The sequence below is a fragment of the Oryzias latipes genome, chromosome 15 (assembly GCF_002234675.1).
Source record: "Oryzias latipes chromosome 15, ASM223467v1".
NCBI classification, from domain to species: domain Eukaryota; kingdom Metazoa; phylum Chordata; class Actinopteri; order Beloniformes; family Adrianichthyidae; genus Oryzias; species Oryzias latipes.
In genome coordinates, this window is record NC_019873.2 from 7,449,761 (window position 1) to 7,589,613 (window position 139,853).

The following is a 139,853-nucleotide window of genomic DNA, read 5'->3' on the forward strand; positions in this document are numbered from 1 at the left end:
ACACAACACAATAACTCACAACACAACACAATAACTCACAACACAACACATTAACTCACAACACAACACATTAACTCACAACACAACACATTAACTCACAACACAACACATTAACTCACAACGGAAGTAAAGCTGCAATGGAAGTGCTTTTATTCTGAAATTAACGTCACAGTGAGCTGTGGAGGGAGCATGTTTCTTCTACAAGAGAAGCTACACAATGTTAACGCACACTCCTCGCGCTGCACTCACACCCCTCTCTGTCGCTGCACGTGCTCCGCTACTCTCTGTTCTTCAGCCCCCACCCACCCAGACACCCTCCCAGTCCCCGCACAACCTCCTCTCCTTTCTTCCCCTCCCTCTTCCTCTCACACACGCACGCAAGCGGTCCCCAACACTTGACACGACAAATGTGGAGAGATCGCACTGTCAGGCTTTAATGAACACAATTTCTAAGAGGCGGGGCGTTGCACTCCCCCAACAACAGGTCCAGAGCCCGGTCCATTAAGCTCTGCCGTTCACGGAGCTTCAGTAGAACTCCAAAAGCCACACGGCCTAACGTAGGCCGCTATTATATATTCATGAGTGGGAAAAAACCCGCTGAACCGACCTTAAAACAGCTGAAAATATGCATTTTTTTTTTGCTCAAATAAAAAAAAATAAAAGCACTTCCATTGCAGCTTTACTTCTGTTGTGAGTTAAAGTGTTGTGAGGTAAGTTAATGTGTTGTGAGTTATTGTGTTGTGTTGTGAGTTAATGTGTTGTGTTGTGAGTTAATGTGCTGTGTGTAAAGTTAATGTGTTGTGTGTAAAGTTAATGTGTTGTGTATAAAGTTAATGTGTTGTGTTGTGACCCTTCTGGGCCACCGTACAGAGCAGCGGGACGGTTCGCAGTCTGAATTCTCCCACACATAACAAAACGCACACGTAAAAAAGCATCCTCCCCCCCTTCAGACACAAAGTTATTAATCCAGCTGTTCTGCTCACTCGGGTGCCAGTGGACCGAGTGAGCGTCGGGGGGGCACGAAGCGCCCCTTCCCCGCATCTACCTCGTGAGTGGTGAAAGAGGGGCGAGAGCGGAGTGGCGCTTCTCACGGGGCGTCCGCAGAGCAGCTGGTCGGTCCCGTATGCGCTCCAAAGCTTTCTCACAGCGAAACACCATCTATGCGTGACGTAAACCAGAGCAGTAGTGACACACGATCGGAATGACCGTTTACATGGTCCACGATCGGATAAACGATTGGTATAACCCACCTATCTCGATCGGAAAGAAATTCTGATCCGAACGAGTCTGATCGGGGCAGAGTATTCCGAACGGCGTGTTTACATGACACTTTTTTTCCGATCAGGCGTTCATTCCGATTACTTTTGGCCATGTAAACACGGCTACTTGTTACCCCTATAATAGGGAGGGGGGGGTCCTCTCCTGAAGTGGTAGAACACTGGACCTCTGTGGCAATGTGCCATTTGGCTATCAAAAGGCTTTAAGATTTCCTGGTCAGGTGTTGTGGCTAGTGCAGCTATTCCATCACCTAATATGTAGAACCAAGGAATATTGGACTTTCGAAACGAAAGTACCTGTGCTTTAATTTTCAGGCAGTGCATTCTGCCTAAAAAATATTTAGAATTGAGGGTCTAAGGTGCTGCCATGACATGAATGTTCTCCACTTGACATTTAGGGCAAGTTCAACTGAAAGTTTGAGACTGTGCTACAGAGACATCTTTAGCGCGCTGCCAAATGTCTCCGTGACAGCGTGCTCCAGCAAGTTCTTTACTTATGCTGGACCGCGTTCTGTACAAGACTGGGAGGAGCAGCGCACAGTTGGTCTTCCGTTGCTGATCATATGCAAATATTTACAAAAAAAAAAATGCTGTGAAATTTTCCCACCTTTGGTTTGGCGTCCCCTGTAGCCGAGCCAACGCATACTGCAGTCCTACTTTTTGCACACCTGGGTATTTTTGGCTTCAACCCCAAGGGGTTGAGATAAAATGAATATCTTCATGTTCAATTTATCCGTGCCCACAGGTGTTCATACAGCAGAACCCCGTTTAACAGTAAAAAGTCTACAGAAATACATAGTGCTAGGCATAAATGGGGACCTCCTTTAACTTTTGATTGTCTGCCAAATTTATAAGTTTGGCATTAACATTTTACCAACAAAGGAGCACTTAATTTCGTAGTAATGGGGAAAAAAAAAACATTTCAGTGGATTAACCAGTTTATTATTACACATAGGCAGGTAAAACACTTGAAGATCTCAGGGTTGAGATAAAGCACTTGAACCTTGACCTGCAAGAAAGCTGAATATGCTGCAACATAGTAGCAAGTTGAACCTCAAGATCTCTGGGGATGACCATGGAAGACCTTCTGCTGAAGCTGCTGCTGCTGCTGTTGTTGAGGACCTTGGTCCTCAGAAACATGCTCCTTCAAGTAGTGGACGGATTGGTAGTAGTCTTTGCCCTTCTCATGGTTCTGGCTGAAGGTAGTGTAGGTGCCAGGAGGGTACAGACCATACAGGAGCCTGTAGTCAAAGCCAGGATAAGGAGAACCCCAGAAGCCACCAAGTCCTTGGCCTGGAACAAGCACGCTGGTGAAAGCAGCTCCAGGCTGCGCCGCCTCAGCCGGGTAACCAAACTCTTCCGTCTGCTGCTGGTAGTTGCCAAGTTCAGCTTCCTTCACAATATTGGAAGTCTCTCCAGACTGGAGGACAGGGCCAGCTGGAGGGGCAGGGACTGGTGGCAGGAAGTCACTGGAGCCCACAGCCTGGGCATCAGCTGCTGCTTGCTCAGAGAAAGATGGAGGAGCAACAGCCCACTGAGTTTCTGGACAAACAAGACACTTGTTAAAGAGGGGAGGATTCATGGAGAACTTCATTCGAAGCAGCTTTTTAGAGGAGTCACCTGGCAGAGCAGCTTGAGCAGGTCCTGGCTGTGTGGAACCAGCTCCTTCATGCAGCACAAACACAGGGGAAGCAGAGCCAACCATTGCTGGGCCCGTCTGAACAAACTGGGAGAAACCAGGAGCCTGCACAGGGACCTGAACTGCCTCAGAGACTCCTGCTGCAGGAACACTGGAAAACACAGGAACAGTAGATCCTGTCTGAACAGCCACAGGGTATCCTGCAACAGCAGAGCTCAAGCTGCTGCCTGATGGAACCATGGGAACAAACTGAGGGACACCAGGATTCTGCACAAACACTGGAACTGGCTGAGAGACGCCGCTTGAATGAGAGCTGTAATGCACAGGAGCAGAGCGGCTCATCTGAGCTCCTCTGTGGGAAGCAAAGTTAGTTGCTGCTTTTTGGTCACCGCTGCCATGATCTGTGGATTTGGAGCCTGAAAGCAGAAAAAGCACAAGTTCTGAAGAAGATCAAACACAACATCTATGTTGATGTGTCAGCAAAAGGAAATGATCACCTTTGGCTGGAAAACCACATGATGGAACAACCAGCAGAACAAAAAGGGAAAATCTGAAAGAATCAAGAGTCATGTGTAAACTACAATTGTTTTGAGTATACATTTCTGAAGCAAGGCCTGTCCTACCCCAGAAAAGACCTTGCTGTCTCCATCATGAAGGCCACAGTGCAGAAAGGCTCATAGGTGAAGGTTTATCAATGTTAGCAGAGACCAGTCCTGACCAATCAGAGCTTAACGGGTTAACGACAGACAGCTGCTTGAGACAAACTCTCAGGAAGAGACTATCAGACCTCTGCACTGTTACAAAGATTACACATATAAATATAATTTTAAAGAAGTTAAAAGCAGTATATTTTTATCGTTTGTTTTTTATTTTTGCTCATTTTCTTTCTGAAAACAGTTGTCAACAAATTAGCTTAACTTTGCTGCAGGTAGATTTTTTTTTCTTGTTTCTTTTTTGTTTTACACTAGTCTCGATTGTATTCATATATTGTGGATTTTTTTTTTATCTTTGAGTGCCAGTTTGTTGAACTTTTAAACACCTTTTCGAGAAGTCAAGTTTGGTCAGTTTTACTAATCACAGAGGTTTATCTGGCAAATATATTACTTTCTTAATTATTTGTAACCATTTCAAAAATAAACACACATTATAAGACTGATCATTAAAGGAACCGGTTTAGCTCATGCTGGTTTGCGGTACCTTCCGTCCGTGAAACCAGGGTTCATCATTTGGGTTTTCTGTTTACAAATATATATATATATATACTTATGGAAATAAGATGAGTGATATTATTTGAAAATGCCAACTATTGAATTTTGAGATATCAGATTAAACCACCTTGATTATTTCCTCATATTCTGTTTCTTTACTAAATGTATATTTATTTGACTTTTTTCTTCATAAAAATATATTTTTTTTACATCTCAATTCCTGGTTGATTAAGTGTAAGTGAATAAATATCGACCAAAACCAGATTATGGCTATATGATAGTCACTTTAATTTTTCTGTTGAAAGTAATACCGAGAAAAAATATATTAAGCCTATAATTCAGAAGCAGAGGAACTTCTTTGAGACTGAAAGCATAAAAAAATGATTATATCAGTAAAACCACATGAAGCTTTAATTTTAGGTCTGCATGTTCACAAAAAGTTGAAACAAATCCCTAAATGAACCGAAAGCTGGATTTATTTTATTTAGAAGACTTTCATGTTCATCCATCCATTTATTCATCTTCCTAATCTGCTTTATCCCTTTCAGGGTCAAAGGGTTGCTGGAGCCTGTCCTGTTGGGCAAAGTCAAGGTACACTTTGGACATGTCGCCAGTCTTTCACAGGGCTACACAATTACTCACACATTCACACCTCACCAATATCTATGAAGTATTTTCTTTGACTATAGGAGAACCCATGCGTACATGAAGAGAACATTTAAACCGTCCCGTCTGCTGGGATTTAAACCAGGCCCTTTTTGCTGTGGGGCAAGAGCGCTAACAACTGTGCCTTATCTAATTATCACAAGTGTTTTTGCAGTAATGGTTCATAAGAAAAGAAGTATGCTAATCAGAGATGTAAAAAGTAATTAATTAAAATCAAATGTAGTACGAATTTGTGTTTTATGTTGTGGAAAAAGGTGTATATTGAATAAAAGCAGGAAAATAAAGATGTACTGTTTCCCATGTTTGTCCATCTGTTAGCTCAACAGATAGACTTGTGATTAAGTCTGCCATCATAACCACCAACTGAAGTCATACACTAGTTCTGACCCCAGAACTGTTTTTTTTCTTTTAAAGAATGTGGCTTCCCATTTCCCCAGACTGTGTCAAACTGTAACAAATTAAATCAGGTCGTTAAATACAATTTTAGATACATTAAATAGACCAGTGTTTTTCAACCAGTGTGCCGCGGCACACTAGTGTGCCGTGGGAGATGGTAAAGTGTGCCGTGGGAAATTGCCCTCATTAACTGCTCTAACAACATTTTCCATCTCCAGGAGATCAGCTCTTTGTTCATCCAAACAGGCCCTGATAAAACACTGAGTAATTAGGAATATAAAAGATCTTAAAATTACTTTTTCTTTGTGTTTATTTAATTCTATTAAAGACATTTTGATAATTATGACGGAACAGCGATTTACCTGCAGCTATAACAGTTTGCGGAAAAGTCCCGCCCCTTTAACTGTCTCCGCCAATCTTTCTTGAAGGCTTAATCACATATCATCAGTCTGACCAATCAGAAGTGCTTCTGTGTTAATCTGTTCACTTCCTTGTTCTTAATTTTGCTGATAAAGTCGCTCAGTTCTAACAAAAATACCAGCTAAAGCTCGTCTTTAGCGGTGTAGCTTTCCACAGAGTCCGGTGTCAGACCGTGGAACAAGTGAACAAAACTATGAAGCTCAGAGACGCTAGTCTTTCTGCCCCTTTTCGGACGTTTTCACACTACATCTCCCATGATGCATTGGCTTAAAGGGACAGCGCATAATGAGTCGACCTTGTGAAACGTCTTTAAACCACAACAACAAACAGTTTCTACATTTTCTAATTTAACTTTTATTTCAGCTCTTAGAAAAAACAGCCGCAACGTCCTGCTTTTTCCACTACAATTATCACAAAAATCCACGTGAGATTTCGGAGGGGGGGGGGGGGGGGGGCGCTGTCGATCAATACAGACCATGAATTTCTTCTTTTTTTTTTTTTTTGGATGCTTTCTTTTGGTGTGCCGCGGGATTTTTGTCAAGGTTAAAGTGTGCCGTGGCTCAATAAAGGTTGAAAAACACTGAAATAGACCATAAAGTTGACGGATTAAAACCTTTTCCTGGCAGGGATATACAAACAAATGCTGCATCATCTATTTTGAAAGCCTTTGCCTTTTTTCTTTAAGCCTTGACAAGAGCATTTTGATGATTAAATAGCTCTTTTTTGGCAAACATAAAAACACCATTATAAAAAACTACAGAGAACACCCCAAAAACATGTAAGTTTAAAAACCTACTCTGGTGAAAATTGTTTTTCATATGTTCTTGTGGTATTTTTCTCACGATGGCGGACATGTATGAAGAGTATTTCTTTATTAAATTGTTGTGAATAAAAGCAAATGAAAAAACTGCCATTTGGATAAAAGGATATTGTGATGTAAAAACATGTGCAGGGCGGGCCAAAAGCTTCCAGCTCCGCTCCATTCTGATGCATCCACTTTCAGACAAATAGATATGTGGACGTCTTTGGTTTCCTCGTCTGACCTCTGGCTCAAAACTGTACGTCTGGATAGCTCTGATGTTCTTCACCATTTTTGTTGAACTGCTAATGGGTTGTAAGTGGCTGTAGGCTAGCAGGAGAGAGCATAAACAAAGGGCTGTTTGGAAATGAGGGAAGACTTACTTCGAGCCGATAGTCCCTCCCTCAACTATAAAACTCCTGCCGCTCTGCAGAAACTATGTCCTAGAAAACGACAGGTTTTTAATATTTTTTAAAAGAGGCATAATCATAATAAAAACACCACCGGGGAATGCTTATAGAATAGATTAAAAGACTATTTTAATAGAACTTTTGAGAGCTTGATGACCTCTTTTTCATAGTTTATAGTCACAACTTTTATGGTACCAAAACAGCAGACAACAGGCTTGTGAATTCAAAATTTAATGAGAAAGCTGCAGTGTTGAGGCTGAGAGCAGGTTTATTTGCTAGTGTAGTGACATTCAGCGTTGAGGCTTTCCAGGCATGTGTCGAGTAGTGAAGGGGGGGTTTGTCGACTTATTTATTTTATTGTTAATATGAATACTGTATGTGCTTGTTTGTTTAAAACAGCAATAAATTTACCGGCAGTCTTTTTCAGACGCTTTGAAAGAAATATGGGTTCATGATCAATTTTTGCTATGAAGATTTTTTAAATAGTGTTATGTCTATTTTACCGATATAGTGTTATTTTTTTTTAATCATATACATTGTTTTTATAAGTAACATAATCTGCATATATTTTGGATAAATGATCTGCATTTGCCATGTTGATTTCTAAAATAGTTATTTTTTACATAATAATTTAAGTAATTCATCTTTGTCATATGCTTTATTGATACCTAAGGATTGTTAATTCTGTCTGATAAAAGCTAGGAACTGGATAACGATAAATCATGAAATAAACTTGTCACGATAGAACAGGGTGGTATTATATAAATTTGCTTCCTTCCACTCCCTTTCAAGCAATATTTAATTTTATGTCTAATTATCCTAAGTTTGATACGTCATTGTATGAATGTATAACTGATTGTTGTATTGTTTTTGTGTATTATTCTTATTTGATTGCTTGAAATAAACTATTTCAAATCAAATCAAATCAAATCAAGTGTCTTGCCCACAGACACAATCTTGTCAAAATTGGAATTTGAACCTGCACTCTTACTCAATGTGTTACGGCAAAGTTAGAATGTATGTTTCAGTGTCTGTTCATAAACGGTACTGTGTTTTACACTAATCTGATGACAGCGATGAGACTGGCGCTGCGGCTGAGCTGCGCAGTTTCCGAGAAACATTCTCTGGAATGTTTCTGTTATGAATAAATGTGCTGATTATGCATAACTGTTAAGTGGCTCTGAAATTCTGCATCACGCTAAGAGGACACAGACGCTATACTGTTCCTGTCAGAAGTCATGACTTTGTCTTCCTCTTTGGTCACCGGCGGGAGCCGTCCCCAGAATTTAGCCATAATACAAGTCCCAGCAACCCCAGCACACACTTCCTGGAAGCCGCACACCTGACCCTTATTTCATTCATCAACCACAGCTTACTTATGCTCTGCACTGAGTGAAGCTCAGTGCAAGGTATTGTTTTCTGCCACTCTGCCTTCATTACCGAGCGTTATATTCAGATCTGATCTTCTGTCCTCTGACCCTGTTTCTCTGACTCTGTTTGCCTGCCCCCTGCCCAAACTCTCACCAGGATCTTGACTATCTCCTTCTCTTTGGAAGATCTCATGCCTATAATTGACCCCTTTCCTGTCCCTGATTTAGCTTTGTTGACTTTTAGCTGAGCTAATAAACCTGCTGCACTTGGATCTAGCCATCTGCTTGCTCTCGAGACAGTTCCGTCCAACTCTCTTCAGAACTGTCAGTCATTCACTTACTAGGAAATAGCTCAGCCTCTGTTGAGCCACTTTATTTTTTTTAATTTATTTGTCACAGTAATAAAATAAATATATTGCAGCAACATATCCTTTGACATGAGAGGCATGCGTTACCTAGTACGAACCAGGGGCGTATTCCAGAAAGCATGTTTAAACTACCCTGACTTTAACCCTGAACTCTGGCTGAAATCCGCCTGAATTTGCTTACTCTGGGTATGTCGGTTCCAAAACAACAGACATGAGTTAGCGTAATTACGCTCGACTTGGTAACCCTGGGTTAATGCGCCGACACGGCAGGTACATAACACATTCTCTATGGATCGCAGATTTCACGAGTCACCATGGAAACGAGTGGAGAAAAAAAGAGAGCGTTACACTTCAGCGAGATGGAGTTGGAGATTTTGATGTTGGCTTATGAGGCATTTAAGCCTATCATCACCAGGAAAAGTAATACCGCAGCATCAGCGAGAGACCGAATGGCTGCTTGGCAAAAAATAACTGAGAGTGAACGCCTGAGTATCTTATTTCCATAGTCATAGCGATGCAAACTGCTTATGGGGAGATGAGAAGCAGTTTACATATATATCTAAGACTAATGAATGATTTGTGGTTCCTCTGTTATCAGCTGTAATACATCCAAAACGAAGAGGACCTTGACCCAAGTCAAGATGAAGCACAAGAACATTCTCCAACAAGGTAAAATATTAATATCAAGATACCAACACAGAGGAATTGTCATGAAACACAATGTTCCATGTAATGTGGTTATGTAGCCAATAGAAAGAAGGCTGAGGCCCGTCCAACAGGCGGGGGTCCACCTCTACCTTCCCTCACCCCAGCTGAGGAGCTGGCACTGTCCCTCAATAAAAGGCGACCAGTCGTGGATGGGATTCCAGGGGGCACCTCATAGGACGTGGCCACAAACATAAGTGACTTAGTCAAATGTAGGTATTTCACATTATAAGTCATGACGAATTGATGATTTTACTGTGCATCAGTGTTGAATACATCAAATATACACTCATCATTTAACAAACACATTTAGAACGCATATTTCAGTCATTACTTTTATGTGTTATGCATTTCCATTGTATATTTTATTCAATATTACCGCATATGATGTATAATGTATACTGGTTCTCCTTTATTAGGTGTTTGCTTGAGAATATACGGTACATAGAGTATCTGACTGGTTTTATTGTACTGCAGATGCTGATGGTCAATACATATTGATGGAACCTCCTGCATCACCACAGTCTGTCGTAATTGTAATTGATTAATGTCCTTAGGTCCTTAGTTGTCTGTTTGGTAGATCAGGCATCTTTACACAATTACACTGCAGGATGAGGATGAAAATGAAGAGACGGCATCTGCAGTGACAGATATTGACAGACCTAGACCCATCGAGGTATGTGATGTCCCGCCACTCTTTTAATTCATGTTTTCAACGAGATACATATTGTCATTGCAATCTCACAGAGTATTGCTGGGGATGTTAATGCAGTTAAGGGTCAATGCAGCTCCACCATGAAACTTGGCAGTGTAAGAACATTTCTGCAGATACAATATCTCATGTTAATATTTGGTTTGTCTTGCAAACTTCAAATACCAATCATGTGGAATTACTTTGTCTTTGTAGTCTCCTGCCAAAGAGCTGTACAAGGTCTATCTACAGCGTAAAAAAAGGAAATGTGACCTTGAAATAGAATTGCTGGAGCATCAGCTGAAGGTGAGACACATATGTGAACATTTAATATGTTATTTGTTGAATGGACGATTAAGCAATAAAGTCACTTTATTTCATTACAGCAAATAAAGAAATAAAACTATCAGCCTTTGAGTCATGTTTTTTTCTTTTTCGTTTATTGGATGTAATGTAGGCTGATTATGTCCCGTACCACCCTGCCATCTCTTTGGTCTGCAGTGTGAAATGGGGCATCCTCTGGGCCGTCTTCTTCAAGAGGTGGGGGGGCCCTCTCACCTCTCATGGTGGCAATGTTGTGCAGTACTGCACATGCAGCTATAATGTCACATGGCCTCTCTGGTGTGACCCTGAGACCACGTAAGCACTGAAATCGAGCTTTCAGTATTCCTGTGGTCATCTCCACCCTGGCCCTTGTTCTGCTGTGTGCCAGGTTAAATTGTGCCTCTGGTCCAGGCTGAGTTTCAGGGTAGGGGGTCATCAGGAATGGTAGGCAAGGATACCCCCTGTCCCCTAGTAAGTAGCCATTGAAATGTCCTATAATGGCAGTTATATCGTATAATTTACATCACATTAAATGCATGACATTGTAGAAGGAACGTTAAGCAATTTATACCCTGGTGGAATTTGGGACCCAATGATGACTCTCTACATATCCTGGCATCATGAACAGAACCGGGCCATTTGGTTCTATGTTTGTGACGAGGTGGGTGGCATCACATATTAACCAGATGGTGGGGAACAGTAATCAGTATGAATAAAGGATGATAGGAATTATGATACAACCGCCATATATTGTTACCTGCACATTGATGCTATGCATGGACTTCCTTTTAACATACTCTCCTTCATTGACTGAAGGAGATTTAATAGGAATGTGAGTTCCATCCATGCGCCCTATCACATTTGGGAACCCTGAAATAGGAGGATATTTAATTAGAAACAATGGAATGATTGTGACTGAAAACAGTATGGATCTATTGATAAAGCAGAGTGTAACTGTGTCAAATAAAATTAACTGACAAACCTGCTATTCTGTGGAATTCCTCTTTAATGACCCTCAGTGGTTTATTCCCAGGGAACTGCACAAAATATCCCAGGAGGCGTTTGAGTGCCAGACATGCTGTCCGAACTGCCCCACACACAGTTGCCTTTCCCACATGTTCTGCATCACCCACGCTGTATAGAAAACTCCCAGTCGCAAAAAAACGAAAGGCAATGCATAAAATGTTCTCGGTGCTCAGCGCTGTTCCCCGATGTGTCGATATGTCGATAAGTTCGATATGAACGGCTTCAAAAGATTTGTTAAACAAATTAAGGAGTCTCTAGAAAAACGGTAACACTCCACTAAAGATCATTTGGAAACCCAAACACATCGATACGTGGTCTTAACACCCTCTCACGGCGGAAAAAACTCTGTATTATCCTCGCTTCTTCGTCCACTATGTGCTCTTCAAATGGACATGCCATGCTCCTTCACCCCTCTGAAAACAAACTAATCTTCAACTAAACCTGCTCCAGACCAGGTTAGGTTCAGAGCATGAGTTGCCATGGGAACTAAGCATACTCTGAAACTTACCTCTGTTTTTGGAACCGAAAGCGGTGGTTGTACACTTCTTCAGCCTCAAACTTACCGTGGGAGCTAGCATAACCTGCTTTCTGGAATAACCCCCAGTTTCGGCTTGCAGAGCACTGGTGAAGTAGGGTGGGATGTGGGGAGTGATGGAAGCACCTTCCTTTTGCCAAAGCTGTCCAGTGAGTGTTTAACAAAAGTTACCAGGCGTTTAATAAATGATTAATGGATTAAATGTTGCTTTTCAAATCTAAATCCTGCAGCCCCCCAAGAAAGGAGCTAAAAAACACATGTAACGTTAGCAATAAACATTCAGCTTACCTGAGAAGTCGTCTGCTGTTGCACACGGCATTCACTTGCTGGACTGTATCTTCACTTTAATGCAGTGATGTGCGGTGAGGTTGATGGCTGGTGAGGCACTGACTCCTCTGGAGTCCGATTTACATTGCAAGAACTGAATATTTCACCCTTCATCCAACAGCAGGTAACAGCATATAAGATACAAGAAGATATTTGTCTTACAGAGAATTTTTCTTTTATAGACATGGATAGACTTCTTGTGTATAAATTATTCCTATTTACTGTAAACAAAAAAAGTATATAGATGTGTTCAGCACACATTTAATTTTGACCTTTTGTAACTATTTCTGGTATTTTTCCAACTTCAAATTCTGGGGCTTCAATGTTATCAAATGCTGTCTGTGAAAATGATTCTTTTAGGTCTAAAATTTAGTTTTCAAATACTTACATTTTTTCCCCTTACCCATGTTATTTTTAAAAAACAAAGATTAAAAACCATGTTTGGCCTTCTTTTTAAGTCCATGCACCGATCCTTCTCCACAAAAAGCTCTATGATTTGTTGGAAAAGTCTTCCTTATTTTCCTTTAGTCTAATGAGTCTATGCTGTGCTGGAGAAAGATGTCCTTAGTTTGTTCTGTTTCTACTACAAAGCAGCTGTCATCTCAAGTCTGCCCCCGCTTACAGCAGCATTCTGACCGCACATCTCTGTTAACATTGATTCTTGCAGTCAGACATGAGGCAAAGCACTCCAGAACCTCACCCAGATTTTCCGCTTCGTATGTGATCGTTCAACACACAAATTCTGCGATTTTAACGTCAGAAACTGTGGAAAACGTGTCGAGTCAACTGAAAATTTATATTTTACACGGATCAGTGGAAAATAACATTTACTTGATGTATTTTTTCCTATTCATTGAAATGACAGGTGAGGCCGAGTCTCACTTGCCTAGTCTGTCCGCATGTCACTATTTTGATAGCGTTAACTTGCTGGACTTTATGTGTACTTCGACTTTAAACTCATACATTTACGATATTTAACCCTTGTGCTATCCTAGGCACTTTAACATTGGGGGTTGGGTCATCTAAACCCACTAGACAGTGCTCTGAACCTTTTTTCTCCAATGATTTGTGATCTTCACTGGTGTCAATGGACTACATGAAATCTTTCCACCTTTATCCACCTTTGTCATGGTAGGGAGAACACGTCAAAGTAAGGGTGGGGTCATCTAAGATAGCACAGGGTTAAAGTCATAAAATGTACATGTTTTTGTCTTGTAAAATTCTCGATGGAGTTTTGGGGCCAGTTTAACAAATAAAATGTAACAATTTTTGTTGGTGTTTTTTAAAGTTACAACTAAAAAAGTTTTTGGTGGCCCTAAAACTCCATCGTACTACAGGCTGAGCAATTTACGATCTAAGACTTTTGTGAGGGACACTTGCACGCACATTTGCCCATATTTCAAACGGCTGTTAGGGCAGTTTTGACTGAGGCATAAACCACAGCTCATGTTGTTTGTCATAAGTGTTGCAAGCACAACGGCTGAAGAATTGATTGTTTCTGTCTGTGTGGCCATGTGACTTTTGACATCGCTCAAACAACAGCCCGATAAAGTGCTACCAGGACTTGGTTCATAAGCTTGAGACGGAGGTAAGCAGGGGGGTCAAATGGATAAACACCTTCCTCATAAAATGCTTTTCAAAAATTCACACCATTTGTTAAATTGAGAGGTTTTTGGTCATTTATATTAATCTTCAAAAAAGAAGGAAGTTGGAATAAAAGTATTAAGGCCAAACCATGATTTTCTCATTAAATCATCAATGAAAATCATAAAGGAACAGCTTTAAGGCAAGAATCAACTAAATACACAACAATTATTTAAAGAATAAATCAGTAAAAAGTAAAAAATAGTTTACTGGTAAGTTCTTATCTAAAACCTGTTCTTTACCTCAAAATATTGGTTAAAAAAAACAGAACACTTAAAAAAGTAAAATCCTACATGTCAAATGTGCAACAGTGCAGAGGTCTGATAGTCTCTTCCTGAGAGTTTGTCCAGCAGCTGTTTATTGTTAACCCGTTAAGCTCTGATTGGTCAGGACTGGTCTCTGCTAACACTGATAAACCTTCACCTATGAGCCTTTCTGCACTGTGGCCTTCATGATGGAGACAGCAAGGTTCCCTCTGGGGTAGGACAGGCCTTGCTTCAGAAATGTATACTCAAAACAATTGTATTTTACACATGACTCTTGATTCTTTCAGGTTTTCCCTTTTTGTTCTGCTGGTTGTTCCATCATGTGGTTTTCCTGCCAAAGGTGATCATTTCATTCCCTTTTGCTGACACATCAACATAGATGTTGTGTTGATCTTCTTCAGAACTTGTGCTCTTTCTGCTTTCAGGCTCCAAATCCACAGATCATGGCAGTGGTGACCAAAAAGCAGCAACTAACTTTGCTTCCCACAGAGGAGCTCAGATGAGCCGCTCTGCTCCTGTGCATTACAGCTCTCATTCAAGCGGCGTCTCTCAGCCAGTTCCAGTGTTTGTGCAGAATCCTGGTGTCCCTCAGTTTGTTCCCATGGTTCCATCAGGCAGCAGCTTGAGCTCTGCTGTGGCAGGATACCCTGTGGCTGTTCAGACAGGATCTACTGTTCCTGTGTTTTCCGGTGTTCCTGCAGCAGGAGTCTCTGAGGCAGTTCAGGTCCCTGTGCAGGCTCCTGGTTTCTCCCAGTTTGTTCAGACGGGCCCAGCAATGGTTGGCTCTGCTTCCCCTGTGTTTGTGCTGCATGAAGGAGCTGGTTCCACACAGCCAGGACCTGCTCAAGCTGCTCTGCCAGGTGACTCCTCTAAAAATGTGCTGTGAATGTTGTTCTCCATGAATCCTCCCCTTTCTGACAAGTGTCTTGTTTGTCCAGAAACCCAGTGGGCTGTTGCTCCTCCATCTTTCTCTGAGCAAGCAGCAGCTGATGCCCAGGCTGTGGGCTCCAGTGACTTCCTGCCACCAGTCCCTGCCCCTCCAGCTGGCCCTGTCCTCCAGTCTGGAGAGACTTCCAATATTGTGAAGGAAGCTGAACTTGGCAACTACCAGCAGCAGACGGAAGAGTTTGGTTACCCGGCTGAGGCGGCGCAGCCTGGAGCTGCTTTCACCAGCGTGCTTGTTCCAGGCCAAGGACTTGGTGGCTTCTGGGGTTCTCCTTATCCTGGCTTTGACTACAGGCTCCTGTATGGTCTGTACCCTCCTGGCACCTACACTACCTTCAGCCAGAACCATGAGAAGGGCAAAGACTACTACCAATCCATCCACTACTTGAAGGAGCATGTTTCTGAAGACCAAGGTCCTCAACAGCAGCAGCTTCAGCAGAAGGTCTTCCATGGTCAACCCCAGAGATCTTGAGGCTCATCAACGTGGAGGATATCATGAGCACATTCAGCCTCATTTAGAACTTGGATGCTTAAGTTTGACCTAATAAAAACAGATCTGGAAACTTGGATTTACCTGTTTCTGTAGAGGATTTCTAAAACCAGCCTCAAACATTGAATCACTTCCTGATATAATGTAGTGACGTGTTTTGCTTCTGACAGTAAGTGGCACTACAAGGTGGGAGATGAGGGGAAGTTGCCTTAAGTAGTCATGCTGTTGGCAAAGAGAAATAAACTCTGGTTTTGTAATGACCCAGAAATGCCCCGTCTGGGGCCTCTGCTGGTCACTTGTCGGTCTCACCGCTCGGGCGGTCACTTTCTGCCACGCCCTCAACCTCAGTGGGGCTGTGCCGGCTTGCCTCTGGGGTTGGGGGCGGGAGGGGGCTTCGGACTCTCAGGCGGTGGCATGCCTTCTGTGGGCACCGGCGTAGGTCTCATTTGGTCGGAGCACTGGCTATAGGGCCGGGGCTCCGGCTCTGCACATGCTCGGTTCCTCCTACTCCTCGGCCGGGGGGCTGCTGGGTCCTGACCTCTCAGTCTGTGGTGGGGGTCAGGTGCACAGGAGGGTGGTTGCTCATGGATCTTTATCTGACGGTGAAGTTCTTGGATGCCTGGATCGGCCGGGTTGCTGCGCTGTCTGCCCCTAGCTGTGGGGTGTGGGGTGCTGGGCCTCCTGCCTTTGCTGGAGCATTCAGTGTGATCAAAGTATTTAAGAGGCACACATTCATTCCACCCACCTGCTTACTCACCTTTGCACCTTTGGTATCGTCTTTTTTTCCACACCCCTCTTCATGAATATCGGTAATGTGAAAATTGTGTGCACCTGTCTGTGCAGAAATTTTGGGAGAAATCTTTAATCATGTATGATTATACCTCCAACTTGTAAATAGTTGTGTGCAGACTTATGTACTGCAATCAGGACACTTTTTTAACTTTGTAATATCGACTACCCCCCCCCCCCCCCTCCCAACCCTTTATCCCCCATCTCTGACATCCCACTGTTTCTTTCTCTTTTATCTGTCCGGTCCTACAAGGAATGCATACAGATAATTTTTATAAATAAAGCTTGGCATCAAATACGAAAAGGGGTTTATACAAATGTACACCGAAGATCGATAAACCCAAATTGTAACAATGAAATCCGTCCAATACAAGAGGCACTCAATTCTGATCTGCTTGCTCAGCTGTTGGACAAGTTAAAAAAAGAAATGCCCATTAAAAAATGGAGGATTCCTGTGCAAAAGTCTAAATGTGCTTGTAATGTTGGCCTTAAATCTGCTATTATAGTTTGGAACTATCCTGCACAAAGGATTGCTGGCAGACATGGCTTACCAGTTTATAAAAGAAAAATGGTTAAACTACAACCTGTGTTGGTCAATTGTTTAGAATTGAGGGTCTAACATGGCGTCTGCTGCCTTGATGTGAATGTTCTCCACTTGACATCTAAAATACCAGTAAGTGAAAGTTCAACTGCTGTAGGATTGCTTAGGTTTTGAGAAACCCAAACCCTTCAAAAATCCACTGATCTGCTAGACCACATGTGTCAAACTCAAGACCCGCGGGCCAAATGTGGCCCGCCATGTCATTTTGTGGCCCGCAAGTAGGTCTGTGATGATGACCTCATCACTGCACTTTTTTTTTTTTTTGAAAGTTCAGCATATGGTGCGTGATTGGAACTATAAGAAACACATTAAACAAGTTCATCTTTGCTGATAATTTACTTTTTCTGCTAGTCCTGTGTTCAGACTTTCCTTCTTTCCTTCAGACTGTTCTCTCCTTCTCTCCCACCACGCCTGTCACTGTCTGTCTCGGCACGCGCTCTCACTGCCTCTGCGCTGCACGTGGCACGCGGCTCCCTTTACACACACGGGTGCGCACTTTCAGAAGCACACATCCTCATTCTACAACAGAAGTTTCCGTCTCCTGAGGAAATACAACAAATTTACTGCGTTCTAATTATTAATTTCCATTTGTATTCATTTCCGTTACAAGCTGCAGCGCAACGTTACATGTCTGTATGAACAAAGGGGGAGCCTCCTGCCCCACGTTCTTCATGGGTGTCAGGCTTCATGGCTACCGGAAAGGTGACAAAGTGTCTGCAGTCTGTTTATTACTGGGTAATATATAATATTCTGAGAAGATGTCTGTACCAGAGAGCACAGGTGAAACTCGCGTGCAGCTAGAGAGCGGTCCACTGCAGAGGAATCAACACGCACCCCCAACACACATGTGCGCGCTCCCTCCTCACAGTCCTACACACGATGCAGCGCCCTCGCACAGTCACAGTCAATCTACAACACCTATATAATTAGTTCATTAGTTAGGTCAGTGGCGGTTCTACACTAACTTACTCCCTGGGCGAGTAACCCCACCAGCGCCCCCCTCCCCCCCCACATACAAAATTTGACAACATCCTGCTGTGTTCCCTATCTTCTATTTAGCCATTTTACACAAAAAATGCATGAATTTTCTAGACTCGTATTACAGGGGGGTCAAACTCAGTCACACAGGGGCCTAAGTTAAAAACACGCTTAAGGTTTTGGGCCGAAGAAGATAAATGTTTACTGAACACACTAAAGCTAAACTTTTAAACCTTTTAAACTGAACTTTTTGAACATAAATATGAATAAAAACAGGAACACAAGTTAAACCTTAAATAAGTTGTAATATTTTGTTCTCCATATAAATATATTCTGTCAAAATTATACAAATATGAACATGCTGCAGGACAAAAAGCAAAGAAAGCCTGGAAATATTAATAAGAAATTATATCAAATAATTCCATTTTTTTTACTCTTTCATCATTTTTTAGAGAAATTTTTTTTTAGAGCTGGACTCCTGCTTCATTTTTAGCAATAATGTCTTAATGTGTGACGTCCTGTGTGTGTCTTTGTGAAACATATCAGAGGGATTAGATCTTAAAAAAAACTTATTGTGATTAATATGTTTAGGTCTTATAAAACATTAAAGACTAAATCTTAGAACTCATCAGTGGGATTACTCCAAAAATATTTGGCATTTCCCTAAATTTGTGCAACATCAACAGCAGAAATCCTCCAAAAAAACTCAATCCTAAAAAAATGGTCTGATCTCATCCCCCCTCCCCCCCCTCCCCTTCCCTCTGACACACGCGGCTCCGTCTCTATGACGGGAGGCGCAGCTGCGGCCCAGAGTTGATTGTTAGATAGAAAAAGACTCCCAATCACCTGTTAGTGTGATTCAGCCAGCCACCGGCGAGTTGCGCTCCCCTCTCGAGTTTTTTTACTAATGTTCCAAAGACTACCGCAAAGAGGTGTGGCCGCAAGCGTCTTGCAGCAGAGGGCGGTGGTCACGTGCGCATCGGGTCTGCTGTGTCGGAGCAAAGAATTGTGGGAAATAATCTCCATTGCCTGCTTTTTTCGAAATTGGGTTGAGCACGGGTGTTTGTTCTGCCTAATTCCTTTTCATGTGCCTGTTTTACGTTGTTTCACTCTGAGGTATTCTTTTTTTTTTTTTTTTTCACCATAAGTGTGAAGAGCAAATAGGAGGAAGACATTCTTAAGAGTCTCATGTGCCAAACTAAAAGCAGTAAGTGTCGGCTGCTGAAGTAATTTCAAATTAAAAGCTTCAAGCTTCCTCTTTGAATATAGTATGTTGCACATTAGGTGTAACGCCTCTGGCACGGCAAATGCCGCCCCCTATGAAGTGCCGCCCTGGGCGACCGCCCACATCGCCCATATCAAAAACCGCCACTGAGTTAGGTAGTAGTTAGTTGTTACTGTTAATTGTTAATAAAGAATACTAAGTTGTAATTGTATTTATTTCTGATACGGCCGCCGGGGGATTTTTATGGAGTCCTATACTGTTCATAATTAAATAAATAAATATTTAATTAAATAAATAAATATAACCTCATGCAAATACACAATCAACCAATAAATCTCTCATAAATATATAAAAAGATCATGAAATGGTGAAAAACATGCACACAGATTTTAAATTAGCCATTATATCATTCAATATATATCATTTTGCTTTAAAAACCTGTTCATTATTTTAAAACAGCATTTTAAAATATTCATTTTAATCATGTGGAATATTAATATAATTCTACGCCTTTTTTCAGAACCTCGGATTTCAAAATCAATATTTTCCAAAGTATTTTTTTTTTATTTCATGTTGTTGTTTTTCACAATGGCGTATTTATTTCATGAAGAGCTTTTTCAGGAGACTGTGTCTGTCTGTCAATCAAACTACACAAGGCGGAGACACTTTTGTGATTGGCTACTCCTTAACTCAGACATGAGCAGCAGCACCGTGACTACATCGATCCAAGATGCTTCACCAAACGTGACGGCGCAATACACTCTCCTCAACACTAGGGAGAGTATGCACCTCAACACATCCACAGTGTTACACGAAATTGGGCAGTTTTTGTTCTAAATTTGCGGACAAAAGTGGCTTTGGCCGAGTGTGCATAATTCGGGTGATTTTGTGGTCGGTTCGGCTATTTTCCTCTTCTCATGAACATCTAGTAGTGGTCTAAGTTAGGCTGGGTGGTTGTTGGAGTTCCACAAAACTTCTATGAACTGGAGTTCCATAATATCCGAACAATATTATTTTGGTGTCATAGTCACACTGTTAAGCCAGTCTGGTTACTAATGGAGGAATCATCTTGTACTTTTGCCTCTGCTACTTTATTGTCTCTTTTGAGTCTGCCTCTTAAATTATCTTTCACATCTTACACCGATAACATCATAGTGAAGCATTGTTTAAAGATATGGACTCAACTGAAACAGCACCTGGTAATTCAAAAAATCTCTCTCATGTCCCCACTTTATCTTAACCCTCTGTTTCCTCCATCGTCTACTGATAAGACTTTTGCCCTGTAGAGAAGTCGTGGCTTAGTTTCAGTAAAAGACTTTTACATAGATGGAACTTTAGCTCCGTTTGAGTTATTAGCTAAAAAGTTTAATATGCCCAACACTCACTTCTTTAGGTATCTGCAAGCTCGTAATTTTATCTGTCGTCATTTCCCTGATCCTTCCAGTGCCCCAACAGCCACTATGATTGACAATCTCATGGGGATAAACCCCTCTCTGAAGGGTACAATATCAAAAATTTATAGCTTTTTACTATCCACCCTTGATTCGTCATCTGACCAGCTACGTGTGGCTTGGTCAGAAGAGCTTCATCTAGACATAAATGATCAGTGGAGATCTGTGCTTGGGCGAATTCACTCCTCATCAATATGCACCCGGCACTGTATTATTCAATGTAAAGTGGTTCATAGAGCTCATTGGTCTAGAAGCAGACTTGCCAGAGTTTTTCCTGGTACTGATCCTAACTGTGTACAATGTAATTTCGGCCCTGCAAATCTTACCCATATGTTTTTGACATGCCCGTCGCTTTCTGACTTTTGGGACTCTGTATTTGACTCTTTATCTTCTGTCTGTAACGTCAAAGTACACCGATCCCCAATGACAGCCCTTTTTGGTATACCTCCGGACAATCATTCTCTCCCTCCTTGGTTAGAGGACCTCATTGCCTTTCTGACACTACTTGCACGTCGGACTATCTTGATGCACTGGAAAGATCTTCGCCCACCCACTCACTCAAAGTGGATAAAAGACTCTCTTTCTTTTATTAAGCTGGAAAAAATCAGACATTCTCTTAATGGTACTGCATGTAAATTCTCTGAAATTCGGTCACCTTTCTTAGAGCATGTCATGTCCTTGACCTTAGAAATGACCCAGTGAACTTTCAGGTACATTAACGGTTATAAGGTGTGCAGTGTCTCTGCTGTTTATAGGTTGGTAGCACAGTATATTGTTTGTAAGATTGTATTCATTTCTTCCTTTTCTTTTCTTTCTTTGCAATTGTGGTTTTGAATTGTTTTTTGTTTTTGTTTTTCTTATTTTGAAAAGTGTATAAATAAATCATACATAAAAGAACTGGAGTTCTATGAACGCACCATGCCGCGTATGGGAGGGGCTACCACCTAATGTTTTTAGCCTGTTAGCCACATGGAGCGGTTGCCTGCGCTTATCTCAGTAACAATGCATGGATGCACAATGCACATGGAGTGTTAAAAGATCAGGTTTATTTATTTTGAATAGTTTCACATTATAACAATTTTTCCATGTTTGAGTTCATGAGATCATCCCAGAGAGAGTCTCTACTACGTCTTAAATCACGTGTAATCAGAGCGCCCAGGCAGCGCGAGAGTGAGTGTGTGAGCGCAAGTTAAGGGTCTGTTGCCCTGTCCCCTGGAAAAGTAATAGTAAAAAAAGGTTTCCTCCAAAGTACAGAGCCTGATTCTTGGAGTAAGCCCTGGCTGCAGAATTTTGCTCAATCAATCCCAGATCTCCGCTGCGTTTTCCGACCACGGTCAGAAACGTCATCGCAGGAAAGGTTCAACATATTCCCGGGAGCGAAAAATAAAATCAGAGGACCTGATTATAATCATTGTCTCAATGAAAATAGAAAAATATAAGGTTCAGGAGGCCTGAGCAGGCTTGTTCCGCTTTGCGCAGCTCACCTCCTGCGAGCCGACACGGGTGTGAGGCACGATGTGAGCTCTGAGTGAATGGCGTAAGAATGAAGAGTGTTTCAACGGGGGACTTATAGACGTGGACGACCGAAACTCCTCTGTGGTTTGGTCTACACAAACCCTCAAACTACAAAAACAGAGTCGTTCATATTTGCATCTTCTGCAGCAGACAGATAGTTTGTCTATATTTGATCCTCTAATGTCAGCAAAGCCGCACTGATATCGCTGAAATATTTCATCTCTCTGACTGGCACACCGCTGAGCGGGTATCGAGGAATAAGAGTAGATATCCATGGATGAGCCAATGAGCGTTTAGATCCCGCCCACTTTTACTGATTGACAGACTCATTCTCCTGAAAAAGCTCTTCATGAAATAAGCCATTCTGAAAAACACCAACATGAAATAAAAACAAAGCTACTTTGGAAAATATTGATTTTGAAATACGAGCTTCTGAAAAAAGACAGAATTATAATAATATTCCACATGATTAAAAATGAATATTTTAAAATGCTGTTTTAAAATAAGGGACAGGTTTTTAAAGCAAAATGAAATATATTGAATGATATAATGGCTAATTTAAAATCAGTGTGCAGGTTTTTCAGCATTTCACGATCTTTTTATATATTTATGAGAGATTTATTGGTTGATTGTGTATTTGCATGAGGCCATATTTATTTTATTAAATATTTATTTAATTATGAACAGTATAGGACTCCATAGATCTTGTGTGGTTTTTTTGAGAGGGGGGGGGGGGGGGGGGCTGCGGTTAAGCGCGACACTGCGCCCCCTGGTGGTTCATCACCGCGGTGATCAAAAAGTTTTTAATTTCTTAAAATAAAAATTGGTGTGTATTTATTCATATCTAGGGGGAATTGAACTTGAAATATTGGATTGGACAACTAAACATTAGGACTTAAACACTGTCCATATAACCTAACGTGACAGCACCAAATTTGAAAGATCAATGCTAAAGTCAAACAAGCAATCATGTTTCTATGCAACTGTAATTTTCACTTTAAAAAGTTATGAGTTATTTAACATTAGGGAGTAGTTACATTTTTCATTACATTTAGTTACATGTATAAGTTATATCTGGCCCTTTGAGGACAGCCGCTATGCTGACGTGGCCCTCGGTTAAAATGAGTTTGACACCTCTGTGCTAGACAGATCTGACATGAAGAGGCCTTATTTTTGTGGTCATGTGACTTGACATGCTTCAAACAGCGCTAGGAAATCTTCCGGTTAATTTCCTCAAGGCAGAGTCAAGGAACGTCAAAGCGGCCAAGTCTAAATTGTTTTAAAGGCCTTCAACTGAGAGCACTGATTCAAGAAATATTTTTGGTCCATGTACAGAACTTGATTTTCAAGTGAAAGTGAGGACAGATCTTGTTTGCTAGTGTTGACATTAAATGTATGTTTTTAGCTTAGTTGCTATGGACTCTTCTAAAAGTTTTTTGCAGTTTATCACTTGAACAAATGGAATGAAAATGTAAGATCTTAGTTGAGCATTGCAGATGAGTTTACCTCTGCTTGATTATTTTTCTGTTAGTTGCTCAATGAGCCTTTTACTGGTTTTATAGAGATTACAGTAAAGTTCTGTTTAGAATAAAATAAGTTTTCAGCAACCGTTTTGGAAATTTGAGCTGCCGCTCTCAAGCCGAAGTATTCACTTGTGGTTTTGAACAGAATTTCACCCCGTCTGGCCAAAGCAATGGAAAAAAGAAATTCTCAGCTTGCAGAAAAGAAAATGAACAGTTTAGGGCCAAAAATTTGAGATTAAGTTGTACATTTGCCACTTTCTTGTAAATTTCCATGATTATAGTTGAAGTGAGCATACAGTGCAGCAAGTGAACACTGCGCAGCAGATGGAAAGACTAAACACAATTGAAGTAATCTGGAGGTTTTACATATTTTTGGAAGCCCATTAGATTTACAGCTTAATGTTTTATTCATTTAGCCACAAAGACTTTTAGTCTCTGCAGAAGTTCTGAAATTTGCCTCCAGGTTGTGGTCAATTGCTGGTGCTTAGTAAGCCGGTCCCCATTTTACAATCCCAACATTTCAGGTGGATCAAATCTGAGCTACCCAGCTTTGTAGTTCTTTACCAGGTCAGACAACGTACCTGGATCTGTGTGTATACACCGGATTGGTGGACTGGTCATTGTAATACCTCCATGCAAGTCAAGTTAAACTTTTCCATAGTTTATTTTTTTTATAAGAGTTGTCTCCTCAGTCCTCATGACTTTACAGTAAAGGCACATTATAGTTTACGTCAAAAAAAAAAAAAATCAGTTTGAGACGCTTAATGACCTCCTGGAAATGCCAAAAGTAGCTTAGCAGGATTAACTACAATAGTTTACGGATCTACAACTTTAGTAAGAAGTCACTCCCAAAGTGCCACAGTATTTAAGCATTGCTTCTCTTGGACAATGAAATTTCTACGAAGTTTAGGTTTTCATACGTTTCTATAAAACATGGCTAATGAGTTTAACTTTCAATAGTTAAACAATATCAGTTTTAGTGATGCTTGGCCATTCTCTGAACCACAGTTTAATCCTTGTATTGCAAATTCTTAATTTATAGAGAACACTTCAGTTAGATTCTTTTGATCCTTTATTTCGTACAAATTCAGCCAGCAATCCTGGAAAAAATAATGAAAAACTTTAAACAACGAACAATGTGCCTTATTAATATTTGAACATACCCAGTATGCCACCAGGCCAATGAGCCTCAGGATCTCTGGGGATGACCATGGAAGATCTTCTGCTGAAGCTGCTGCTGTTGAGGACCTTGGTCTTCAGAAACATGCTCCTTCAAGTAGTGGATGGATTGGTAGTAGTCTTTGCCCTTCTCATGGTTCTGGCTGAAGGTGGTGTAGGTGCCTGGAGGGTACAGACCATACAGGAGCCTGTAGTCAAAGCCAGGATAAGGAGAAGCCCAGAAGCCACCAAGTCCTTGGCCTGGAACAAGCACGCTGGTGAAAGCAGCTCCAGGCTGCGCCGCCTCAGCCGGGTAACCAAACTCTTCCGTCTGCTGCTGGTAGTTGCCAAGTTCAGCTTCCTTCACAATATTGGAAGTCTCTCCAGACTGGAGGACAGGGCCAGCTGGAGGGGCAGGGACTTGTGGCAGGAAGTCACTGGAGCCCACAGCCTGGGCATCAGCTGCTGCTTGCTCAGAGAAAGATGGAGGAGCAACAGCCCACTGGGTTTCTGGACAAACAAGACACTTGTCAGAAAGGGGAGGATTCATGGAAAACAACATTCACAGCACATTTTTAGAGGAGTCACCTGGCAGAGCAGCTTGAGCAGGTCCTGGCTGTGTGGAACCAGCTCCTTCATGCAGCACAAACACAGGGGAAGCAGAGCCAACCATTGCTGGGCCCGTCTGAACAAACTGGGAGAAACCAGGAGCCTGCACAGGGACCTGAACTGCCTCAGAGACTCCTGCTGCAGGAACACCGGAAAACACAGGAACAGTAGATCCTGTCTGAACAGCCACAGGGTATCCTGCAACAGCAGAGCTCAAGCTGCTGCCTGATGGAACCATGGGAACAAACTGAGGGACACCAGGATTCTGCACAAACACTGGAACTGGCTGAGAGACGCCGCTTGAATGAGAGCTGTAATGCACAGGAGCAGAGCGGCTCATCTGAGCTCCTCTGTGGGAAGCAAAGTTAGTTGCTGCTTTTTGGTCACCACTGCCATGATCTGTGGATTTGGAGCCTGAAAGCAGAAAGAGCACAAGTTCTGAAGAAGATCAACACAACATCTATGTTGATGTGTCATCAAAAGGGAATGAAAGATCACCTTTGGCAGGGAAACCACATGATGGAACAACCAGCAGAACAAAAAGGGAAAACCTGAAAGTATCAAGAGTCATGTGTAAAATACAATTGTTTTGAGTATACATTTCTGAAGCAAGGTCTGTCCTACCCCAGAGGGAACCTTGCTGTCTCCATCATGAAGGCCACAGTGCAGAAAGGCTCATAGGTGAAGGTTTATCAATGTTAGCAGAGACCAGTCCTGACCAATCAGAGCTTAACGGGTTAACAACAGACAGCTGCTGGACACAAACTCTCAGGAAGAGACTATCAGACCTCTGCACTGTTGCACATTTGACATGTAGGATTTTACTTTTTTAAGTGTTCTGTTTTTTTTAACCAATGTTTTGAGGTAAAGAACAGGTTTTAGATAAGAACTTACCAGTAAACTATTTTTTACTTTTTACTGATTTATTCTTTAAATAATTGTTGTGTATTTAGTTGATTCTTGCCTTAAAGCTGTTCCTTTATGATTTTCATTGATGATTTAATGAGAAAATCATGGTTTGGCCTTAATACTTTTATTCCAACTTCCTTCTTTTTTGAAGATTAATATAAATGACCAAAAACCTCTCAATTTAACAAATGGTGTGAATTTTTGAAAAGCATTTTATGAGGAAGGTGTTTATCCATTTGACCCCCCTGCTTACCTCCGTCTCAAGCTTATGAACCAAGTCCTGGTAGCACTTTATCGGGCTGTTTGAGCGATGTCAAAAGTCACATGGCCACACAGACAGAAACAATCAATTCTTCAGCCGTTGTGCTTGCAACACTTATGACAAACAACATGAGCTGTGGTTTATGCCTCAGTCAAAACTGCCCTAACAGCCGTTTGAAATATGGGCAAATGTGCGTGCAAGTGTCCCTCACAAAAGTCTTAGATCGTAAATTGCTCAGCCTGTAGTACGATGGAGTTTTAGGGCCACCAAAAACTTTTTTAGTTGTAACTTTAAAAAACACTGTTGAACTACGATGAATATCATTACGTGTTCTTGTTTGGGGAACTATTTTGTTTTGCGCACAGTTACCTGTCAGTATAAATAAAGGCGGAGCCACCTGCTGTGAGTTCTTCGTGGTGACCTGGTTGATGGCTGCCGGAAAGCTGAAAGTGCCTCCAGTCTCGTTTGTATCAGTGAATACTCCAGAGAAATGTCTGAACCTGAGAGCACAGGTGGGAGCACGCGCGCGACTCGGGAGCAGTCCGCTGCAGGAGATTCAACAGGTTATGGGCCCAGTCGAATGTTAAGCACGGCCATACACGGACGCGGACTCCCGCCGCGGTTCGACGGAGACGAAGCACGCTACCACATATGGGAGGCCAGATTTTTAGCGTACTTGAAAACGCTCGGCCTGAAGGAGGCTATTATCGGGAGCCAGCAAGCGGGGGCTGCAGATCCAGAAGCCGGTAGGAAAAACGAGCTGGCTTATGCAGAACTATGTGGTTGCCTGGATGATAAGACGCTAATGCTAATCCTGTATGAAGCGCCAGACGATGGAAAGAAGAGTCTAGAAATACTGAGACGCCATTTTGAATCAGAAGAAAAACCGCGGATTGTTGGACTTTACACAGAATTAACCAACGTGCTGATGGCTGATCAAGAGGAGCTAGCAGATTATCTAGCACGTGTTGAGAAGATTGTGGCAGCGCTGAACAGAGCTAAAGAGACCCTCAGCGACGCACTGTTAGTGGCCATGGTGTTAAAAGGACTCACAGATGAATATGCACCATTTTCTGTGCATGTCACGCAGACAAGAGAGGTTCTGACCTTCAGTGAGTTCAAGGCTAGGTTGAGGAGCTTTGAATGCTCACTTCGCTACCGCTCAAGGCCACGAGCAGACGAAGTAATGACAGTCAACTACAAAGCAAAGCAGACCAAACCAAGAAATAATGAGAAGAAATACTTCAACGGTGAATGCTTCATTTGCGAAAAAGTTGGACACAAAGCAAAAGACTGCAGAAGCAAAGCTAAGAAACCACAGCGGAACTTCAGGCCTGCTTACACTCAAAATAGCAACAAAATGGCCATCCTTACGGACACTAGGCTGAGCACCGCACAGGCCAGAGACGAGCACCCTGCTGAGCGGGAGACCTTCATACTCCGGGCGAGTGAATGGCAACCTCACTGTGCACAACCAGAGGGATTGCTTGTGGACAGTGGTGCATCTGCTCACATCATGACCAACGAAGAAGCATTCATCAGGTTTGACGAGACGTTTCGGCCCAAGGACCACGTCATGCAATTGGCAGATGGAACCCGGATTGCTGGCAGTGTACTGAAAAAGGGGGACGCCCAGATCAAACTTACTGACAGCAATGGCAGAGTGGTGAGTGTCCAGCTCACAAATGCACTTTTGATTCCTGGATATCCACAAAACATTTTGTCTGTGGAAGCTGCATCTTCAAAGGGAGCAAAGTTCAACTTTGAAAAGAACAACAACAAAATGATACTTCCCAACGGTACGACATGTGAAATGAAGGTAAAAGACAGATTGTATTACCTGGATGTGGCAAAAGAGAACTGTGATGATACCTGTAATGCATGTTATGATCTCAAAACTTGGCACGAAGTAATGGGTCATTGTAATTATGATGACATAATCAAACTCGAAACAGTGGTGGATGGAATGAAAATCAAAGGTAAAAAGTGTAAGCCTAATGTGTGTGAAACATGCCTGCAGGGAAAATTCACTGAAAGCAGAAACAGGGAAGCAGATGTAAGAGCTAAAGCACCATTAGAGCTCATCCATACAGACCTGGGTGGGCCTATAGCCCCAGAGTCACTAGAAGGGTACAAATATGCCATCACTTTTACCGATGATTTTTCTGGTGCCATTTATGTGTATTTTCTGAGGAGTAAGAACAAAGCAGTTGAAGCCACAAAGCAGTTCCTAGCAGATACAGCAGTTTATGGCAAAGTAAAACGCCTAAGGTCAGACAATGGCACAGAGTTCATCTCTGAAGAGTTCCAGTCACTACTCAGAGACAATGCTATTAAGCATGAAAGATCTGCACCTTACTCCCCCCATCAGAATGGGACTGCGGAGAGGAACTGGCGCACATTGTTTGAAATGGTGCGCTGCATGTTGATAGAATCAGGCCTGCCAAAAGAGTTGTGGCCTTACGCAGCTAGGACAGCTGCAGTTGTAAGAAACAGGTGTTATTGTAAGAGGACAAGGGAAACACCATATTTTCTTTTTACTGGAAAGAGACCGAATCTGTCAAAAATGAAAAAGTTTGGTTCAGATTGTGTGGTGTATGAACAAAACAAGAAAAAGCTTGACCCAAAAGGCGAAAAGGGAATTTTTGTGGGTTTCGATCGCCATTCACCGGCTTACATGATTTATTTTCCAGAGTCAAACAAAGTTCAGAAACACAGGCTGGTCCAGTTTATAACGAATGAAAAGACTGAGAGTCAGACACAGACTGACGCAGACCAAGCGGAGGACCAGTACATGGAGTGGGTACCTAAACTACCTGAACTGACAGAAACGCAGACACAAAGAGAAGAAACAGACAGGGAAGAGAGCACAAAACCAGACACTAACGAAGACACTGACACACAGACTCAATTTTCAACTGGTAGAGCTAGAAAAAAAGCCTAAGTACTTGGAGGACTATGAGTGTGTGGTACATGACCGTGAGTTGACTATTGACTACTGTTACAGGGCTACAGTTGGACTGCCACAAACCTTTAAAGAGGCTCTGGCATCACCATCAGCAGAGAAATGGAAAAAGGCCATGAGAGATGAGATGGCAACATTTAAAGAGACTGACACCTTCTCACTTGTGCCATTACCAGAGGGTAGACAGACAGTGGGGGGAAGGTGGGTGTATGCTCTTAAAGAAGATGACACAGGGAAAGAAACTTACAAAGCCAGGTATGTGGCAAAAGGATACAGTCAGGTGGAAGGACTTGACTATTCTGAGACTTTTTCCCCGACAGCTGACTTGACCTCATTGCGTGTTTTGATGCAGCTGGCTGCACAGCATGACCTGACGCTACACCAAATGGACGTTAAAGCAGCATACTTGCATGCACCTATTGATTGCGAAATATACATGGACCAACCAGAAGGTTTTCAGGTTAAATCAAAAAATGGTGCTAAATTGGTTTGCAAGTTAAACAAATCTATCTACGGACTCAAACAGTCTGGTAGGAATTGGAATCTCATGCTTCATGATTTTCTACTTGAGAACAATTTTGTGCAGAGTCAGACTGATCACTGTATTTACACTAAACTCTCTGAGGAGGAAAAGGTCATCCTGTTAGTGTGGGTTGATGACATAGTTGTGGCTGCAAACAATGAGGTGTGTTTAAAGGAGGTCAAGGAAAAACTAAAAAGTAAATTTAAAATGAAAGACCTCGGGCAACTTGCTCATTTTCTAGGAGTTGATTTCTCACAGGGAAAGGATTCTGTTGGAATGAATCAAACCAGGTACATTCTCAAAATCTTGGAAAGGTTTGAAATGTCTGATTGCAAATCAAGGGCAACTCCCAGTGAAATCAAATGTGATCTAACTCCAGAAGGGGCCAAAACAGATCAGAGGAAATACAGGGGCATGTTAGGAAGCCTTATCTATATCATGACCTGTACTAGGCCGGACATAAGTTGGATTGTCAGCAGGCTGTCTCAATACATGTCTGATCCCAGGGAAAAACACATGACAGCACTGAAACATGTGTACAGATACTTACAAGGAACCAAGGATTATGGACTGTGTTATAATAAATGTGACACTGAACTTGAACTGATGGGCTACTCTGACGCTGATTGGGCTAACGACCTAGAGGACAGAAGGAGTACTACAGGCTATTGCTTCAGCCTTAGCCAAAACGGAGCCATTGTGTCTTGGAAAACAAAGAAACAGCAAACTGTTGCTCTGTCAACGTGTGAAGCTGAATACATGGCATTAGCCGCCGCCATTCAAGAAGCGCTTCACCTCTCACAACTTTTGAAGGATATGGACCCCAACTTTGAACCAACAACCAAACTGTTCGAGGACAACCAAGGGACTATACGCCTAGCAAGGAACCCTGTAAATCGCCAGCGGAGCAAACATGTGGATATAAAATATCATTTCATCAGGTCCAATGTGTTGCAGGGTAAAGTTGTTTTGGAGTATTGCCCGACAGAAAACATGGTTGCAGATGTGTTCACGAAGTCTGCTCCAAGAGCCAAGATTGAAAAGTTTAGTTCTTATATGTTTGGAAATTAATACTGATGTTATGTGAAAGCCTGTGATTTCATCGAGTGGGGGTGTTGAACTACGATGAATATCATTACGTGTTCTTGTTTGGGGAACTATTTTGTTTTGCGCACAGTTACCTGTCAGTATAAATAAAGGCGGAGCCACCTGCTGTGAGTTCTTCGTGGTGACCTGGTTGATGGCTGCCGGAAAGCTGAAAGTGCCTCCAGTCTCGTTTGTATCAGTGAATACTCCAGAGAAATGTCTGAACCTGAGAGCACAGGTGGGAGCACGCGCGCAACTCGGGAGCAGTCCGCTGCAGGAGATTCAACAAACACCAACAAAAATTGTTACATTTTATTTGTTAAACTGGCCCCAAAACTCCATCGAGAATTTTACAAGACAAAAACATGTACATTTTATGACTTTAACCCTGTGCTATCTTAGATGACCCCACCCTTACTTTGACGTGTTCTCCCTACCATGACAAAGGTGGATAAAGGTGGAAAGATTTCATGTAGTCCATTGACACCAGTGAAGATCACAAATCATTGGAGAAAAAAGGTTCAGAGCACTGTCTAGTGGGTTTAGATGACCCAACCCCCAATGTTAAAGTGCCTAGGATAGCACAAGGGTTAAATCTCGTAAATGTATGAGTTTAAAGTCGAAGTACACATAAAGTCCAGCAAGTTAACGCTATCAAAATAGTGACATGCGGACAGACTAGGCAAGTGAGACTCGGCCTCACCTGTCATTTCAATGAATAGGAAAAAATACATCAAGTAAATGTTATTTTCCACTGATCCGTGTAAAATATAAATTTTCAGTTGACTCGACACGTTTTCCACAGTTTCTGACGTTAAAATCGCAGAATTTGTGTGTTGCACGATCACATACGAAGCGGAAAATCTGGGTGAGGTTCTGGAGTGCTTTGCCTCATGTCTGACTGCAAGAATCAATGTTAACAGAGATGTGCGGTCAGAATGCTGCTGTAAGCGGGGGCAGACTTGAGATGACAGCTGCTTTGTAGTAGAAACAGAACAAACTAAGGACATCTTTCTCCAGCACAGCATAGACTCATTAGACTAAAGGAAAATAAGGAAGACTTTTCCAACAAATCATAGAGCTTTTTGTGGAGAAGGATCGGTGCATGGACTTAAAAAGTAGGCCAAACATGGTTTTTAATCTTTGTTTTTTAAAAATAACATGGGTAAGGGGAAAAAATGTAAGTATTTGAAAACTAAATTTTAGACCTAAAAGAATCATTTTCACAGACAGCATTTGATAACATTGAAGCCCCAGAATTTGAAGTTGGAAAAATACCAGAAATAGTTACAAAAGGTCAAAATTAAATGTGTGCTGAACACATCTATATACTTTTTTTGTTTACAGTAAATAGGAATAATTTATACACAAGAAGTCTATCCATGTCTATAAAAGAAAAATTCTCTGTAAGACAAATATCTTCTTGTATCTTATATGCTGTTACCTGCTGTTGGATGAAGGGTGAAATATTCAGTTCTTGCAATGTAAATCGGACTCCAGAGGAGTCAGTGCCTCACCAGCCATCAACCTCACCGCACATCACTGCATTAAAGTGAAGATACAGTCCAGCAAGTGAATGCCGTGTGCAACAGCAGACGACTTCTCAGGTAAGCTGAATGTTTATTGCTAACGTTACATGTGTTTTTTAGCTCCTTTCTTGGGGGGCTGCAGGATTTAGATTTGAAAAGCAACATTTAATCCATTAATCATTTATTAAACGCCTGGTAACTTTTGTTAAACACTCACTGGACAGCTTTGGCAAAAGGAAGGTGCTTCCATCACTCCCCACATCCCACCCTACTTCACCAGTGCTCTGCAAGCCGAAACTGGGGGTTATTCCAGAAAGCAGGTTATGCTAGCTCCCACGGTAAGTTTGAGGCTGAAGAAGTGTACAACCACCGCTTTCGGTTCCAAAAACAGAGGTAAGTTTCAGAGTATGCTTAGTTCCCATGGCAACTCATGCTCTGAACCTAACCTGGTCTGGAGCAGGTTTAGTTGAAGATTAGTTTGTTTTCAGAGGGGTGAAGGAGCATGGCATGTCCATTTGAAGAGCACATAGTGGACGAAGAAGCGAGGATAATACAGAGTTTTTTCCGCCGTGAGAGGGTGTTAAGACCACGTATCGATGTGTTTGGGTTTCCAAATGATCTTTAGTGGAGTGTTACCGTTTTTCTAGAGACTCCTTAATTTGTTTAACAAATCTTTTGAAGCCGTTCATATCGAACTTATCGACATATCGACACATCGGGGAACAGCGCTGAGCACCGAGAACATTTTATGCATTGCCCTTCGTTTTTTTGCGACTGGGAGTTTTCTATACAGCGTGGGTGATGCAGAACATGTGGGAAAGGCAACTGTGTGTGGGGCAGTTCGGACAGCATGTCTGGCACTCAAACGCCTCCTGGGATATTTTGTGCAGTTCCCTGGGAATAAACCACTGAGGGTCATTAAAGAGGAATTCCACAGAATAGCAGGTTTGTCAGTTAATTTTATTTGACACAGTTACACTCTGCTTTATCAATAGATCCATACTGTTTTCAGTCACAATCATTCCATTGTTTCTAATTAAATATCCTCCTATTTCAGGGTTCCCAAATGTGATAGGGCGCATGGATAGAACTCACATTCCTATTAAATCTCCTTCAGTCAATGAAGGAGAGTATGTTAAAAGGAAGTCCATGCATAGCATCAATGTGCAGGTAACAATATATGGCGGTTGTATCATAATTCCTATCATCCTTTATTCATACTGATTACTGTTCCCCACCATCTGGTTAATATGTGATGCCACCCACCTCGTCACAAACATAGAACCAAATGGCCCGGTTCTGTTCATGATGCCAGGATATGTAGAGAGTCATCATTGGGTCCCAAATTCCACCAGGGTATAAATTGCTTAACGTTCCTTCTACAATGTCATGCATTTAATGTGATGTAAATTATACGATATAACTGCCATTATAGGACATTTCAATGGCTACTTACTAGGGGACAGGGGGTATCCTTGCCTACCATTCCTGATGACCCCCTACCCTGAAACTCAGCCTGGACCACAGGCACAATTTAACCTGGCACACAGCAGAACAAGGGCCAGGGTGGAGATGACCACAGGAATACTGAAAGCTCGATTTCAGTGCTTACGTGGTCTCAGGGTCACACCAGAGAGGCCATGTGACATTATAGCTGCATGTGCAGTACTGCACAACATTGCCACCATGAGTGGTGAGAGGGCCCCCCCACCTCTTGAAGAAGACGGCCCAGAGGATGCCCCATTTCACACTGCAGACCAAAGAGATGGCAGGGTGGTACGGGACATAATCAGCCTACATTACATCCAATAAACGAAAAAGAAAAAAACATGACTCAAAGGCTGATAGTTTTATTTCTTTATTTGCTGTAATGAAATAAAGTGACTTTATTGCTTAATCGTCCATTCAACAAATAACATATTAAATGTTCACATATGTGTCTCACCTTCAGCTGATGCTCCAGCAATTCTATTTCAAGGTCACATTTCCTTATTTTACGCTGTAGATAGACCTTGTACAGCTCTTTGGCAGGAGACTACAAAGACAAAGTAATTCCACATGATTGGTATTTGAAGTTTGCAAGACAAACCAAATATTAACATGAGATATTGTATCTGCAGAAATGTTCTTACACTGCCAAGTTTCATGGTGGAGCTGCATTGACCCTCAACTGCATTAACATCCCCAGCAATACTCTGTGAGATTGCAATGACAATATGTATCTCGTTGAAAACATGAATTAAAAGAGTGGCGGGACATCACATACCTCGATGGGTCTAGGTCTGTCAATATCTGTCACTGCAGATGCCGCCTCTTCATTTTCATCCTCATCCTGCAGTGTAATTGTGTAAAGATGCCTGATCTACCAAACAGACAACTAAGGACCTAAGGACATTAATCAATTACAATTACGACAGACTGTGGTGATGCAGGAGGTTCCATCAATATGCATTGACCATCAGCATCTGCAGTACAATAAAACCAGTCAGATAATAATAATAATAATAAACTTTATTTATATAGCACTTTTCGAAATCCAGATTACAAAGTGCTGTACAGTTAATATGAGACAAAATCAGTGTTAAAAACAGTTTCCAGTATGGAGAAATAAAACCAGCACACATATGAGATGGTGATAGTGGTTAGAATCAATAAAATAGATAAATCAGTAAAATCAATAAAATCAAGAAAACAATGAGATCGATAAAATCAATAAAATCAGTAAAATGCAATGTTTAGATTTAAGAACCAATAAAATCATTAAAAGCACACCTGAAGAGGTAAGTTTTTAAAAGAGATTTAAATACTGGTAGGGACCCAGCGAGCCTGATCTCTTCAGGGAGACTGTTCCAGAGTGTTGGGGCTCTTACAGCAAAGGCCCTATCTCCCCTGGTCTTCAATCTAGATTGTGGGATTGTTAAAAGGCCTTTTGCCAAAGATCTAAGATTGCGACCAGGTACATAAGGAGTGAGGAGATCGGCTATATATTTAGGGGCCAGACCACAGAGTGCTTTAAAAGCAATCAATAAAATCTTAAAATCTATTCTAAAACGGACTGGGAGCCAGTGCAAAGACGCTAAAACTGGAGTGATGTGGTCTCTCATTCTGGTTCCAGTTATGAGTCTGGCGACAGCATTTTGGACTAACTGGAGTTGATACACACTCTGCTGTGAAAGGCATGTGTAGAGTGCGTTACAATAGTCCAAACGGGAAAAAATGAAAGCATGAATCACCATCTCAAGACATTTTTTTGATAGGAGGGGGGTTATCCTGTATAACCTATGTAGTTGCCAGAAACAAGATTTGACCACTGATTTAACATGTGTCTCCAGATTAAGATCAGTATCAAAAATCACCCCCAGATTTCTGCAGCTTGAAGAGACATTGTTCGATAGAGACTCCAATTTCGAAGCCACACCATGTCGGGCCTCAACTGAACCAAAAAAAATCACATCAGTTTTGCCCATGTTCAACTGCAGAAAATTTTGGGCCATCCAGGTTTTAATATCAGCAATGCAGCTATTGAGATTATTTAAAAGACCAAGGTCACCAGGTTTAAAAGATAAGTACAGTTGCGTATCATCGGCATAAAAATGAAAATTAAGGTTATGTTGGCGTATTATCTCCCCCAGTGGTAACATGTAAATTGAAAATAGCAGAGGACCCAGTACCGAACCCTGGGGAACGCCACATGTCATTTTTACCTTGGATGAGCAAGAATTGCCGATGAAAACATTAAAAAACCTGTCCGATAAATAAGAATAAAACCAGTTAAAAACTGTGCCAGAAAACCCAACCCAAGATTTTAAACGTTGTAATAAAATGGAGTGGTCCACTGTATCAAATGCTGCACTGAGATCTAAAAGAACTAAAATCGATATTTTTCCTGAGTCTGCAGCCATTAAAAGGTCATTCATTACTCTCAGCAAGGCAGTCTCTGTGCTGTGGTTGGCCTTAAACCCAGATTGAAGGGTCTCAAATAATTTATTTTTATTTAAAAAGGAAATTACCTGCTCAGCTACTAGCTTTTCCAGGATCTTAGCCAAAAAAGGTAAGTTTGAAATTGGTCTGTAATGCTCAAAGCAACTTGGGTCCAGGGAGGGTTTTTTCAATAGTGGCTGAATCATAGCAGCCTTAAAATCATCTGGGACTGTGCCAGTTGAAAGAGATGTGTTCATTAAGAACAGTATGTGGGAGCTAACAGATCCATATATTTCTTTAAAAAATCTAACTGGCATAATGTCCAGAGAGCAATGGCATGGTTTCATTTTATAAACAATCTCAGAAAGAGTGTTGGGGGAGATTGCCTGAAAGTCTTCAAAGATCACTGTGGGTCTTGCAGGTGGAGTTGGCAGAAAAGGAGGTGACAGAGATTTGGTAATGGATATCTGAGACCTAATGTTAGAAATTTTGTTAATAAAATGATTTGCAAATTGCTCACAGATTACTGGGGAAGTCGGTAAATTGCTAGTATGTGGGGCTTCGCTTAGCTGATTAATGACCTTAAAAAGTACCCTGGGATTATTTCTATTGGTATTAATTAATTGTGAGAAGTAGTCTGATCTTGCCTTTTTCATTTGACGGTTAAAATTATTCATGTGGTTTTTCAGGGTTTCTAAGTCCACAGATGATTTAGAAGCTTTCCACTTGCGCTCAGCTCTGCGACAAATTCTTTTCGAGTTGCGAATACTGTCAGTCATCCAAGGCAGATTTTTATTTTGGACTTTTCTCAACCTGAAAGGGGCAATTTGGTCCAGGATGCGTGCAGTTGCTGAGTTAAAATTTGATAAAATACTGTTTGCATCAGAATTTAAAACCAAAGGGGCCGAGAAAATATTTCCAAAATTTGCTGCAGTAGATGAGTTGAAGACACGTGAGTACATGAAATTAGCCTTAGACTCAGGAGGATTACCATTTAGTTCTGGAGAAAATAAAATGCACTTGTGGTCAGACATGATAAAATCCATACATGACACATTGGGGACTGAGATCCCACATGTTAAAATAATGTCTAGTGTATGACCTTTGGGTCATATGGGTTGATCCAGTGATAGCTCGATCCAGGTTAAAAGAATCAATGATGTTTAAAAATTCCCTTGCTAGTAGATTATCTGGGCAGCACACATGGATGTTGAAATCTCCAGCAATAATAACTTTATCATGTGTTGGCATAACCAGGGAGAGAAGTTCAGCAAACTCCTCAATAAAACCAGAGGTTGATTTGGGGGGCCTATAAATAAGAATACATAAAACTTTACTCAAACCAGTTATATAAAAATATAAAGACTCAAAAGATTTAAAATCACCAAAAGTGGCTGAAGTGCAGTTAAAATTATTGTTGTATAGAATGGCAAGTCCCCCACCCCTCCCTGAGGGTCTGGGTTTGGTAAAGAAGGAGAAATTGGGCGGGGAGGATTCTATTAGGGGAACACAGTCTCCATCCCTAAGCCAGGATTCTGTTAGCATTAGAAAATCTAATTTATTGCTAGTAATGAAGTCCTGGCAAGTAAACGATTTGTTAGCCAGGGATCTAATGTTCAGAAGTCCAAAGTTTGTCAGATATGACGCAGGGTTTGACAAAGGATTAATAGTGATCATGTTATGAGGATTTCTAGACCTCCTATATTTAAGAGGATAATGGTTCTTTAGCTGGTTGTAATATGAATTGAGTGGATGAATCCTCTTATTATATAAGACAGTTATATTACAAATGGGTTTAGATTGTGCTGAACAATTGTATACTAACAAAGGGGATTTTCTTTGGGAAATAAATGCGCAACAGTTGGGATTCTGTGAGGTAATTGGGCAACAGGGGGAGCTGGTGAGACAGCCGTGCGGCTCCTTAGTAGCAGAAGAAGAAGCTGGGGGAGCGCTTTGTTGTGAAAACAGTCAGTCACGTGGTATTGTCTGAACGGCATATCTGATATTTGCTGATAAAATCGAACTACCCATCCTGTTTGGGTGAGTTCCATCCAGACAATAAAAAGAAGTGCGGTTCCAGAAAAGATTAAAATTGTCAATAAAACAGCACTTTTGTGTCAGGCAAGCAGCTTGTAGCCAGGTGTTCATACCTAGTAGACGGCTGAAGCGTTCCGTGCTCCGGGATAATCCTGGCAGAGGACCGCTGATGAGAACTGTCTTTCCACAGTTTTTCAAAAAATTAATCAGGTCCATGAAATCCGCTTTGGTTTTTTCAGATTCCCGGCGGGAGGTGTCATTACAGCCCACATGCACTATCAAACGAAAAACAGTTGTTGGAAGTGATACTCTATGTACCGTATATTCTCAAGCAAACACCTAATAAAGGAGAACCAGTATATGGGCAGATTATGTTACTTATAAAAACAATGTATATGATTAAAAAAAAATAACACTATATCGGTAAAATAGACATAACACTATTTAAAAAATCTTCATAGCAAAAATTGATCATGAACCCATATTTCTTTCAAAGCGTCTGAAAAAGTCTGCCGGTACATTTATTGCTGTTTTAAACAAACAAGCACATACAGTATTCATATTAACAATAAAATAAATAAGTCGACAAACCCCCCCTTCACTACTCGACACATGCCTGGAAAGCCTCAACGCTGAATGTCACTACACTAGCAAATAAACCTGCTCTCAGCCTCAACACTGCAGCTTTCTCATTAAATTTTGAATTCACAAGCCTGTTGTCTGCTGTTTTGGTACCATAAAAGTTGTGACTATAAACTATGAAAAAGAGGTCATCAAGCTCTCAAAAGTTCTATTAAAATAGTCTTTTAATCTATTCTATAAGCATTCCCCGGTGGTGTTTTTATTATGATTATGCCTCTTTTAAAAAATATTAAAAACCTGTCGTTTTCTAGGACATAGTTTCTGCAGAGCGGCAGGAGTTTTATAGTTGAGGGAGGGACTATCGGCTCGAAGTAAGTCTTCCCTCATTTCCAAACAGCCCTTTGTTTATGCTCTCTCCTGCTAGCCTACAGCCACTTACAACCCATTAGCAGTTCAACAAAAATGGTGAGGAACATCAGAGCTATCCAGACGTACAGTTTTGAGCCAGAGGTCAGACGAGGAAACCAAAGACGTCCACATATCTATTTGTCTGAAAGTGGATGCATCAGAATGGAGCGGAGCTGGAAGCTTTTGGCCCGCCCTGCACATGTTTTTACATCACAATATCCTTTTATCCAAATGGCAGTTTTTTCATTTGCTTTTATTCACAACAATTTAATAAAGAAATACTCTTCATACATGTCCTCCATCGTGAGAAAAATACCACAAGAACATATGAAAAACAATTTTCACCAGAGTAGGTTTTTAAACTTACATGTTTTTGGGGTGTTCTCTGTAGTTTTTTATAATGGTGTTTTTATGTTTGCCAAAAAAGAGCTATTTAATCATCAAAATGCTCTTGTCAAGGCTTAAAGAAAAAAGGCAAAGGCTTTCAAAATAGATGATGCAGCATTTGTTTGTTTATCCCTGCCAGGAAAAGGTTTTAATCCGTCAACTTTATGGTCTATTTCAGTGTTTTTCAACCTTTATTGAGCCACGGCACACTTTAACCTTGACAAAAATCCCGCGGCACACCAAAAAAAAGCATCCCAAAAAAAAAAAGAAAGAAGAAATTCATGGTCTGTATTGATCGACAGCGCCCCCCCCCCCCCCCCCCCCCCCCCCGAAATCTCACGTGGATTTTTGTGATAATTGTAGTGGAAAAAGCAGGACGTTGCGGCTGTTTTTTCTAAGAGCTGAAATAAAAGTTAAATTAGAAAATGTAGAAACTGTTTGTTGTTGTGGTTTAAAGACGTTTCACAAGGTCGACTCATTATGCGCTGTCCCTTTAAGCCAATGCATCATGGGAGATGTAGTGTGAAAACGTCCGAAAAGGGGCAGAAAGACTAGCGTCTCTGAGCTTCATTGTTTTGTTCACTTGTTCCACGGTCTGACACCGGACTCTGTGGAAAGCTACACCGCTAAAGACGAGCTTTAGCTGGTATTTTTGTTAGAACTGAGCGACTTTATCAGCAAAATTAAGAACAAGGAAGTGAACAGATTAACACAGAAGCACTTCTGATTGGTCAGACTGATGATATGTGATTAAGCCTTCAAGAAAGATTGGCGGAGACAGTTAAAGGGGCGGGACTTTTCCGCAAACTGTTATAGCTGCAGGTAAATCGCTGTTCCGTCATAATTATCAAAATGTCTTTAATAGAATTAAATAAACACAAAGAAAAAGTAATTTTAAGATCTTTTATATTCCTAATTACTCAGTTTTTTATCAGGGCCTGTTTGGATGAACAAAGAGCTGATCTCCTGGAGATGGAAAATGTTGTTAGAGCAGTTAATGAGGGCAATTTCCCACGGCACACTTTACCATCTCCCACGGCACACTAGTGTGCCGCGGCACACTGGTTGAAAAACACTGGTCTATTTAATGTATCTAAAATTGTATTTAACGACCTGATTTAATTTGTTACAGTTTGACACAGTCTGGGGAAATGGGAAGCCACATTCTTTAAAAGAAAAAAAACAGTTCTGGGGTCAGAACTAGTGTATGACTTCAGTTGGTGGTTATGATGGCAGACTTAATCACAAGTCTATCTGTTGAGCTAACAGATGGACAAACATGGGAAACAGTACATCTTTATTTTCCTGCTTTTATTCAATATACACCTTTTTCCACAACATAAAACACACATTCGTACTACATTTGATTTTAATTAATTACTTTTTACATCTCTGATTAGCATACTTCTTTTCTTATGAACCATTACTGCAAAAACACTTGTGATAATTAGATAAGGCACAGTTGTTAGCGCTCTTGCCCCACAGCAAAAAGGGCCTGGTTTAAATCCCAGCAGACGGGACGGTTTAAATGTTCTCTTCATGTACGCATGGGTTCTCCTATAGTCAAAGAAAATACTTCATAGATATTGGTGAGGTGTGAATGTGTGAGTAATTGTGTAGCCCTGTGAAAGACTGGCGACATGTCCAAAGTGTACCTTGACTTTGCCCAACAGGACAGGCTCCAGCAACCCTTTGACCCTGAAAGGGATAAAGCAGATTAGGAAGATGATTAGGGGAGGGGGGGCCCATTATCGGTACGGGTCGGGGGGGCTAGCGGGTCGGGGTCTCCGCTGAGGCAATCAGTGGTTGCCTCGGCCGGTTGGCCTCCTCGGTCCCGTCGAGGCCTGACCAGAGCTCATCTAGGGCCGGCGTCTGGGGGTGGGGGCCTGGGCTTGCTCCGGGGGGGGCGGCGCTTTCTGGCTCCTCTCTCTCTGTGTGGGGTGGGTGGTGCCGGGCCTGGGGTGTCGGCGCCTCCGGGGGTGGGGCCCCTGGGCCGGGTGGCCCTGGCCCCTTTGCTGGGGGTGGGCTGGGGGACGGCTGTTTGACCACCGGGGGACAGTCTACCAGCTGTCCCCAACTTACCCCCTTCCTCATATAACCTCATATTAGGGTGAGGGGGTGGGGGGTCTAGCCTGCGATGCGCCTTGGGGGGGGGGGGGGGGCTACCTGGGAGTGGCCCCCCTCCTATGGTTGCCGTATGGAGTGGGCCCCCCCTCTTTCGGTTTTATTTGCACCTTAGACATGTAGGGTCCTTGGTAGGGGGGGTGCTTGGACATCACTGCAAGCAAGCAGCAGATGTCCTCCTGGCACCCTACCCGCCAATTTTAACCGCACCTTAGACATTTAGGGCCCCTTGGTGTGGAGGGTGAGGGGACATCACTGTGAGTAATCAGGAGATGTCCCCTTAGTGCCCTACTCGCCAATTTTAACTGCACCCCCCTTAGTACACACACCCCTCCCCCTTCAATATATACATTCAAACATAAACACACACACATGCACACAAACACCCTCTCAAACACCCATACACGCACACACATTTTACAAGGAAGGTGGGACCTGGGTCCATCTGTCCCCTACCCCTTCCCTGGTGGGGGGTGTGGGCCTCTTGGCGATGGCGGCCGTGTCCCTTGGGTGCCGGCTCCCTGGGCCCGGCGGTGCTCTCTCCGCACGGTGGGGGGGTTCATATTACACCTGAGCCGGGGGTGTTCGTGTCCCTTGGGGGTGGGTCCTGGTCCTTGCCCCTGGGCGCTGGGCCCCGCCAAACTTCCAACGTGGCCGAGCCTGGTCGGGCCATATTTATAACACCCTTTGTGGGCCACCCTTTTTTCCCCGGGGTTCCCCCCTCCTGGGCGGGGGCGGCGGGCCCCTGCCTTGCTCCTACCTGGACCAACCGTGGGCCGGGTGGGTGGCTGCCTGGAGTGCGGAGCGGGTCTCCCTTGGGGGGTCCTGGCTCGTACCTGGGGTCGGGGCGGGGGGATGCCCGGAACTCCTGGGTGGTGGTGGGGTGCTCGTCTGGGGCTGTGGGCGTCCCTCTCCGGTGGGGCCCTGCGTTGGGCTCTTCCGGTGCGGCGGGGGGCTGCTTTCCTGGCTGGGCTGGGGCGGCGCTCTCTTTCCCTCTGCGCCTCCCTGCTCTCTGGCTCTGGGGGCCTCGCGGCGGTCCTGCTGGCCCTGGCCTGGATGGCGGTCTTGGTCGCCCGGGGGGCGGTTGTTCCCTGCCTGTTCCCGTGTGGAATTGGGGGAATTACGGCTGCCGCTGCTGCTGCGGCTGGGGTCTGGATGTGGGGGTGGCTGGGCGCTCCTCCTCCTTCTTTTCACATTCCACCATCCATTTTAGAAGAACATAAACACTCACTTGAGCACAGGTGTTAGCTCACCTTTGCACTAATAGTTTGCATGATTGAATGAATGAAAGATTCACACTAGTTGGTTTAAAGGCATAGGTATGCGTTTGTGAACACTATCTGTTTTGTGTACATGTTGACATGTGGACATTTTTCAGCTAGCAGGTGTGTTGATAATATTTGAGTGTGTGTGAACAGGCCCCGCCCTTTTTTACTACATTTGAACCGTACCGTGGTGATAAACAACCAGTAAACCTGTCTGCTCTATGCTGCTTCATGGTCTTACCCCCCTTCCCCTCCTATTATCACCCTCCTACCCCCCCTCTCTCTAACGTCCCTCTCTCTTCTTCCCCTCTTTCCTTTTCCGTCCGGTCCAACACCAAAGATTTTCAAACATGATTGAAATTAATAAAGTTTGGCCTCAATTACAAAAGGGGTTTATTCAGACATACCTTTGGTTTGTCTGAAGATTAATAACCCCTCTTGTTAAAATAAAATATGTCCAACACAAGAGGCCCTCAGCTCTCATCTGTTTGCCTAGCTGTTGGACAGGACAAGTTTAAAAAAAAAAAAAAAAAAAAAAAAAAAAAAAAAAAGATTAGGAAGATGAATAAATGGATGGATGAACATGAAAGTCTTCTAAATAAAATAAATCCAGCTTTCGGTTCATTTAGGGATTTGTTTCAACTTTTTGTGAACATGCAGACCTAAAATTAAAGCTTCATGTGGTTTTTCTGATATAATCATTTTTTTGTGCTTTCAGTCTCAAAGAAGTTCCTCTGCTTCTGAATTATAGGCTTAATAAGATAAGATAAGATAAAGATACTTTATTGATCCCAGCTTGGGATATTCAGTTGTTGCAGCATCGGCGTTAGGCTCAAGATACAAACATACACACAATAGACGACAGAGAACCAGAACAATCAATCGGAAAGAAACATCAGTGAATTAGCACAGTCGTATTGCATGCCACATCAGGAGAGAGAAAATAGACGGACCATAAATGACTTTATCTATTGGATGGACAAGTTATAGAGTCCAATGGAGTGAGGTATGAAAGATCTCCTGAAGCGGTTTGTGTGACAACGAAGCTGCCTTAGTCTGTTGGAGAAGGTGCTCCGCTGACGGTCAAGTACAGGATGGAGAGGGTGCTCAGGATTATCCATGATGGATACCAGTTTATTTAAAGTCCTTCTCTCCATCACAGATTCAAATGTGTCCATTTTGCAACCACTTACAGAGCCAGCTCTTCGGATCAGTTTGTTCAGTCTATTACTGTCCCTAGCAGATATGCTGCCCCCCCAGCAGACCACCGAGAAGAACAGAGTGCTGGCCACAACAGACTGGTAGAATATTTCAAGCATCTTGCTGCACACGTTGAAGGACCTCAGCCTCCTCAGGAAATGGAGTCTGCTGCTGGCCTTCTTATACACAGCAGTGCTGTTGCTCTTCCAGCTCAGTCTGTTGTCGATGGTTACTCCCAAGTACTTGTACTCCTCTACCTCTGCCACCTCTCTGCCCAAGATGCTGAGAGGCTGGGAAGCTGGTGGTTTCTTCCTGAAGTCTATCACCATCTCTCTGGTCTTCTCCACATTCAGCAGCAGGTTTTTTTCTCCAGACCATATAACAAACTTATCCACAAGATCCCTGTACTCCTCCTCCCGCCCACCATTAATGTAGCCAACAACAGCAGAGTCATCAGAGAACTTCTGAAGATGGCAAGACTCTGAGTTGTACTGGAAGTCACTGGTGTATAAAGTGAACAGGAAGGGAGAGAGCACAGTTCCCTGTGGGGCCCCCACACTGCTTGTCACCACGTCAGACAGGACACCGCCCAGCCGGACAAACTGCGGCCTGTCTGACAAGTAATCAATGATCCAGGAGACCAAGGCGCTGTCCACACCCATCCACTGCAGCTTCTCGCCCAGTAACAAGGGGTTGGTTGGTGTTGAACGCACTGGAGAAATCAAAGAATGTGACCCTCACAGTGTCCCCCCCTCCATCCAGGTGAGAGTGAGCACGTTGCAGCAGGTGAATAACAGCATCCTCCACCCCCAATCGTGGCTGGTAGGCAAACTGAAGTGGGTCCAGAGATGGTTTCACCAGAGGTCTCAGGTGGGACAACAAAATCCTTTCCAGAACTTTAGCTGCATGGGACGTGAGGGCAACAGGGCGGTAATCACTAGGTCCAGAGGGTGCAGTCTTCTTGGGAACAGGAACCAGACATGCGGTTTTCCAGGTGTCCGGCACCTTCATCAGACTGAGGCTCAGGTTAAAGAGGTGCTGGAAAACAGTGGATAGCTGGGCGGCACAGGACTTCAGTATCCTGGGGCTGATGCCGTCTGGGCCAGGAGCCTTCCGTTGGTTAATTTTTTCCAGCTGTCTCCTCACCTGGTCGGTCGTCACAGTCAACTGGGGGGGCTGGGTTGGTGCAAGGTCGGGGGTGGTTTCAGTCTGGTCAGGTAGGCAAAAGGAAGATGAGGGAGAGGGGGGTTGAAGGGGGGTTGCATAATGAGGGATGGGTGGTTGTGAGGATGCCGGAGGGGGGGTGGGGTGGACCTGTGCAGTAGGAGAGCTAAATCTATTGAAAAAGATGTTCAGGTCGTTGGCTCTTTCTTTGTCGCCCTCACATAATCTGCTTCTCCTACCGCATCCAGTAATCCTTTTCATCCCAGACCACACCTCTCTCATGTTGTTTTGCTGGAGTTTTTGCCTCCAGCTTTCCCTTGTAGGTATTCTTACATTCCCTCAACTTGTCTCTCAGCTGGTGCTGCACTCTTTTCAGCCACTCCTTGTCACCCGACCTGAAGGCCCTCTTCTTCTCATTCAAAAGGGCCTTCAGGTCACTTGTAATCCACGGTTTGTTGTGGGGGTAACAGCGGACAGTCCTCGTGGGCATGATGGTGTTCTCACAGAATTTAATGTATTCTGTGACACAGTCAGTCGTGCTGTTGATGTCCTCACCGTGGGGCAGACAGAGAGCATCCCAGTCTGTGCACTCGAAGCAGTCCTGCAGGGTCTCCTCAGCCTCTGGAGTCCACTTCTTCACCCTCCTTTTGGACAGGGGTATTCTCCTGACCAAAGGAATGTACTTAGGAGAAAGCAGTACAAGATTGTGGTCAGACCTCCCAAGGGGGGGAGGGCTGAAGAGCTGTATGCTCCCAGGGTATTAGCATACAGCAGATCTAGGGTTTTGTTGTCACGGGTGGGGCAGTCAACATACTGCGTAAATTCAGTAAGAGTCCCGTCCAAGTTAACATGATTAAAGTCCCCCGTGATAATTATAAATGCGTTTTGGTTGTTGTTCCTGTGTGTTGGATTGCACCATCGCTCGTTCACGTAGAGTATTATTCCCCCTCCTTTCTTCTTATCGGATGCAACGGCGTCTCTGTCCGCTCGCACAGTCACAAAGCCAGGTAAAGCGACACTGTGGTCCGAGAGATGTGGATGAAGCCACAATAAACTGCTCTCCCTGTATTCCCTCTGCATGTTGATCGTTGCTGTCAGCTCATCCGTCTTATTGGCCAAAGAGCGTACATTCCCCGTAATGATCGCCGGAACAGCGGGCTTTTGTTTTCACTTCTTTGCCTTGACCCGGGCTCCAGCCCGGCATCCCCGCCGTCTTTTCAAAATTTCTCCTGGGATGTTGTTTCTAAAGCCCAGAGGCAGAAAGGGCCTGCTCAGAGCAAACAGCTGATCGCGGGTGTAAACAATAGACTTGCCGCAGTGCGGGTTGCACTCAGTTACGAGGAGTAACGAGAGTAGCAAAAAAAGTAGTAGCCACATAAGTTTGGAGCGACAAAAATCCATGCTGTTGACCATGGTGATGTCTGAAGCATGTAAGAGAAGATGACAAAAGACAAAAAAGAACAAGACTAAAATAAATACTAAAGACAAAAAGACACGAAACGTCCTGACAAAGTCCTAACAAAGTCCTAACAAACCGGAGCCGCTGGCGCTGCAGAGAGGCGGCTACCTGTTCTCTGTATTACTTTCTACAGAAAAATTAAAGTGACTATCATATAGCCATAATCTGGTTTTGGTCGATATTTATTCACTTACACTTAATCAACCAGGAATTGCGATGTAAAAAAAATATATTTTTATGAAGAAAAAAGTCAAATAAATATACATTTAGTAAAGAAACAGAATATGAGGAAATAATCAAGGTGGTTTAATCTGATATCTCAAAATCCAATAGTTGGCATTTTCAAATAATATCACTCATCTTATTTCCATAAGTATATATATATATTTGTAAACAGAAAACCCAAATGATCAGTCTTATTCTTCTTTCTCTTTTGGCTTTTCCCATCAGGGGTTGCCACAGTGAACGAGTCACATGGTAAACTTGGCAATGTTTTACACCGGATGCCCTTCCTGATGCAACCTTCTCAAAGCAACCGGGCTTGAGACCGGCACAGAAGTAGAGAAGGGAACAAAGAGCAGCCCGGATTCGAACCCTGGTTTCACGGACAGAAGGTACCGCAAACCAGCATGAGCTAAATCGGCTCCTTTAATGATCAGTCTTATAATGTGTGTTTATTTTGAAATGGTTACAAATAATTAAGAAAGTAATATATTTGCCAGATAAACCTCTGTGATTAGTAAAACTGACCAAACTTGACTCCTCGAAAAGGTGTTTAAAAGTTCAACAAACTGGCACTCAAAGATTAAAAAAAATCCACAATATATGAATACAATCGAGACTAGTGTAAAACAAAAAAGAAACAAGAAAAAAAAATCTACCTGCAGTAAAGTTAAGCTAATTTGTTGACAACTGTTTTCAGAAAGAAAATGAGCAAAAATAAAAAACAAACGATAAAAATATACTGCTTTTAACTTCTTTAAAATTGTGTAATCTTTGTAACAGTGCAGAGGTCTGATAGTCTCTTCCTGAGAGTTTGTCCAGCAGCTGTCTGTCGTTAACCCGTTAAGCTCTGATTGGTCAGGACTGGTCTCTGCTAACATTGATAAACCTTCACCTATGAACCTTTCTGCACTGTGGCCTTCATGATGGAGACAGCAAGGGTTTTCCTGGGGTAGGACAGGCCTTGCTTCAGAAATGTATACTCAAAACAATTTTATTTTACACATGACTCTTGATTCTTTCAGGTTTTCCCTTTTTGTTCTGCTGGTTGTTCCATCATGTGGTTTTCCAGCCAAAGGTGATCATTTCATTTCCTTTTGCTGACCCATCAACAAGGATGTTTTGTTGATCTTCTTCAGAACTTGTGCTCTTTCTGCTTTCAGGCTCCAGATCCACAGATCATGGCAGCGGTGACCAAAAAGCAGCAACTAACTTTGCTTCCCACAGAGGAGCTCAGATGAGCCGCTCTGCTCCTGTGCATTACAGCTCTCATTCAAGCGGCGTCTCTCAGCCAGTTCCAGTGTTTGTGCTGAATCCTGGTGTCCCTCAGTTTGTTCCCATGGTTCCATCAGGCAGCAGCTTGAGCTCTGCTGTGGCAGGATACCCTGTGGCTGTTCAGACAGGATCTACTGTTCCTGTGTTTTCCGGTGTTCCTGCAGCAGGAGTCTCTGAGGCAGTTCAGGTCCCTGTGCAGGCTCCTGGTTTCTCCCAGTTTGTTCAGACGGGCCCAGCAATGGTTGGCTCTGCTTCCCCTGTGTTTGTGCTGCATGAAGGAGCTGGTTCCACACAGCCAGGACCTGCTCAAGCTGCTCTGCCAGGTGACTCCTCTGAAAAGCTGCTGTGAATGTTGTTCTCCATGAATCCTCCCCTTTCTGACGAGTGTCTTGTTTGTCCAGAAACCCAGTGGGCTGTTGCTCCTCCATCTTTCTCTGAGCAAGCAGCAGCTGATGCCCAGGCTGTGGGCTCCAGTGACTTCCTGCCACCAGTCCCTGCCCCTCCAGCTGGCCCTGTCCTCCAGTCTGGAGAGACTTCCAATATTGTGAAGGAAGCTGAACTTGGCAACTACCAGCAGCAGACGGAAGAGTTTGGTTACCCGGCTGAGGCGGCGCAGCCTGGAGCTGCTTTCACCAGCGTGCTTGTTCCAGGCCAAGGACTTGGTGGCTTCTGGGGTTCTCCTTATCCTGGCTTTGACTACAGGCTCCTGTATGGTCTGTACCCTCCTGGCACCTACACCACCTTCAGCCAGAACCATGAGAAGGGCAAAGACTACTACCAATCCATCCACTACTTGAAGGAGCATGTTTCTGAAGACCAAGGTCCTCAACAGCAGCAGCTTCAGCAGAAGATCTTCCATGGTCATCCCCAGAGATCCTGAGGCTCATTGGCCTGGTGGCATACTGGGTATGTTCAAATATTAATAAGGCACATTGTTCGTTGTTTAAAGTTTTTCATTATTTTTTCCAGGATTGCTGGCTGAATTTGTATGAAATAAAGGATCAAAAGAATCTAACTGAAGTGTTCTCTATAAATTAAGAATTTGCAATACAAGGATTAAACTGTGGTTCAGAGAATGGCCCAGCATCACTAAAACTGATATTGTTTAACTATTGAAAGTTAAACTCATTAGCCATGTTTTATAGAAACGTATGAAAACCTAAACTTCGTAGAAATTTCATTGTCCAAGAGAAGCAATGCTTAAATACTGTGGCACTTTGGGAGTGACTTCTTACTAAAGTTGTAGATCCGTAAACTATTGTAGTTAATCCTGCTAAGCTACTTTTGGCATTTCCAGGAGGTCATTAAGCGTCTCAAACTGATTTTTTTTTTTTTTGACGTAAACTATAATGTGCCTTTACTGTAAAGTCATGAGGACTGAGGAGACAACTCTTATAAAAAAAAAAATAAACTATGGAAAAGTTTAACTTGACTTGCATGGAGGTATTACAATGACCAGTCCACCAATCCGGTGTATACACACAGATCCAGGTACGTTGTCTGACCTGGTAAAGAACTACAAAGCTGGGTAGCTCAGATTTGATCCACCTGAAATGTTGGGATTGTAAAATGGGGACCGGCTTACTAAGCACCAGCAATTGACCACAACCTGGAGGCAAATTTCAGAACTTCTGCAGAGACTAAAAGTCTTTGTGGCTAAATGAATAAAACATTAAGCTGTAAATCTAATGGGCTTCCAAAAATATGTAAAACCTCCAGATTACTTCAATTGTGTTTAGTCTTTCCATCTGCTGCGCAGTGTTCACTTGCTGCACTGTATGCTCACTTCAACTATAATCATGGAAATTTACAAGAAAGTGGCAAATGTACAACTTAATCTCAAATTTTTGGCCCTAAACTGTTCATTTTCTTTTCTGCAAGCTGAGAATTTCTTTTTTCCATTGCTTTGGCCAGACGGGGTGAAATTCTGTTCAAAACCACAAGTGAATACTTCGGCTTGAGAGCGGCAGCTCAAATTTTCAAAACGGTTGCTGAAAACTTATTTTATTCTAAACAGAACTTTAGTGTAATCTCCATGAAACCAGTAAAAGGCTCATTGAGCAACTAACAGAAAAATAATCAAGCAGAGGTAAACTCATCTGCAATGCTCAACTAAGATCTTACATTTTCATTCCATTTGTTCAAGTGATAAACTGCAAAAAACTTTTAGAAGAGTCCATAGCAACTAAGCTAAAAACATACATTTAATGTCAACACTAGCAAACAAGATCTGTCCTCACTTTCACTTGAAAATCAAGTTCTGTACATGGACCAAAAATATTTCTTGAATCAGTGCTCTCAGTTGAAGGCCTTTAAAACAATTTAGACTTGGCCGCTTTGACGTTCCTTGACTCTGCCTTGAGGAAATTAACCGGAAGATTTCCTAGCGCTGTTTGAAGCATGTCAAGTCACATGACCACAAAAATAAGGCCTCTTCATGTCAGATCTGTCTAGCACAGAGGTGTCAAACTCATTTTAACCGAGGGCCACGTCAGCATAGCGGCTGTCCTCAAAGGGCCAGATATAACTTATACATGTAACTAAATGTAATGAAAAATAAATGTAACTACTCCCTAATGTTAAATAACTCATTATTTATAACTTTTTAAAGTGAAAATTACAGTTGCATAGAAACATGATTGCTTGTTTGACTTTAGCATTGATCTTTCAAATTTGGTTCTGTCAGGTTAGGTTATATGGACAGTGTTTAAGTCCTATTGTTTAGTTGCCCAATCCAATATTTCAAGTTCAATTCCCCCTAGATATGAATAAATACACACCAATTTTTATTTTAAGAAATTAAAAACTTTTTGATCACCGCGGTGATGAACCACCAGGGGGCGCAGTGTCGCGCTTAACCGCTCTCAAAAAAACCACACAAGATCTATGGAGTCCTATACTGTTCATAATTAAATAAATATTTAATAAAATAAATATGGCCTCATGCAAATACACAATCAACCAATAAATCTCGCATAAATATATAAAAAGATCATGAAATGCTGAAAAACCTGCACACTGATTTTAAATTAGCCATTATATCATTCAATATATTTCATTTTGCTTTAAAAACCTGTCCCTTATTTTAAAACAGCATTTTAAAATATTCATTTTTAATCATGTGGAATATTATTATAATTCTGTCTTTTTTCAGAAGCTCGTATTTCAAAATCAATATTTTCCAAAGTAGCTTTGTTTTTATTTCATGTTGGTGTTTTTCAGAATGGCTTATTTCATGAAGAGCTTTTTCAGGAGAATGAGTCTGTCAATCAGTAAAAGTGGGCGGGATCTAAACGCTCATTGGCTCATCCATGGAAATCTACTCTTATTCCTCGATACCCGCTCAGCGGTGTGCCAGCCAGAGAGATGAAATATTTCTGCGATATCCGTGCGGCTTTGCTGACATTAGAGGATCAAATATAGACAAACTATCTGTGTGCTGCAGAAGATGCAAATATGAACGACTCTGTTTTTGTAGTTTGAGGGTTTGTGTAGACCAAACCACAGAGGAGTTCCGGTCGTCCACGTCTATAAGTCCCCCGTTGAAACACTCTTCATTCTTACGCCATTCACTCAGAGCTCACATCGTGCCCCACACCCGTGTCGGCTCGCAGGAGGTGAGCTGCGCAAAGCGGAACAAGCCTGCTCAGGCCTCCTGAACCTTATATTTTTCTATTTTCATTGAGACAATGATTATAATCAGGTCCTCTGATTTTATTTTTCGCTCCCGGGAATATGTTGAACCTTTCCTGCGATGACGTTTCTGACCGTGGTCGGAAAACGCAGCGGAGATCTGGGATTGATTGAGCAAAATTCTGCAGCCAGGGCTTACTCCAAGAATCAGGCTCTGTACTTTGGAGGAAACCTTTTTTTACTATTACTTTTCCAGGGGACAGGGCAACAGACCCTTAACTTGCGCTCACACACTCACTCTCGCGCTGCCTGGGTGCTCTGAGTTACACGTAATTCAAGTCTAGTTTGACTGCAGGACCTGAAGCAGAGACTCTCTGGGATGATCTCATGAACTCAAACATGGAAACATTGTTATAATGTGAAACTATTCAAAATAAATAAACCTGATCTTTTAACACTCCATGTGCATTGTGCATCCATGCATTGTTACTGAGATAAGCGCAGGCAACCGCTCCATGTGGCTAACAGGCTAAAAACATTAGGTGGTAGCCCCTCCCATACGCGGCATTTTGCGTTCATGGAACTCCAGTTATTTTATGTATGATTTATTTGTACATTTTTCAAAATAAGAAAAACAAAAACAAAAAACAATTCAAAACCACAATTGCAAAGAAAGAAAAGAAAAGGAAGAAATGAATAAAATCTTACAAACAAACAGCAGAGACACTGCACACCTTATAACCGTTTGATCCTCTAGTGTGTAGGACTGTGAGGAGGGAGCGCGCACATGTGTGTTGGGGGGTGCGTGTTGATTCTTCTGCAGTGGACCGCTCTCTAGCTGCACGCGAGTTTCACCCGTGCTCTCTGGTACAGACATCTTCTCAGAATATTATATATTACCCAGTAATAAACAGACTGCAGACACTTTGTCACCTTTCCGGTAGCCATGAAGCCTGACACCCATGAAGAACGTGGGGCAGGAGGCTCCCCCTTTGTTCATACAGACACGTAACGTTGCGCTGCAGCTTGTAACGGAAATGAATACAAATGGAAATTAATAATTAGAACGCAGTAAATTTGTTGTATTTCCTCAGGAGACGGAAACTTCTGTTGTAGAATGAGGATGTGTGCTTCTGAAAGTGCGCACCCGTGTGTGTAAAGGGAGCCGCGTGCCACGTGCAGCGCAGAGGCAGTGAGAGCGCGTGCCGAGACAGACAGTGACAGGCGTGGTGGGAGAGAAGGAGAGAACAGTCTGAAGGAAAGAAGGAAAGTCTGAACACAGGACTAGCAGAAAAAGTAAATTATCAGCAAAGATGAACTTGTTTAATGTGTTTCTTATAGTTCCAATCACGCACCATATGCTGAACTTTCAAAAAAAAAAAAAAGTGCAGTGATGAGGTCATCATCACAGACCTACTTGCGGGCCACAAAATGACATGGCGGGCCACATTTGGCCCGCGGGTCTTGAGTTTGACACATGTGGTCTAGCAGATCAGTGGATTTTTGAAGGGTTTGGGTTTCTCAAAACCTAAGCAATCCTACAGCAGTTGAACTTTCACTTACTGGTATTTTAGATGTCAAGTGGAGAACATTCACATCAAGGCAGCAGACGCCATGTTAGACCCTCAATTCTAAACAATCGACCAACACAGGTTGTAGTTTAACCATTTTTCTTTTATAAACTGGTAAGCCATGTCTGCCAGCAATCCTTTGTGCAGGATAGTTCCAAACTATAATAGCAGATTTAAGGCCAACATTACAAGCACATTTAGACTTTTGCACAGGAATCCTCCATTTTTTAATGGGCATTTCTTTTTTTAACTTGTCCAACAGCTGAGCAAGCAGATCAGAATTGAGTGCCTCTTGTATTGGACGGATTTCATTGTTACAATTGGGGTTTATGGATCTTCGGTGTACATTTGTATAAACCCCTTTTCGTATTTGATGCCAAGCTTTATTTATAAAAATTATATCTGTATGCATTCCTTGTAGGACCGGACAGATAAAAGAGAAAGAAACAGTGGGATGTCAGAGATGGGGGATAAAGGGTTGGGGGGGGGGGGGTAGTCGATATTAAAAAGTTAAAAAAGTGTCCTGATTGCAGTACATAAAAGTCTGCACACAACTATTTACAAGTTGGAGGTATAATCATACATGATTAAAGATTTCTCCCAAAATTTCTGCACAGACAGGTACACACAATTTTCACATTACCGATATTCATGAAGAGGGGTGTGGAAAAAAAGACGATACCCATGCCCATATTTGTGCAAAGGTGAGTAAGCAGGTGGGTGGAATGAATGTGTGACTCTTAAATACTTTGATCACACTGAATGCTCCAGCAAAGGCAGGAGGCCCAGCACCCCACAGCTAGGGGCAGACAGCGCAGCAACCCGGCCGATCCAGGCATCCAAGAACTTCACCGTCAGATAAAGATCCATGAGCAACCACCCTCCTGTGCACCTGAACCCCACCACAGACTGAGAGGTCAGGACCCAGCAGCCCCCCGGCCGAGGAGTAGGAGGAACTGAGCATGTGCAGAGCCGGAGCCCCGGCCCTATAGCCAGTGCTCCGACCAAATGAGACCTACGCCGGTGCCCACAGAAGGCATGCCACCGCCTGAGAGTCCGAAGCCCCCTCCCGCCCCCAACCCCAGAGGCAAGCCGGCACAGCCCCACTGAGGTTGAGGGCGTGGCAGAAAGTGACCGCCCGAGCGGTGAGACCGACAAGTGACCAGCAGAGGCCCCAGACAGGGCATTTCTGGGTCATTACAAAACCAGAGTTTATTTCTCTTTGCCAACAGCATGACTACTTAAGGCAACTTCCCCTCATCTCCCACCTTGTAGTGCCACTTACTGTCAGAAGCAAAACACGTCACTACATTATATCAGGAAGTGATTCAATGTTTGAGGCTGGTTTTAGAAATCCTCTACAGAAACAGGTAAATCCAAGTTTCCAGATCTGTTTTTATTAGGTCAAACTTAAGCATCCAAGTTCTAAATGAGGCTGAATGTGCTCATGATATCCTCCACGCTGATGAGCCTCAAGATCTCTGGGGATGACCATGGAAGACCTTCTGCTGAAGCTGCTGCTGTTGAGGACCTTGGTCTTCAGAAACATGCTCCTTCAAGTAGTGGATGGATTGGTAGTAGTCTTTGCCCTTCTCATGGTTCTGGCTGAAGGTGGTGTAGGTGCCAGGAGGGTACAGACCATACAGGAGCCTGTAGTCAAAGCCAGGATAAGGAGAACCCCAGAAGCCACCAAGTCCTTGGCCTGGAACAAGCACGCTGGTGAAAGCAGCTCCAGGCTGCGCCGCCTCAGCCGGGTAACCAAACTCTTCTGTCTGCTGCTGGTAGTTGCCAAGTTCAGCTTCCTTCACAATATTGGAAGTCTCTCCGGACTGGAGGACAGGGCCAGCTGGAGGGGCAGGGACTGGTGGCAGGAACTCACTGGAGCCCACAGCCTGGGCATCAGCTGCTGCTTGCTCAGAGAAAGATGGAGGAGCAACAGCCCACTGGGTTTCTGGACAAACAAGACACTTGTCAAAAAGGGGAGGATTCATGGAGAACAACATTCACAGCAGCTTTTTAGAGGAGTCACCTGGCAGAGCAGCTTGAGCAGGTCCTGGCTGTGTGGAACCAGCTCCTTCATGCAGCACAAACACAGGGGAAGCAGAGCCAACCATTGCTGGGCCCGTCTGAACAAACTGGGAGAAACCAGGAGCCTGCACAGGGACCTGAACTGCCTCAGAGACTCCTGCTGCAGGAACACCAGAAAACACAGGAACAGTAGATCCTGTCTGAACAGCCACAGGGTATCCTGCAACAGCAGAGCTCAAGCTGCTGCCTGATGGAACCATGGGAACAAACTGAGGGACACCAGGATTCTGCACAAACACTGGAACTGGCTGAGAGACGCCGCTTGAATGAGAGCTGTAATGCACAGGAGCAGAGCGGCTCATCTGAGCTCCTCTGTGGGAAGCAAAGTTAGTTGCTGCTTTTTGGTCACCGCTGCCATGATCTGTGGATTTGGAGCCTGAAAGCAGAAACAGCACAAGTCCTGAAGAAAAGTAACATCCCATTTATGTTGATGTGTCAGCAAAAGGAAATGAAAGATCACCTTTGGCTGGAAAACCACATGATGGAACAACCAGCAGAACAAAAAGGGAAAACCTGAAAATATTGACACACGAAACATTAGAATATCCTTCTATCACATTAAAGCTGACCTGCTTTCAGAACATCCTTCCTACCCCAGGAAAACCCTTGCTGTCTCCATCATGAAGGCCACAGTGCAGAAAGGCTCATAGGTGAAGGTTTATCAATGTTAGCAGAGACCAGTCCTGACCAATCAGAGCTTAACGGGTTAACAACAAACAGCTGCTGGACACAAACTCTTTTTATTTGTCGTATTTTAAACACATATTTCCTCTTCTTCTTCATTCCCCATTTTTTAACTAGTAAATGCTTAAAAAATACGCTTGTTGACATCTAAAAAAATTCCAAGGTTAGATGTCTACAAGTAAATGTGTAGTAGACTTTACTTTGCAGATTTCTTTCAGAACATTATTGGTATATATATAATAAAGTAACAAAACAGAGTTTTCAGAGATGTCCTGCAGACAACTACAATATGTACATTAGGTATCTAATAGACATGTGACTACAGTGGGTCTTACTGCTTGTTTTCTGTTCATATGATGAAGCAAAAGTTTGTTTCAAAGAAGCAAAGTTCGCAAGCAGTTTCATGTCTGCTTTTAGTGCAAGAATTATCCACCATTAAACTCTGATCATCATACGTGGATCAATAAACAACCAATTTCTTTCATGAATCAATAAAAGTTATTTTATGAACAAATATTTGCATTAAGCAATAAGGTAAAAAAGACAGACAGACATAAACCTATGATCCAAGTATCTGTTATTCGGGTTACCAACTGCAGTTTATGCCGGTGCAATAACATTCAGGATATTTGACCAAAACTTCTTTTTTTAGGTGTTACTTTTAAATGTAAGCCCTGTAACCAATAAGAACTGAGTATTCACCCATACCATGGGATGAGCAGATCTATATGGTTTGTTAGCGTCAAAGGCAGACTGGTAGACCTTTTGCCTCCTGCTACATGTGTACAAATAGACACTGATTATTCTCTTGATTATTATAAAATCAAATCAGCAGGTCTGGCTACCGCTACCACATCGGCGGGGGTTTTGGTATGGGGACGGCACTCTCCCTCCTTTTACATTCCATCGTCCACCTCAGCAGAACATAAGGTTTCAGCTCACCTTTGCACAGTATGTGTGACAGAATAAAATGCTTTACATGTGTTGGTTTGTATGCATATGTGTGTGTGAACTGTATTTGTGTTGAGTTCATGATGACATGTTTGTATTTGAAGATTTTTGGAGGCAAGAGGTATGTTTGTAACATTTGAGTGTGTGTGTGGACAGGCCCCGCCCCTTTTGACTAACATTTACAGCAGACAGAAATGATGGTAATCCTCCAGCATGTTGTCACTTAATGATTGTACCCCCCACCACCACCTCTGTAGTCATCCTCCAGATTTCCTTAATTCCCCCTTTCCCCTGTCCTTCAGTGCCCTTAGTCCCTGTCTCCAATATCCCTTCCTTCTTCCCGCTTCCTTTTTTTGGCGTCCGGTCCAACAAAAAAAAAAGGTACGATTGTAATGGCTACAAATAAAGTTTCTCCTAAGTTACAAAAGGGGTTTATACAAATACACACCTTGTGTGTCCGAAGATCCACAACCCCTTGAACTATGTCCAACACAAGAGGCCTTCGACTCTTATCTGTAAGCTCAGCTGTTAGACAGGACAAGTAAAAAAATAAATAAAATCAGTTTGAGAAACTTTGATTTAAACTACAATAATTACCACACTTTGTTCTCTAGAAGGGAACTCTCCTTAGATTAAAAAGAGCTTCATGTCAGGGGAACTGAGGCTTAGGATGGGCGATATATCGGTGCTAGTATCGATATCGGTCGATATTGCATAATCTGATTTGATCAGTATCGGTCAAACATTAAAAAATCTACCGATTTTGTTCTGATTGCTTTCAGATGCATTTTATTTTTTATATGTAATCTTATTCCTAATAGATCCCTTGCACTGGGAAGCTTATGTTTACGGTCAAAGCCAGTAAGTGTCTGTTTTCATTTTCTAAACCCGTTTTGTCCCTTTCGGGGTCACAGGGCTGCTGGAGTCTATCCCGGACAGTTGAGGGCAGAGGCAGGGGACACCCTGGACAGGTTGCCAATCTGTCGCAGGGCCACAATCACACACCCATGCACACTCACACCCAGGGACAATTTTGTGAAACCAATTACCCTATGAAGCATGCTTTTGGACGGTGGGAGGAGGCCAGAGTCCCTGGAGAAAACCTATGCATGCATGGGGAGAACATGCAAACTTTTAGTTTTAAGAATAAGAGAGAACATGCAAACACAGAAAGGTCCCCATTGGTGTTCTGTTTCAGGTTCCCCAGCTGGTACTTGAACCAGGGGCCTTCTTGCTGTGAGGCAAGAGCTATAACTATTGCGCCACCGTGTAGCATTTTTTAATTCAATTCAATTTTATTTGTAAAGCCCAAAATCACAACAACAGTTGTCTCAATGGGCTTTGTACCGGTAATAGTAAAGTAAACATAAAATAAAAACGATCATGAATACAAAGAATTCAATTGGAAAATTCTAAACTGAACTAGCTAATGAAGGAATTTATATTTCTGTGATCCTTATTTCTCCTAGGCTTTTATCTTATCTTTATTTCATTGAAGGTTTTCTTTTAGGTTTACTGTGTGTGGTTCCTTTGAATTTCAAAGGGACTTCCTGAAAATTGCATATGTAAAGAGGTTTTGATGCTGCAGCTCCGAACACATTCCCCCTTCAGGAGAAAACGGTCTTTGATCTTCTAAGACCATCTGGAAGCCTTTGCTGCAGATCTGACACGGACCAGAATTAAATTGCCTCCAGGATTCCTTTCAATTTATGAGAACCCCTGAAGGTGACAACTCACATGAGAAGGACAAAGAGTTGGGACTGACTGCATGTGGAGAAGGATCCGGGCGACTGTGCTGGACCCCCATGGGGACACAGTTTGGGGTCAGACAGATGTCCGTCGGTGAAATAACCCCCCGGACGTCTGTAGCAGGAAGCGGACCAAATGCTGTGATGGACTGAAGGAAGTAGGCGGGCTCCTCTGTCAGCCAATCTCTAGCGACCAGAGGCGGAGATTCAGCAGCCATCTTGGTTGCGGGTGAGGAGGTTCTGACTACATGTTTAAAAGTCTGCACTCAAAAAACCTTCTTTTGTTCCCAGACGGCCTCAAGTGATTCGGATTTGTAACTTCATACGTTTTGATGGTTTTGGATTTGGGAACCCAGATCGACATATTTTATTCTGTTTTATTATCTTTTACTTTTTAGAAATATTGTTAGGGAAAAAATGTGTTAAACTTAATCCGGTCGAATCCCGTGGTTTTCTTCTTCTCGACTTTTTTGAACATGCAAGGAAAGTAATCTCAAAGCGACAGATTATTTCCTACACTAAACAGACTAAACCAAACTGGGTATCCCTGAACTTGAACATGTTGATGCGCAGTGTAGCATATAAAGTGCTCATTCCGCTATAAACAAACAGCTCACTTGAATATGTCCATATGGATTTTTTAAGAGCATAGCATGATATCTCTTTTGATTGTTAGGCTGATGATCTGCAGATAAATCTGCCCCTCAGTTTGCGAAAAAAGAGCTCACAAAACATTTTTACGGAGTGCATTGATAACATAAAGCATTGTTTGATCCAGAATGTTATGTATTTGAATGAGTCAAAGTCTGAGAGAATTGTTTTTGGTGACACCTCTACAGCTGACTCTACTGTTGTTAGAAATCTGTGGGTTATCTTTGACAGCTGTTTTGAAATTGACAAACAGATTTTTGACTTTGGACAGAGGAGAGACACTAAATACAATAAGAATTGGGTCCGGGGAAATTTTGATTTTCAATACAGGAGACAGGTATGTGAAAATGTTGGTCCAGAAGGTCTGAAGTTTGGGTCACAAAACGTGTAGTAGAGTGACTTGTTGTAACCCACATTTTTCACAGTTCGGTGAGCTCTTCGGATAGATTTGATTAATTTTCTCTCTAGAATAATGCAGTCTGTGCACCATTTTGTATTGTATTAGGCAGTGACGTGTGTTTATTGAGGTATTTCCTATCTTGAGTAAGGCCTGTTTCCAGATGGTCTCTGTAAGGGGACGCCAAATTCTTTTTCCCCACTCCTCTTTAATATGCGCGGTGGAGGGATTATTCATTTCCTGTAGTTAATTGTAAATGGTCCTAATTTTTTTGTTTTGGGCCGGGAGTTTCAATTAAGCAATAATTGAGAAAGTTAGGTTCGGCATTCTGAAACTGAGGCAGAATTGTTCTCACATAATTTCAGATTTGCAAATATCTAAAGAAACGACTGCTTGGTAATCCATTTCTATCCTGTACTTGTTGGAATGTCATTAATGTATTGTTTAAATACAAAAAAATAGGTAAACATAAAGAACAAGTGTTAAGTTTGAAATTCTTGAGCATCTGTTTCCAATTTTTTATCATACTACAAATTAAGGGGTTATTTTTGTAATGTGCACTAGTCAATGGAGAAAGTGATAGCAGTATTGCACTGATGGAATAAGGGTGGCATTCCTCCCGTTTCATCTGCAGCCCTTTAGGGAGTAAGTCTGTCTCATCGAGTAATAAGGAAATAGTTCTAATAGTTGAGGCTCAATAATAATGCCTGAAATTACGCAGTGATAGTCCTCCAATAGATTTATGTTTGATAAGGTGTTCCTTTTTAATTCTGTGAGACTTGTTATTCCAAATAAAAGGCATAGTGATTGAATCTAACATTTAAAAAAAGGTTTTATGCATTTTGTTGCGGACTGTTTTTTTGTCATTGCTGTTTTTACTTTTATTCTTAATTTGCCTAATTTTAAACTTTCCTCTGTCTTCCGTTTAATGTAAAGCACTTTGGTACCCTGAAGGTGTTGTAAAGTGCTATATAAATAAAGCTTTATTCATTCAATCCTTCCTCCCACCGTTTTTAACATCATTGATTTACAGTTTTTTAGATAAGATCCTCAGCCTTATATTTACATCAATATTTTCCTGCATTGAAGCTTTTTTCTTTAGCATATTTGTATGCAGATTCGTTTCCTGTAGGTCCCATATGAGCTGGTACTGACACAAATGCTACATGCACCACAGAGTGGTCAAGTTGAAATATTTGCTTGATTTCTAATGAAACATCTGGTCTACAGTCCAAGTGTCTGTTCTTAATGCTGTGTAGAGAGCAACATGAATATGAGCTTATTAAAGATTTAAGTGGTGTAACGTTGTCAATCCATTTCAGTGCCAGAAATATTGCTATCATTTCTAAAGTGTATATTGTTATCCCATTGTAAATTATTGTTTGTACAATGACATGAAATCTACAACAACAAAAGCAGCTCTGTCTCTTTGGAAGACTTTCCCCAGCAGCTGTCTGTTGTTAATCCGTTAAGCTCTGATTGGTCAGGACTGGTCTCTGCTAACACTGATAAACCTTCACCTATAACCCTTTCAGTACTGTGGCCTTCATGATGGAGACAGCGATGGTTTTCCTGGGGTAGGACACAGCAGGATTATTTTTTTTTGCACAATCAACAAAACTTTTCATTAATGTTTTTAATCTTTCAGGTTTTCCCTTTTTGTTCTGCTGGTTGTTCCATCATGTAGTTTTCCTGCCAAAGGTGATTTTTTTTTTTTTTTTTTTTTTTTTTTTTTTTCTCCTCCTTCCACTTTATTTGACCCATCAACATAGATGTTGTGTTGATCTTCTTCAGAACTTGTGCTCTTTCTGCTTTCAGGCTCCAAATCCACAGATCATGGCAGTGGTGACCAAAAAGCAGCAACTAACTTTGCTTCCCACAGAGGAGCTCAGATGAGCCGCTCTGCTCCTGTGCATTACAGCTCTCATTCAAGCGGCGTCTCTCAGCCAGTTCCAGTGTTTGTGCAGAATCCTGGTGTCCCTCAGTTTGTTCCCATGGTTCCATCAGGCAGCAGCTTGAGCTCCGATGTTGCAGGATACCCTGTGGCTGTTCAGACAGGATCTACTGTTCCTGTGTTTTCCGGTGTTCCTGCAGCAGGAGTCTCTGAGGCAGTTCAGGTCCCTGTGCAGGCTCCTGGTTTCTCCCAGTTTTTTCAGACGGGCCCAGCAATGGTTGGCTCTGCTTCCCCTGTGTTTGTGCTGCATGAAGGAGCTGGTTCCACACAGCCAGGACCTGCTCAAGCTGCTCTGCCAGGTGACTCCTCTAAAAAGCTGCTGTGAATGTTGTTCTCCATGAATCCTCCCCTTTCTGACGAGTGTCTTGTTTGTCCAGAAACCCAGTGGGCTGTTGCTCCTCCATCTTTCTCTGAGCAAGCAGCAGCTGATGCCCAGGCTGTGGGCTCCAGTGACTTCCTGCCACCAGTCCCTGCCCCTCCAGCTGGCCCTGTCCTCCAGTCTGGAGAGACTTCCAATATTGTGAAGGAAGCTGAACTTGGCAACTACCAGCAGCAGACAGAAGAGTTTGGTTACCCGGCTGAGGCGGCGCAGCCTGGAGCTGCTTTCACCAGCGTGCTTGTTCCAGGCCAAGGACTTGGTGGCTTCTGGGGTTCTCCTTATCCTGGCTTTGACTACAGGCTCCTGTATGGTCTGTACCCTCCTGGCACCTACACCACCTTCAGCCAGAACCATGAGAAGGGCAAAGACTACTACCAATCCATCCACTACTTGAAGGAGCATGTTTCTGAAGACCAAGGTCCTCAACAGCAGCAGCTTCAGCAGAAAGTCTTCCATGCTCATCCCCAGAGATCTTGAGGCTCATCAACATGGTGGACATCATGAGCACATTCAGCCTCATTTGGAACTTGGATGCATAAGTGTGGTTATAATAAAATGATCTGGAAACTTGGATTTACCTGTGTCTGTGGAGGGGTTTTTTTTTTTTTTTTTTTTTTTTTTTTTTTTTTTTTAAAAACCGGCCTCAAACATGTAATGACTTCCATACTAAAATGTAGTGACGTGACTTCTTGCTTCTAAAAGTAAGTGGTGCTACAAAGATGAGACGAGGGAAGTTGCCCTCAGTCATGCTGGTGGCAAAGTGAAGCAAATTCTAGTTTTGTTAAAGTAAATTTCCAATTTAAAAATGGAAGATCCCGTGAAACATTCCAAATGTGCTTGTAATGTTGACCTTAAGTTGGCTAATCTAGCAACTATCCTGCACCAAGGATTGCTGGCAGACATGGCTTACCAGTTTGTAAATGGCTAACTTGCAGCCTGTATTTACTTTAGGAGAGAACAACTCCTGAAATGGTAGAGCTCAGAAAACTGTGGCCCCCTACTGTGGCACATATCTACCATTTAGCCATCCAAGACCTCTCAGAAGTTGTCCTGGTTGGGTATTTTGGCTAGTGCAGCTACTCGGAGCTGCCTGAAACGTGAAGAACCACTGAATATTAAACTATTCTAGAAAAAGTACCTATGGTGCTTTTATTTCCATTTTAAAGCTCTGCTTTGTTTCCCTGTGGTGTCTGCTGCCTTGATGTGAATGTTCAGAATCAGAAAGCCTTTGTCATTGTTACACAAACTTGTGACAAAATTTCCGGTGCTCTCCAGCTGCTTAAAGAATAGGTAATCTTCTAAAGAACGATAAAATTGTTTTACTGAAAATATACATATGTACAAGCTACATAACTTTTCTTTATTGCACTATTGCACATCGGAATTGATAATATTGCACATTGGCTTCAAATATTGCAAGAGGGATTTTTGTGGGATTCACATTTGTTCAGGAGGTTGACTGCTCTGGGGAAAAAAACTGTTCTTGAGTCAATTTGTGGGATCTGTACAGTCGGCCTGACAGTAGCAGTTGGAACAGGTGGTGGTTGGGATGGTGGGAGTCCTTGATGATTTGCTTGGCTCTGCTTGTGTAGCAAGAGCTAGCAATGTCCTCTAGGCTGGGCAGGGGGGAGCCAGTGACTTTCTAGGCTGTGTTGATCACCCTCTGCAGCGCCTTCCTGTCTGCAGCAGAGCATCCTGCATACCAGGCTGTGATGTAGTACGTGAGATGCTCTCGACGGTGGCTCTGTAGAAGGTCACCAGCAGCTTCTTCTCCAGGTTGTTTCTTCCTGAGTATTCTCAGAAAGTGGAGACGCTGCTGGGCCTTCCCTACTGCCGCAGTGGTGTTTGCAGTCCAGGAGAGGTCCTCTGTGATCAGTAGCGGATAGAGTGAACCCTGTCCACGCTGACCCCATTTATATAAATTGGGGGCGGGTCCATTCTCCCCTTTCTGAAGTCCAGGATTATTTATTTGGTTTTGGTGGTGTTCAAGTGGAGGTTGTTTCCTGAACACCACTTTTCCAGTCTGCTGACTTCATCCCTGTAGAGAGTCTCATCTTCCCCAGAGATGAGCCCGACCACAGCGGTGTCATCAGCAAATTTGACGATGGTGTTGCAGGGGTGGGTCGGCGTGCAGTCCGATGTGTAGAGCGTGAAGAGGAGTGGGCTCAGTACACATCCTTGCGGTGATCCTCTGCTGATGGTGGATGAAAGGTGGGGTCCAAGTATGACAGATTGTGGTCGTTCTGACAGAAAGTCTTTAATCCATGAGCAGATGGGGGAAGAAAGGCCCAGGTGAAGCAGTTTCTCTTTCAGGATGTCTGGGATGATGTTGTTAAAGGCTGAGCTGAAGTCCAAAAAGAGCAGCCTTGCGTAGTTCCCTGGGTGGTCCAGGTGGCTCAGGGCAGATTGAAGAGTGGTGGAAATAGCATCATCTGTTGAGCGATTTGGTTTGTAGGCAAACTGGAGCGGGTCGGGGGTGGCTGGGGGATTATCTTTGATGTGTTTTGCTATCAGTCTTTCAAAACAATTCATGACTACAGGCGTGAGGGCGACTGGCCTGTAGTCGTTGAGACTGTCTGCTGCTGGCTTTTTGAGAACCGGAATTATGGTGGGGGTTGTGAGGCAGGCTGGGATGCTGCACTGTTGTAAGGACTGATTGAAGATTCGGGTGACAAGGTCTGCTAGTTGGTCGGCGCATGCGCTGAGTACTTTGCCTGGTACTCCATCTGGTACCGTTGCCTTCCTGGAGTTGGCTGATTTAAGCATCCGTCGTACTTCATGTTCCTGGAGTACTAGGGTACTGTTGGTGTGGGGTGGTGATGATTGTGGCGTGTCTGCTGGGGGCCTCTGCGTGTCAAACCTGGCAAAGAAATGGTTTAGCTCCCTTGCCAGGGAGGCATCCACTCCAGTGGACACTGTGTTGCTGCTCCTTTGATTTGTGATGTGGTTTATCCCCTGCCACATCTTCCTTGGGTTGTTGTCAGCGAAGTGGTTCTCAATCTCCTTTTTGTAGGCCATTTTGGCCTTCTTTATGCCTTTTTTTAAGGGCAGATCTGGCTGCGCTGTATTGGAGCCAGTCCCTGTCCCTTGACCTGAAGGCGGTGTCTCATTTTTTCGAGATTTTACTTCGCTGGTCATCCATGGTTTCTGATTTGGGAAAATTCTGATCCTTTTGTTCACAGTCACATTGCCTATGCAGTGGTTTATATAGGAAAGGACTGTGTCCGTGTGTTCCTGTAGATTTTGGCTGTAGAAAGGGTCCCAGACTGTGTTTGAGAAGCAGTCCTGCAGTTGTGTGAGGGCAGCTTCGGGCCAGATCCTGATGTTCTTTGTTTCTGGCTTTGTTTTCCTTCTTAGGGGGGTGTGGGTGGGGGTGAGGGACAAGCAGAGGTGGTCTGAGCCTGCTAGATGGGGGAGGGGGGTAACTTTGTAAGCCTGTTTAATGTTTGAGTAAACTTGGTCTAAAGTGTTTACTCCTCTGGTGGCAAACTTCACATACTGTGTGAAGTTTGCCGCGAGGATCACCAGAGGCAGACGCCACCACGATCACCTGAGGCAGATGCCGCCACGATCACCTGAGGCAGACGCCGCCACGATCACCTGAGGCAGACGCCGCCACGATCACCTGAGGCAGACGCCGCCACGATCACCTGAGGCAGACGCCGCGACGACCAGCTGAGGCAGACGCCGCCACGATCACCTGAGGCAGACGCCGCCACGATCACCTGTGGCAGACGCCGCGAGGATCACCTGAGGCAGACGCCGTGAGGATCACCTGAGGCAGACGCCGCCACGATCACCTGAGGCAGACGCCGCCACGATCACCTGAGGCAGACGCCGCCACGATCACCTGAGGCAGACGCATGCGATCATAAAATCGCGGTTCGCCCTTGCAGCCGCTGATGAAGCTGGTGTGAAGCATCGCTGAACGGAAGAACAAGGAGTGTACCTGAAGATTCATCTTCGGAGAAAGATTCATCCTTCCCAGAGTCCGTTTGTTTTCACCTGACCATGGTGGTTTCTTCAGCTTGTCAAAACTGCTGTTGTGATCAAATGAATGAAACCGTCACCAAGCTCAAGGATGAATTAGTAAAACTTGCTGATGCACTCACTGAAAAAGAGACCCTTCTCTCCAGTGCCTATCAGCTTGCTGCAAAGCAATCGCAGGTGATCACTAGGTTAACTGTCGCACAGGACACACTAACATGGGACCTAGAGTGTGTCCGGCCTTCCTCTTGCTCCACACCCAGAGACCATCCATCCTGGGCAGAGGTAGTTGTTCGGGGCCCAAGAAGATATCAGTCAAGGCTGACACCGCCTTCAACACCTCCAAAGCTCCCTCTCTCTAACCGGTTCACCATTCTGGGAAACGATTACGCTGATGCTGGGGATGGGCTAGGACCATCTCCCACCACACCAGTACGGTTGCCCGGGGGAGCGAAATGCTCTCCCACAATTGTGAATGGTACAGACAACCCTGCTGCAGTTTCCCTCACTGGGGCCCGTGCGAGGAAGCGAACCCCGGTAGCGGCTCAGACCCGGCCGTCGGCACGCGGAGAAGCAGCTTCCACTAACCGGAGGATAAAACTCCTCGGGGACGCGGTGACCGAGCGGTGCATCGGCCACGATCCACCACAATCTGGGCAACCCGGCAATCACCCCACAGCCACACGAGCAGCACTGAGATCAGCAGAAGAGCGGGATGGCTCTGCACCTGCCGAGTCCAACTCTCCCCCACCTCGTCCACTCTTCACCCCAACAGCCTTGATCATCGGAGACTCCATCACCAGAAATATAAGATACATCAACGCAGTCACCAGATGTTTTCCAGGAGCAACAGTGATGGACATTCTCCAAAAACTCCCAGACCTTCTGCTCTCTCTTCCTTCCACCATCATCCGGATTATTGTTCACGTTGGGACTAATGACACCACGCTGCAGCAGTCAGAGGTAACAAATCGTGATTTTCTGGATCTTTTTCACTTCTTAAAAAACACTGGGAAAACTGTCTTTATTTCTGGACCCATCCCCACACTCTCCAGAGGATCCATCAGATTCAGTAGGATTTCCTTGAACACCTGGCTGCAGTCTGCCTCTCGCAAGTTCAGCTTTGGTTTTATTGACAATTTTAATCTTTTTTGGAACCGCCCCTCTTTTTATCGACCCGACGGTCTTCACCCCAGCTCTCTCAGAACCAATATTTTAACTGCTAACATCCAACACACTGTGCATTGTTTTAAAGAGGACTGACTCAACTTTCAATACCCCCCCAGAGCCAATAACTGCAGTATTACAACCAAACTCTGTCCCCTCCTTCAAACCCCCCAACCAGATAACCCACAAACCATCACCACCACATGTCACCTTTACCATACCCTCTGTTATATTCACACGACCTGTTTACCCTAAGAAACGTAACAGGAACTATAATAATCTTAAAACAGTGCACATCCAGAACTCATCCAGTCACCACCAACCCAATCAGAGCAATAAATCAACCAAACTGAATTTCGCACTATTAAATGTTCAATCACTTTCAAACAAATCATTTCTTATTCATGACTTTATTTTAGATAACAATTTTAATGGCCTGTTTTTAACAGAGACTTGGAATTCTGGTGCGCCAATCTCTCTGTCAGAGGCAACACCACCCCTTTTTAATTTCACAAATAAGGACAGAAAACAAGGCCGGGGTGGTGGGACTGCTGCAATTTTATCTGCAAGCATTGGCTTTAAAGACACCATGTTCAATGAATATTCCTCGTTTGAATACCAGGCCATTTTATTTAATAATCCCGTCATGTTGTGTTTGATCGTGTACAGACCTCCTAAATATAATTCATCTTTTATTTATAATAATAATAATAAACTTTATTTGTATAGCACCTTTCCAGATAAAAATCACAAAGTGCTTCACAGTACAACATGATAAAACAACAGTAAAACACAATAAAAACACATGTTAAAAAGAAATTAAGAAAAAGCTATTTTAAAAAGATATGTTTTTAGCTGCTTTTTAAAAGAAAACACTGAGTCCACAGATCTGAGGCTGAGAGGAAGAGAGTTCCAGAGGGATGGGGCCACCGTGGCAAAGGCTCTGTCTCCTTTAGTCTTTAAACGGGTTCTCTTAACAGCCAGCAGACCCTGGTCACATGACCTCAGTGACCTGCTGGGAGTGTATGGCTGCACCAGGTCTTTTATGTAGACTGGTGCTTGGTCATTAAGAGCTCTGTATGTTAAGACCAGGATTTTAAAATGCACTCTGTAGTGGATGGGGAGCCAGTGCAGCTGCATTAACAACGGGGTGATGTGTGAAAACTTGGATGACTTGGTTAAAAGCCTAGCAGCAGCGTTCTGGACAATCTGGAGCCGTTCTAGAGATTTTTTACTTGAACATGTGAAGATGGAGTTGCAATAGTCGAGACGGGAGGATATAAAACTGTGAATGAGCATCTCCATCTCAGAACGGGACACGACTGGACTCAATTTTGCAATGTTTTTTAGATGATAAAACAAGAGCGAACAAGTGACCCGACATGAGAGTTCAGGGATAAAACCGGGTCTAAAGTTACACCTAGGTTCCTGACAGAGGGCTTGATAAAAGAAGCAAGTGAGCCGAGCTCATGGATTATCTTGGGGAGACAACTGTCAGGAGCACAAACTAGGACCTCAGTTTTGGCTTCATTGAGTTGGAGAAAGTTGTGATTCATCCAGCTCTTTCTGATTTTTCTGAACTGCTTTCTTCAGTATACATAGATTTTAGAAAAATAATGGTTCTAGGTGATTTTAATTTACACATTGATGACCCTTCAGGAGTTCATGTCCATGATTTTATGAACATTTTAACAGTTATGGATTTTGTTCAACATGTGAGTGTGCCCACCCACAACAGAGGACACACTCTGGACCTCATTATTACTCATGGCCTAAAAGCCTCAGTGACTTCTGTTGTGGATGTGGGCATTTCTGATCATTCTTGTGTGTTTTTTAAAGTACACGACTGCATGATTGAGAAAGCCCCTGAGAGAACCATTAGAAGGCGCCGTCTGCACCCTGAAGTGGTTGCAAACTTTATCTCACACTTGGAAAATCAGCAACCAACTCTTCCATATCCATCATTGGACGTATCAGTACAGCATTTCAGTAATAAACTCACCGGAATTCTGGACAAAATCGCCCCATTCAAACTACAAACTGTTAAAGAGAAAGTTCCACCTCCCTGGAGAACAGAAGATGTTAAGAGACTTAAAAGAATGACAAGAAGGGCAGAACGACATTGGCGAAAATCAAAACTCACAGTACATTACCAAATTTTTAAAAACACTCTAATACATTACAATAACTCTATTAAAAAGCCAAGGCAAGGACTTCCGGTGTTGTCGAATGGAGTAGACGTGTGTGTCCGAGCTCCCCACCTTTATTGACTTCTACTAAGCCACCTAACTAATTAGTTAAAAATTTGCCCTACAACAACTAATTCAACGGATCACCTAAGTAATCATGTCCAAAAAAACTAGAAGAGATGAACAGGAGAAGGAGGAAGCGGCCGGTATTAGCGCATTCACTGCTGTCCTGACTGCTAAGCTAGCGGAAACTAAGTCCGAGCTTCTTGCTGAAATAAAGGACACATACGCAAGGTACGAGGCCAGACTGAGCACTGTTCAGGCCGCAGTTGATGACCATACAGAACGCATTGCCCACTTGGAGCAGTCTGCAGACTCTACCAGCATCGACGTGACGGAGATGAAGACCACGCTTTCAGCCATTGCGGCTGAAAACGCTAAGCTAAAGGCTAAGCTGACTGATCTCGAAGGCCGGAGCCGCCGCAACAACATTCGGATCTTTGGATTACCCGAAAATATTGAAGGGCCTACACCAACAGTTTTTTTTTCGCAGCTGCTTTTTGAAGTGCTTGGTGCTGACGTTCTCTCATCTCCTCCGGAATTAGACCGTGCACACCGCTCACTAGCTGCTAAGCCAGGACCCGCCGGTAAGCCGCGGCACGTCGTGATATGCTTTCACCGCTTTCAGACTCGTGAGCTGGTGTTGCGGACGGCTCGCAGACTTCGGGGCAATCTCTCCTACAAAGGCTCTCCGATCCATATCGTGGAGGATTACTGCCCGGAGGTTTTGGAGCAGCGCGGCCAGTATCGTGATGTTATGAGGAAGCTTTACCAGCTGGGCCACAAGCCTGCTCTGAGGTACCCAGCTAAGCTGTTTGTCGTGATGGAGGATGGCTCCAGGAAACATCTTCCCTCGGTGAAAGATGCTGCCGATTTTGTCTCTCGTCGCTGCCGAGATGATGGTGACCGGTCCCTTCCTGAATCCAACTAGTAACAATACGTGACCTGTCAAGAAGGCTGTTGCTACTGTTTAAATGACTGCCACCTCAGGACCTAAGCTAGTTATTATTTTTATTGTATTTTTTATTTTATTTTATATATAAATATTTTTAATTGTTTATTTACTTTTTTCTTTTGAAGTAGCTATAATTATTTTACTCACACTTTTCTAAGGGTAATTTTGACTTCTGTTATTGGGGCAATTATAATGTGCCTTTAAACTTGGGGATTTGGAGGACTTTGGACGAAAGAGGGAAGTCCCGTGGTTAGGTGTTGACACCGTTGTGCAATGGACACTTGTTTCTTGTTTTCATGTATATATGGGGATGTTCAGGCCAAGCTTATTATTTCATTTTATTATTATTATTATTATTATTTTTTTTTTTCTTTTTTTTTCTTCGTTTCACTCAGATTTCCTTACAGAGACCAGCCGTGCTCTTCCAACCTACCATGTCCACGCCCATCACTTTAATTAAAGATCTTGTTTGAGGTATGTCTTCTATAAACATAAATAACAGATTCAGACTTATTTCGTGGAATGTGAAGGGGCTGGGGAATGCTACAAAACTGGGGCGAGTAATGACCCACTTAAATCGCCTTAAAGGAGATATTTATTTTCTCCAGGAAACTCACATGCCCAATAAGGAAGTTGTGCGACTTAAAAAACATTGGGTGGGGGAAGTCTTTCACTCCACATTTAATTGCAGGGCCCGTGGTGCAGCCATAATTTTCCGTAAGGATCTTCCTTTTATTGCAGAAAAGTCAGTGCTAGACCCGAATGGCAGATATGTAATCGTTTCTGGGAAGATTCAACTAACATCCTTTCTATTCATCTGTGTTTACGGCCCTAACTGGGACGACAGTGCTTTTGTTAAAAAACTTTTTTCATCTTTTCCAGATCTCCAAAATCACTATATAATTATGGGTGGTGACTTTAATTTTGTGCAGGATTCGCAGCTTGATAGATCTTCTAACACTTCTGCCCCCCCTACTAGAGCAGCCAAAATGCTATCGACTCTCTCTCAACAGTTCGGTATTACTGACCCATGGAGGCATAAATTTCCGGGGGGAAAATCGTTCTCATTCTTCTCTCATGTTCATCGCACCTTTTCTCGTATTGACTTTTTTCTTTTAGATGTACGACTTCTGTCTAATCTGGTTTCTGTCGACTATCACGGTATAGCCATATCAGACCATTCTCCGGTTTCTCTTGATCTGGCCATACTCTCCCGGCCTCGCCTGTTGAACCAGTGGAGGTTCAATGCCGTCCTCCTAGCTGAGGAATCCTATAAAGAGTTTATACAATCACAACTAACTCTATTTTTTGAATTTAATGACCTGCCAGAAACAAATAGAAGCAATCTCTGGGAGGCCTCAAAGGCGTACATTAGAGGTCAACTGATTTCTTTTATTTCTAATAAGAGGAAAGTGGAGTCTGCTCGTAGAAATTTACTTCTGAACGACATCAAGGACACAGACCAATTATTAGCTGCTAGTTTTGATCCAGACTTGTATAAGAAACGACTCGCACTACAGACAGAGCTTGATCTTATCTCTACCACGGAGGTCAGAACGCTGCTGCTTAAATCCAGACAACGTTTCTATGAATCGGGTGACAAGGCGGGGAAGCTTCTTTCATACCAGGCAAGGGCTGAGGCATCTTCTAGGCTTATTCCAGCAATATTATCTCCAGCGGGTGTGACGATCACAGACCCAGTTAGTGTAAACGAGACATTTGCGAAGTTCTACTCGACTCTTTATACATCTGAGTGTCCACACTCTCCAGATCTTGCGCTTGATAAAATTACTTTTCCACGTGTCACTGATGAGGATGCTGAAATTTTAGGTAAACCCATCACTACGGCAGAAGTCTCTGAGGCCATCAAATCACTCCAAAGTGGTAAGGCACCTGGCCCTGACGGTTTTACCACTGAATACTACAAAACCTTTTCCTCAGTGCTTAGCCCCTTCTTAAAAGATATGTATAATGAAGCCTTTCTCTCCGGCTGCCTTCCAAACACTCTCTCAGAAGCCACAATATCTCTTCTCCTTAAGAAAGACAAAGACCCTCTACTTTGCAGCAGTTACAGACCCATTTCCCTTCTCAATGTTGACTTTAAAATTCTGTCTAAAATTCTGGCTTCCCGTCTACAATGCGTTTTGTCTACCATCATAAATTTGGACCAGACAGGTTTCATGCCGGGCAGATTATCGTCGTGTAATACTAGACGCCTTTTTAACATAATTTCTTCGCCTTGCTCTGTAATGCCTGAGGTCATTCTCTCTCTTGACGCAGAAAAAGCCTTCGATCGGGTCGAGTGGAGCTTTCTATTTAACATTCTATCCCGATTTGGACTGGGGGGAGGGTTTGTCGACTGGGTTAAACTGCTTTACTCTTCCCCCAAAGCTTCAGTTCGCACTAACAATACGTTTTCTCCTTCCTTTTCTTTACATCGTGGCACAAGGCAGGGCTGTCCTCTTTCTCCTTTGTTGTTTCTTCTGGCTATTGAACCATTGGCCATCTGGTTACGCTCAGAAGCAGCCTTTATTGGCATCAAGCGTCTAGGCACAGTTCATAAGGTCTCGCTATATGCGGATGATCTTTTGCTTTACGTTTCAGACCCTATCACCTCCGTTCCCATCATCCTTAATATCCTACAAGAGTATAGCAATATATCTGGCTACAAACTTAATTATCAGAAGAGCGAACTTTTGCCTATCAATGACCTAGCCCGAATGATCCCTTCCTCTACTTTTCCGTTTCGGTGGTCACCTGGTGGGTTCAGATATCTAGGCATCCAGGTCACCCCATTATTGTCTGGGCTCTACCATACAAACTTTACCCCCCTGATTGACAGGACAGAGAGGGATTTTTTACGTTGGTCAGCTCTGCCGATCTCGCTTGCAGGTCGGGTTAGTCTGGTCAAAATGGCCGTCCTTCCCAGGTTTCTTTACCTATTCCAACATCTTCCAATCTTCCTAGGCAAATCATTTTTTGACAAGCTAGACAGGACCGTTTCATCATTTTTATGGTCGGGCAGGCCGGCTCGTATCCGAAAATCAGTCTTACAAGCCCCGAAGGATGAGGGAGGACTGGCCCTGCCAGTCCTAAGATTTTATTATTGGGCAGCAAACATCCAGAAACTTCTTTTCTGGATGAACGACGACAATGAGGCCATTTCAAGCTGGACTCAGCTAGAAGGGAAATCTTCAGAATTTTGTCTGCGCTCAATACTGTGTTCACAGCTTCCCCTTCCCAGTGTCCATACCTGCCCAGTGGTGTCCACTTCTTTGAAAATCTGGAGTCAATTCAGGAAACATTTCAGCCTTATAAATTCTACAGTCCTCACATCAGTCTACAAAAACTGCAGATTCGATCCGTCCAAAACAGATCTGTCATTCAAACTATGGCACAGGAATGGGATTAAATCAATCTCTGACTTATACACTAACAATGTATTTTCCTCATTTGAACAATTGTCAAAGAAATATGCCCTCCCGAATCAGCATCTCTTCCGTTTCTTCCAGATCAGGGACTATGTTAAAAAACTGTTTCCTCATTTTCCAAATCGCCCACCAGAAACTCTTCTGGATGTTCTTCTCTCCAAAGACCCTTTTGTTAATGGATGCATTTCAAGCGTTTACAAGTCAATTTGGACAGCATCCTCAAAGCCGTCCGATACTGTCAAAACTGCGTGGGAAGACGGTCTAAACCTTAACATTACGGAACAACAATGGAGGTCGGCATTGTCTCTTGTCCATTTGTCTTCTATTTGCGCCCGCCATAGATTGATTCAATGTAAGATTGTTTACAGGGTCCATTACACCAATGCCAGACTGGCCAAAATCTATCCTTCTATTAGTGATGCCTGCAGCAGATGCCATCTCTCTCCTGCCAATCATGCCCATATGTTTTGGTCATGTCCAGTGATCGCATCTCTTTGGACAGATGTATTTGATACACTAACGAGGGCTTACAGATACACCGTCACACCAAATCCCATGTCGGCAATATTTGGTCTCCCCCCAACTTCAGACACGCCGAGTGCACTAAAGCGGGCCGTTGCATTTACCACCCTATTAGCACGCAGGCTGGTCCTGCTGAACTGGAAGCTCCCCCGTCCCCCTTCGCATGTCCGCTGGGTCCGCGAGGTGCTTTACAATCTCAAACTTGAGAGGCTTAGGTACTCACTTCATGGCTCACTCAGGGTGTTTCATGAGACCTGGAGCCCTTTCCTGCAATATGTGGACTCCTTGACATTTCCTCACAATCTGGAGGCTGACTGAGCACCAGTGCAACAAAAAGCCACTGCTGTTACCCTGGTTTTCTCACTTATTACTACGTATTTAATTACCTTTTTTTTTTTTTATTTTATTTATTTATTTATTTTTTATTTCTGGACGTATTTCTTATTTAAAATAAAAAAAAAAAAAAGCCCAAGTGGTTTGTGTTTTTTATTTATTTACTTTTTTTTTTTTTTTTTTTTTTTTTTTTTTTTTTTTTTTTGTCTGACTTGGCCTCTGGGGGTTGTTGACGGGGGTGGGTGGGACGGGTTGACATGTGAGTGTTTATTTTTACACATTGCCTTTTTTACATTTCATTTTACACTCTGTATGTCTGTTTAATACAGAAAATGTTCAATAAACAAAGTTATAAAAAAAAAAAAAAAAAGCCAAGGCAAGACTACTTTTCAAAGTTTATAGCAGAAAACCAGTCAAAGCCAAAAATCCTCTTTGCCACAATTGATAAAATAATAAACCCAACCTCTGGCCCACCATCCAACTTTGACAGTAAAACCTGTGAGGAGTTTGCAGTCCACTTCACCACTAAGATAGATGACATTAGATCATCTATCCTACAGGGATGGAATCAACGACCCTGTGTTGACCTTTCTACTGCTTGTCCTCCTATCAGTGAGAAAACGCTCGACAGTTTTGTCTTGATTGACGCTGCAGCACTCAGAGAAGTGATGTCCCAAATGAAAACAAAAAAGTGTTCTCTTGATCCCATCCCCACCTCACTTTTTAAGTCAGTTTTCACATCGTGTGAGGAGGAATTACTAAATATCTTGAACTGCTCTCTTCAGACTGGAGTCTTCCCTGCAACCCTAAAGACAGCTATAGTGAGGCCCAGTCTGAAGAAGAGTGGTTTAGATATATCCGATCTAAACAACTACCAGCCGGTATCCAACCTGTCATTTTTAAGTAAAATTTTAGAAAAGCTTGTTTTTACTCAACTGAATGATATTATTAATGAAAATAACATTTTAGAAAAGTTTCAATCTGGTTTTAGATCTCATCACTCAACAGAGATGGCACTTGTCAGGGTCTTAAATGATCTCAGGTCCAATGCTGACATGAAGAAAGTATCTGTTTTAGTCTTACTGGACCTGAGTGCAGCCTTTGACACAGTTGACCACTCAATCCTTTTAAACAGACTTCATGACATGGTTGGAATTACCGGGACAGCTTTTAGTTGGTTTAAATCCTACCTTACAAACAGAGATTTTATTGTTAATTTAAATGATTTATCATCTGAAAGGCACACACTGACTTGTGGGGTGCCTCAAGGCTCCATCCTGGGTCCCATACTTTTTAATCTTTACATGCTTCCACTCGGGGATGTCATCAGGACACACGGCATTAAATTTCATAGCTATGCCGATGACACACAACTATTTGTAGCCGTTTCTCCTGATGACACTGGACCCCTGGATAGCCTTTTAAACTGTATTTTAGATATTAAAATGTGGATGGGAGAGAACTTTTTGCAGCTCAATCAGGACAAGACTGAAGTCTTGGTTATCGGTTCTGAAGCTGAGAGAGATAGGGTCCAATTTTATCTGTCAACCCACTTTATGAAAATATGTGATACAGTAAGGAACCTCGGTGTGATTTTAGATGCAGATCTTAGCTTTGAAAAACACGTCAATCAAGTAACCAAGACTGCATTTTACCATCTCAGAAATATCGCCCAAGTGAGAACCTTTCTCTCTAGAGCCAGTGCTGAAATCTTAATTCATGCTTTTATTTCATCAAGATTAGATTACTGTAATGCCCTCTTTTCTGGGGTAAAGAAAACCACTCTCAATCGCCTGCAGCTCGTCCAGAACTCTGCTGCACGCCTTCTAAAGAGAACCAGGAAGAGGGAGCACATTACACCGATCTTAAAATCTTTGCACTGGCTCCCTGTCAGCTTCAGGATTGATTTTATGATTCTTTTAATAGTTTTTAAGACTGTCCATGGCCTAGGTCCTTCTTTTATATCAGATTTGCTTTTAGATTATGAACCTCCCAGAGCCCTAAGATCCTCAGGCGCGGGCCTGCTGATGGTCCCTAGAGTCAAGACAAAAAACCACGGCGAGGCCTCGTTTAGACACTACGGACCTCGTCTGTGGAACAGCCTGCCTGAGGATGTGAGGACCTCATCCTCTGTTGAGGTTTTTAAAAAGAAACTAAAGACTCATCTCTTTAACTTAGCTTTTAATTAGATCTTATATGTGGTATTTTTACTCTTATATTTTATATGCTGTTTTATCAAATATTTATTTGTTTAATGTCTTTTAGTCTTTTTATATTCTAACTTATTCTAATTTATATTTTAGACTTTTTTAGGCACTAAATCACCTTATCTTATTTTAATTAATATTTGCATATTTTACCTGTTTTTATATTTTAACTTTCTTATTTTATTACGTTTACATTTTAGACTGTTTTGAGTGTTTTCTCACCTTTGGCCGGGGTGATAGTGTTCGGGCTCGAAGAGATTCTGTCCATGCTTGCCCTCTGGCACCTCTTGTTCCGACTCCCCGGGCTGCCGGGCCTGGTGCGCCCACGTTTGGTGCTCTGGGCCTGGGGGTTGGGGGTCTCTGGGGTGGGGGGTGCTGGGGATGAGTTGTGCTTGTGTTGCTTAAATGCTGACACCCCGGCCAACAGGAGGACAGGGCGGACGGCGCCTTCTGGGTTCTCTTTTCTTAAGCTCTGTTATTTCTCTTTTACTTGTGCTTGTTTTTGTGTGTTTTATTTTGAGGGGCTTATTTATTATTTTACTTCATGTGTGGGGATTGTTTTTATTGTATTCTTGTTTGTTTTTTTATGGAAAGCACCTTGAGCTGTCTGTTTGACATGAAAGGTGCTTTATAAATAAAATTAATTTGAATTTGAATTTGAATTTGGGGAGCACAGTTTTAAGACGTGCTTGGTCGAAATCCCCAGCAATGATCAAGAGTCCATCAGGGTAGGCGAGCTGTTGCTTGTTGATGATAGTTAGCAGTAGGTTGAGAGCCGTGCTAGTGTTAGCATCTGGTGGTATGTAAACAGCTAGCACTAGAACAGCTGTGAATTCCCTCGGGAGATAGAAGGGCCTGCATAAGATGGCTACAGCCTCCAATTTCGGAGAGCAGTGGCTCTCAGTGATCCTGCTGTTGCTACACCACTCATTGTGCACATAAACACAAATCCCCCCTCCTCTGCTCTTACCGGAGCTGTGATCTCTATCCTGACGATGTAGCGTGCGTCCCGCTAGCTCAATCGCGGTGTCGGGGATACGTGGTTGTAGCCATGATTTGGTGATGATAATCAGACTGCAGTTCCTTGTGAAGCTGTTTTTGGCTGTTAATAGTTCCAGTTCGTCCATCTTGTTGATGATGGAGCTCGCATTTGAGAGGAGGCGGCTTGGAATTGCGGGTCTGTGTGGTTGTTTACGTAGTTTAGCCTCTGGGCCAGCCCGGCAGCTTCGCTTCTGCTTCCTCTCTCTCCTCCGCCTTCGTCGCTTGCCGGGTGGGCTTACCATCCACGGAGACCCCGGTAGCCTCGCTTTTTTCTTTGGGATGTTGTGGCGCTGCTGAAAGTTCTTTGTTACCGACTGGGTTTGTCTCAGCCCAAGGTCTATCAGGTACTGGCGGTAGTATTTAAAATCGGCGTAGCAAAAATCCAAAAGTAAATAAAACACAAATAGAACAAAATGCCATGCTGGAGAGCTGAGAGCCGCTGCACTCGCGCGCCGCCATCGCCAAAAAAATGTCATGTTCTCCACTTGACATCTAAAATACGAGTAAGTGGAAGTTCAACTGCTGTAGGATTGCTTAGGTTTTGAGAAACCAAAACCCTTCAAAAATCCACTGATCTGCTTGACAGATCTGATTTGAAGAGGCCGTGTTTCTGTGGTCATGTGACTTAACATGCTTCAAACAGCACTAGGAAAACTTCGGGTTAATTTGCTCAAGAACGTTCAAGCAGCCATGTTATTTTTAGCTTAGTTGCTATGGACTGTTCTAAAAGTTTTTACATTAATTTTATCACTTGAACTAATGGAATGAAAATTTGAGGTCTTAGTTGAGCATTGCAGATGATTTTGCCTCTGCTTGATTCTCCTTACTGGCTTAATGTGAGCCCTTTAACCAGTTTCATAGAAATTGGACTAAAGGTTTAGGATAAAATATTAAGAGTTCAAACTAGAAAACGTGAGTTGATGCTCTGTCTGGCCAAAGCAATGGAAAAATAGAATCCTCCACTTGAAGAAAATCAAATGAACAGATGTTTAGGGCCAATGATGAGATTCAAAGTTGTACATTTGCAACTTTCTTGTAAATGGCCAAGATTAATGTTTAAGTGAGCATACAGTGCAGCAAGTGAATGCCATGCAGATGGAATGACTAAACACATTGTGATCTGGATGTTTCTTACAAGTGTTTCAAAGCCCCTTTTACAGGTTTTTTTATTCATTTTGCTAAACTTCTAGGACAAGTTTCAATTAAATTTGGCTCCAGGTTCTGGGTGGGACTACTGGTGCCGAGTAAGCTGGTCCCCATTTGTTGATTGTCAACTCCATTTTACAATCCCAACATTACCGGTGCAACAAATCTGAGCTACACCCACTCAGTGCTACTTACTGTCTGAAGCAACAAAACTTGTCACTACATTTTAGTCTGGAAAGTGATTCCATGTTTGAGGCAGGTTTATAAAAAAAAAAAAAAAAAAAAAAAAAAAAAAAAAAAAAAAAAAAAAAAAAAAAAAACCCTCCACAGACAGGTAAATCCAAGTTTCCAGAGCTGTTTTTATTACAAACTTAAGCATCCAAGTTCCAAATGAGGCTGAATGTGCTCATGTCCACCATGTTGATGAGCCTCAAGATCTCTGGGGTTGACCATGGAAGACCTTCTGCTGAAGCTGCTGCTGCTGTTGAGGACCTTGGTCTTCAGAAACATGCTCCTTCAAGTAGTGGACGGATTGGTAGTAGTCTTTGCCCTTTTCATGGTTCTGGCTGAAGGTGGTGTAGGTGCCAGGAGGGTACAGACCATACAGGAGCCTGTAGTCAAAACCAGGATAAGGAGAAGCCAGGAAGCCACCAAGTCCTTGGCCTGGAACAAGCACGCTGGTGAAAGCAGCTCCAGGCTGCGCCGCCTCAGCCGGGTAACCAAACTCTTCCGTCTGCTGCTGGTAGTTGCCAAGTTCAGCTTCCTTCACAATATTGGAAGTCTCTCCAGACTGGAGGACAGGGCCAGCTGGAGGGGCAGGGACTGGTGGCAGGAAGTCACTGGAGCCCACAGCCTGGGCATCAGCTGCTGCTTGCTCAGAGAAAGATGGAGGAGCAACAGCCCACTGGGTTTCTGGACAAACAAGACACTTGTCAGAAAGGGGAGGATTCATGGAGAACAACATTCACAGCAGCTTTTTAGAGGAGTCACCTGGCAGAGCAGCTTGAGCAGGTCCTGGCTGTGTGGAACCAGCTCCTTCATGCAGCACAAACACAGGGGAAGCAGAGCCAACCATTGCTGGGCCCGTCTGAACAAACTGGGAGAAACCAGGAGCCTGCACAGGGACCTGAACTGCCTCAGAGACTCCTGCTGCAGGAACACCGGAAAACACAGGAACAGTAGATCCTGTCTGAACAGCCACAGGGTATCCTGCCACAGCAGAGCTCAAGCTGCTGCCTGATGGAACCATGGGAACAAACTGAGGGACACCAGGATTCTGCACAAACACTGGAACTGGCTGAGAGACGCCGCTTGAATGAGAGCTGTAATGCACAGGAGCAGAGCGGCTCATCTGAGCTCCTCTGTGGGAAGCAAAGTTAGTTGCTGCTTTTTGGTCACCACTGCCATGATCTGTGGATTTGGAGCCTGAAAGCAGAAAGAGCACAAGTTCTGAAGAAGATCAACAAAACATCCTTGTTGATGGGTCAGCAAAAGGGAATGAAATGATCACCTTTGGCAGGAAAACCACATGATGGAACAACCAGAAGAACAAAAAGGGAAAACCTGAAAAAAGAAAACAAATTAAAAATAGAAAACATTAGCGAGCTTACAACAAGCCTCAAACTACTTCAAAAGAGACTCATGTCATACCCCAGGAAAACCCTTGCTGTCGCCATCATTAAGGCCATAGAAAGGCTCATAGGTGAAGGTTTATCAATGTTAGCAGGGACCAGTCCAGACCAATCAGAGCTTAACGGGTTAACAACAGACAGCTGCTGGGCACAAACTCTCAGGAAGAGACTAACAGACCTTTGCACTGTCATTGTTTCTACACTGCCATTCAGCCATCCTTTGATGCAGGAACAGTCATACAACTTTTGTCACCATCCACTTACTCCTTGGTACCTTCTCCCTCCGTGTCATCCTAGCCAGCACTTATGTTCTCCTCTTTACTAAACTGTAACTGTAACAGTTAGGGTACTGTTAAGGAAAAAACCTTGCACCGCTGTATCTCTCTGAGCTGTTACATGTATATTGTCCACGTCGAGTCCTAAGATCTGAAGATCAAATGCTTTTAATAGTTCCCAGGACTCGGCTTGTGACTCGGGGAGACAGAACCTTTTCAGTTGCAGGTCCTAAACTAAGGAAATGCTCTCCCCTTCTCTGTGAGGTCTGCCAGAACCGTCAGTGATTTTAAGTCACTTTTAAAAACTCATCTTTTTAGCCAGGCTTTTAACTCCAGTGAGCGGATTTAGTGGGTCAGCTTGTCAATTTTATTCTTTTACTGTTTTATTGCTTTTATTGATTCTTTATTGTATCATATTGTCTCTGATTTTATGTTAAGCACTTTGGTTGCTTCTGCTTAAAAACTGCTATACAAATAATAAATTGATTGATTGATTGAAAACAAAATCAAATTTCACTATGTCTGTGAAGAAACTGGATTCTCTAGAAAGGACTGTATTAAATTTTAGGTTCGTACCCCGTCAGTTTCTTACACACAGAAATAATGAATAATGACTCAGAGACAAAACTTATCTTTTGTGGAGGTTTTACTTCGCACAAACACGAAGGGGACAGACAGATGAACATGGTGCATTCAAAGTCCGAACCAACGGATATTATACCAACGGATATTATACCAACCCCATCAGGGATGGGGTTGGTATAAAAACCCTGGATTTGCATATTCAGAAGATCGTCCGATGGACCCCGTGTGAACATCACGCCCACAGGTTACTGCTGGAGAGAAGCTCCAAGGCTAAAGTGAAGATAAGTCTGAGGCCTGCTCAGCAGATCACACAGTCACAGAAAAGAGGGAGTATGAGAAGAAACTGTTAGAACAATAGTTTGGCTGTGCTTTCTTCAAATGTAATATAATTTTGAGATGACAATACATGCTCAGTGAATTAAGTTTAAACCATTAGTGTGATAAAAGTTAAAGGCAGTGTGACTCTTCTCATGACAACACAGGTCGGTTTACAACGGGCGTTTATTTGTACTTCTGCAGGTCATCACACTTCTTGTGGGACATTGCGTGCCTTCGCTTTCATTGCGCCTTCATTACGCCTTCATTACGCCGTGAAAACTATAACAAAACATTATACACGTTTCAGGAGAAATGAACAATACAAAATAACACAAAAACAAGCATAACAAATACCTCGTTTCCGCTTGTCAAGAAAAAGAGTCTCTTTGAGTCCAAAGTAATCTTTTTTGCAGCTCTTTCTCCCAGCTTGAACTCTTAATTGCTGCAACCTCGTGAGCAAAAGACGTGCTCACCTGCGGCCAACATAAAAGGCTCAAATTCTCGCGAGAATAATACAATTCTTCTGAACAAAATCAAACAAAATTCACTGTACACTCCAAAGGAATAAAAATTAAATCACCAATTATTAAACGTAATATATAATAATTTATATAATATATAAATTTCAGCTGCATTTACACTCCCACCAAAATCACTCCTATGAAGAATAAATGGGATTTTCATGTCAAACCACTACTGCTTTGGTTACTCACTCTGCTTCTACAAGCGTTACAACCTTATGAACAGGTCTATCTAAATGCAGTAGTCTAGTGTGTGAATTTCCTTTATTCTGTGTAGTCTCACTGACAAGTAGAGTTAACTTTCGTACGATGCCATCTTGACTAGGATAGGTTTGTAAGACTCTAGCAAGCTTCCACTCATTTCTTGGTGTGCTTTCATCTTGTAGAATCACAATATCATTCACTTTCAGGTTTCGTGTTGAGTTTTGCCATTTCTGACGTTGTTGAAGGTTTAGCAAATACTCTCGCTTCCATCTTTGCCAAAATTCATTGGCCAGGAATTGCACTCTTCTCCATCTTTTATGCAGATATAAATCTTCTCTGCAAAACTGTCCAGGAGGAGGCAGTATGACTGAAGATTTCATAGTCAGTATATGGTTTGGTGTAAGAGGCTCTGGTCCGGTGGGATCATTCAGGTGCTCCACAGTTAATGGTCTGCTGTTGATTATAGCCATTGTTTCATAGAGAAAAGTTCTCAGAGATGTAGTGTCAAGTCTGGTTCCTGTCTTGTCAAGCATGACTGCAAGAATACTTCGGATCGTTCTTATTTGGCGCTCCCAAACTCCACCCATGTGACTTGAAGATGGGAAATTTGCCACAAACTCACAACCAAGAGCCCTTTGACGTTCTGGGTCCACTTTCTTGAGCAACTCAGAAAACTCCTTTCTGGCTCCCATGAAATTGGTGCCTTGATCACACCTTAGTTGGCGAACTGGTCCTCTGATTGCCACAAAGGTTCGAAATGCATTTATGAAAGCATCAGTCGTCATATCATCCAGTGTCTCAATATGAACAGCTCTCGAGCACAAGCAAGTAAACAAGAGGCCATATCTTTTTAATTCTTTCCTTCCATCCTTTACTATAAAGGGACCAAAACAGTCAAGGCCACAATATGTAAAAGGAGGGGTTGTTTCCGTCCGCTCTCTTGGCAGATCAGCCATCTTCTGAACTTCTGTATTTCTCCTGTATCTCCTACATTTCACACATTTGTAAATATGTGAGGAGACCATGTTTCCACATCCAATTATCCATATCCCATTTGCTCGCAGTTCATTCATGGTCATTCCTCTGCCCTGGTGACAAACACGCTCATGATAGTGCTTCACAAGCAAGGATGATACATGAGACTTTTTGGGAAGTATAGCTGGATGTTTTACACTATAGTCCAGGGTTGATCTGGAAAGCCTTCCTCCAACTCTGAGGACTCCGTCGTCATCAAGAAAAACATTTAAACGGTGTAATTGATTGTGTTTGTTAAGAGAGTTGACTTTTCCTTGTTTTAATTTCCTTATGTCTTCTGCGAAGGCTTCTCTTTGTTCCAACTTAATTATAAGCAGTTCGGCTTGTCGCCTTTCCTCAAGACTGCTTGTCTCATTTGATCTTGGTTGTACTCCCTTACGTTCTTGGACAAATCTTCTCAGCCTGGCAACAGCTTTCACAACTCTAGACCAGTCTGAAAACTTGGTGAAGCGGCTCAGAACTGAACCCGTTTCTGTTTTCACAGTGTTGACACAAGACTTGCGAAGCTCTGGGTCGGATATTTCCAAAACTCCCACCATCTCCTCTTCACCAACTTGCATTTCAAGTGTCTGTTGCCAGAGATAATCTGGACCCGTTAGCCAGTTAGATTCTCTTAACTGTGATGCAGTTAACCCCCTTGAGGCATGGTCAGCTGGATTGTTTTCTCAACTGACATAATGCCATTGCTTTGGTTCTGAGCTCGACCTAATGCGCTGAATGCGGTTGGCTACAAAGGTGTGGAACCTCTTTGCATCATTGTTCACATATGCAAGAACAACCTTTGAGTCTGTCCAGAAGTACACATCCAAATTTTCAATCTCAAGTTCCTCTTTGACAGTATCACTGTTCCGAACTGAGGTTACTGCCGCTGACAGCTCCAGTCTTGGTATGGTGATCTGCTTGGTGGGGGCCACCCTTGCCTTTCCCATTACAAGTGAACAACACACCTTTCCTGATTCACTTACTGCTCGGAGATATGAACAGGATCCGTATCCATTACAACTTGAATCTGAAAAGTTGTGGAGTTCATACTGTATGAACTTGCCAAAGCTTGAAGATATGTAGCACCTTGGTATCCTGATTGTTGGCAGTTGGGATAAGTCTCTCAGCCATGACTCCCATCGAGACTTGATTTGCTCTGGGAGGTCTTCGTCCCAGCTCACTTTCTCTTTACAGAGCTTTTGAAGAATTTGCTTCCCAAGCAATATGTAAGGAGCTACAAATCCCAAGGGATCAAAGACTGAAGCAACTGTTGAAAGAACTCCTCTTCTTGTCATGGGCTTGTCCTTGACAATAACTCTGAACTGGAATTCATCAACTTCAACACACCACTGGACACCTAAAGCACGCTCGATGTAAAGTTCACCAAGAGCCATGTTTATATCTTCACTCTGTGCACGTTCTGCAGGTGGTATTGCAGCACAGACTTCTGGATGGTTAGAGACAAACTTGTGGAGACGAAGATTCCCAGTTTTACATAGAGCTCTTGCCCCATTCACCAGATGTATAGCTTCAGCTGGAGTTTCACAGCTTATTAGGCCATCATCAACATAGAAGCTTCGTTGAATGAAAGTGATAGCCTCTTCGCTAAAGGTTCCGTGGCCCTGTGATGCCAAATATTTGAGTCCAAAATTAGAACAGCCTGGAGATGAGGCAGCTCCAAACAGGTGTACTCTCATTCTATACACTGCAGGTTCGGAGCTTAGATTTCCATTTTCCCACCACAAGAACCTGAGGTAGTCTTGATGGTCACTTAAAACATGAAATTGATGGAACATCCGTTCAACATCACACATGATAGCTATTGGACCTTTTCTGAACCGGCAAAGCACACCAACTAAGGTGTTTGTGAGATCTGGCCCAGTAAGAAGATGGTCATTTAGAGAGGCATCTTTGTATCTAGCTGAGCAGTCAAACACCACACGGATCTTACTTGGCTTGTGTGGATGGTAAACCCCATGGTGTGGAATGTACCATACAGGCTGGTTATCCAACTCAGAATGTGGAACCTTTTCAGCATCTCCTCTTGATATTATGTCATTCATAAAATGAACATAATCTTTGAAGTACTGTTCATTCTTTCGCAGCCGTCGCTCTAATGAGGCTAACCTGTGCAGTGCATAACTTTTGTTATCTGGAAGCTCAGGCTTGTCCTCCCTGAATGGCAGTGGGAGTTCATAGTGGCCATCTTCTTTCTGCCTGATGCCTGCCTTTACCTTTGACAAGAAGAGAAGGTCATCTTGAGAGACTTGATTAACATCTGATGCTTGATCTGAGAAATCTGACTCTAATGCTCTGATAATTTCTGTTGAAGTGATTTCTCTTATTTGAGTTTGACATACAAAGCTTACTTCTCTCCTGAGTTCAACTGATGACTGTGCAGACGGTGTTACTTGGCAGACTATTATTCTGTGGCTGACTCCTATAGAGTCAACGCAATCACTTGAGGATTGTGAGCAGCCAACAATGCTCCAGCCCAGATCAGTTCGTTGACCATATGGCTGAGTTTCTTTACCAGGCAGAATCTCCTTTGGTTGAAGGGCTTGGTGGCAGTTATACCCAATAAGAAGGCCGACTTCACAAGACAGCAAAGGTGGGATCTTGTCAGCCAACTTTTCCAGATGAGTCCACTTTAGAGCAGTAGCTGATGTTGGGATGTGTGATCTATTTGCTGGAATATATTCTCGTGTGAAGACTGGTGGCAGTGAGATTCTTCTTTCCAAGTTGTATCCTCTTACTTGTAGGTTTGTTAGCCTTTGACATGAAATACTTGCTAACTTGGATGACATTGTGGACAAACGCAGACTTACATTTTCCTTGTGGGTGTTGAGATCTTGTGCTACTTCATCTAAAATGAAAGTAGTATCACTTTGGGTGTCTAATAATGCGTAAACAAGAATCTCTCGATCTGGTTCCTTTGAGGATGATACCCAAACTGGTACTATGGAGGAGGTTTGTGAAATTTGACTTTCTTGTATCACTCTGTTTGATGTTGCTGCTTCAGTGGTTTTCTTCGTGTTTTCATTTTCTGTTATTTTATCCTTTGGATTTTGAAGTGTTGACCTTTGCTGCTCTTTAAAGTCATCATTGTGCAAACAGGTGGGATGCTTCTTCTGACATTTTCCACATGTACTTCTTTTGTAGCACCTTTTTGACTGGTGGCCAGCCTTCAAACAGCCAAAACAGAGCTTTTCTGCTTGCACAAACTTAACACGGTCTTGCAAATTCTTTTCACAGAACTTTTTACATTCTGCGATGAAATGTCCTGAATGCTTACAAAATGCACATGGTGGGTTACTTCTTTCTGTTGTGTTTGTGAACAGAGTCTTAGCTTGAACTGGTATATATTTTGGTTGTTTGGGTTTTTCTCCTTCCACACTCTTTAATGCTTGTACTGAAAATACAGGATCACAAGCAAGATCTGCTTCTCTTGAGAGGAAGTCCACTAGTTCTTTAAACCTTGGATACGTGTGAAAGGTTTCTCTGGTTTCCATAACCTTGCGGTTCCAACTGGAAACTAACCAATCTGGAAGTTTGAGCAAGATCTTTTGGCACTCATTGCAGTCATTGAGAACTTCCAAGGTCTTTACATGTGACATAGCCTTTTCACAGCTCTGGAGGAAGTCTGCAAATTCTCTAAGTTCATGTGCATCCTTTGAACTTATTTTTGGCCAACTGTAGAGTTTATCCCTGAAAGACTTCCCTATGATGAATGGATCACCAAATCGTTTTTCCAAAATCTGCCACGCTGAGTCATATGCAGCCTCTGTTCCGAGCATGAAAAATCCTTCTACAGCCTTTTTTGCAGAACCGCCTACGTACCTTTGAAGGTAGAACAGCTTTTCATTCTTTGGTATATTTTTTTTGTCTATTAGTGTCTGAAAAGACACTTGCCAATCTTTGAATTTCAAAGGATTTCCAGTAAAAACTGCGGGCTCAGGTGTTGGAAGACGATTAGCACTTATGGCTTCTGCTAAAATACTAACAAAGTTTGCACTGTCTTGCATATGAGTCGTGGTTGTTAGGGGTGTCGTCATTTGGTATGTGATTGCTTGTGGAATAAATGGAGGACTTGAGGCATCAAGTGTTTGAACAGGGGCTGGAAAAGACTTAGGAATCACAGGAGGTCTTGGTCTTTGAAGCATAGATGATGACTTTGTCAAAGGAAATTTTTGAGAAGTACTTACTCTTTCAGTGTTACCTTGTATGAGGGAAACTTCTGCTTGGTCGTAGACTTCTACTCTAGCTTTAGCAGCATTTAGCTTTTTGACTTCTTCGAGTCGTTCAAGTTTTCTACGTTTGTCTTGTATAGCCTGAAGTCTAGCTTGTTTCTCTGATTCAAACTGAACAAGACGCTCCTTATCTTCAGCCTCCAGCCTTTGAAGTTCAACTGCTTCCTTTTCTTGTTCCTCCAACACTGCCAAAACCTCTTGACATGCAGCAGCTTCTGCAGCAGCTTCTCTTCTTTTAGCTGATTGGACACTTGAGTGAAAAGAATCACACTTTGACCTATCAGACATTGACTGAGATGACGAAACTGTTGAATTTAAGATTGATCCAACATCTGGCCAAGGTTCCTCATCTTCATCTGCTGGTGACCCTTGAAGCTGTCTTTTAGCCCTTTGGATAATAAATCTTGACAGTGACATACAGGTATCAACCTTGCGCCGCAGGTCTGACTCAGGCGTACATACTTGGCGCAGCTCATCGTACATTCCCTGTACAGCAGAAGAGGTAACTTGAAGGTCCTCAATTATTTCATTTAGCTCCTCCTTGGAAACTTTATCTGATAACATTTCTTTACTGATTCTTGCATGATATCTCCACTTTTCATATGTCATTTTGTACTTGCGTTCCATTGTTTTCAGTTTTTCTTTTTGGAGTTCTTCTCCTTTTTCAGTCAAGCTTCGAATTCTTTCACTTCTTCGTAGTGTTTTTGCTTCTTCTTCAGGAGTAAGGTGAACATTTTCAACTTGGGCAGATGGTTCAGCTTGCTCCTCTTGCTTGTGTGTTTGTGCATGTGACATCTTATCAAGTGAGTAAGTGTGCAAATATTTAGGAATATATATTTTAGACAATATTTTTAACTTGTTTAAATTTTCAAATGTAATAAGCTTATCTAAACATGAAAGTCAAATGATCTGTCACTAAATTAAATAAATGAAATTTAAAAACACTTCAAGCCTAAATTGCAATGGAAAAACATTTAAAATAACAATAATAATACTGATGAACTGTAGTATTAACTTTGCTTTCAAATATTTTAACCCCTTAAATGAACTTTTTCTTTTTTTTCTTTTTAAATAAGTCACAAAAACATTTTCTTGATATGTAACAATATAGTAGAAACGCCTTAGAATTCCAAAGATAACAAATAACTTATTTCCTTAGCTGCAACCTTTAAATCCCCTTTTTACACTATTTCTTTACTTTTTGGAAAATAACTTTCTGGGCTTCATTGGACGAGCTGCGCTTCCGACAGTCTTTTCATCTGCTTGCCTGCACGCGGTAAGGAAATGGGCGTCGGCTTCCTCGTGCCTCTCGGCTCTGCTTAGCGGGCTTCACGCTGCAGTCTCCTGTCTCCTCCCCGTGTGGAGCAGTCGAGTTTTCACTGTGACTCTTCTCATGACAACACAGGTCGGTTTACAACGGGCGTTTATTTGTACTTCTGCAGGTCATCACACTTCTTGTGGGACATTGCGTGCCTTCGCTTTCATTGCGCCTTCATTACGCCGTGAAAACTATAACAAAACATTATACACGTTTCAGGAGAAATGAACAATACAAAATAACACAAAAACAACCATAACAAATACCTCGTTTCCGCTTGTCAAGAAAAAGAGTCTCTTTGAGTCCAAAGTAATCTTTTTTTGCAGCTCTTTCTCCCAGCTTGAACTCTTAATTGCTGCAACCTCGTGAGCAAAAGACGTGCTCACCTGCGGCCAACATAAAAGGCTCAAATTCTCGCGAGAATAATACAATTCTTCTGAACAAAATCAAACAAAATTCACTGTACACTCCAAAGGAATAAAAATTAAATCACCAATTATTAAACGTTTCACAACCCATGAACTTCAATAAAATATATAAATTTCAGCTGCATTTACAGGCAGTTTCTAACTATTCTTCACAATGTCTCACACAAAATCTAATATATGAAGACAGTTTGACCCGGCTGGTTCCTAAACCAGGGTCTGGATCTTCTAACACACTAGGTTTCAGAACTTCTTTTTTTGTAATTCAAGGTAAACATTATTTAAACTGGTTGCATTTGTATCCAATGTTCCCTCTAATTTTTCACGAGTCTGAGCAAGCATACAAACTCCGTGAGCTGTCCCATGGACCAATGTGAGCAACATCAGACCTTCACACTAATGTCATGCTGACATAGCATTCGTCCAAGTTAAAGTTTGTTAAAAGAATCAAAATGATCGCATTTACATTTCTTTGTCTTTTATAACTTTATTTATTTAACATTTTTTTGTATTAAACAGACATACAGAGTGTATAATGAAATGTCAGAAAAAAGCAATGTGTAAAAAATAAACACTCGAATGTCAACCCGTCCCACCCACCCCCTTCAACAACCCCCAAGAGGCCAAGTCAAATACAGAAAATAAAAATAAATAAATAAATAAAAACACAAACCACTTAGGCATTTAAAAATTAGAAATATGTTAAAGGAAGAGAAAAAGGGTATGCATTTACATTTCTGTAATAAAACCTTTATTTAAGTGCACAGATTGTCCCAGTTGGAAACCCCTGTCCCTTTTCAAAATGGGTATGAAGGTCCTCCTTCTGGAGTCAGGGCGGGGCTCCTGCTCTGGAAGAATAGAGACATATATCTTTTAGAGATAAAAATTTTGTTCACATTTAAACTTTCACATCTTGCGGAATGACATGTTCCATTGACTCTAATTTATAATTACTAGTAGTGATAATCCAAAGTGACACCCACAAATAATTTACAGAATTTATGCAGGTTTAATTAGCATATACTACTCATGGTTAAAGCATTTCACTATCAAAATTCATAATAAATTCATATTAAATGAGACTAGAATAAGCTAAAAAGAATAGAAAAAAAAATTCACCTTAATTTTCCCGTCTGTCCTTCTCACGTCTCCAATGGTTGTACACCTTGTCCAGGTCGATGGCCTCGTCTGCTTGCAGCTTTGACTTTATGCGCATCAGCTGGTCCAAATGATCCACTTCAAGACGATTTCTGGATGCTGTTTTGATCCGATTCATTAAACTAAATCCTCTTTCACAATCTGCGCTGGATGCTTGAAATGTAGCACAAATATCCACAAGCTGTGAGATGTGTTTTAGCTCCTCACATTTTAGTGTTGCAGCCACCATGTCTGAAAATGTGCTGATTGACCCTTGTTTCAGTTTTTGCCTCATTATGAACTTGAATTCAGCATATTCACTGTTAATGACCTCCACAGAATGTGGCTGGTGGAGAATGGCCTCATACTTCTTTGCCAGTGTGGCAATGTCTGCTGCTCCGTACTCAAAACTGATGTCTGAGCTCAATGCCTCAATGTCCAATGCAGACCACTCCTTTAACTCATCCTCTGGAAAACGAGCATCCAAGTGACCACAAAGCTTACAAATAAAACGAAGGATCTCACCAGTATTTCTGCCATCAGCTGATAAGGCATTCATCGCCTCTTTGACACGGTCACTCCACCTAACATCCTTTCCCTCTGTCAGGTATTGGGAACGCAGCTTCTCAATTTTTGCTCTTGCAAAGCAGTGTCCCTCCAGCACAGTTAGGTTGCGTTTTTGAAAAGAAAGACACAGATGTGCCAGCTCGCCCAAAACATCTCCCAGAGCAGTGAGAGTAAATTTGAATTTTGGATCTGTCAGCTTTTTATAACAGTAATTTGCCACAGGATCTCCGTTTTCACTGGATTCTCTCTCGAAATATTCTTCCAGCACTGTGTAGTTCCTCAGAACAGCTTTTACAGCTTGGTCCCGTGACAACCACCGCACTTCGTTCAGAGGCCTGAATGACAGAGTATCCTCATCTAGAATCTTTGCTAGCTCATCAAATTTTCCCCTCTTTACAGTGGATCTAGAGAAAGTGGAATAAACCGTTCTAAGAAAAGTTTCCACGTCGCGCATCAAAGGCAGGTCTTTCCACGCATCATCAATGCTCAAATCCTCTCTATGGGCCACGCAGTGTTGCTCAGTTAGGTGTGGTATTTGCTGCTTTAATAAAGCTGCAACTCCGTTGCGCTTTCCCAACATTACTGAGGCACCATCGGAGGTCAGCATCACCATTCTCTGCATATCCAGCCCATGCTTGGTGTAAAACTGACGTATTGCTTGTACAATATCCTGAGCGGTGCATGATCTCAGCTGGATTAAGCCAGCAAACACAGTTGCATGGTTGACGCTGTTTTCCTCTCTGTATTTAATATACAGGACTAGCATTTTGTGTACTGTTATGTCTGTGCTCTCATCTACAATCAGGGTGTGCCAAGGAGCATTTTTTATTTTACACATCGTCTCATTCTGCACTGTTTGATTGATGGAATTCACAAACTCAAAGGCATAATTTTTGCTTCGCCAGCTTTCTGGTAGACTCACATACTTTGCCATGTGATCATGAATTTGTTGAACTGACAGCATGGAGGCGTTCATGTTGATGGCTAGCAGAATATTGTCAATGAGAATTTTAACTTGCTCGGGGTTGGATTTATTTATGAGTGACAGCTCGATCCTCTGCTCTCTGTTTTTGGTGCTCTCCCCCAACAACATGCCGATCCCCATTCCCAGCTTACATCTTTTTACAATTTCCACTGCTTTCAAATGACTTTTGTGCTGAATGTGACGCTTGAGATAATCTAGCTTCCATGTCGTCCACACTTTTCCCTCCGAAAACTCGCTTGCTATTTTGGCTTCGCAGCACGTCTTGCAGAGCAAGCCTTTCTCGCTCGAAAACGAAAAAATGTCACCCAGTTTCACAGCTTTTCCTTCTATTTGTACATACTCCGACAGCCATTCTATCTTAAAAGAATCACATGTCTTTTTTACTTTGGCTCGGTGAGAGGACGTGCCGCTGATCGTTCGTTTTGCCATCGTTATAAAGGGTCGACGTAAACGGTACTCACTCACGAGTCTTCCCTCCAAAACACTGGTCGCGGCATGAAAGGAGGCTGTCAGTGACGTTGTTTACCTGCGTCATTACGTACGTGAACCGCATAATAGGCTGGAGCAGTTAGTCACCAGTCACATTCACTGACTCACATTGAAAAATAGCTCCAAATAAATTTTTATGTATTTATTTTATTTTGAATTCAAGTTTTTTTTTCTTTCCTGTGCGCCGCATAGATTTTCTGTGCGCGGAGACAGTGTCAGCAGTGCGCAAGGGAACAGTGTTTGTATCCTTTTTTGTTGTTGTTGGACTGGATGGGAAAGAAGCGATTGATATTGGAGACAAGGGGTAAGGGGACAGAAGATAGGGGGAAAAGGGGAGCTAAGGAAATCTGGTGGATGATTACAGAAGTGAGGGGGTGTGTGTATGATTATTAAGCAACAAGATGCTGGAGGATTATCATCATTACTGTCTGGTGTCAATGTTAGTCAAAAGGGGCGGGAGCTGTCCACAAACATCAGAGTTACAAACATACCGGTGAAAAATCTTCACATACAATCATGTCAACATGTACTCAACACAACAGTTCACACACACATATGCATACAAACCAACACATGTAAAGCATTTCATTCTCTCACACATACTATTTGGGTAAAGGTGAGCTGACACCTGTGCTCAGGTGGGTGTTTATGTTTGCTGAGGTGGATGATGGAATGTAAAAAGAGGGAGAGTGCCCGGCGGTCCCCACACCAACACCCCCGCCGAAGCAGTAGCGTTAGCCTGGGCCCCCCGACACTGGCATGATATAGCAGACCAGGGCTGGCAGGACGGCCCCGCAGCCCCCAACGCCAAAGAGCAGGGAGGCATAGGAGCAGGGAGGTGCAGGCCCCAGCCCAGCCAGGATGATAACTTACTGCCCCGCCAAGGGGCCCAGCACCCGTACAGCCCCCCTCCCTAACTCCAAGCACGAGCTAGGGCCCCCCAAGGGGGATTTCCCCAGGCAAGCACCCACCCAGTCGGGAGAGAGCAATGCAGGGGCCACCCACCTCTGTCCTTTAGGAAGTGGGGATCCGGGATGGGAGAACTTTAGAAAAAGAGGGGATTTTTCCTTTTTGGTCTTATATTTCTTCTATTTAAAATCAACCTAGGTAGTTCAGTTTAATGCCAAGACCATACCTAAGACTTAATATTTCTAGTTCTTGGCCTGCATTTCCTTTTGAACTTTTTTGAAGGTTGTCACAATTTTTTTTTCTTATTTCATAACTTATTAAATGATCCAATTTGAGACTAAACTCCAGAGAACTTTAAACCCAGCACACTTCCCCGACGACAATATGCTGTTTTTGGCTGTATAAACCCAGCTGGCCACCAAAATTTCAGCCTCACTCTTTCATGCGTTCCTGAAAAGACTTCATCCGTTCTCTTGCACCTTCAAGCCAAAGCTGCTGCTGCTTCTGTTCATCTCATCTGCCTCAGGAGAACCACCATTGTCTTTGAACAGTCTAACTGGATTTTCTTGTAACAACTTTTTCTTCTTTATTGCAGAGGAAGAATACAATGAAGCAATATTACCTACTTTAGAAAAAAGGTGTGCGCAACTTAAACATTAAACATAGAAAATCCAGCAGTCTCACTTTAAATTTGTTTTAAGTATTTTAGTAATTTTCAGCAGGCCCCAAACAATTCATAAAACAAAATACACACCCACCACCACATATATACACCCACAGATAATTCCAAGAGTCTCAGTTCAAGAACTAGAGTCTGACTTAAATCGGTTCGTATCTCAGTCCCAGCATGGCATTGCTTTTAACCAAAATAAAACAAACATGCTTGATCTCACCGGCTTTCTCTAGGTCCTTGGCGTGTAGATCCCATGGAAGAGAAAAAAAAGAAAAAGGGAGGAGGAAAGAACCCACACGATATCCCTTTACCAGGAAAAGGGAGAAAAGGTAATCCAGTGTGTAGAGCTTGAAATGGAGCAGCTCTGGAACATCCAGTGTAGTCCTCAGACACGGCTCGCCGATGTCCGTAAAAAACCCCGTAGTTTTAAACACTCGTAGACAGTGTCGCCTTCCTAGAGGCGCATGCAGCCTTCCTTATTACCAATGTCCGTTTAAAACAGTCCCAAATGTCCATCAAAACAGTCCCACACTATACAGCTATGGCCATAGCATTTCTATCAGCATACGAAGCATACTGTCTATTTTGCCCCTGCAGGGATTTATAGCAAAATATTTCATAGCTGCTCACATTCTTTAGATTGCAATATTTCTCTTGACCTGTTCTGAGGCATTCCTTTGCTCATCTACCAACTTTCACAAACTTTCATAAACAGACATACACACTACTGAACTCTACCTGTTTATTATTCTTTATATTTACATGCTAATCCATCAAAACGTATGTGATTGTCCATCTGGTTTTTTTAAGCAAAAGATCCCTTCAGAAGAGAAACTACGTCATGAAGCCTAAAGATTAATAATGAAAATACTAATTCAATCAATTTTTACGGTAAAATGAGTAATGGTTCTTATCATTAAAGGAGGTGGTGCCTTACAGGTCGAATACCTGATCGAATTTGACACTTTTAAATACCACAAATTTTTAAATTGGACAGATCTCTTGGAGAATTAACAAGTTGTAAATCCACCATTGTCTTCTTTTCTGTAAGTTGGGCTCCAGGGGGCAACAGTGGCTATATTTTTTTGAAAGACATTTTCCAGAGTGAACCCACTGTGGACATTCCCAATCCTACTAAACCTTTCATACAGTATGCTTATGAGAGCAAAGGCTGCATGAATTCTGATGCATTGAGCTACATGTGGAACGGGTGTTTGTGACACATTCAAGAACGGGCTGAACGTGGGTTTTGGAACACGCCTTTCAGCATATGGTGTTGACACAGTTCTGTTGCGATTCTGATACTAGTGCATGTACCCACAGTTGTAAGAGGCTTAGTCTGAGATGTCAAAGCAGCCCCTAAGGTGGCCGCACAGGCCAAAAGGGAAAGGCAAAACACACCTGTTCCCTCTACGAGTCAAATCCCCACCGGTAAATGTGACTTGGCATATTGCCAACACCATTGAGGCTATTTGCCTGGAAATCCTTTTTTGGGTGTCCATTGAATATTAATATTAAACTGTGCTCATCCTTTTTTGTTGTTGTTTTAGATCCATTTCTATGCCACGAGGTTTAAGGGATAAAGTTGGTGTCACTTCCTGTTTGTGCGCTCAGCCAATAATTTTGAAAGCAGGTTACTCTTCCATTCACATCAAAAGTGAACATAACTGTTAAAACCATCTACGGGACCATCTGTTAACTTTGTAAAAATGCAGACTTCTAATAGTCTCTTCCTGAGAGTTTGTGTCCAGCAGCTGTTTGTTGTTAACCCGTTAAGCTCTGATTGGTCAGGACTGGTCTCTGCTAACACTGATAAACCTTCACCTATGAATCTTTCTGCACTGTGGCCTTCATGATGGAGAAAGCAAGGGTTTTCCTGGGGTAGGACATAGCAGGAATTTGTGTACACAAAAAAGAAATCAGTACAAGATTTTAATTTATTAATTCTATTCTTTCAGGTTTTCCCTTTTTGTTCTGCTGGTTGTTCCATCATGTGGTTTTCCTGCCAAAGGTGATCATTTCATTCTCTTTTGATGACACATCAACATAAATGGGATGTTGATCTTCTTCAGAACTTGTGCTCTTTCTGCTTTCAGGCTCCAAATCCACAGATCATGGCAGTGGTGACCAAAAAGCAGCAACTAACTTTGCTTCCCACAGAGGAGCTCAGATGAGCCGCTCTGCTCCTGTGCATTACAGCTCTCATTCAAGCGGCGTCTCTCAGCCAGTTCCAGTGTTTGTGCAGAATCCTGGTGTCCCTCAGTTTGTTCCCATGGTTCCATCAGGCAGCAGCTTGAGCTCTGCTGTTGCAGGATACCCTGTGGCTGTTCAGACAGGATCTACTGTTCCTGTGTTTTCCGGTGTTCCTGCAGCAGGAGTCTCTGAGGCAGTTCAGGTCCCTGTGCAGGCTCCTGGTTTCTCCCAGTTTGTTCAGACGGGCCCAGCAATGGTTGGCTCTGCTTCCCCTGTGTTTGTGCTGCATGAAGGAGCTGGTTCCACACAGCCAGGACCTGCTCAAGCTGCTCTGCCAGGTGACTCCTCTAAAAAGCTGCTGTGAATGTTGTTCTCCATGAATCCTCCCCTTTCTGACAAGTGTCTTGTTTGTCCAGAAACCCAGTGGGCTGTTGCTCCTCCATCTTTCTCTGAGCAAGCAGCAGCTGATGCCCAGGCTGTGGGCTCCAGTGACTTCCTGCCACCAGTCCCTGCCCCTCCAGCTGGCCCTGTCCTCCAGTCCGGAGAGACTTCCAATATTGTGAAGGAAGCTGAACTTGGCAACTACCAGCAGCAGACGGAAGAGTTTGGTTACCCGGCTGAGGCGGCGCAGCCTGGAGCTGCTTTCACCAGCGTGCTTGTTCCAGGCCAAGGACTTGGTGGCTTCTGGGCTTCTCCTTATCCTGGCTTTGACTACAGGCTCCTGTATGGTCTGTACCCTCCTGGCACCTACACCACTTTCAGCCAGAACCATGAGAAGGGCAAAGACTACTACCAATCCATCCACTACTTGAAGGAGCATGTTTCTGAAGACCAAGGTCCTCAACAGCAGCAGCAGCTTCAGCAGAAGGTCTTCCATGGTCATCCTCAGAGATCTTGAGGCTCATTGGCCTGGTGGCATACTGGGTATATTCAAATATTAATAAGGCACATTGTTCCTTGTTGTCTAAAGTTTTTCATTACTTTTTCCAGGATTGATGCCTGAATTTGTACAAAATAAAGGATCAAAAGAATCTAACTGAAATTTTCTTAAATGAAAGGATTCAACAGTGGTTCAGGGAAGGGCCCAGCATCACTAACGCTGATATTGGAATAAAATATTGAAAGTAAAAAAATTATACTACTCATTAGCCATGTTTTAAAGAAATGTATAAAAGCCTTAACTTGTTAGAAACTTCATTATCGAAGAGGATTAATGTTTAAATACTGTGGAACTTTGGGGGGGGGGGGGGGGGGGGGACTTCTTACTAAAGCTGTAGGTCAGTAAACTAAAATTTGAGTCTTCAATCCTGCTCAGTTAGAAATGTTATTTCCCTGGGGGTCATTGAGCCCCCTTAAACTGATTTGACTTAAACTATCTTGATGGGCCTTTAGTGTAACTTAAGAAACTGTCATATTTTAAGAACTCTGACGACAACTCCTAGGGATAAGTCTAAATTGACTTATGGAGGAATTAAAATGAACGGGCCACCAATGCATTCCCTTGTATACATGACAATCCATGTACGTTGGCTGATCTGGCTAAGAACTAAAAAGCTGGGTAGCTAATTTGTTGCCCTGGTAATGTTGGGATGGTAAATTAGTCCACAAATAATGGGGACCAGCTTACTCAGCACCAGCAGTCCCGCCCACCACCTGGAGGCAAATTTTGGAACTCCTGCCGCTCTGCAGAGACCGAAGTCTTTTTGGCTAAATTAAAACATTATGCTGTAAATCAAGGGGCTTCCAAAAATTTGTAAGCAAAATCCAGATTACTTCAATTTAGTCTTTCCATCTGCTGTGGGGTGTTCAGTTGCTGCACTGTATGCACACTTCAACTTTAATCTTGGAAATTTCCAAGTGTCAAATGTACAACTTTGATTATCAAATTTTTGGCCCTAAACATCTGTTAATTTGCTTTTAAAGCTGATTTTTTTTTTTTCCCCCATTGCTTTGGCCAGACGGCGTAAAATTCTGTTAAAAACCACAAAAGTGAACACTTCACAGAGCAACAGCTCACATTTACTAAACAGTTGCTGAACTTGTGTGAACTTTAGTGTGATCTCTATAAAACCAGTAAAAAAAGGGCTCTCATTGAGCAAGTAACAGAAAAATAAGAGGCAAACTCATCTGCAATGCTCAACTTAGATCTTACATTTTCATTCCATTTGTTAGTGATAAACGGCAAAAAAACTTTTATAACAGTCCATAGCAATTAAGCTAAAAACATTTAATGTCATTACTAGCAAATAAACAGGATCTGTCCTAACTTTAAAAATCAAGTTTTCTGTACATGGACCAAATATTTCTTGAATCAGTGCTCTCCGTTGAAGGCCTTTATAAAAACTTGGACTTAAAAAAGCAACAAATTGGCTGCTTGGAAGTTCCTTGACTCTGCCTTGAGGAAATTAACCGGAAGATTTCCTAGTGCTGTTTGAAGCATGTCAAGTCACATGACCAAAAAAAAGTGGATTATTGAAGGGTTTGGGTTTCTCATAACCTAAGCAATCCTACAGCAGTTGAACTTACACTTACCGGTATTTCAGATGTCAAGGGGAGAACATTCACATCAAGGCAGCAGACGCCATGTTAGACCCTCAATTCTAAACAATCGCTTCTGGATACACGCAAGACCACAGAATGCAGAGAGCTTGAAAATGGAAAGAAAAGCACCATAGGTACCGTTTCTAGAAGTCTAATATTTGGTGGTTCTACACATTTCAGGCAGAAGTAGCTGCACTAGCCAGAATACCCAACCAGGACAACTTCTGAAAGCTTTAGGATGGCCACATGTTAGCCATTTGCCACAGTGGAGGTCCACTGTTATCTGAGCTCTACCATTTCAGGAGAGGACCCCCCCCCAAAGTAACGACCAACATAGACTGTAGTTTAACCAACATTTTTTATAAACTGGTAAGCCATGTCTGCCAGCAATCCTTTGTGCAGGATAGTTCCAAGATAGATTAGCAGACTTAAGGCCAACATTACAAGCACATTTAGACTTTTGCACAGGAATCCTCCATTTTTTAAGTGGGCATTTTTTTTAACTTGTCCTGTCCGACAGCTGAGCAAGCAGATCAGAGCTTAGTGCCTCTTGTATTGGACAGATTTTGTTACAATTGGTTAATGGATCTTTGGACAGTGTATATTTGTACAAACCCCGTATTTGATGCCGAGCCTTATTTATAATATTTGTATGCCTTCCCTTTTTGGACCGGAAAGGAACTAGATAAAGAGTGGGATGTCAGAGATGGGGATAACAGGTTTGTGTGTGTGTGGGGGGAGGGTAGAGATAGTCCATATTAAAGTTAAAGTGTGTCAAGTAAATTACATAAAATAGTCTACACACAACTTTACAGGTTGGAGGTATGATTATTTATCTCCCAAAGTTACTCCATAGGTACACACAATATTCGCATTACCGATAATCATGAAGGGTGTAGAAAAAAAAAAAAACCCATTTGTGATTAAGGAGGTGGGTTGAATGAGTGTGTGTCTCATGAGTACCTTGATCACACTGAATGCTCCAGCAAAGGCAGGAGGCCCAGCACCCAAACACCCCAGAGATTGGAGCAGACAGCGCAGCCGATCCAAGAACCTCAGACAAAGATCCAGGAGCAACCACCCTCCTTTGCACCTGACCTGCACCACAGAAACAGGTCAGGACCCAGCAGCCCCCCGGCCAAGGACTTGGTACTGAGCATGCGTAGAGCCAGAGCCCGGCCTCACACCCAATGCCCCGACCGCTCGAGACCCATGCTTTATAGTGCCACTTACTTTCAAAAGGACCAAAACATTTCAATACCCTTTAGTCTGGAAGCGATTCCATGCTTTAGGCCGGTTTCAGAAATCCTCTACAGAAACAGGACAATACAAGTTTCCAGATCTGTTTTTATTAGGTCAACTAAACTTAAGCATCCAAGTTCTGAATGAGGCTAAATGTGCTCATGTCCACCATGTTGATGAGCCTCAAGATCTCTGGGGATGACCATAGAAGACCTTCTGCTGAAGCTGCTGCTGCTGCTGCTGTTGAGGACCTTGGTCTTCAGAAACATGCTCCTTCAAGTAGTGGATGGATTGGTAGTAGTCTTTGCCCTTCTCATGGTTCTGGCTGAAGGTGGTGTAGGTGCCAGGAGGGTACAGACCATACAGGAGCCTGTAGTCAAAGCCAGGATAAGGAGAACCCCAAAAGCCACCAAGTCCTTGGCCTGGAACAAGCACGCTGGTGAAAGCAGCTCCAGGCTGCGCCGCCTCAGCCGGGTAACCAAACTCTTCCGTCTGCTGCTGGTAGTTGCCAAGTTCAGCTTCCTTCACAATATTGGAAGTCTCTCCGGACTGGAGGACAGGGCCAGCTGGAGGGGCAGGGACTGGTGGCAGGAAGTCACTGGAGCCCACAGCCTGGGCATCAGCTGCTGCTTGCTCAGAGAAAGATGGAGGAGCAACAGCCCACTGGGTTTCTGGACAAACAAGACACTCGTCAGAAAGGGGAGGATTCATGGAGAACAACATTCACAGCAGCTTTTTAGAGGAGTCACCTGGCAGAGCAGCTTGAGCAGGTCCTGGCTGTGTGGAACCAGCTCCTTCATGCAGCACAAACACAGGGGAAGCAGAGCCAACCATTGCTGGGCCCGTCTGAACAAACTGGGAGAAACCAGGAGCCTGCACAGGGACCTGAACTGCCTCAGAGACTCCTGCTGCAGGAACACCGGAAAACACAGGAACAGTAGATCCTGTCTGAACAGCCACAGGGTATCCTGCAACAGCGGAGCTCAAGCTGCTGCCTGATGGAACCATGGGAACAAACTGAGGGACACCAGGATTCTGCACAAACACTGGAACTGGCTGAGAGACGCCGCTTGAATGAGAGCTGTAATGCACAGGAGCAGAGCGGCTCATCTGAGCTCCTCTGTGGGAAGCAAAGTTAGTTGCTGCTTTTTGGTCCCCACTGCCATGATCTGTGGATTTGGAGCCTGAAAGCAGAAAGAGCACAAGTTCTGAAGAAGATCAACACAACCTCTATGTTGATGTGTCAGCAAAAGGAAATGAAAGATCACCTTTGGCTGGAAAACCACATGATGGAACAACCAGCAGAACAAAAAGGGAAAACCTGAAAAATATTAACACACGAAACATTAGAATATCCTTCTATCACATTAAAGCTGACCTGCTTTCAGAACATCCTTCCTACCCCAGGAAAACCCTTGCTGTCTCCATCATGAAGGCCACAGTACTGAAAGGTTCATAGGTGAAGGTTTATCAATGTTAGCAGAGACCAGTCCTGACCAATCAGAGCTTAATGGGTTAACAACAAACAGCTGCTGGACACAAACTCTTTTTATTTGTCGTATTTTAAACACATATTTCCTCTTCTTCTTCATTCCCCATTTTTTAACTAGTAAATGCTTAAAAAATACGCTTGTTGACATCTAAAAAAATTCCAAGGTTAGATGTCTACAAGTAAATGTGTAGTAGACTTTTCTTTGCAGATTTCTTTCAGAACATTATTGGTATATATATAATAAAGTAACAAAATAGAGTTTTCAGAGATGTCCTGCAGACAACTACAATATGTACATTAGGTATCTAATAGACATGTGACTACAGTGGGTCTTACTGCTTGTTTTCTGTTCATATGATGAAGCAAAAGTTTGTTTCAAAGAAGCAAAGTTCGCAAGCAGTTTCATGTCTGCTTTTAGTGCAAGAATTATCCACCATTAAACTCTGATCATCATACGTGGATCAATAAACAACCAATTTCTTTCATGAATCAATAAAAGTTATTTTATGAACAAATATTTGCATTAAGCAATAAGGTATAAAAGACAGACATAAACCTATGATCCAAGTATCTGTTATTCGGGTTACCAACTGCAGTTTATGCCGGTGCAATAACATTCAGGATATTTGACCAAAACTTCTTTTTTTAGGTGTTACTTTTAAATGTAAGCCCTGTAACCAATAAGAACTGAGTATTCACCCAAACCATGGGATGAGCAGATCTATATGGTTTGTTAGCGTCAAAGGCAGACTGGTAGACCTTTTGCCTCCTGCTACATGTGTACAAATAGACACTGATTATTCTCTTGATTATTATAAAATCAAATCAGCAGGTCTGGCTACCGCTACCACATCGACGGGGGTCTTGGTATGGGGACGGCACTCTCCCTCCTTTTACATTCCATCGTCCACCTCAGCAGAACATAAGGTTTCAGCTCACCTTTGCACAGTATGTGTGACAGAATAAAATGCTTTACATGTGTTGGTTTGTATGCATATGTGTGTGTGAACTGTATTTGTGTTGAGTTCATGATGACATGTTTGTATTTGAAGATTTTTGGAGGCAAGAGGTATGTTTGTAACATTTGAGTGTGTGTGTGGACAGGCCCCGCCCCTTTTGACTAACATTTACAGCAGACAGAAATGATGGTAATCCTCCAGCATGTTGTTACTTAATGATTGTACCACCCACCACCACCTCTGTAGTCATCCTCCAGATTTCCTTAATTCCCCCTTTCCCCTGTCCTTCAGTGCCCTTAGTCCCTGTCTCCAATATCCCTTCCTTCTTCCCGCTTCTTTTTTTTGGCGTCCGGTCCAACAAAAAAAAAGGTACGATTGTAATGGCTACAAATAAAGTTTCCCCCAAGTTACAAAAGGGGTTTATACAAATACACACCTTGTGTGTCCGAAGATCCACAACCCCTTGAACTATGTCCAACACAAGAGGCCTTCGACTCTTATCTGTAAGCTCAGCTGTTAGACAGGACAAGTAAAAAAATAAATAAAATCAGTTTGAGAAACTTTGATTTAATTTTGATTTGATTTGATTTGAAATGGTTTATTTCAAGCAATCAAATAGAAGTAATACACAAGAGCAATATAATCATCAGTCATACATTCATACAGTAACTAATCAAACTTAGTATAATTAGACATAATTAATAAAAATTGCTTGAAAGGGAGTGGAAAGAAGCGAACTTATATAATCCCACCCCGTTATACTATAACCATTTTATTACATGAATTATCAATATCCGGTTCCTAGGTTTTATCAGACAGAATTAAGAATCATAAGGTATCAATAAAGCACATGCCAAAGATGAATTACTTAAGTACTACGTCAAAATAACTATTTTAGAAATCAACATGGCAAATGCAGCATCTGAAATATATGCAAATTATGTTACTTTTAAAAGTCATTCATATGCTTTAAAACATAATACTATATCAGTAAAATAGACACGAAAAGGATTTCCTCTGCGGTAAAACCCGCTGAAGTCCTGATCCAGAATAGTTCAGATGTGCAGCTCAGCTTTCCTCTGACTCTGATATGAGCTACACTATACTAGGATCACTGAATACAATCAATACTTCTAGCTAAGGGGGTGGGGGCGGAAGGGGTTGAAATCGATCACTCTTTGGGCACAAAGCACAGAGAGTCATTTTGTCACATCTGCAGCGCTGATACCGTTGTCTGGATTGTTTTTTATTTCTCACAGACTTCACACGATTATTTGCAGCAGACGTTGTGAGTCACGCCGTAAATATGGTGACGTGCAACAAAACGGGCAATTCTCCTTCCAGGACAAGACCGAAGCTTGAGCCTCTGCAGACTAATGTGGTTTAGGCACAATTCTTTAATAAATCAAAATCAAAAGAGGCCCTAAATATCCCTCCTATCATCTTCCATAGCACACTCACACTTTGGGCTTTTTCCCTTCAGGGGTGGCCACAGCCAATCAGCTTCCTCCGTCTAACCCTGTCTTCTGCATCCTCTCCTCTAACACCAGCGACCTTCATGTCTTCATTCGCTGCATCCAGAAACCTCCTCCTCTTTGGTCTTCCTCTAGCAGCTCAAGAAAAGATCAGATTTGTTAGCAAGAGTCCCAATTTGCTTCTTGAAAGCTCCCCTGTGTTCAAATGGACACAAGAAATGATTCTTCCTTCAAATGAATATAATTAAAAAAAGGTTTCCTTCCTTTTCCAAAAAAAAAAAAAAAAAAAAAAAAAAAAAAAAAAAAAAAATAGACACAACACTGTTTCAGGAGTTATCATAGCAAAATTTCATCAAGTATCAAAAGTTAAAAACGTGCAAAGTTATGCTACATAAGGAAAGATTTTTGAATCATTTTATCAATTTTAGGAGCTAGTGAAGTAATATCATCAAAAGTCAATCAATTTAACAATTTTCAATAAGTGATTAATCATTTGTTTTACTTTTTTTAAATATTTTTTTGTATTTTTTTTATTTTTTTATAATAAGGTAATGCTGTAAGGGAAAAAAATAAAAAGGGTCCATAACTGTCGATTGTCCAAGGTTGGTATTTCTTCTTTAACTGATAACAGCCGATCTTCTGGGTTCAAAACAGTTAATAGTTCTCTTCCATGTTATGTCTGCAGACATTAGATTCAGGTCCATATCCTTCTTCAGCTGATATCAGCTGCGGTGAAAGTTGAGGTCAAGTTGTCTGCAGGTCAGAGCTCTGCTGTTATTCAGGTGACGTCAGACTTATGGAGAAAGTGATGATTCCAGGTGTCATATTTCTTGAAATTATTTGGCTCTTTGATTTATTACTCCACGTTTATTCAGACGACCGTGATCAAACACTTCTCAAAGTCCTTCATGGTGTTCACGACCATAACCTTGGTGCGGTCCTCTGGACCGAGTGGTTTGACAAAGATCCTGCAGCCTTTAACCCAAGTGTTCTCAATCTGCTTACGCTTCCTGAGAAGCCGTGCATGTTTTGAGATTTCAGCATTCCTCCTGGTCAGATGGTCGTTCAGATAAACAGCCGAACCTTTGAGATTTTTGCGTTGATTCATCAGAGCTAGCTTGTGTTTTTGATTCACAAACCTGATGAGGATCGCTGGTTTATCCGTCTCCTTTCTCCTGGGGAGCAGGTGGCAGGTCTCGATGGTATTGAGATCCAGGGAAATCCCTTTAGATGTGAGAAATGAATGTATTTGCTGTTCCAGCGACGCATCAATCTCCGTATTATTAGCACTGCTAGCTACGCTAGCGCTAGCATTAGCAGTGCTAGCTCCAGCTGAATTCAGCTTCGCTCGAGGCTTGATCGGTAATCCAGTGAGAATGACATTATTCATCCTTACTTGCTGTTCCACATCGTCCAGTCTTTTCTCCAGAATCTCGACCTGGTTTTCTCGCTGCTCGTTTTGAGCCCGAAATCTTCGGAACTCTTCCATCATCTCCCAGAGTGGCGTTAGTTTAGCCGACACTTGATCCATAAAACTTTTCAGCGTTTCTTGAATAATGTCAAGAGATTTTTTGAGCTCTTCATATTCCTGGGGTTTCTTCGGGGGCATGGTCAGCTCTCTTTTTGGAGAAAATCAACTTCTTAAGTAATTTGAAGATAGTATCCGCAGAGAGCCGCGACCACGCGTCTTGCCTTAACCCCGGAAGCGGATGTCCTTTAAACTACAATAATTACAGCACATATTTAGTTCTCTGGAAGGGAATTTTCCCTAGACAAAAAATAGCTTCTTGTCAGGGGAACTGAGGCTTGGGATGGGTGATAAATTGGTGCTTATATCGGTATCGGCCGATATTGCATAATCTGATTTGATCAGTATCGGTCAAATATTAAAATATCTACAGATTTTGTTCTGATTGCTTTCAGATACACTTTATTTTTTAAATGTAATCTTATTCCTAATAGATCCCTTGCACTGGGAAGCTTATGTTTACAGTCAAAGCCAGTAATTGTCTGTTTTCCAGGTATATTTTATTTTTGATGGGATATTCAGTTTTTTCAATCCTTTCATTTTCTAAACCCGTTTAGTCCCTTTCGGGGTCACAGGGCTGCCGGAGTCTATCCCGGACAGTTGAGGGCAGAGGCAGGGGACACCCTGGACAGGTTGCCAATCTGTTGCAGGGCCACAATCACACACCCATGCACACTCACACCTAGGAACAATTTTTTTAAATCAATCAATCAAAGTCCTCATCTTCTGTATCTAAAATGAACAGCTGGGCTAAATTTCTATCAAACACACCAGCTTCCCTTTCGTCATTGTCGGAGTCCGTCACATTGCCGTGCGGCTCCTCATGAATGATGCCAGCTTTTCGGCACTTAAAAAGACCTGAAAGCAGACATGTAAGCCCAAGTTTCTACAATCCATTCACAAACTGTGGCATAACTCGCCCAGCGCAGCGTCCAAGTTAACCCTTGTGCTATCTTAGATGACCCACCCTTACATTGACGTGTTCTCCCTACCATGACAAAGGTGGATAAAGGTGGAAAGACTTCATGTAATCCATGGACACCAATGAAGATCACAAATCATTGAAGAAAAAAGGTTCAGCGCACTGTCTAGTGGGTAGATGACCCAACTCCAAATGTTAAAGTGCCTAGGATAGCACAAGGGTTACCCTATGAAGCATGCTTTTGGACGGTGGGTGGAGGCCAGAGTCCCTGGAGAAAACCTATGCATGCATTGGGAGAACATGCAAACTTTTAGTTTTAAGAATAAGAGAGAACATGCAAACACAGAAAGGTGTACCAGCTGGTTCTTGAACCAGGGGCCTGCTTGCTGTGAGGCAAGAGTGCTAATCACTGCGCAACCGTGCAGCATTTTTTAATTCATTCAACTTTATTTGTATAGCCCAAAATCACAACAACAGTTGTCTCAATGAGCTTTCTACCGGCAATAGTAAAGTAAACATAAAATAAAAACGATCATGAATACAAAGAATTCAATTGGAAAATTCTAAACTGAAATAGCTAAACATGCTAAACTGACAAGAAAATGACAAATACTGACAAGAGTACACAAGATGACTGAAAAGAAATGAAATATACAACAGTAAAAGTATACAGAAACGAGTAAAATAGTTGAAAATACATTACTTAAATAGCACAACTGTTAAAAAACACATTATAAATTCATTAAAAGGTAAGGGTAAGAAGGCAGCTCCCCCAATGTTTTCAGGTAATACATTGAGAGCAAATGGTACTTAACTTGATACAATGTATGGACAAAATAATGGTTTTTTGTAGAATTCAGCCTACACGTGAACTTGAACATGTTGATGCGCAGTGTAGCATATAAAGTGCTCATTCCGCTACAAACAAACAGCTCACTTGAATTTGTCCATATGGATTTTTTAAGAGCATAGCATGATATCTCTTTTCATTGTTAGGCTGATGATCTGCAGATAAATCTGCCCCTCAGTTTGTGAAAAAAGAGCTCACAAAACATTTTTACGGAGTGCATTGATAACATAAAGCATTGTTTGATCCAGAATGTTATGTATTTGAATGAGTCAAAGTCTGAGAGAATTGTTTTTGGTGACACCTCTACAGCTGACTCTACTGTTGTTAGAAATCTGTGGGTTATCTTTGACAGCTGTTTTGAAATTGACAAACAGATTTTTGACTTTGGACAGAGGAGAGACACTAAATACAATAAGAATTGGGTCCGGGGAAATTTTGATTTTCAATACAGGAGACAGGTGTGTGAAAATGTTGGTCCAGAAGGTCTGAAGTTTGGGTCACAAAACGTGTAGTAGAGTGACTTGTTGTAACCCACATTTTTCACAGTTCGGTGAGCTCTTCGGATAGATTTGATTAATTTTCTCTCTAGAATAATGCAGTCTGTGCACCATTTTGTATTGTATTAGGCAGTGACGTGTGTTTATTGAGGTATTTCCTATCTTGAGTAAGGCCTGTTTCCAGATGGTCTCTGTAAGGGGACGCCAAATTCTTTTTCCCCACTCCTCTTTAATATGCGCGGTGGAGGGATTATTCATTTCCTGTAGTAAATTGTAAATGGTCCTAATTTTTTTGTTTTGGGCCGGGAGTTTCAATTAAGCAATAATTGAGAAAGTTAGGTTCGGCATTCTGAAACTGAGGCAGAATTGTTCTCACATAATTTCAGATTTGCAAATATCTAAAGAAACGACTGCTTGGTAATCCATTTCTATCCTGTACGTGTTGGAATGTCATTAATGTATTGTTTAAATACAAAAAAATAGGTAAACATAAAGAACAAGTGTTAAGTTTGAAATTCTTGAGCATCTGTTTCCAATTTTTTATCATACTACAAATTAAGGGGTTATTTTTGTAATGTGCACTAGTCAATGGAGAAAGTGATAGCAGTATTGCACTGATGGAATAAGGGTGGCATTCCTCCCGTTTCATCTGCAGCCCTTTAGGGAGTAAGTCTGTCTCATCGAGTAATAAGGAAATAGTTCTAATAGTTGAGGCTCAATAATAATGCCTGAAATTACGTAGTGATAGTCCTCCAATAGATTTATGTTTGATAAGGTGTTCCTTTTTAATTCTGTGAGACTTGTTATTCCAAATAAAAGGCATAGTGATTGAATCTAACATTTAAAAAAAGGTTTTATGCATTTTGTTGCGGACTGTTTTTTTGTCATTGCTGTTTTTACTTTTATTCTTAATTTGCCTAATTTTAAACTTTCCTCTGTCTTCCGTTTAATGTAAAGCACTTTGGTAACCCTGAAGGTGTTGTAAAGTGCTATATAAATAAAGCTTTATTCATTCAATCCTTCCTCCCACCGTTTTTCACATCATTGATTTACAGTTTTTTAGATAAGATCCTCAGCCTTATATTTACATCAATATTTTCCTGCATTGAAGCTTTTTTCTTTAGCATATTTGTATGCAGATTCGTTTCCTGTAGGTCCCATATGAGCTGGTACTGACACAAATGCTACATGCACCACAGAGTGGTCAAGTTGAAATATTTGCTTGATTTCTAATGAAACATCTGGTCTACAGTCCAAGTGTCTGTTCTTAATGCTGTGTAGAGAGCAACATGAATATGAGCTTATTAAAGATTTAAGTGGTGTAACGTTGTCAATCCATTTCAGTGCCAGAAATGTTGCTATCATTTCTAAAGTGTATATTGTTATCCCATTGTAAATTATTGTTTGTACAATGACATGAAATCTACAACAACAAAAGCAGCTCTGTCTCTTTGGAAGACTTTCCCCAGCAGCTGTCTGTTGTTAATCCGTTAAGCTCTGATTGGTCAGGACTGGTCTCTGCTAACACTGATAAACCTTCACCTATAACCCTTTCAGTACTGTGGCCTTCATGATGGAGACAGCGATGGTTTTCCTGGGGTAGGACACAGCAGGATTATTTTTTTTTGCACAATCAACAAAACTTTTCATTAATGTTTTTAATCTTTCAGGTTTTCCCTTTTTGTTCTGCTGGTTGTTCCATCATGTGCTTTTCCTGCCAAAGGTGATCATTTCATTCTCTTTTGATGACACATCATCATAAATGGATGTTGATCTTCTTCAGAACTTGTGCTCTTTCTGCTTTCAGGCTCCAAATCCACAGATCAGAGCAGTGGTGACCAAAAAGCAGCAACTAACTTTGCTTCCCACAGAGGAGCTCAGATGAGCCGCTCTGCTCCTGTGCATTACAGCTCTCATTCAAGCGGCGTCTCTCAGCCAGTTCCAGTGTTTGTGCAGAATCCTGGTGTCCCTCAGTTTGTTCCCATGGTTCCATCAGGCAGCAGCTTGAGCTCTGCTGTGGCAGGATACCCTGTGGCTGTTCAGACAGGATCTACTGTTCCTGTGTTTTCCGGTGTTCCTGCAGCAGGAGTCTCTGAGGCAGTTCAGGTCCCTGTGCAGGCTCCTGGTTTCTCCCAGTTTGTTCAGACGGGCCCAGCAATGGTTGGCTCTGCTTCCCCTGTGTTTGTGCTGCATGAAGGAGCTGGTTCCACACAGCCAGGACCTGCTCAAGCTGCTCTGCCAGGTGACTCCTCTAAAAAGCTGCTGTGAATGTTGATTTCCATGAATCCTCCCCTTTCTGACAAGTGTCTTGTTTGTCCAGAAACCCAGTGGGCTGTTGCTCCTCCATCTTTCTCTGAGCAAGCAGCAGCAGCTGATGCCCAGGCTGTGGGCTCCAGTGACTTCCTGCCACCAGTCCCTGCCCCTCCAGCTGGCCCTGTCCTCCAGTCCGGAGAGACTTCCAATATTGTGAAGGAAGCTGAACTTGGCAACTACCAGCAGCAGACGGAAGAGTTTGGTTACCCGGCTGAGGCGGCGCAGCCTGGAGCTGCTTTCACCAGCGTGCTTGTTCCAGGCCAAGGACTTGGTGGCTTCTGGGCTTCTCCTTATCCTGGCTTTGATTACAGGCTCCTGTATGGTCTGTACCCTCCTGGCACCTACACCACCTTCAGCCAGAACCATGAGAAGGGCAAAGACTACTACCAATCCATCCACTACTTGAAGGAGCATGTTTCTGAAGACCAAGGTCCTCAACAGCAGCAGCTTCAGCAGAAGGTCTTCCATGGTCATCCCCAGAGATCTTAACGCTAATAAACATGATTGAGTCATGGGTATGCTTCAAACCTCTTCTCCGTGATTTTCTTTATTTCCATATGTTGACAAATGTTTTCCTCCCAGGCTTGGCGACTGAAATGTGCCAAAATTAAAAATTTCAGTTACTGCTTATGCTGCTTCTGCACAGGAACACATTCTGGGCGCCCTGAAAAATTTAAAGCTTCAGTTAAATGACATCAAACACAATTTAAAATACAAAGGCCAAGACTTGAAAGATTTGAAAACTAAAACAAATCTGGAAAATTACTTGCTTATTTTAAAATAAAAATTCAATCACTTCCTTCATTGACAAAAGGACATGTCACTCATGATCTGGTCAAAATCAATACTGCGTTTAAAGACTTTTCCAAAAAATAATCCACATCACAGATAAACCCATCAGAGCAAAGCATTTACTCATTTCTAGATAAAATAAACTACCCAGATTAAGTGAAGATCAGATGAGAAACCTAGACTAACCGCTTTAATTGTCTGAACTTAATGAAGCTCTTGCTTATGCCTAATGGTAAAGCACCAGGGTCTGACGGCTTTCCTGCCAAGTTTTATAAATTCTGGGAAAAGCTGGCACATTTAATAAAACGGTCACATGAGAGCCAATCAATGCCACCTAGCATGAACTCCGCCAGCATAATTGTCCTAAAACCAAAGATCCCACTAGTCCATCAAGCTATCGCCCCATTTCTTTAATCAATGCGGATGTAAAAATTATCTGCAAAGCCCTAGCACAGAATAGAAAAAATCACTCCGCACATAATTCACCTCGATCAAACGGGATTCATCAAAGGCAGTAATTCTGATTACAATGTCTGCAGACTCGTTAACATAGACTTTGCCACCATTAAAAACCAGGAAATGACCATACTATCGCTGGATGCTAAAAAAGCTTTTGACAGTAAATTGGGAGTTCCTGATTGCTGCCCTCCATAAGTTTGGTTTTGGAGAATCATTCATCAATTGGATTAAAATATATCACAACCCCAATGCATCAGTTAGAACTAATAAACAGACTTCCAATAGGTTTTTTCTCAGAAGAGGAACAAGACAGGGTTGCCCACTCTCTCCTTCTCTTTTTGCTATATTTATTAGGCCTCTAGCTGCAGCAATAAGACAGAATGAGAGCATTAAAGGAATTAAAACTAAACACAGCCATCATAAAATTAGTCTCTATGCGGATGACATATTACTATTTTTGAATATCTCATGTTCTGTAAATGAAACGGTAACAATTATTAATGAATTCTCCTGCCTATCAGACTACTCAATTAATTGGAACAAATCTGTTTCATTATCACTGAACAGGAATGCGGAGAAAAGACTCACAATACCAGTCAAATCAGGCAATATCAAATATCTAGGTATTTATTTTTCCTCCAAATTATCAGAACTGGTGCAGCTAAACCACACCCCATTACTGAAAAGCATACATGACGATCTAACCCGCTGGACCAACCTGCCTCTGTCCCTTATGGGCAAGGTAGCCACGGTTAAAATGAAAATCTTACCTAAAGTTAATTATCTATTCTCAATGATTCCCACACAACCGCCACTAAAATGGTTCAAAACATTAGACTCATCCATATCAAGCTTTTTATGGAACAATAAACCTGCAAGAATTAGTCTAAAACTTTAAAATCTGCAAAAAGCTGTGGAGGCTTAGAATTACCTAACTTCCACAGGTATTTTCTGGCAAATAGATTACAATACATCTTAAAATGGTTAAAAAATAATCCAGAAACCAACTCATGGTTAGACTTGGAACAGGCGTTATGTGGAAAGATCAACCGGTCAGATCTACCATTTATCAGCAAAAGAGTTAAAACACAAGACTGTTTCCAAAGTACAAATATAAACGCTACTTTAACAGCATGGTGGGAATTTCTAAAAATATCTAACTCGCCAATTCTGGAACAACCCAGACATCCTTATAAACAAAAAAATGATACACTTCCCATCTTGGCAAGAAGGGGGCGTAATACTACTAGAAAACCTAATTATTGATAAAAGATTCTTAACTCCCCAGGAACTTCAAGACAAACATGGAATAAATAATTTCTTGGAATATCAGCAACTTAAATCTATTATTACTAAACAGTTTAAATATAAAGACACCGATTTAAAGCTAACATAAGTAGTTACCTCTCTGATTAATTTCTCACTGAATAAAATTCTCTCTAAAATATACAAACTCTTATGCAATTTAGATAATAATATTTCACCTCCAACAACAAAAGGGGATGCAAATTTGAGCATTAGCACAGATGAAAGCTTCTGGTCAGAACTTTGTCTAAACACCTTTAAACTGACAAAAAGTCCAAATCTGCAGCTAATCCATTTCAAAACTCTTCACAGAATTTACTACAGTGGACAGAGGATGTTCAAAATGGGTCTCAGTAACTCAGACATTTCTCAGCACTGTGACAGTAATCTACCCGACAGTTACATGCACTGTGGTTCTGCACACCTGTCCAGGCTCTCTGGCAGCAGGTGTGTGCCGATCTATCAGTCTGGCTTAAGGTTCCAATCACGGCTTCAACGTCACTTTGTGTGCTTGGTGACATGAGTGCCATCGATATAGAAAGAGGATTAGTATCTATCATTTTCATAACTCTTTGTATTGCTAAAAAAACTATTTTAATAAATTGGATAAACAAGAAAAATATAAATATAAGTCAACACAGAAATCTGCTGTTTGATTATATCAGCTTGGAAAAAATGTCAGCCCAAGGTTCAAGCAACTTTGAAAGAATTCAGTCTCTCTGGTCTCCCATAGCTAACTCCATGACTTAGGGGGTGGGGGGCCTGGTCGTCGCTGCTCCTTGCCTTTCTGCCGTGGGTCGTGGTGGGGTCGGGGCGTCCGGTGCCTGGCGGGGGGTGGTGGGGACACCGTTGGTCGGGGGGCCGGGTCCGGGGCCTGGTTGGGGCGGGCTGGGGTGCTGCGTGGTCTTCTGGGCTTGGGTGTGGGGAGTGTGTGTGTGTGTGTGTGGGGAGGGGGGGGGGGGGGGGGCTGAGTGGTGGCTCGGCTTGGCTTGGGGGAGGGTCTCTTTGCCTGTGCCGAGGGGGTTGGCGTGGGGTCCTGCTTGGGAGGGGAGGTCCAGCGGCGCCGGGCGGGCTGGCCGTCTACACCTGGGGCTGGGATCAGCCCTTCCCTGGCTCTGGGACGGGGCGGGGCAACCCTCTTGGGGCCCCCGGTCGCTCTGGGTGTCATCCGCTGGGGCTGCGGGGTGTGGGGGGCTTGTCGGCCCCGTCCTGTGGGGGGGGGCTTTCTAGGGGGCGGGGGGAGGGTCCCACTATCGGTACGGGACCCTGGGGACTTGGCGGGTCGGGGTCTCCGCTGAGGCAATTGGCGGTTGCCCCGGGACCGAGGCCTGACCGGAGCTTTCCCAAGGCTGGCGCTTGGGGGTGGGGGCCTGGGCTTGCTCCGGGGGGGGGGGGGGGGGTTAGCGTCTACCAGCTGTCCCCAACTTACCCCCTTCCTCATATAATGTCATATTAGGGTGAGGGGGTGGGGGGTTTAGCCAGCGTTGAGCCTTGGGGGGGGGGGGGGGGCTACTTGGCAGTGGTCCCCCTCCCATGCTTGCTGTATGGAGTGGGCCCCCCCTCTCTCGATTTTATTTGCACCTTAGACATGTAGGGCCCTTGGTAAGGGGGGTGCTTGGACATCACTGCCAGCAAGCAGCAGATGCCCGCCAATTTTAACTGCACCTTAGACATTGTAGGGCCCCTTGGTGGGGAGGGTGATGGGACATCACTGTGAGGAATCAAGAGATGTCCCCTCAGTGCCCTACCCACCAATTTTAACTTCACCCACTTAGTGCACACACCCTTTAATCTTCAAAATATACATTCAAACCTAAAAACACACACATGCACACACACCCTCACTAACACACACACACACAGTCATGTCGCAAGGAAGGTGGGACCTTGGACCATCTGTCCCCTGCCCCATCCCTGGTAGGGCGTGCGGGGCCCTTGGCAATGGCGGCTGTGTCCCCTGGGTGCCGGTTTCCTGGGCCCGGCGGTGCTCTCCCCACGCAGGGAGGGGGATCCCTGAGCTTTCTGTCAAGCCCAGAAACTGGGGATCATATCACACCTGGGCCGGGGGTGTCTGTGTCCCTGCGGGGTGGGTTCTGGTCCTTGCCACCGGGTGCTGGGCCTTGCCAATTTCCATCTGTGGCCGAGCTTGGTCGGGCCATGTCTACAACAACCCTTGTGGGCCCCCCCTTCTCTCTGGGGTGCCGCCCTCCTGGGCGTGGGCGGCTGGCCCCTGTCTTGCACCTTTCTGGACCATCTGTGGCCCTGGTGGGTGGCTGCCTGGAGCGCGGAGCGGCTCTCCCTTGGGGGGTCCTGGCTCGTACCTGGGGTTGGGGCGGGGGGATGCCCGGACCACCTGGGTGGTGATGGGGTGCTCGTCTGGGGCCGTTGGGCCCTCCTGGCGCTGCGGGGGGGCTGCTCTCCTGGTTGGGCTGGGGCGGCGCTCTCTTTCCCCCCATGTATCCCTGCTCTCTGGTTCTTGGTGGCCCTGCTGGCCCTGGCCTGGGTGGCGGGCGTGGGCGCCCGGGGGGCGATTGTTTCTCTGCCTGCTGCCGCGTGGCGTTGGGGGCTTCTGGCTGCCGGGGCTGCTGCGGCGGGGGTCTGGGTGTGGGGGTGGCTGGTTGCTCCCCCTCCTTCTTCCCACATTCCATCATCCATTTTAGAAGAGACACTCAACTGAGCACAGGTGTTAGCTCACCTTTGCACTAACAAATTGTGTGAATGAATGAAATATCTCGCACTAGTTGGCTAGTAGGCATAAGTATGCGTGTGTGAACATTATCTGTTTTGTGTACATGTTGACATGTGGTCATTTTTGCAGCTAACAGGTGTGTTTATAACATTTGAGTGTGGGTGTGGACAGGCCCCGCCCCTTTGAGATTTGTATTCTATCTGTACCTTATGGTAATGATAAACATCCAGTAGCTTGTTGCTTTATGCTGCTTCATGGTTTTACCCCCCTCCTATGATCACCCTCCTACCCCCCTCCTCTTTCTAACGTCCCTCTCTCTTCTTCCCTTCTTTCCTCTTCCGTTCGGTCCAACACAAAAGAATTTCAAAAATAATTAAAATGAATAAAGCCTGGCCTCGATTACAAAAGGGGTTTATTCAGACATACCTCTGGTTTGTCAGAAGATTCATAACCCCTGTTGTAAAAGTAAAATATGTCCAACACAAGAGGCTTTCAGCTCTCATCTGTCTGCCCAGCTGTTGGACAGGACAAGTTAAAAAAAAAAATTCAGTTAATCAAAAGTGCTAAATGGCTCTCCTGTAATGTTTGCTAATTCAGTCTAAAGCTCGTGAAGAAATGGGAATTATCACTTTAGTGCTGATGAACAGTGGAAAGGCCCAGTAAACGGTAATTATAAAGTTGTGGGTTTTGTGCTAACTTTAAAAGGGAATTTTTTATTTAAACCAAAACTGACATTACTATTAAAAAGATAATTATTTCTGAAACACTGTTTTGGTATGTGGGACCAATTACAGACCTAAAAGTGAGTTCACTAGTTCTGGGGTTACTTAGGTTTTCTGCCTCTTCAGATCCCACACAACTGCAATATTACTGAAAACTTGCCCTCTTTCCTGTAGCAACATTTACCAGTGTGGCTCAACCTTGTGACATGGCCTTAAGATCTGAGGCTTTGGGAGATAAAATTCATAGAATGCAGTCAGATTCTAAATTTAAGCACCAATTGCAGAAGATGCACAGCCCAATGGCAGCAAGAATTGGCTCACAAGAGCAATTTGGCTGTCAAGAACTGTCTTCATGCCAAAGAAATGGAGGCAGGAGATGACAGGATCCCCAACCAGGAGCATTTTTTTTTTTTGAAATGGTTTATTTCAAGCAATTAAGTAGAAATAATACACAACAGCAATATAATCATCAGTTATACATTCATACAGTAACTAATCAAACTTAGGATAATGAGACATATTAATAAATATTGCTTGAAAGGAAGTGGAAGGAAGCGAACTTATATAATCCCACCCCGTTATACTGTAACCATTTTATTACATGATTTATCAATATCCGGTTCCTAGGTTTTATCAGACAGAATTAAAAATCCTAAGATATCGATAAAACACATGACAAAGATGAATTACTTAAGTATTACGTCAAAAATAACTATTCTAGAAATCAACATGGCAAATGCAGATCAGTCATCTAAAATATATGCAGATTATGTTACTTATAAAAGCCATTCATATGAATAAAACATAATACTATATCAGTAAAGTAGACACAACACTGTTTCAGGAATTTTAATACCAAAATTTCATCAAGTATCAAAAGTTAAAAACATGTGCAAAATTATGCTACATTAGAAAAGATTTTTGAATCAATTTATCAATTTTTGGAGCAAGTGAAGTAATATCATTAAACATTGATCAATTTAACAATTTTCAATAAGTGATTAATCATTTGTTTTACTTTTTTAAATATTCTTTTGTATTTTTTTTTATATAATAAAGTAATGCTGTAGGGGAAAAATAAAAAGGGTCCATAACTGTTGATTGTCCAAGGTTGGTATTTCTTCTTTTACTGATAACAGCTGTTCTTCTGGGTTTAAACAGTTAATAGTTCTCTTCAATGTTATGTCTGCAGACATTAGATTCAGGTCCATATCCTTCTTCAGCTGATGTCAGCTGCGCTGAAAGTTGAGGTCAGGTTGTCTGCAGGTCAGAGCTCTGCTGTTATTCAGGTGACGTCAGATGTATGGAGAAAGTGAGGAATCCAGGTGTCATATATCTTGAAATTTTTTGGCTCTTTGGTTTATTACTCCATGTTGTTTCAGACGACCGTGATTAAACACTTCTCAAAGTCCTTCATGGTGTTCACAATCAGAACCTTGGACCGGTCCTCTGGACCGAGCAGTTTGACGTAAATCCTGCAGCCTTTAACCCAAGGGTTCTCAATCTGCTTACGCTTCCTGAGAAGCCGTGCATGTTTTGAGATTTCAGCATTCCTTCTGGTCAGATGGTCGTTCAGATAAGCAGCCAAACCTTTCAGGTGTTTCCTTTGGGTCATCAAAGATAGCTTGTGTTTGTGATTCACAAACCTGATGAGGATCACTGGTTTATCCGTCTCCTTTCTCCTGGGGAGCAGGTGGCAGGTATCGATGGTATTGAGATCCAGGGAAATCCCTTTAGATGTGAGAAATGAATGTATTTGCTGCTCCAGAGACTCTGCACCGATCTCCATATTAGCACTGCTAGCTACGCTAGCGCTAGCATTAGCAGTGCTAGCTCCTGCTGTTAGCTTCGCTCCAGTTTTGATTGGTACTCCAGTGAGAATGACATTATTCATCTTTACTTGCTGTTCCACATCGTCCAGTCTTTTCTCCAGAATCTCGACCCGGTTTTCTCACTGCTCGTTTTGAGCCCGAAATCTTCGGAACTCTTCCATCATTTCCCAAAGTGGCGTTAGCTTAGCTGACACTTGTTCCATAAAACTTTTCAGCGTTTCTTGAAAAATGTCAAGAGTCTTTTTGAGGTCTTCGTATTCCTGGGTTTTCTTCGGGGTATGGTCAGCTCTCTTTTTTGGAGAAAATCAACTTTTTAAGTAATTTGAAGATGGTTGTATTCGCAGAGAGGCACGCCACGCGTCCTGCTGTGTAACCCGGAACCGAGCATTAAAAACTTAAGATATGGAATAAAGCTGGGGATAGTATACAGCTGCAAAATGATTTGGCGTTGGATACCAGTGATTTTCTTTGACATGATAGACATTTCAGTGTCTGTGCCTTTGAGGAACAGTGGGAATCAGATGCCTTTCTTGCAGTGCTGGGAGTGGCACTCAGATGTGTTTGAAGAATGGTGGTGCCCCAACCACAAAACAGAACATTCTGCTGAGCCTGAATCAAGTGTGATGCTGTCATGTCACGCAAGAGAGTTTTCAGTAACACAGCGGAGGAGGGGGTATCTGACTTCTAGGGTTAACTCTGTTACTCTAGCTAAGCTGTATTTGATGTGTGTATTGAGGGTGGACACTTTCCTTGAAATTAACACAAGTGCAGTACTTGCTGTTGTACTGTAAGGAGAGGATTGTGTTATGGGAAATATTATGGCTTTAATTCGTGTTTGTGTGTATGTCTTGGCGGCAGTGCGGCTCAGGCGGTAGAGCGGGTCGTCCAATGATCAAAGGGTCCGTCCCCGCTCCCTTCAGTCAGCTGTCGTGTCCTTGGGCAAGGCACTTCACCCTCCCCGCCTCCAGTGTGGCTCCACTGGTGCGTAAATGTGTATTAATGTCCAGGTGATGGGGCCGTAGAAGCAAACTGGCAACCCCACCTCTGTCAGCCTGTCCCACGGCAGCTGAAGCTGCATCAGTAGCTACCATCACCAAGTGTGAATGAATAATGGACACTTTGAGCACTGAAGACTAGAGTAGATAAATCTAAGCAGTTATTATTATTATTATTGGCAGGTCAGTGCGTGCTGTGGCTCTTTGACTCTCACAGTTAAAAATTTTGGCTCTTTGTGTCATACTTGTTCAACCACCCCTGCCCTAGCGGGTCCACCTGACCCATGAACTCCGGTTGAGTAACAAAAGTGCTAACACCATGCAAAGGTTACTGGAATTTTGACTATTAACTGTTTTGGCATTTTTCTAAATTAATAAGTTTCTATAAAAATATATTTAAGTATTTTAAGTTATTGAGTCATTTTGATTCAACACCTGTAAGAGTACTCTGAAGAGTAGGGCTGTAACGCCTTATTGATCCACAATTCGATTCCCATCATAGGTTGTGGTTGACGATATGATTCAAACTCGATATTGGTTCATTTTCAACAATCCAATTTGATCAGATTCACTAACTCGAAATCGAGATATTTAGACAAGAATTCAACCACTGTGTCTCAGAGATAAATACATTGGTACTATATGGGCACAGGTTTTCGCTAAATTCAAAGTGTTTCCACACATTGGACTGTAATGATTTTTTGATTATTTTTGTTGCCACATGTGTGGTTGGCTGCTGTGATCTCACTTTGTCGTTTTTATGTTAGTAAAATAAATCTTCAGTGCATAAATCCAAATGGTATTTTCCTAAATTAATTTCCTAAATTTTCCTAAATTCCTAAATTTTAAATGATTTTATTATTGTTTAGATTGATTCAATTTGATTTGATTAACAACTTTGTTCAGAAACATTGATTTGGTTAAATCATAGGAATAAAAATTGATCGATCTATTAAGTAGATTAATCTTTACTACCCAAATCATAGTGAAGATTGAAAATAAAAAATGTCCTGAAAGAAGGACTTTATATCTAATAAAAAATAGAGAGAAGAAAAATATATAATCAAATTATCACGTAGATTTTATTGTTTATTTTTAATGTACATCAATTACGTACATTAAGAGTAATCTTGTTTAGTTCTAAATTCATAGAATAATATTTATAAACAATATTTTTTCTATGATTTAAAACTTCAGTCTGCTCCTCCTATGGCACACAACTTCCCCAGTTTTGGGGACCTGCTCACACAGGATCAATGTTGTTGGCTTAAATACCATTTTATCAGCTTGGTTAATGCTGTAGTCACATGCACCCATGCAAGGTTGACCTGTAGGGGTGCTGCAGGTTTTATGGGGTGTTCGGGACCATGGAGGGTCGTAGAGAGGACTGGCCACATCTTAAAGGGAGAGCAGGTGTGTCTTACAGTTTCCTTGTTGTTGTGCAGCCACCTTGAGAAATGTCATAAGGATGGAATGTACCATTGTCATGCATTTGGCAAGTGTATTGTAAACTTTTTGAAGAATAATTGTAAGTTACACACACTTATGACCTATGGGTGATAATGTTATACAATTTAGTCGTTAGTGAGGTGCGAGCACTGGCTCCTTAATGACCACACACAAACGCTGCACTCACAGGGTAAACAGCTGATGGATTAGTGACCGTGGGATGTTCACACGAACTACACTGATTGTCCAATTTCCTCTTTTGTAAAAGTCAGGCTGCATGTAAGGATCAGCACTGGATCTATTTGCGTAGTGGATTCACCAACTGGTCTAAAATTAAAGAATTTCCTGAGGGCCACCTGCATGCCCCATACAGGTCTGTCCATTTTTCATCGGCAGACAGCACGTATCCACCTGTAAGGGTAGTTGTGACTAAGGCATAAACTGCAGCCTGGTTTGCTGAGTATTGAAGAAATGTGTGTTTGCTGTTTTATCTTTTATTACATTGAAGTTTTAACCTCCAGCGTTCAGTGTGTGCTAAAACCATCTTTTCATTAACTTGTAAGAGTTAACTCCTTCTGACATTCCTTGAGATAAATCCGTGGCTGCACAGCCAGACCTCCTTTCCCACGGGTGAGGAGACATCAGTTCTTTGTCTGCAGTATCGGGTAGGGAGGTTGTGCTGAAAACATCAAATATTGTCATGAACAAGATTAAGAACCATCTGCCTGAGCAAAGGAAGTGACCCCAAGGCCAGTCCAAATATGGACCGAAAGAAGTGGGCAGTCCAGCTGTCGACGGCTCTATGCTCACGGGGGAGGGATCCAGCGCACCACGATAAAAACTTTCTGTTCAGAAAGCGCCTTTGTTTTCTCTCTTCGTTTTTCTCTGTCTACAAGTCAGACATGCGTAATTCGTGTGCATTGCAGACTTTGAAGTTTGAGGACCCGGATATATCAGTTTAACTTTGTTTTAGAAACTCTGTCAGGGAAATAAAATGTATTAATCTTTACTCTTCTGAATCCTTGTCATCCATCCTCGATGCATGAACACATTTAGGAAAAAGCTGCCAGACGAATAGGTATTTTCCTACAGTATTTAGCTGGATCTGCTTCTCTGGAAAGGGGCTGTTCAGCACGTCAATGCTGGATTTCCACCGTGGAATCTGCTGCATCGCTGTGTGATTTTGGGCTGCAACTGCAACAAATAAAATGTGGCAAATATTGAGTGTGGTAATAACTGAAAACAGTCTAATTTGGCTGTCCAAAAGGCTCATACGTTGTCCTGGTCAGCTTTCCTCTCCATATTTAGGCTCCCAGTTCATTCACTGGTTACCCTGGCAATGGCATCTAGCATGTTTGGAATCGAGGGTCTGACATAGTGGCCGTTTATGGAGGTAATAATGTGTCTAAATGGGCGAGCTTGTAGATTTGATGTGAGAAGTTGTAAAATAGAGTGTGAAAACTTGTGCGCAAAAAATCTGCATCTGTGTGTAAAAATCTTCTGCTGTAAAGTTTGACAAACAAAATCAGAACTGACAAATTCCCATTTGTGTTCATTTAGTTACAACTTCAAATCTGTGATTACAACCGTTCAAATGTGTTTCTGCATGTGAGTGAATCTGCTGGCGCAAATCACAAGGGCGCGACAACTGTGCTCTGACTTGTGACACATTTCTTGCGAGAAACTTGTGTCAAATCTGATCTCTGTCCGATAATGGAACTAGGGGGGGAGGGAGGGGGCAGTCAACCAATCAGAGTGCAGCACTCGGAGAACTTGGTAAAGTTAGACAAAGCTTCACAGATTTGGATTTCCTGCTTCAATAACTCTTCTGATAAACTTTCAAATGTGACAGCAAGTATCTCAATCATTTTGTATTAACACAGAGAGTGAACTACAATTGCATTTCTAATTAAAAAAGATTGTTTTTTTCAGCACTTTAATGAGCAGTGGCGGTTTTTGATATGGGCGAGGTGGGCGGTGGCCCAGGGCGGCACATATTAGGGGCCGGCATTAACCTTCCCCGCAGCATTACACAAAAGGAAATGGCTAAATCAAAGAAGAGACTTTCAGCTTTTATTCTGACATGCCTGCTACAACCAGCACCTTGCGCTTTTATTATGACACAACTGACACTGAACATCGCACCCATGTCTTCATCCTCTCCCCTCTCCACACTTATGGTGCACAAAAAAAAAGTATGAAATAACTAAGAGTGAAACAACGTAAAACAGCCACATGAAAAGGCACTTAGGCAGAAGAAAAACCCGTGCTCAACCCAATTTCGACCAGAGCAGGCAATGGGGCTTATTTCCCACAATTCCCCGCTCCAACACAGCAGACCCTACGTGCACGTGACCACCACCCTCTGCTGCAAGACACTTGCAGCCATTGTTACTGAAGTCTTTGCAACATAACAAGTCAAAAAAATCGAAAGGGGGGGCAACTCACCGGTGGCTGGGTGAATCACACTAACAGGTATGTAATTGGGAGTCTTTTTCACTCTAACAATCAACTCTAGGCTGCAGCTGCACCTCCCGTCATATAGACGGACCCGTGTCATAAGGAAGGGGCAGCTCATGTTAATAATGTAATTATTTAGCAAAATTGTAGATATTTTTATGACGTGTCTTTTCTCTGGTTTAGTTGGTGTCAGTATTTGACATAAAGAGAGCAGCAGAGATCAGAAATAAACAATTGATCATTTTTTATGAAGTTTTTGGAGGATTTCTACTGTTGGTGTTGCACAAAATTAGAAAAATGCCAAAAAATTTTGGAGTAATCCCACTGATGAGTTCTATGATTTAGTTTGTAATGTTTTATAAGACCTAACTGAATAAATGTCTACATTTATATGAGATGGTAATGACGACTTGTCTGCATAGTCATGCTACTATCAATATTTTCTGAGAAATTCTATCTTTAATATATTTAATATAGTTTTTAACGTTTTAAGAGATATGATTCAAAATAAAGGTGCTCAGTAGCTCTAAAGATACTGAAGCTTTTGTCACCAAACTTTCTGTACTGACTAATCATGACCCTATTGTCTTACTACAGCAAAGATTGTCAGAAAATTACTCTCTAAGCTGCAATTTTGAGCAAAAATTATCCATATTTAAATTTTAAAAACTTCTTAAAAATAAACAATGGGAATTTATGAGATAATCTTTGTTGTACCAATCCTTCCACTACTTGAAGGAGCATGTTTTTGAAGACCAAGGTCAGCAGCAGCTTCAGCAAAAGGTGTTCCATGATCATCCCCAGAGATCTTGAGGTTCATTGACCTGGTGGCATAATGGGTATGTTGGTCAAATATTAAGAAGGCACATTGTTCCTTGTCTAAATTTTCTTTTAGTACAATATTTCCAGGACTGATGGCTGAACTTTTACAGAATAAAGGATCAAAAGAATCTATATGTAATGTTCTCCCTAAATGAAGAATTTACAATAAAAGGATATTCAACAGTGGTTAAGGGAAGGGCCCAGCATCACTACCACAAACTGATATTGGAATAAACTATTGAAAGTAAAAATTTAAAACTCATTAGCCATGTTCGAAGTGTTTTAAAAGAAACGTTAAGGCCTAAAATTGTTAGAAATTAGAAATCTTGTCCAAGAGAAGCAGTGCTCATTAAATACTGGGGGGGGGGGGGGGGGCTATGACTTCTTAATGAAATTGAAGATCAGTGAAGTCAAATTTGAGTCTTTAATCTTGCTCAATTAAGCATGGTATTTCTCTGGGGGCATTGAGCAACTAATTATTTGGACTTAAACTTTCATAATAGGTCTTTACTGTTATGGCTTCAAGAGAAACATTTGAAGGACTCTGAGGAGAACCACTCCTATGAAAATTAACTTGTCTTATAGAAAAGTCTAAATTATGCACCAGCAGCCACGCCCACAACTTGGAGGCACTTCTGGAAGTTCTGCCGCTCTGCAGAAACTGTCAAATTATTTTTTTTGGCCCAAAATGGCATAAAATACCACTGTGAACATTTTAGATCAAAAGACCTGAATGTGAATTGATGGAAACATAGTATATACAGCTGAACATTTGAAAGAAGCTAATTTTGACAAATATGCAATGTAATCATGGTCTGCTTCAAGGCCAGTTCCTGCAATGTTTATCATTGACATTGAAAATCAAAAATGTAAACCCTGCTGCTTACAGTAACTGCATTGAATGGATTTTTTTCAGAGAAAATGCAGAACCATGTAGCAGACTTAAAGATCAACTGAACACAAAATGTGAGTATAAAATTAAAACTGCTGGTTTGATTTTTTTTTCCTTTCAGTTTTATCAATACTTTATCCCACAATGGGGAAATTCTCTGCATTTGACCCATCCCCTGGGGAAGCGGTGAGCTCCAGTCAAACCGCGCTCAGGAGGCAGTAGCGTTAAGGAACGAACCCTGCATTCCTGCATGTAGCCTCTCACCTTACCAATGAGTGTTATAGCCCTTGTTAAAATCTAAAGAGTTAACTGCCAATGATAAAATAAAATCTGTAGAATAGAGCCATTTAGAAATTGGCCTGCACTGTGGTGTAGTGGTTAGAAAACTCCCCCCCCAAATCCCTGCTTTGTTCCCCTCGATCTCTTGGTGTGTGCTTTGGCTTTTTCAAATGTTAACGGGGGGGGGCCGAGAGCTTTTTGTATTGAAGCGAGCAAGCAGCCGTTTCTTGATCTAGAGAGAAAACATGACAACCCATGTGCTCCAACATGCACTGGTTTATGGGGTGGAGTACTCTGGTAAATTCCAGAGGTTTTGCTCCCTCCCCTACCAAGAACAGTCAACATCCATATCCAGTCCTGCAGCCAGGATAACTAAAGGGGATTCGGGATTTGGCTGCTGCAGAACCAGGGAAGTGTCACCATCGGGTCACAGAACTGCAGTGCCAGAGGACAAGGTGGTGGATGCAATGTGGTTTTCATCTTAAGATATTCTCCTTACGGAGGCACCACAGACATTCCTTCAGTTGAACTGCTTTGCCACCACATCAGCACTTGTGCATGGACCTCATGTACAAGATTCAAAACTTCAGCGAGGATAGTCCTTTTTCCATTACATAGCCCAAGGGTCCCCCCCCCCAAGTCTATCGTGGCCAACTGCTTGCATAAGGACAATATTCAGTATAGGACCCAGTTTGACTCAAGTTTATGCCTTAGGTTACACTTCGAGGCTGTCTATAGCTCCTCCTGGATTCCAGTTTCCACAGACAAACTCAAACGATCTTTGGCTCCTTAAGGCCCGTACACACCGGGACGAATATTTGCCAGCTTTTTTCGCCACGTTTGTGTTCACACCCAGGCGATTTTCGCTGACGAGCCGAGCGAACATGCAATTTCATTCCCTGACATTAGATGGCACTTAATGTAAACAGAAATACTCCTGTACACAAGGTGGCGGTGCACAACTTTGCGCTTCTTAAAGTTGCTTTTCACTCAGAAGTTAACACGGTTGTCAGAGTCATAAGAAAACATGATTTCAAGCACCAGTTGCTCCAACTGGTTATTGGTTTGGGGATATTTTAGAATGTCCGTCATTATTTTTTTGCGGCAGTGTAGATGCTACTCTGCGTCTATCTTCTTCGCTGGTGTGCTCAGCAAGGCTGTTTTGTGTTTGAGCGCCCCAAAGTTGTGCTTTACTGTAACTTCAGAGGCTCCAGACACGTGTGCAAAAGCGCCATTTCCTCATTGGTCGAATAGATTGACGTGTCAAAAAAAAAAGGCGTTTTTTTTGTGACGCGTGGCGTTTTTTCGCGTTTGTGTGCACACTCATTGGTGCCCTTTGTTTAGTCACGAGGCGTTAAACGTCGACGAAAATCGCGCGCAAAATTAATCCCGGTGTGTACGGGCCTTTAGAGTAATGTGTGGGAGGGATTCTTTTCAGAGATAGCCCCTTTGACATTTAAAATGAGTTGACTTTAACCATGACAGGTGTGAAACTGAAAACCCAGATGCACATGTGAATATCAGCGCTCTAGATTTGGATTGAAGAGTTTTAACAGCTGAAACTGACTTACAAATCAGTTTTTATTTTGTCAAACATTTCAGCTGCTGAGCCTGTGGAGAGAGTAAATATGTTCAAGAAAGTAAAACATTAAAGACTTTCAAGTATCAGAGTGCAGCATACCTATGAACCAATCACAGCTACAAGCCTCAAGATCTCTGGGGATGACCATGGAAGACCTTCTGCTGAAGCTGCTGCTGCTGCTGTTGTGGACCTTGGTCTTCAGAAACATGCTCCTTCAAGTAGTGGATGGATTGGTAGTAGTCTTTGCCCTTCTCATGGTTCTGGCTGAAGGTGGTGTAGGTGCCAGGAGGGTACAGACCATACAGGAGCCTGTAGTCAAAGCCAGGATAAGGAGAACCCCAGAAGCCACCAAGTCCTTGGCCTGGAACAAGCACGCTGGTGAAAGCAGCTCCAGGCTGCGCCGCCTCAGCCGGGTAACCAAACTCTTCCGTCTGCTGCTGGTAGTTGCCAAGTTCAGCTTCCTTCACAATATTGGAAGTCTCTCCAGACTGGAGGACAGGGCCAGCTGGAGGGGCAGGGACTGGTGGCAGGAAGTCACTGGAGCCCACAGCCTGGGCATCAGCTGCTGCTTGCTCAGAGAAAGATGGAGGAGCAACAGCCCACTGGGTTTCTGGACAAACAAGACACTTGTCAGAAAGGGGAGGATTCATGGAGAACAACATTCACAGCAGCTTTTCAGAGGAGTCACCTGGCAGAGCAGCTTGAGCAGGTCCTGGCTGTGTGGAACCAGCTCCTTCATGCAGCACAAACACAGGGGAAGCAGAGCCAACCATTGCTGGGCCCGTCTGAACAAACTGGGAGAAACCAGGAGCCTGCACAGGGACCTGAACTGCCTCAGAGACTCCTGCTGCAGGAACACCGGAAAACACAGGAACAGTAGATCCTGTCTGAACAGCCACAGGGTATCCTGCAACAGCAGAGCTCAAGCTGCTGCCTGATGGAACCATGGGAACAAACTGAGGGACACCAGGATTCTGCACAAACACTGGAACTGGCTGAGAGACGCCGCTTGAATGAGAGCTGTAATGCACAGGAGCAGAGCGGCTCATCTGAGCTCCTCTGTGGGAAGCAAAGTTAGTTGCTGCTTTTTGGTCCCCACTGCTCTGATCTGTGGATTTGGAGCCTGAAAGCAGAAAGAGCACAAGTTCTGAAGATGATAAACATCCCATCTATGCTGATGTGTCATCTAAAGGGAATAAAAAAAGCACCTTTGGCAGGAAACCCACATGATGGAACAACCAGAAGAACAAAAAGGGAAAAGCTGAAAATATTTACATAGAAAACATTAGAAATTTCTTCTATCACATTAAAGCTGACCTGCTTTCAAAACTTCTTTCCTACCCCAGGAAAACCCTTGCTGTCTCCATCATGAAGGCCACAGTTCTGAAAGGTTCATTGGTGAAGGTTTATCAATGTTAGCAGAGATCAGTCCTGACCAATCAGAGCTTAACGGGTTAACAACAAACAGCTGCTTGAGACAAGCTCTCAGGAAGAGACTATTTTGACTTGTACTGTCATAATAGTCATATTTTTGTAATACACAAAATAAGCTCCACCTCCGAATTTTCAAAGTATTTAGCAATTTTAATACAATGTCCAGATACACATATTTATTTTAAATCTGTAAACAAAAAACAAACAATTTTTCTTTGTATGAGAAATGTTTTTGAAGAATGTGTCAAAAAGGTTTGCACATTTGAAAATTGTTTTCTCCCTTTAGAAATTGTATACATGTCCGCAAACAGCGCACACTGTTTATCTACAGGACACACATCCCCATTCACGTTGCAACCTTTGTATTATTATTATTATTATTTGATAGGAACATTTTCCTTTATCTCATCAATTAATCACCAATTTATTTTTAGTGAAACCAATCAGTGTTTCTTTTATTAGAATTTTTAGATAATAAGAGTATATTTTTTCCTCTCATTGAAATGGGTTTTTAAAGACCTATTTTACGTAATTTTCATTTACGTAATATGCTAATATGATTGTCTCAGTTTTATCTTTCAGTAAGAAAACACTTGTGTGAAAAGTGCTGATTGCACAAGATATGATGTTCCTGTTCTGCCTGATTGAATGACCTATGTTCATGTCTACAACCTTCAGCTTTCAATAAAAAGAGGCTCCATGCACTGGTAAGACAGAACTCCTCTATGACAGTGACAGACGGGCTTCTCCTTCTGCAGAAGTCTAACAATAATTCTTGTTTTCTACGTGGTCTTTGCTGGCATCTAGCTCAAAACTGAATGGCTGGATAGCTCTATATCGCTCGCCATTTTTGTTGCACCAGTAATAATGTGTTGGTATGTTTGGATTCCTGGCCCATCATTGCTAGTTTTTCAGTAACCTCCTTTATCTGCTGATTATCTGGATCAGCCACGAAACACTTTTTAAATCCGTCTCAGTTAAAAACAGAGCTGACAGGAATGTACTCCATGGAGGATTTTGCAGGGAAAATCTCCCACTGATCTCCTTGAATTCCTTCATCAGAAAAACCTTAGTGACATTGTGAGCAGGTGTACAGATTTGAGTGTTTGGCATTGACCATCCCCGTGTCCACTGCATCTGTCGAGCGGACATTTTTGCCTCTAAAGCGAATTAAACCTATGCAGAAACACAACTGGACAGACTCGGCTCTCAGCAATAGAAAAGGACTTCTTGACAGAACTGAAGCACGATAATCTACAGGACAGGGTGATCGAACTGTTTTTGAGGAAAGAATGTTGTTTCACAGAGTTTGCACTACGGTCCCTTGGCAGCCGGCTCGCTGCATGTCTGCATTCACAACTTGAAGTGAACAATTCTGATTAAAAGGCGAAAAAAAAGAAACAATCTTCTTTCTTTAGAAATGCATTTAGACAGAGACATTCTTTATTGATCCCACATTGGGGAAATTCAATTGTTACAGCAGTTCAAAAAGCAGAGAAGAATAATGACAGAGGCTACCACAGAGTCATAAAAAGTCCTTAAGAGGCCTGCACACTCCAAAGGACCTCAGTCTCCTCAGGAGGTGGAGGCGACTTTTGGCCCTTCTTATACAGGGCATCTGTGTTGTGAGTCCAGTCCAGTTTCTCGTTGAGGTGAACACCCAGGTACTTAAAACTGTCCACTACCTCAATGTCCAAGCCCTGGATGCTCACCGGTGTGAATTGCGGTGTTCTTCTCCGGAAGTCAATCACCATCTCCTTTGTCTTACTGGTGTTCAAGCACAAGCGATTACACTCACACCAGTCCACAAAGTCCTTGATGACTGACCTGTACTCTAGCGCGTTCCCCCCCCGACACACAGCCAACAATGGCCGAGTCATCACAGAACTTCTGGAGGTGGCAACTGCCGGTGTTGTAGGTAAAGTCTGATGTGTAAAGGGTGAAAAGGAACGGTGAGAGCACCGTCCCCTGAGGAGCACCAGTGCTGGAAACCACCACCACTGACACACAGTTGTGTAACCTCACATACTGTGGTCTGTTGGTGAGGTAGTCGGTCGTCCATGCAGTCAGTCGTCCATCCACTCCAGCCCCTTCCAGCTTCTCTCTCAGCAGAGCTGGCCGTATGGTGTTGAAGGCGCTGGAGAAGTCAAAGAACATGACCGTTACAGCGGTTCCGACGTCCTCCAGGTGATTCAGGGCCCGGCGCAGCAGGTAGATGAGTGACAGCGTCATCCACCCCGATGTTCGGCCTGTAGGCAAACTGCAGCGGGTCCGTTTCGGTGCTGACCACTGAGTGGAGGTGGCTGAGGATGAGTCTCTCCATGGTTTTCATCAAGTGGGAGGTCAGGGCTACTGGTCTGTAGTGTTTTGCTTCCTTAGCGTGCACCATCTTAGGAACTGGAACCACACAGGAGGTCTTCCACAGGACCGGGACCGTCTCCAGGCTCAGGTTGAAGATGCAAGTGACCACCTCACAGAGCTGGTCAGCACAGTCCCTGAGCAGTCCGGGTCCGATGCCGTCTGGACCTGCAGCTTTCCTGGTCTTAAGTCGCCTCAGTTCTCTCCTCACCTGATCAGAAGTGAGGCAAAGGGGGGTGGAGGTGGGGGGCAGAGATGGTATGGCTGTGGATGGGGGTGGTGTGTAGTGATGAGAGTGCTTGGGGTGGGGGTTGGTTTAGCTGCTGGGCTGGAGGTGTGTGAAGTGGAGGGGGGAGGGCTGGAGTCAAACCTGTTGAAGAACAGATTTAACTCGTTGGCCAAGCCCTGGTCTTCATCAGATGCCACTGTGTCTGCTCTCTGTCCATGACCAGTCTTTAGACCTCTATACACACCTCGAACGTTGTTGTTCTCCAGCCGCTTCTCCAGTTTCCTCTTGTAGCTGTTCTTGGCCTGTCTGATTTTGTATTTGAGTTCATGCTGAACTCTCCTCTGCTCCTCTCTGTCCCCTGAAATAAAAGCCCTCCTCTTCTCCTTCAGTAGGGCTCTCAGCTCAGGGGTCACCCAGGGCTTGCTGTTGGAGAAACACTGCACCCTCCGAGTTGGTACAGTGTTCTCTACACAGAAGCTGATGTAGTCAGTGATGCAGTGGGTCAGGCTGTCGATGTCATCCCCATGAGAGCTGCAGAGTGTCTTCCAGTCCGTGGTCTGAAAACAGTCTATCAGTCTCTCCCTGGCCTCGTCATTCCACGCTCTCACTCTCATTTGTGGTTCACTTTCTGGGTTAATACAAAACGGTTGAGATACTAGCTGACACATTTGAACGTTTATCAGAAGAGTTATTGAGGCAGATAGTCTGAATCTGTGAAGATCTTTCTAACTTAACCGAACTGCAGCTCCCAGAGAATTCAAGAAAATGAATCCATTGAGGGATTGAGGGATCGGACGTGATGCTGTAGTATCGCGAGAGCCGACGAGAGGAGTGTGGTGAGTTTACTTAGCAGCGCGTAAGTTGTGAACAAACATTTTTGATTTATTTCATTACACCGCCATACTTAAATAATCCAGAAAGTTAAAAAATAAAATAAAAAGTTTGTCAAGCATTTGTCAGCCTGGATGACCTGGAGGATCTGGAGAATTACATCGACGAGTGTTTCAATACCTGCGTCATGAGGAAATCCAACACAGTCACTCCGTCCACCAAACGAGGCCGCCCCGAAAACTCCCCGGGGGCTGCCTCCTCCCCAGGCAGCAACATGAGTGATATCCTGGATTCAATTGATAAAAAGCTCTCCAGCTTTGATTGCCGTTTAAATCTGCTGGAGATCCTCCATAAGGAATTCCAAGGTCTGCAAGAGTCTCTGGAGTTCAGCCAACAGCAGGTGCAGGAGCTCGCAGCGGAGAACCAGGCCCTCGGAGAGACCGTCAAGACCTTGGGCCACGACACCGCCCGTCTCTCTGAGGAAAACCGATCCATCAAGGAAACCCTCCTGGATCTTCAGGCGAGGAGCATGAGGGACAACCTAGTGATCGCAGGGATTCCAGAAGAGGCAGGAGAAGACCCGGAGAACATTGTTAAGTCCTTCATAGAGGTCCACCTGAAGCTCCCCAAGGAAGAAGTCCAGATCTCCTTCCACAGGGTTCACCGGCTCGGAGGAAAAAGGCCGGACAATCAGCGTCCCCGTCCTATTGTTGCCAAATTTGAACATTATAAACAAAAGGAACTGGTAAAAAGCAGAGGCCAAGATCTGAAAGGCACGCATTACAGCGTGAATGATCAGTTTCCAGGCGAGATCCTCCGCCGGCGGAAAATCCTCTTCCCGCTGAGGAGGAAGCACCTGTCTGCTGGAGCCTGTGCGGTGGTTGCCGTTGATAAACTTTTTGTGAACGTCAAGCTGTTCCGGGACCCAGAGGTAACACCCTGGCTGTGCTGAAGGCTTTCAGAGGCGCACTGACACCTGCGCTGCCCAGAAGAAACCCGCAAACTTATTTAATTGAATAGGAAATAATCGGATCATCAATGATCCACACCTCTCAGGAAAACTGTCTTTTCTTTCTCTCACATTCATGTTTCTGTTGTTGTTTCGTTGTTTTTGTTTTTTCTTCTTTCTCTTTTCCTCTCTCTTTTCTCTTGTCCCCCCCCTTCCCATTTCCTCATATGTGAATCAGGTAAAGTCAACGCAACCACGGTGAGTATTTATTTATGTACGGAACGGGCGCGCGCGCATACTAGCTCGCATAAGAGCATGCACACGCGATCCCGCACACACACGTTGATAAACTGCAAAAACCTCACTTAGGCTCACACGCAACATGCAGCTCACAGCCAAGACACGTTTACCCACAACGCACAGCGCTTTTCAGTACGCACAGCGGGCAAGCGCACACGGACGGGCACACGCACTATTTAGCCTTGCACTCTCCCGGTTTGAACAGCTATGAACAGTCTTAACATTGTTAGCTGGAATGTGCGTGGACTTGGCTCTGGGCCAAAGAGATTGAAAGTGTTAAATCACCTGGATGATCTTAAAGCAGATATAGCTTTACTGCAGGAAACCCATTTATTTTTATCAGCTGGTCATCTCCTGTGCTGTTCCCAGTATCCAGTTATGTATTCTGCCAGTTTCAACTCCAAACAAAGAGGGGTTGCAGTTTTGATTAATAAAAATGTTACATTTACTCATACGGATACAGCTACTGACCCAGAAGGCAGATTTGTAATCATTAATATATCCATTCAGAATAAGGACTTTTGCATCGCCAGTATCTATGGCCCGAATGTTGACGACTCTTCCTTCTTTCACAGATTCTTCACCTCACTCTCAGCTCACTCTGACTCCACAATAATTATAGGAGGAGACTTCAACCTTGTTTTGGACCCTGAACTTGACAGACTCAGCATAGTAGCAAACCAGCGTACATGGCGCTCTGCATGTATCCTACAGCAGTACATGAATGATCTGGGTCTCTGCAACGCTTGGCGCTCATGTCATCCAAACGCTAAGGGGTTCACCTTTTTTTCTCCAGTTCACCATTCACACTCTCGTTTAGATTATTTATTAGTCAGTAACTCCCTTTTGAAAGAAATCAAAAGTTCCAACATTCATCCAATTATTATCAGTGACCATGCACCAGTTTCTGTTACTATTTCAAGGGAAGTACCCACACCCTCAGGTTCAATCTGGAGGTTTAATACGTCTCTGTTAAAAGACCAGGAATTTATTGAATTCTTTAAAAAAGAGTGGGCAACCTTCTTAGAATTCAACAATACTTCTGAAATATCACCAAGTATTCTTTGGGAAACAGCAAAAGCAGTCATGAGAGGGAAAATCATCTCTTATTCAACGCATAAAAAACGCAAAGAGAAAGCAGATTTATTAGAACTAGAAAATAAAATCAAAACCCTGGAGGCTGCTTTTGCACAGGAACACATACTGGGTGACCTGAAAAATTTAAAGCTGCAGTTAAATGACATCATCAATAAACAAACACAATTCCAGATACAAGGGCTTCGACTGGAAAGATATGAAAACTCAAATAAATCTGGCAAATTTCTAGCTAATCAGCTCAAAATTAATAAAGAAAAATCAACAATCACTTCTATTATGGACCAAACAGGGAATGTCACCCATGACCCGGTAAAAATTAATAATGCGTTTAAAGACTTTTATCAAAACTTATACACTCCACAGATCAATCCATCAGAACAAAGCATCAACTCATTTCTCAACAATGTAAACCTGCCCAGGTTAAACGAAGATCAAATCACAAATTTAGACTCTCCGCTCTCGTTGTCTGAGCTTCATGAAGCTCTGTTACTTATGCCTAACAGCAAAGCACCAGGACCCGACGGCTTTCCTGCAGAGTTTTATAAGGAATTCTGGGAACAACTGGCACCAACGTTTTATAAAACGGTAAAATTTATCAATGAAAGCCAATCTCTACCACCTAACATGAACTCCGCCAAAATTATCCTTCTTCTAAAACCAGACAAAGACCCCACGAGTCCTTCAAGCTATCGCCCCATTTCTTTAATTAATGCAGATATAAAAATTATCTGCCAAGCACTAGCACAGAGAATAGAAAAAGTCACTCCTCACATAATTGACTTTGATCAAACTGGATTCATCAAAGGCAGACACTCGGAGGACAATGTCCGCAGACTCGTTAACATAATAGACTTTGCCACCATCAAAAACCAGGAAATGACTATACTATCACTGGATGCTGAAAAAGCCTTTGACAAAGTAAATTGGAAGTTCCTTATTGCTGCCCTCCATAAGTTTTGTTTTGGAGAAGCATTCATCAAATGGATCAAAATATTATATCACAACCCCAATGCATCATTTAGAACTAATAAACAGACTTCCAACAGGTTTTTTCTTGGAAGAGGAACCAGACAGGGTTGCCCACTCTCTCCTTCTCTTTTTGCTATATTTATTGAGCCTCTAGCTGCAGCAATAAGACAGAATGAGAGCATTAAAGGAATTAAAACCAAACACAGCCATCATAAAATTAGTCTCTATGCAGATGACATATTACTGTTTTTAAGTAATTTACATTCTGTAAATGAAACGGCAACAATCATTAATGAATTCTCCTCTATATCAGACTATTCCATTAATTGAAATAAGTCTGTTTTATTACCACTGAACAATAATGCGGAGCAAAGACTCACAATACTCACAGTAAAATCAGGAAATATCAAATATCTAGGTATCAATTTTTCCCCCAAACTATCAGAACTGGTGCCGCTAAACTACACCCCATTACTGAAAAACATACAGGATGACCTAACACGCTGGACCAACATGCCTCTGTCCCTTATGGGCAAGGTAGCCACGGTAAAAATGAAAATCTTACCCAAAGTTAATTATCTCTTCTCAATGATTCCCACACAACCGCCATTAAAATGGTTCAAAACATTAGACTCATCCATATCAAGCTTTTTATGGAACAATAAACCTGCAAGAATTAGTCTAAAAACTTTAAAATCTGCAAAAAGCTGTGGAGGATTAGAATTACCTAACTTCCACAATTACTTTCTTGCAAATAGATTACAATACATCTTAAAATGGTTAAAAAATAATCTAGAAACCAACTCATGGTTAGACTTGGAACAGGCGTTATGTGGAAAGATCAACCTGTCAGATCTTCCATTTATTAGCCAAACAGTTAAAAAACAGGATTGTTTCAAAAGTATTAATATAAATGCCACTTTAACAGCCTGGTGGGAATTTCTCAAAATATCAAAATCATCAATTCAACCGTGCAAAATGACACCCATCTGGAACAACCCAGACATCCTCATAAACAAAAAAATTATCCACTTCCCAGCTTGGCAAGCAGGGGGCATAAAACAACTAGAGCACATAATTATTGATAGAAGATTCATAACTCCCCAGGAACTTCAAGACAAACATGGAATAAATAACTTCTTGGAATATCAGCAACTTAAATCAATTATTACTAAAAAGTTTAAATACAGAGACAACGATTTAAAGCTACCAGATGTAGTTACCACTCTGATCAATTTCTCAATGAATAAAACTCTCTCCAAAATATACAAACTTTTATGTAATTTAGATAATAATATTTCACTTCCGACAACAAAATGGCATGCGGATTTGAGCATCAGCACAGATGAAAGCTTTTGGTCAGAACTTTGTCTAAACACCTTTAAACTGACAAAAAGTCCAAATCTGCAGGTAATCCATTTCAAAACTCTACACAGAATTTACTACACTGGACAGAGGATGTTCAAGATGGGTCTCAGCAACTCAGACATTTGTCAGCACTGTGACGGTAATCTACCCGACAATTACACGCATGCACTATGGTTCTGCACGCCTGTCCAGGCTCTCTGGCAGCAGGTGTGTGCCGATCTATCAGTCTGGCTTAAGGTTTCAATCACAGCTTCACCGTCACTTTGTGTGCTTGGTGACATGAGTGCCATCGATGTAGAAGGAGGATTACGCTCTATCATTTTCATAACTCTTTGCATTGCTAAAAAAACTATTTTAAAAAATTGGAAAAGCAAGAGAAATATAAATATAAGTCAACACAGAAATCTGCTGCTTGATCATATCAGCTTGGAAAAAATGTCAGCCCAAAGTTCAAGTAACTTTGAAAGAATTCGGTCTCTCTGGTCTCCCATAGCTAACTCCATGACTTAGGGGGTGGGGGAGCCTGGTCGTCGCTGCTCCTTGCCCTTCTGCCGTGGGCCGGGGTGGGGGTTGGGGCCTCCGGTGCCTGGCGGGGGGTGGTGTGGGCTCAGTTGGTCGGGGGGTCGGGTCCGGTGCCTGGGTGGGGCGGGCTGGGGCGCTGCGCAGTCCTCTGGGCTTGGGTGTGGGGGTGCGTGGTGGGGGGGTGGGGTGGTGGTCTGGCTTGGCTTGGGGGGGTGGTCCCTTTGCCTGTGCTGGGGGGGGTTGGCGGGGGGCCCAGCTCGGGGGGGGGGCCCAGCGGCGCTGAATGGGCTGCCCATCTACACCTGGGGCTGGGATCGGCCCTTCCCTGGCTCTGGGACGGGACAGGACAACCCTCTTCGGGCCCCCGGTCGCACTGGGTGTCATCCGCTTCGGCTGCGGGGTCTGGGGTGGGGTGGGGGGTCTTGTCGGCCCTGTCCTGTGGGGGGGCATTCTGGGGAGGGGGGGGCCGCTATTGGTACGGGGCAGGGGGGGTTGACGGGTCGGGGTCTCCGCTGAGGCCATCGGCGGTGTCCCCGGCCGGTTGGCTGCCTCGGCCCCGTCGAGGCCTGACCAGAGCTCTTCTAGGGCCAGCGTTTGGGGGTGGGGGCGTGGGCTTGCTCCGGGGGGGGGGGGGGGGGGGGGGGGGGGGGCGACGCTTTCTGGCTCCTCTCTCTCTGTGTGTGGTGGGTGGTGCTGGGACTGGGGTGTCGGGGCCTCCGGGGGTGGGGCCCCTGGGCTGGGTGGGCCTGGCCCCCTTGCTGGGGGGGGGGGGGACAGCTGTTTGACCACCGGGGGACAGTCTAACAGCTGTCCCCAATTTACCCCTTTCCTCATATAACCTCATATCCGGGTGAGGGGGTGGGGGGCTTAGCCTGCGATGAGCCTTGGGGGGGGGGTTACTAGGCGGTGGCCCCCCTCCTATGGTTGCCGTTTGGAGTGGGCCCCCCCTCTTCCGGTTTTATTTGCACCTTAGACATGTAGGGCCCTTGGTAGGGGGGGTGCTTGGACATCACTGCCAGCAAGAGGCAGATGTCCTCCTAGCACCCTACCCGCCAATTTTAATCGCACCTTAGACATTTAGGTCCCCTTGGTGGGGAGGGTGAGGGGACGTCACTGTGAGTAATCAGGAGATGTCCCCTTAGTGCCCTACCTGCCAATTTTAACTGCACCCCCCTTAGTAAACACCCCTCCCCCCTCAATATATACATCCTACCATAAACACACACACATGCACGCACACACCCTCTCAAACACACATACACGCACACACATTTTGCAAGGAAGGTGGGACCTAGGACCATCTGTCCCCTAGCTCTTCCCTGGTGGGGGGTACGGGCCCCTTTGCAACGACGGCCGTGTCCCCGGGGTGCCGGCTTCCTGGGCCCGGCGGGGCTCTCTCCGCGCGGTGGGGGGGTTCACATTACATCTGAGCCGGGGGTGTTCGTGTCCTTGGGGGGTGGGTTCTGGTCCTTGCTCCTGAGCGCTGGGCCCCGCCAAATTTCCAACTGTGGCCGAGCCTGGTCGGGCCATATTTACAACACCCTAGACATCAACACCCCTTGTGGACCCTCTTTTTTCCCCGGGGTTCCCCCCTCCTGGGCGGGGGCGGCAGGCCCCTGCCTTGTTCCTCCCTGGACCAACCGTGGGCCGGGCGGATGGCTGCCTGGAGTGCGGAGCGGGTCTCCCTTGGGGGGTCCTGGCTCGTACCTGGGGTTGGGGTGGGGGGGATGCCCGGAACTCCTGGGTGGTGGTGGTGGGGTGCTCGTCTGGGGCTGTGGGCGTCCTTCTCCGGTGGGGCCCTGCGTTGGGCTCTCCCGGCGCGGCGGGGGGGCTGCTCTTCTGGTTGGGCTGGGGTGGCGCTCTCTTTCCCTCCGTGCCTCCCTGCTCTCTGGCTCTGGGGGCCTTGCGGCGGCCCCGCTGGCCCTGGCCTGGGTGGCGGGCTTGGTCGCCCGGGCGGCGGTTGTTCCCTGCCGGTTCCCGTGTGGCGTTGGGGGGATGCCGCTGCTGCTGCGGTGGGGGTCTTGGGGTGGGGATGGCTGGGCACTCTCCCTCCTTTTCACGTTCCACCATCCATTTTAGAAGAACATAAACACTCACCTGAGCACAGGTGTTAGCTCACCTTTGCACTAACAGTTTGCATGATTGAATGACTGAAATATTTCACACTAGTTGGTTTTAAAGCATAAGTATGCGTGTGAACACTATCTGTTTTGTGTGCAGGTCGACAGGTGGACATTTTTGCAGCTAGCAGGTGTGTTTATAACATTTGAGTGTGTGTGTGGACATGCCCCGCCCTTTTTGTACTACATTTGAACCTTACCATAATGATAAAGAACCAGTAAACTTGTTGCTTGTCCTATTATCACCCTCCTACCCCCCCCCCCTCTCTCTAACGTCCCTCTCTCTTCTTCCCCTCTTTCCTTTTCCGTCCGGT

At 43.1% G+C, this 139,853-nt stretch overlaps 11 protein-coding genes and 1 long non-coding RNA gene across 14 annotated transcripts; 4 read left to right on the top strand and 8 right to left on the bottom strand.

Annotated features, from left to right (window-relative positions):
* Positions 1-2,197: 2,197 nt before the first annotated feature.
* Positions 2,198-3,589, bottom strand: LOC101171517. The gene is made up of 4 exons (XM_020709299.2): positions 3,540-3,589; positions 3,414-3,466; positions 2,898-3,332; positions 2,198-2,819 (listed from the first exon to the last, which is right to left on the bottom strand). Exons 1-4 carry the CDS (start codon positions 3,566-3,568, stop codon positions 2,332-2,334), a joined length of 1,005 nt encoding a protein of 334 aa, XP_020564958.2. The 5' UTR covers positions 3,569-3,589; the 3' UTR covers positions 2,198-2,331.
* A 10,645-nt stretch (positions 3,590-14,234) lies between these two features.
* LOC111948799 lies at positions 14,235-15,585 on the top strand. Its single transcript, XM_023963537.1, has 4 exons — positions 14,235-14,285; positions 14,359-14,411; positions 14,497-14,931; positions 15,010-15,585. Exons 1-4 carry the CDS (start codon positions 14,257-14,259, stop codon positions 15,486-15,488), a joined length of 996 nt encoding a protein of 331 aa, XP_023819305.1. The 5' UTR covers positions 14,235-14,256; the 3' UTR covers positions 15,489-15,585.
* Positions 15,586-24,642: 9,057 nt separating this feature from the next.
* LOC101168843 lies at positions 24,643-26,028 on the bottom strand. The gene is made up of 5 exons (XM_023963539.1): positions 25,980-26,028; positions 25,854-25,906; positions 25,335-25,769; positions 24,752-25,256; positions 24,643-24,688 (listed from the first exon to the last, which is right to left on the bottom strand). The coding sequence occupies exons 1-4, from the start codon at positions 26,006-26,008 to the stop codon at positions 24,778-24,780; spliced, it is 996 nt and encodes a 331-aa protein (XP_023819307.1). The 5' UTR covers positions 26,009-26,028; the 3' UTR covers positions 24,643-24,688; positions 24,752-24,777.
* A 22,276-nt stretch (positions 26,029-48,304) lies between these two features.
* LOC101172014 lies at positions 48,305-98,300 on the top strand. Of its 3 annotated transcripts, XM_023963528.1 has the most exons (5): positions 48,305-48,350; positions 48,424-48,476; positions 48,562-48,996; positions 49,075-49,579; positions 49,643-49,688. In XM_023963528.1, exons 1-4 carry the CDS (start codon positions 48,322-48,324, stop codon positions 49,551-49,553), a joined length of 996 nt encoding a protein of 331 aa, XP_023819296.1. In that variant the 5' UTR covers positions 48,305-48,321; the 3' UTR covers positions 49,554-49,579; positions 49,643-49,688. The 3 variants fall into 3 exon arrangements, with proteins under 3 accessions (XP_023819296.1, XP_023819295.1, XP_004076987.2); XM_023963527.1 differs by lacking the exons at positions 48,424-48,476; positions 48,562-48,996; positions 49,075-49,579; positions 49,643-49,688 and adding exons at positions 97,030-97,082; positions 97,168-97,602; positions 97,681-98,300 and having other exon boundaries at positions 48,310-48,350; XM_004076939.4 differs by lacking the exons at positions 48,305-48,350; positions 48,424-48,476; positions 48,562-48,996; positions 49,075-49,579; positions 49,643-49,688 and adding exons at positions 96,903-96,952; positions 97,030-97,082; positions 97,168-97,602; positions 97,681-98,300.
* Positions 55,298-56,612, bottom strand: LOC111948800. The gene is made up of 4 exons (XM_023963540.1): positions 56,559-56,612; positions 56,426-56,478; positions 55,907-56,341; positions 55,298-55,828 (listed from the first exon to the last, which is right to left on the bottom strand). Exons 1-4 carry the CDS (start codon positions 56,585-56,587, stop codon positions 55,350-55,352), a joined length of 996 nt encoding a protein of 331 aa, XP_023819308.1. The 5' UTR covers positions 56,588-56,612; the 3' UTR covers positions 55,298-55,349.
* LOC110014347 lies at positions 61,925-63,289 on the top strand. The gene is made up of 4 exons (XM_023963538.1): positions 61,925-61,973; positions 62,045-62,097; positions 62,215-62,649; positions 62,728-63,289. Exons 1-4 carry the CDS (start codon positions 61,945-61,947, stop codon positions 63,204-63,206), a joined length of 996 nt encoding a protein of 331 aa, XP_023819306.1. The 5' UTR covers positions 61,925-61,944; the 3' UTR covers positions 63,207-63,289.
* Positions 80,107-81,458, bottom strand: LOC105358552. Its single transcript, XM_023963521.1, has 4 exons — positions 81,418-81,458; positions 81,278-81,330; positions 80,758-81,192; positions 80,107-80,679 (listed from the first exon to the last, which is right to left on the bottom strand). The coding sequence occupies exons 1-4, from the start codon at positions 81,453-81,455 to the stop codon at positions 80,198-80,200; spliced, it is 1,008 nt and encodes a 335-aa protein (XP_023819289.1). The 5' UTR covers positions 81,456-81,458; the 3' UTR covers positions 80,107-80,197.
* LOC111948797 lies at positions 82,742-89,584 on the bottom strand. Its single transcript, XM_023963519.1, has 2 exons — positions 82,931-89,584; positions 82,742-82,855 (listed from the first exon to the last, which is right to left on the bottom strand). Exon 1 carries the CDS (start codon positions 89,361-89,363, stop codon positions 85,002-85,004), a length of 4,362 nt encoding a protein of 1,453 aa, XP_023819287.1. The 5' UTR covers positions 89,364-89,584; the 3' UTR covers positions 82,742-82,855; positions 82,931-85,001.
* Positions 89,639-90,471, bottom strand: LOC111948801. The gene is made up of 2 exons (XR_002874794.1): positions 90,153-90,471; positions 89,639-90,077 (listed from the first exon to the last, which is right to left on the bottom strand). It is a non-coding gene; the product is annotated as an uncharacterized LOC111948801 (long non-coding RNA).
* A 2,834-nt stretch (positions 98,301-101,134) lies between the features above and the next one.
* On the bottom strand, positions 101,135-102,499 carry LOC110016487. Its single transcript, XM_023963522.1, has 4 exons — positions 102,450-102,499; positions 102,316-102,368; positions 101,797-102,231; positions 101,135-101,718 (listed from the first exon to the last, which is right to left on the bottom strand). The coding sequence occupies exons 1-4, from the start codon at positions 102,476-102,478 to the stop codon at positions 101,231-101,233; spliced, it is 1,005 nt and encodes a 334-aa protein (XP_023819290.1). The 5' UTR covers positions 102,479-102,499; the 3' UTR covers positions 101,135-101,230.
* A 7,823-nt stretch (positions 102,500-110,322) lies between these two features.
* Positions 110,323-111,610, top strand: LOC101171769. The gene is made up of 4 exons (XM_011484103.3): positions 110,323-110,369; positions 110,441-110,493; positions 110,578-111,012; positions 111,091-111,610. The coding sequence occupies exons 1-4, from the start codon at positions 110,341-110,343 to the stop codon at positions 111,570-111,572; spliced, it is 999 nt and encodes a 332-aa protein (XP_011482405.1). The 5' UTR covers positions 110,323-110,340; the 3' UTR covers positions 111,573-111,610.
* A 15,732-nt stretch (positions 111,611-127,342) lies between these two features.
* LOC101165690 lies at positions 127,343-128,747 on the bottom strand. Its single transcript, XM_023963523.1, has 5 exons — positions 128,703-128,747; positions 128,570-128,622; positions 128,050-128,484; positions 127,461-127,971; positions 127,343-127,390 (listed from the first exon to the last, which is right to left on the bottom strand). The coding sequence occupies exons 1-4, from the start codon at positions 128,729-128,731 to the stop codon at positions 127,487-127,489; spliced, it is 1,002 nt and encodes a 333-aa protein (XP_023819291.1). The 5' UTR covers positions 128,732-128,747; the 3' UTR covers positions 127,343-127,390; positions 127,461-127,486.
* Between the last annotated feature and the right edge of the window lie 11,106 nt (positions 128,748-139,853).

Excerpts from the sequence above, each read along its gene's own strand:
- LOC101171517 (XM_020709299.2), bottom strand. The coding sequence starts at position 3,568 with ATGATGGAGACAGCAAGGTCTTTTCTGGG. Across the intron at positions 3,467-3,539 it reads ACAGCAAGGTCTTTTCTGGG|ATTTTCCCTTTTTGTTCTGC; the intron begins GTAGGACAGGCC and ends TGATTCTTTCAG. Across the intron at positions 2,820-2,897 it reads TGCTCAAGCTGCTCTGCCAG|AAACTCAGTGGGCTGTTGCT; the intron begins GTGACTCCTCTA and ends TTGTTTGTCCAG.
- LOC111948799 (XM_023963537.1), top strand. The coding sequence starts at position 14,257 with ATGATGGAGACAGCAAGGTTCCCTCTGGG. Across the intron at positions 14,286-14,358 it reads ACAGCAAGGTTCCCTCTGGG|GTTTTCCCTTTTTGTTCTGC; the intron begins GTAGGACAGGCC and ends TGATTCTTTCAG. Across the intron at positions 14,412-14,496 it reads ATGTGGTTTTCCTGCCAAAG|GCTCCAAATCCACAGATCAT; the intron begins GTGATCATTTCA and ends TTCTGCTTTCAG.
- LOC101168843 (XM_023963539.1), bottom strand. The coding sequence starts at position 26,008 with ATGATGGAGACAGCAAGGTTCCCTCTGGG. Across the intron at positions 25,907-25,979 it reads ACAGCAAGGTTCCCTCTGGG|GTTTTCCCTTTTTGTTCTGC; the intron begins GTAGGACAGACC and ends TGATACTTTCAG. Across the intron at positions 25,770-25,853 it reads ATGTGGTTTCCCTGCCAAAG|GCTCCAAATCCACAGATCAT; the intron begins GTGATCTTTCAT and ends TTCTGCTTTCAG.
- LOC101172014 (XM_023963527.1), top strand. The coding sequence starts at position 48,322 with ATGATGGAGACAGCAAGGGTTTTCCTGGG. Across the intron at positions 97,083-97,167 it reads ATGTGGTTTTCCTGCCAAAG|GCTCCAAATCCACAGATCAT; the intron begins GTGATCATTTCA and ends TTCTGCTTTCAG. Across the intron at positions 97,603-97,680 it reads TGCTCAAGCTGCTCTGCCAG|AAACCCAGTGGGCTGTTGCT; the intron begins GTGACTCCTCTA and ends TTGTTTGTCCAG.
- LOC111948800 (XM_023963540.1), bottom strand. The coding sequence starts at position 56,587 with ATGATGGAGACAGCAAGGGTTTTCCTGGG. Across the intron at positions 56,342-56,425 it reads ATGTGGTTTTCCAGCCAAAG|GCTCCAAATCCACAGATCAT; the intron begins GTGATCTTTCAT and ends TTCTGCTTTCAG. Across the intron at positions 55,829-55,906 it reads TGCTCAAGCTGCTCTGCCAG|AAACCCAGTGGGCTGTTGCT; the intron begins GTGACTCCTCTA and ends TTGTTTGTCCAG.
- LOC110014347 (XM_023963538.1), top strand. The coding sequence starts at position 61,945 with ATGATGGAGACAGCGATGGTTTTCCTGGG. Across the intron at positions 61,974-62,044 it reads ACAGCGATGGTTTTCCTGGG|GTTTTCCCTTTTTGTTCTGC; the intron begins GTAGGACACAGC and ends TTAATCTTTCAG. Across the intron at positions 62,098-62,214 it reads ATGTAGTTTTCCTGCCAAAG|GCTCCAAATCCACAGATCAT; the intron begins GTGATTTTTTTT and ends TTCTGCTTTCAG.
- LOC105358552 (XM_023963521.1), bottom strand. The coding sequence starts at position 81,455 with ATGGCCTTAATGATGGCGACAGCAAGGGTTTTCCTGGG. Across the intron at positions 81,331-81,417 it reads ACAGCAAGGGTTTTCCTGGG|GTTTTCCCTTTTTGTTCTTC; the intron begins GTATGACATGAG and ends TTCTTTTTTCAG. Across the intron at positions 80,680-80,757 it reads TGCTCAAGCTGCTCTGCCAG|AAACCCAGTGGGCTGTTGCT; the intron begins GTGACTCCTCTA and ends TTGTTTGTCCAG.
- LOC111948797 (XM_023963519.1), bottom strand. The coding sequence starts at position 89,363 with ATGTCACATGCACAAACACACAAGCAAGAGGAGCAAGCTGAACCATCT.
- LOC110016487 (XM_023963522.1), bottom strand. The coding sequence starts at position 102,478 with ATGATGGAGACAGCAAGGGTTTTCCTGGG. Across the intron at positions 102,369-102,449 it reads ACAGCAAGGGTTTTCCTGGG|GTTTTCCCTTTTTGTTCTGC; the intron begins GTAGGAAGGATG and ends AATATTTTTCAG. Across the intron at positions 102,232-102,315 it reads ATGTGGTTTTCCAGCCAAAG|GCTCCAAATCCACAGATCAT; the intron begins GTGATCTTTCAT and ends TTCTGCTTTCAG.
- LOC101171769 (XM_011484103.3), top strand. The coding sequence starts at position 110,341 with ATGATGGAGACAGCGATGGTTTTCCTGGG. Across the intron at positions 110,370-110,440 it reads ACAGCGATGGTTTTCCTGGG|GTTTTCCCTTTTTGTTCTGC; the intron begins GTAGGACACAGC and ends TTAATCTTTCAG. Across the intron at positions 110,494-110,577 it reads ATGTGCTTTTCCTGCCAAAG|GCTCCAAATCCACAGATCAG; the intron begins GTGATCATTTCA and ends TTCTGCTTTCAG.
- LOC101165690 (XM_023963523.1), bottom strand. The coding sequence starts at position 128,731 with ATGATGGAGACAGCAAGGGTTTTCCTGGG. Across the intron at positions 128,623-128,702 it reads ACAGCAAGGGTTTTCCTGGG|CTTTTCCCTTTTTGTTCTTC; the intron begins GTAGGAAAGAAG and ends AAATATTTTCAG. Across the intron at positions 127,972-128,049 it reads TGCTCAAGCTGCTCTGCCAG|AAACCCAGTGGGCTGTTGCT; the intron begins GTGACTCCTCTG and ends TTGTTTGTCCAG.